General features: G+C 43.8%; 1 pseudogene; it reads left to right on the forward strand.

The window, feature by feature from the left end:
- Positions 1-23,206: 23,206 nt before the first annotated feature.
- On the forward strand, positions 23,207-89,231 carry LOC148138303 (uncharacterized; annotated as a pseudogene).
- Positions 89,232-144,179: the final 54,948 nt, after the last annotated feature.

The raw sequence follows: 144,179 nt of genomic DNA on the forward strand, positions 1-144,179 counted from the left end.
TTGGCCCACGCGTGATTCACCTTGAGTCAGGACTGCTGCCACGAACCTGTTCTAGCCAGGAAAAAATCGGTCGTGCAGAGATTGTTAGGCACAATACGTGGAGAGACCGCTCATCAAATTCTCGATTTGCTACTGACAGAACCGCAGCTGGAACAAAATCGACTTGGGCCCAACTGAGTTGTCCTGTCCTGTGGTTTCTAAGTGTTTGTTTTGCGTGTGTCTGCTTATTCTGTTCTTACTGAGTGCTGTTTTTTCCATTTCAGTTCTCCTGCCTAGCTGTATTTTTTCAGCACTTCAGTGTTTGTGTACTTTGCTGTCAGCGATTACACACTCGATTACGTTTTTTGCCAACTTGTCAATCATTCTCTGTCTGTCTGTTCTGTGAGCGCGCTCTCTCTTTCAGTACAGTGCACTTACAAATCATCCCAGTACGTCCAGGATGACATGGCGGCACAGACATCCACCATCTGCGTGGAGATGCCAGCCATGGGAGCTGGCCAACCCCAAACACGTGGTGAGAATGGCCCGGGGACGAAAATGAACAAGAGTACCCTGAAAAGGCAGAGCAAATATGTGAATGTCAAGACATTGCATTAACGTCCAAGAGTTGATTTTCTTTGCTGATACTTATCCTGGAGGAGCTGCTCAGTAAATGTGCATCACCGAGTCTGCCTTCCCCAGTTCCATCTGATGGATAAGCGACTCTGCGATGAGGACTATTCCTGAAATCTGTTATATAAACACCATGACCTTCACTGCCACAAAGCAAAATAACATTGCCTTATATCTGCAGAATTGGTACCATTCTTTCGTGAAGAATTAGAAAATTCCCTCACGTTCTCTGGCTCCTTGTTAAATCCAACTTAGATCCTTAATTTCACCTCCTTTATACATCAAGCCATTTCCCTGAGAGTAAATTAGACCATAAAATAGCTGTGTCACAACAATAACTGGCAGTCCTTTTACAAACAAAGGAAGGCTTTCTACCTCAGTGTGGCTGGATATTCAGCGGGATAATTCCAAAGTTCAGGCCATGAATTCCCAAACATTAAACCTGGAGAAGGGAGGATGAAACCAAAGTGTAAGGAATATTTTGTGAAGGCTGGATAGGTCATTGCTGTTTTGGAATCATGCTAATTAAACAAAATCTTCAATAAATTGTTCTTTAATAATATCGTTTAGTCCAAGAATGACAATGTAATATAATGGTATTGATTGTTGCTTTGTTTCTCACAGTACAATGCGGTGTGTAATATCCTTAGCTGTGATGTCCTTAGCATACTCATGGTTGGCACTTGCTATATTCCTGCCATTACACGAAATCTAGCATTAATGTTAACTCTAACAGAGCAGAAGAAGTACTCTAACATGGTGTAAACGATAAATTGTCTTCAAGATGCAGACGTGTGGTGTGCATGCGCATGCCTACACACACATGCACACACACTTGTACAAACAGGCATGCGCACATGCACGCACACATATCGTTTCTTAGGAACTTTGAATGCAAAAGATTATTTGAATTTCTGCAATCCCTGCGTGTCAGATGAACACAGAAAATTCACCCAGCTATGCCAGGCTTAATATTCACCTCCAGATAATGAAATCTGTTTATGTGGATGTTTCAAACCAGGAATCGAACAGACCAGAATGGAAACAATCAAGCAAGGAAATTTGCAGTGAATTTATAGAATGCTTCCATCCTGTTGGGAATGTTGGGAAGGTGATATCACAGAATCATAGATTAATACCGTACAGGAGAGATCATTCTCTCCATCAAGTCTCTGCCACCAAAATCACATTCTTCGCTACACTATTCCCACTTTCCACACTAGGCCGAGAGCCTTTACTATACCATGTGACCATATAGGTGCATTTTAAAGGTTGTGAAGTTTCCTGTCTCAATTACCCTCTCACACAGTGAATTCCAGGTCCCCACCACTCTGTGATGGGAAACTAATCCTCAATTTCACTTTGAAAACTCTTGCCTTTCACTTTAAAATTGTGCCCCTTGTTATCCCTTCAGTCAAGATATTTGACCATATGGTTGAACAGATGAAATTGTGTGAATGTGTGACAGTGTGTTTCTGCACAAGGGTGTGTGAAAGCGTGGAAGAGCATGTGATTACTTCTGTGTGAGTGACTGAGTGTGCAAGGGCATGAATGTGCATGGTGTGTGTGTGACTGCAGTGCACAGTGTAATATAATGGGATTGACTGAATAAAAGTGAGGGGGTGTGAGTGTGAGGGTGTTTGCTGCAATGTTTGAGAGACTGAGTGCGGGAAATTGAGTTTGAGAGAGTATGTGGGTGCGTCAGAGTCGGTGACTGCGTCTGATACAGTGAGAGTAGTGGCTGTTTGATATCGAGTATGAGAGACTGTGAGTGTGTGTGTGTGTGTGTGTGTGTGTGAGTGTACAGGGGTCTGTATGTTTTGTGAATTATTACTGGGACAGGGGCAGGTTGGGGTTTATAGACAGTTACACCATGGGATCATCAACACTTAGACTTTGCATTCAGATGCAGGCAGACAGGCACAGTCTCACATCAACATACTCAGGAACACAATTACAAACACACACTCTCTCGCACAAGCACAAAACTACAGGGTTCAACATTACTGCTGTTAATCATAATAATAAAGATTCAGATATCGAGTTATTACACAGAAACACATGAAACTGGAACTGAAATAGGTCACTTCCTTGCTGGAACCGACTCCACCATTTCAGAAGATTATAGCTGGTGAGTTGACGTTTACAGCTCCACATTCCCATCTACCCAGAGTAACCTTAGATTCTTGTTCTGCAAGGACATAACTCTACCTGTAACTTATAAATATTTATTTTCTCCATTGCTATCATTTTTTGGTACAGCCAGTTCCAAAGTTACACAGTCCAATAAACAAAATTCCCGTCTCCATCTAAAAAGGGTGACCCCTCACTAATTTTAAAACCATGCCCCCCAGTCTGAACTCACTCACAAGAACAAACATCCATTATCTATGCACCATATCCAGATCATTAGAGACCTTATACACTTTGATCAGGTCACCCTTAACTCGTTTGAACTCCAGCAGAAACGAGCCCTGTCTGTCCACCTATCCCAAAAGCACAAGTCACTCATTCAAAGGACTAATGTAGTAAAATCATGAGAGGCATGGAGTAAGTTGATAGACAACCACCTTTCCCCAGGGTAGGAAATTCTAAGACTAGAGGGCATGGAGAAGTTGGGCTGAAGGGCCTGTTTCCATGCTATCAATCTCCGTGAATCTGTGACTCTGTGAGAGCGAATGGTACAAGACAATTGGATTGCCAATCAGTGATTCCCGTGTTACCAAATTCCTTGTCGCAACAAACATATGGCTCAAGCGCCCATGAGACAGGGCTGAAAATGGTCAGTTGTCACGACACGGGGTAAACTCCTCTGCAAATGTGAACCCGACACACAGAAGCTCACCTTGTGCCACAAACTTACATTTTGAGAGGCAAAGAATTATCCCAGATGTGACTATTTAAACAAAAACTAACAATTTTATTCTTTAAATCCCACAGAGCACATTAAAACAACAGCTATTGACAAGTCATTTCTCTTAAATCTCTCGTTTACCTCTCTACAATACTGGCCCAATAAAAAAAAAGAAGATTTACAGAAGAAATCACATTTCGAAAACAGCCAGCATTGTAGGTTTTCCTCTGTATTTTCTTGGGTCATCTTTTCTTCGGTCTTCTGTTGCACAACGTTTCTTATGGACATTTACCTTTCAGAGAGTTATTCAGGTAGCAGCCTGTACTTGTGGGTGCTCTTTGCAGATCTCCCCCAACTATTCAAAATGTCTGGTTTTATACCCCCCAAAAAATCGGATCATTTCATTGGTTTGATGTCATCCCAAAAAGTAAAATTAAAATCCGATTGTTTTTTGATATCTGTGGCATAATTTAAACGGATTGGCAGAATTTGAATTTGTTTTTGTTCCATGGCAACATATATCCAGTTATTTGCTTCAGGCAGATATTCCCTTGTCAAATTGTTCAACTACTCTGTGCTTTCAGTCAGTCCTTGCCAGCTTCCTCTCTCTCTTAACTTTACAGTACTACACGTTCACAACACCATCCCCTTAAGAAAAAATGAGCCATCATAATGAAAAGATTGTTTCATTTTTTCTCTATTACTTACCCACTTACCAGAACATGCATATGACATTAATCTTAGTTCATGTTAACTGTTTCCCGCATGTATGTAACATTTAATAGATACCAATCACAGCTATACTTTATCAGCTATATCTGCGATGACTCATTTGCGATGTAATTCTTACGACCTGCAACATGTACGATTTGTAAAATTAAAGTCTGTAACATAATACTGCAATGAGATAGTCTTATACTTTTGTAATATAGAATGTAAGGGGACGATGATCCGTGAACAAAACCGTCTCTAACACATTATTCATGACATACACATTAAAATGTTGTCAGGCCAATACCAAATTCAACAGTTCTTTTTCGATCATGGAGTATTTCCTCTGACGGATATAGAGTTTCTTCGAAAAGTAACCAACTGGCAGTTCAATCCCACCCTCAACTTCCTGTAGCAGTACAGCTCCAACTCCTCTGTCAGTCGCATCGATGGCAACTTTGAAGGGTTTCGAAAGGTTTGGTGCAGCTAAAACTGGGTTGGTGGTTAATATTGCTTTCAAATGGTCGAATGCCTCCTGGCATTGTTCTGTCCACCGAAACTCTTCTTCAGCAAATCGGTTAACGGTGCCACTACATTGCTGAAGTTTGAAACAAACTTCCGATAGAATCCATTGAGTCCCAAAAACGCACCTTTCTTTGAGTTTGGTCGTGGAAATTCCTCCATAGCCTTCATTTTTGTGCTGTGTGTAGTCAACCTTCCCTGACCGATGATGTGTCCCAAAAATGTCAACTCTGCTTTCACGAATTCAGTTTTGTTTAAGTTTATTACGAGTTTTGCTTCACGTAGTCATTCAAAGGGCTCTGCCAACTATTGGACTAACTAAAGATCACTATATCGTCCAAATGGATTGCACAGTTTGCTAACCCAGTCACAACTCTGTTCATGAGTGTTTGGAATGTGGTAGGTGCGTTCTTCATTCCAAAAGGCATCACATTAAGCTGATATTTGGGGTTGCAAATGCAGAAATTTTGTTCGCTGTCTCTGATAAAGGTACCTGCCAGAAACCACGCATTAAGTCCAACTTAGTGATGTAAATGGCTTATCATACTTTCTTGATACAATCCTCCTATCTCTGAATTGGATATGAGTTTGATTTTTTAATGGCATTGACATTCCGATAATCCATGCAGTATCGTTGAGTCCCGTCTGCTTTGGGAACCAAGGCAATCGGCGAATTCCCCTCGTTCTGGCTTGGTTTGAAGATATTCTCATTGAGCACGGCCTCCATCTCCTTCTGGACCTGTCTGCCTTTGAGAGGATTAAGCCGATAGGGTTGTTGTTTTATCGGAACAGTTTGCTCTACATCTACTTCATGTACAATAGCATTAGTCCACACGATCTGACTCTTACATATATCCTCATACTGCAGTAACAAATCTTTCAACTGTGTTCATTGCTCCTGAGACAGATAATTCACTAACCTATCCTACTCCTTCAGGACTTCTTCATTTTTTAACGTATTTTGAGAAATATAATAATCCACAATATCTGGATTTGATTCTTCGCTCTGCGAGGCAGTAACTAACACCTGTTTCTCCAGTTCTTTCTCTCTAGTCTAACACTTTTTTCAAACATGACATGCCCGATACAGTTTTGTTTTCCCATCTTCACCTGACTCAACCTTTTCTCAATTTGATGGTGACCACTAAACCTGGCTTTGAAGGGATATCCTATCATTGGTAACATGTCATCCCCTCGGAAAAGGCCAGAGTCTCATAGTTCTGTTAGGCACATCCATTATGGTGAAGAAGTTCTGGTTCCCACTTTTCATTCTCGGGACAGGACCCACACAATCAATTGTAACCCGCATGAAAGGTTCTTCAAATTGGGAATTGTTAACAAATGTGCTGGTTTTATTACTGCCTGTGGCACATTTGGCACGTCGGACACAGACAGCAAAAGGTAACTACATCCTTGTGCATTCCACGCCAATAAAAATGTTTTTGTACCTTAGCTTGATTCTTTTGACACAGAGGTGACCTCCTACTCGTAGTCCATATACTACCCGTGACACATCCTGTCTATATGCGACCAGCAACACAATCTGATGCACTTTGGCACATTTCTCCTCTCCACTAATCTGCCGTGGTCTCCATTTTCGTCTTATGATTCTATCTTTCAGATAAAAATCCTCAGAATTATTCTCTGCCTCCTTTTTAGAGTATACATCCACATATATAAATATCTTGTTCCATCTTGTTCTCCTGTTGCAAGTCCCTTAACCATCCAAGCCAAAACACTCTTGTCTGACCCTCTGCCTGTTCAGGGTTTTCCTGCATCAAACAGGGTCAAACAGCGTGTCGGCTAACTGAACCTCAACTCCGTCATCTTTCTCTTTAGTTTTTACTTCGTGCTGTGACTTATAATTGTGGGACCTGGTTCCTACACAGTCTCGGAAAATACCAGGATATTTCTGTTTTAATCCTCAGTTTCTTGGTCTTCCTTGGGCTTCTTCTCAACAAGGGACCACCTTGGACCCTGCCAAATCATTCCTCAGATCAAACTGGATTCCTGGACCTGACAATCTGTCATTCACTCCCACTGTAACTTACCCAGTCTTCAGTTGGCACTCCAACCGGATTTTACATTAGGGAATGCTAAATCTCTGTCCATCTATTCCACAAATTGCCATACCCTCGGGTAACAGATCAGAAAGAGTGCAAATTCGCTCATCTCTTACTATCAGCGACTGGTTAGATTATGCATCTCTCAAAATTATAACTTCGTGTCCTTCTCCCCCTGTTCTTCCTGAGTAATCTTTACCCACAGAGGCGAATTCTTTGTAGAGATCAGATACGAACTCCATGCCCAGCCCTTGCCCAGACTGTGCACTCTCCTGCAGCTCCTCGGCTCTTCTTGGGCTGTCCTTTTCTACTTTTGCTATTGCTACTGGCTTAGCCTCTTTTACCACATCTTTTCCCACAGCGCCTTTCCTCATCAACCAGCACTGTGACTTTACGTGTCCCACTTTACTTAAGTGGAAACATCTGGGGCCGCTCACCTCCTGTCCACCCTCTTGGGCTTCTTTATTTATCCTGTGTTAAATTCATACCACTATTATCTACTCATGGTTTTGCAGTGTAGGATCTTCTCTTCTCCCAACTTCTATCCCTCACAAGGCAAGATTCTGGCAGGAAGCTTGTCTAATGCAGCAGCATGTGTCCATCTGCTAATTTTTCTGCCCTTCTCAATTCTTGACCTTTCTGTTCCTCCACGTGATTTCTTACCATCTCGGGCAGAGAATCCTCCAGCAGAATAACCTCTCTGAGAGCCTGAAATTTTCTCCATTTTTAAAGCATGCACCCATCTGTAAAATGACTATTTTAAATTCTTTCGAACTTGGCATAAGTCTGACCTGGTCCCTTCTTTTTGTTTCAGAAACACTATCTATGTGCTTCTGGTATCAATTCATAAGCAGCTAAAATAGCCTGCTGGGCCTCTTCATAATCTCTTGACCACATATCTGACATCACTAGCTCTGCCTTCCAGTTTAGTCTTAACTAACATCTGACCACTCCATCTGCCAGCCAATTTTTCAAATGGAATAAAGAATGCTTCGACATCTTTCTCATCAAAATTCAGCAGAGTTTTGACATATTTGTAAATACCACTACCTTCTCTTTTAATCTCAATCCTGTTAACTTGACTTTGCTGACTAAGTCGCAACCTCTCAAGTTCAAATTCTCTCTCTCTCCTTTTGCTCAGCTATGAACCTTCTCTCTCTTTCTTAATCCTTTGTCGCTTTCTCTCTCCCTTTCATCTCTCTCTCTCTTTGGCTCTCTCTCTCTCTCTCTCTATCTATCTCTTTGCTCATCTAAGGATCTTCTCTTTTTCTCTTTTGGATCTCTTTCTTTCTCCTTCTTCTCTCGTTGTTTCTCTCTCTCTTCCTTTTCTCTCTCTTTGTTTATATCCGATGTATATTTGCCTCAATTGTAAGTTAGGTTTTTCTACCTCTACTGAAATTGTCTTTTTTTTTCTGACACACCTAATTGTTTGAGTAATTCGCTTATAATTTCCGCTTTCGTTTAGTCCTTGGTCAAACCCAAAACTAATTTCTTTACTAATTCTAAAAGTATGGCCTTTTTCTTTCTTTCTAAATTTCCTTGGCAAATTTGAGAATCATCTACAAATCCCAGAATCTGTTTGGCAATTTTAAGAGGCATTTCACTCACTTTTAGTATAACTGACAACAACTCACTGAAATTAGACAAATTGTATCACCTACATTTTATTTAAAGATCTCGGACACCAAACGGCAAGTATTAAAATGTACTGGGCTTTCTCACTCCCCAAATCAATTCAAACCGATTCAAATCCCAGCGTGGATCTGTCTAAACCTGTTCAAATCGCGGACAAAAGCCTCCAAACTCTAAAAGCATGGGTTAAACCCCTCTGCTAATTTAAACCAGCAACACAGAAAATAATCACCCCATGCTGTAATCTGTTAAAATTTAAGAGGCAAAGAACCATCCCAGAGGTCACTTTTTAAGTTAAAAAATAACAACTTTATCCTTTAAGTCTAACAGAGAATATTGAAACCAACATCTATTTTCAACTCCTTTCTCTTAAACTTATCTTTTTCCTCCCACTCTACAATACTCGTCTCACAAAAATTCCCGATAAAGATTTACAAAAGAAAATCCCGTTTCAAACCCAATCAGCTTTGCTGCATCTCCTTTGTGATTTTTCTTTATAGATTCTCTACATGTTGGCCTCGATGTTCTGCTGTGCAAACGCCTTCCCCAGACAGACACCTTTCAGAGAGCTCTTGAGCTAGCAGTGTCTGTGGTAGTTCTCTCTCAATTGTTCAAAAATGTCCAGTTTTATACGCTTAAACGTCAGATCGTTTCATTGTTTTTAATATTATCAAAATACTAAATTCAAACTTGATTGTAGTTTGGTATCTTGGGACATAATTTAAACTGACCGAATTTGAATTTATTTTGGTCTCCTCGCAACCTATCTACTCTATTTGCATCGACCATGAGCTACATTGTTACCTTGTTCAGAACACTTTAGGTTGTGTCAGGCAGCTATTTTAGCTTTTCAATTCCCTTAAAGGTACGGTACCTCTACACCTTCATAACACCTTCTACCATAAAGCCAATTTTGGATCCAGTTGGCTAGGTCTCCTGGATCCCATCGGATTTAACCTTATTCAACAACCTACCCATGTGATACCTTGTAAAAGGTTTTGCTAAAGTCCATGTAGACAATGGTTACTGCACTGCCGTCATCTACCGTCTTGGTTCCCACTTCAAAAAACTGAATCAATCAGGACTTTGTTTAGGCCAGAGTTGGTGAATTGTGTGCAATTCTGGTTACTGCAACAGAGGATGGATGTGTTTGGACTGGAGGGAGTGCAAACGAGATTCATTCAGAATGTTGCTGGGGGTGTCGCAATGCAGGTCTGAAGAGGGAGGCTCATAAGCTCAGGCTGTTTTCTTCAGAGCAGGAATCGGGGTATATAATACTGTGCAGAACATGGACATTGCAGATAAAAAGTAGTTTTTTTCCCCGTTGTCGAAGGGCCAATAACAACGCGAGATAATTTTAACCTGAAAGGCTTGGGGGACATGAGGAAAACTCTTCTCACCTCGAGGATGGGACAAACATGATGGCCCATCCAGCTGCTTCTGTTCTATGTGATTCTGTCATTCTATAATTCTGAAGGGAAGGTTCTGAATTGGTTTCTTTTCTCGTATTTGTTTGAGTATAAGTTCCAGTTCTTGTTGTGCTCAGTATCAGCTTCAAGTTCTGTATTAGAGTAATCGTTCACAGATAGAATTTACCAAATGAGTTGGAAAACTGAATGAACAAGAACAGCAGCGGGATAACCGTGTGCAGTAGATTAGCTATCAAGGTGCTCGACAGCATGAGGTATTGAATGACTGAATAACCTCAGCAAAATGAAGGGTTTGTTGGAAATGAGAATCAGAAGATATTTAGATATTTATGGTATTAATAGGATTTGGAATAATACAAGTATTGCCGTTTGAAGACAAATTGAAATTAACTTTCATGCCTAATAGGATCAGATTAATCCAATTTTTGTGGTATTCAATTACAGTGGCAAATCTCAATGATATCACATCATTAAAATAAACCTGTTGTCATAATCTGTTTGTTCGAAATGATATTAAAAATTTGAAGATATCACCACAGTTTCCCTGTGGAGATGCCATGCAGTATAAAAACATTACATCACTGGAACCGTGTCGGTGCCTATTTTGAGAGAATTCTCCCGTTCTGACAGATTGCCAGCAGCAGGGAGAGGTTGTTTCACAAACAACAAAATGCATCGTCCAATACAAAAGGTCGCCAAAGAGTACTACACCATCCTTGCTGTTGTTGGTATTCCTGGAAAGTCTTGTAACATCTGAAGTTGTATACATCTCTGAATTAAATCAGACTTACTTCCACTCTACGACGCTTAATCATTTTATTTCCATTTAGCAAGGCAATTACTGATGCCAGATGCCAGAATCCTCACTTCGCGAGTTTAAAGATATTAGTTGTTTGATTAGGAGGCTCCTCAGTAATGTGCAGCATTGTCTGTTTCTCTATACTGTGCAGAATGCGTTTGCCCTGAGGCCACACTAATGGGGTTTTGCTGAACACCGGCCCTGACTGGTCTAGAAAGTGTTTAATAAGACCACTCTCTCTCTCTGTGGGAGTTCAAAGCCTGCTATTGGTCAGATAGGTTTTGTAATAACCCACCTTTTAGTGATACCCGGTGTATCACTTGATGTGAAGGGATTGTATGGATGGGTCTTGCACAGACAGCTCGCTCCAAATGTGAGCCCAGGTAAAACAGGTGGGCAATGATCGAGTTGAGCAAGTAATTTCAGAGTGTGAAGTGAATGTCAGCACAGATAGTTTTGACCATCTTGTCTGTTTATTCCAGTCAATGGATGTGTGGGCCATGATATTTGTGAGGACAGTTCACTGGGAGGGGTGTTGAGCGCAAGATTTCAATTATGTTGAATTATTTGATTTTCATAAAGCAAGAGAGTTGTGCCAGTTGTAAAACATTGGGCAGTGCTGGTGTGGAGTTTATTTGGACAAATACTGAGATCTGGGGTATAGTGGTAGCAGCCCTCACACAGAGGATCCAACAATTTTGTCCAACAGGATGTTTCCCACGTTGCCCTTTGTTGCTGTTACACTTTGAAGTTCCTGGAACATTACTGGTCAATGTGAAGGGGCTTGCACGTACATTTGTTTGGGTTTGTTATTTAGTTTTTGGCTACCAATTTGGATAAGTGTTATTATTATTTTGACTATTGTTAATGTAATTTTGTTGGTACTAACAGAGGACTTATATTTACAAATGGATTCACTGTGAAGCCATAGTGTTACACCGTCAACTTTGTGAAATCTCTGTTCTTCTACCTGGTCCACAGGGCTCAGAATGTTGGACATTGGGTGGTTCAACAGGATTTTTCACAGATTAAAGACACTTTGGTTTGGGCTGAGTGATGTGTGACTTAGGATATTTGATATTGTGTTTGCTCCAACTGTCCAATCGGGATTAACAACATCCGGCCACATGGACTGATAGTTAGCACTGCTGTTGTGACCTTCAGTTGACTTGATGTCCAGGACTCAGGCACTCGGTGAGTTGGATGATATATCTGGGTCACCAGTTGATTCATGTCCATCAGTAGCAACTGCTAAAAGAATATGAATTATGATGCGGTTTGTTAAATCATTTGATTGTCAAAAAGACATGTGCGTTGTACTGCCTGTTGACCGTGGTTTGCATTATATTCTTTGCCCCATAACATGGGATATCATTGCATCGATTGTCACACGGGATGTCTGTCCAAACAGTGATTGTGGTTTCCAGGTGGGGTTGTTTATTGGCGGTGACATTTAGGTGCTGAGTAAAACCAGACTGTTTTGTGGCTATTGAGGGATAGAAATTGAGTTAGTGGAGGGAGTGAGGTAGTATTGAAGGGACGTGTTTTTTCCAGCTAGCACTAGAAAGTTTATTAATGTTTGCAGTAATGATAATACTGAGCTGTTCATTCACACAGCACATTGTAACTGTCACGGCTGCTGCATCAACCCTACTGGCTGGGACATATCTGGCACAGTGTGTTTTACATCAGGGGAGTATCGCAGTGGATCAGGCTCTTTGATGCAATTACGTCCTGTTTCTTCAATTTCAAAATAGTTCATTTGAGGGAACATGTCATTGTTGGAGTGTTGGATAGGAAAATATCAAACAAATTTCATGTGTTATATGATAAGACTGGAAGATTCAGAGAACATGACTGCCATAGTGCCAGATGTTACTGCAATACAGAAAAAAACAGCAAAAAAAAAGTTGTTGCTGGAAAAGGTCAGAGTTAATGTTTCAGATCCAGTAACAGTATGCAGTGGATAGCAAATGGGAAAACATTTGCAGCCAGCTGTATATGTTTGGTGCTCAGTTTACAAAGTGAAATGTCCTAGTGAACATTAACAGACATGATATCTTTATGAAATCAAAATGGCAGATCAACAATGTTGATTCAATAAAATGCCCTGTTTTTTGTTGACTCAAATAATACTTTTGATACTAATTAATCTTCCCACAAGGTTAGGACAAGTTTTTGGACGTGGCAACATTACACTATTTTTTGTACATTAATAAGAATGGATATAGAGCTGGAAATTTAGACACTATTTCACACCCGGATTTGATTAGATTTGGATGAATAATTGTTGAATCTGCTTTTCATAATCTGCCCAGAGTTAATTTTTTAGCAATCGCTGCTCTTCACTTTGAGAAGTGTGTCCTCCTTGGGCGGAGGAAATGAACCGTGAATCAATCAGCTTTAAGGCAATATATAAAAATAAACATATCAATAGAGTGGGTATGAAAATGCCAGTTTCACGAAATAAGTAACTTTTCCATATCTGTGTCACAAAGTCCTTTATCCTCTCTCTTCTTCTGTAGATTCTACGTCAATAACATTGCTCACAAGTCCAGTTTCCAGAATTAGGAGCATTTGTCTTCTTTTAGTGTGATAAAAAGAAACGTTCCGTCTCTGCCAGGACACCAACCTATGTCAAGCGTTGCATGTTTATAGTACCGCAGCCTCTGACTTTCCAACACAGCCGCATGTTGCCTGACCTCCTGTCCCTTTCCACATTCTATCGACTCGTCCTTCCGGCATCTGCTGTCCTTAACATCTTCACATGTTAACTCTGTAATGCACCAAACTCAGAATTGTTTACCTTGCATTTACAGAAGGATTGATGATCTGTTCCTCAAGCAGTTATTTTTACTGTTAAATTTTAATTCCTGAAAGGAAATCTTCAACTCTTAAACATACTAATTATGAGCACATGTTCACAATAAGGACCCCTTGAGAAACTGACTCAATGAGATTACATCCCTCTTTGGTTTCATCCTGACTATAGATGAATATGCTTAAGGCTGTTGGAGGTAAATCATCTCATTTGCTGTACATCTCTGCTGGGTTCTGCATGGTTGTACCTCGCCCCTAAAATCTGCAGCTGCCTCATCATTGCCCTTCCCTTCATCATAATTACAAAATTAGAGATGTCGATGTAGCTTCGATTCCAGCATCTGCAGGTTTCTATCTCTATCAATTATCTAGACCAACCATTGATGAGAAAATGACCTGATCTCGTCATACAAGTGCTGTAGCCACAGGGGAATGTCAGACACTCTGATTACAGTGACAGTAAGCTCCATGGCTGACTCTCAAATCCATGTGGATCTCTCCAATCCATCCTGAAGAAGGGCTCAAGCCCGAAACGTCGATTCTCCTGTTCCTTGAATGCTACCTGACCTGCTGTGCTTTTCCAGCAACACATTTTCATCTCCAATCCATGTCCACCATTTAGAAAGCTCAGCTCGGGGCTTGGATAGAATGGTGTCCACATATTGGCTGAGTGCAGCTCAAACGCAATACTGAGCGTAACACTCACAGAGCTCCACATTGTACAGGGCAAACAGCCTGTCATAGTGATAGGCACACAGATCATTCAGTGCACACTCTCTTCACCAATAACACTATGAGCAGCAACGAATACCACGTGCACGATGTAAACCAGGAATAGTGCAATTCTCTTTTGAACGGCACCCACCATGATCTCTCGGAAGAACAAGATAGTAGATGCAGAGAAACATCATCACATCCAAGTTCCCTTTCAAACTAGATTTCATTCTGACGGAAAAATATTGTCATTGCTTCACTGTTTCTGGGTAAAAATTCTACAGCTGTGCCCCCAAAACACTGTCGGTTTTCCTGTATCTCAGGCAATGTAGACGGCCAAAAAGGTACGTATCCAGTCCGATCAAAAAGGTGAATAGAGCTGGGCAATGAATACTGCCCCGGCCACTAAAACTCACATTCCAATGGTACATTTAAAAATAACCACCATTCCCAAATCCGCACGAGGATGTTTCTGAACCCAAAGGGTGGTTAGTGTCTCAGGGAATGTTTCGTTTAGCAGAGAGAAGGAGAAATGTCTTGGCTGAAAGGGTGGATGCTCAGTGCTGAGTGGACAATTTCGCTGCTCCTTGGATGCTGCCTGAACTGCTGTGCTCTTTCAGCACCACTAATCCAGAATCACTGTCACAGCTTATTTTGCCAAGTCCAATAAATTTCCCAATTCTTCATGGTTTCAAAGCCAGGAGAATGATCCTATTGCCTCGGTTGTCTGTACTGGGGACGGGTCTGTGTGTTGATGTTTCAAACTCCAGTAAACTACGCTGAATTGAGTGGACAATCCTTCGAAACTGGATCATATTTAGAGTGGATCATTTCATACTTGTGATAATGGATATCCAATCTCTGAGAATCATCTAAAAAGGGAGCAGTTGGCAGCAGCATGGAGTTGGCTGTGCATGGGGATCTCCATTTTCTTTTCTTTCATTGAAGGGATGTGGGTGCGGCTGGTTAGGTCAACATTTACCACCCTTCCCTAATTGCCGAGAGGTAAGAATCAACCAGGTTGTCTTGGGTCTGGAGTCACATGTAGACGAGACGAGATGAGGATGACAGGTTGCCTTCCCGAAAGAACGCTAGTGATCAGAATGTTTTTTCTCCTGACAACTGTCAAAACTTTCATTGCCACCATTAGACTCGTTGAATTCCACCATCTGCCATGGGGAATGTTGAACCCAGCTCCACAGATCATTTCATAAGTCTATGAATGAACAGTCTACTGATAGGCCCATTAAGCCATTGTCCTCCAACATGCTTAGTAATGGTGTGAAGCCACATGAGAAAGTCTATAGCCTTGACGTGACTTTAAACATTTAGACTAAAACGTAATGCTGAATTATCGAACACATTTGCTGCACTAGAAAATAGAAAGGCAGGAAGGCTTTGAAAAAGGGGGAACTTAAGGAATGCAAAAGATAGGGACACCTGGTTTGCAGTACGGCAATTAAGAACATTTGCCTTAGCATCCATGAATCTGTGTGAACAGGACACCAAGTGATAACATTCACAGCCGTTCCCTTGTGAAATTAATGACAGTGTTTGATTCTGACCCTGAAACGAAAGGGGCTATCAAAAACTTTGTAATGAACAGTGAGGCGCTGCCAATTAGAATGAATTATTATTACTCTTTGCAAGTGGGGCAGACAGAGAAAGAGAAAAAAAGTATTTGCCGTTAAGAGAGAGAGAGACAGAGAGAGAGAAAGAGAGAGAATTTTAGTCCTGAAGCTGTTGGAGTCAGTAGAAAATTAACTCTTATTGCTTATCTGCTATGGGTTGAATTTAATTGCATTTCAGGACTTTATGATGATATTGAATCGCCATTACCAGTTATTAAATGCGAACTCTGTAAAAGGTAATATTGATGAAACCTTAACTTACCTGCTGTTCTTGCAGGTCATGCTACAGACATTACAGACAGTCCTACTGTCAATTCTGACTACTCAGATCTTATGTCTTATTTTAATTTGAATCATACACTTGAAAATAAGGCATGTTTAATTCGAGACTAATCGTGTGAAATACAACCTTACAGTAACATTTCAGCCTTAGGTATAGAATGATTCTGTGCTTAAGATAAAAAGAAGGAATCTGCTCCCAGCTTAAAATTATCCTAAACCTAACCTTGAAGAGATTCTGACAGAATCTGTCGAGAAGGCATTTTATGGTCAAAAGTTTGCCCTCTTTGCTAAGGAGCCTTTTCCTAAAACAATGATATCAGACATGCGAGCTGTGCAAGGTTACCATATGACATCTCCCACTTAATTTAGACTGGTACTCCTTTATAGGAACGTATCTCACCGCAGATGTCTAACTCGGCTGGATTTGTTTTTCCCACCTGACAGATAGCTCAATGCCTATAGGAATGATCAGCCAAGAACACACAGACCTGTCAATGAACTTTTCTTCATTATGAATTATTGTCTTTCACTGTTATCTGTCTAATTAAAAACATGCAATGTTTTTGTAAACATTTTTATAAAGGAAGCCACTTTGTATCAGTACATCGGAGTAGCCTGCTGGGGCACTTGAAGAGCCGGTACCCTACTCTCCGAGGTTTTTAGAATCTAGTTAGTTTAGTTTATAGGTATCAGTGTTATGTTGTAACAGCGATGCTATTAGTGAATAAATGGGATGACTAAAATTAAACTAAACAGTCTGTAAGAGGTTTTTATTCCAGACTTCCACAGAGTACGATCTCCAGGACCAACCAAGAGAGATGCTGTACAGGACTGAGTCCACAAAGGATTCCCTGGTCTATCCTAAATCTGTACTTTAACACAAATGGACTTAATGGTGGCACGGTAGCAAAGTGGTTAGCATTGCGGCCTCACATTGCCAAGTACCTGGGTTCGATTCCACCCTAACTGGCTGTCTGTGTGGAGATTACATATTCTCCCCGTGTCTGCATGGGTTTCCTCCCACAATCCACAGTTGTGCACATTAGATGGGTTGGCTAAGCTGAATTGCCCCATAGTGTTCAGGATATCAGGTTTGCTGAGTTTGCCATGATAAAAACCATATCCATTGGAATCTGGGTAGGATTCTCTTCAGAGATTGCTGCAGATCCGATGGGCCGAATGACCTCTTTCCGCACGGTAGGGTTTCTATGATGCTAACACAGAAACAGTCTCTGATGGTTGCCATGGAGAATGCTAGTTAGGTGATGGGGATTCCTAGTCCCAGTGTCTTCTCTGAATCTGGGAGGGAGATCTATATTCATAAGGAGAGGAGTTTGGGAGCATGAGTCTGGACATCAGGCAGGAAGCTTCACTTAATCCCTGATAATGTGTTATTTCTATGCCAGAAAGTTGCAATGAATAATGCCACATGGATTCCGGGTTTATTTGGGTGGGGCTGTGGTGTATGGTGTTGGACATGTGGGGGAGTCCGTGTCAATGTTGGTGCTTATGATTTCGGTGGGTATGCAGCTTGGGACATGGTGGTTGGATTCACTGCTGAATGTTTCCATGGTACAGATTGCCTGGATATTCAATCCTGTCCACGTGGGACGGACTCAATGCCCAATCATTTGTTCATTCATATTGTGCACAACAATTATTCCTGGACACAATGGCGTGATTCAATGCCCTGTACAATGATCATCCTATGTGGAGATACAACTCTGGGGGCAATCTGAGGCTCCAAAACCAAAGACAGAAATTTTGCAATCAACGTCCATGTTGGTTTCTTCCATTCTTTGTTTTACTGATTTGAGGTGTCATTATGTGGATGTTGTGGTGCAGGGGAATCTGCAGCCAGTCTATAAAATAGGTGAAATCAACCTCTGCCAAGCTCAAAAAATCATTGAGTACATGATTAAGTGTTTTTTCACGAGCAATCTGCTGTTCATGTTATTCCCTCTGTCTATTAAAAGTGCAAATGATTCATTTAGAAACATGTTACTGCTATATTCAGAATCTTTAGACTTCATATGACATGGAGCAATAATTATCTTTGTGCCATTATTGATGTCTGGGCTCGGGCATCTGTAACTTCAAGTCTGTTTATTCCTTTCTCTCACTTACAGTTAGTCTAGTGGTGATTGTAGTATTAGCTCGGCAGAAGTGTGGTCTTTCTACATGCACCACTCACTATCTGGTGGCCATGGCAACATCCGATTTGCCGTTCATTGTTTTCGACGTTGTACTTCGTCAATTACCGTATTATTATTATCCACCTTGTTTCATGGACATCACTACTGTTTGTAGTGTTATATATGTCCTTGTCTGTTTGACCATTGATTGTTCCATTTGGTTCACTGTCGTTTTTTACTTTTGATCGATTTATCACCATTGGTTGGCAGATGGATAAATGCGTGGTGATGCATTTTGGAAGGTCGAATTTGAAAGCTGAGTACAGGATTAAGGATAGGATTCTTGGTACTGTGGAGTAACAGAAGGATCTTGGGGTGCAGGTACAGAGATCCCTTAAAATGGCCACCCAAGTGGACAGGGTTGTTAAGAAAGCATAACGTGTTTTGGCTTTCATTAGCAGGGGTATTGAGTTGAAGAGTCATGAGATCTTGTTGCAGCTCTATAAAACTTTGGTTAGTCTGCACTTGGAATACTATGTCCAGTTCTGGTCGCCCTATTATAAGAAAGATGCTGCCTGGACTGGAGGGCTAATCTTATAAGGAGAGGTTGCCTGAGCTCGGATTTTTTTCATTGGAGAAAAGGAGGAGAAGAGGGGACCTAATTGAGGTATACAAGATAATGAGAGGCACAGATAGAGTCTATAGCCAGAGACTATTTCCCAGGGCAGAAATGGCTAACACGAGGGGTCATAGTTTTAAGCTGGTTGGAGGAAAGTACAGAGGGCATGTCAGAGGCGGGTTCTTGACGCAGAGAGTTGTGAGAGCATGGAATGTGCTGCCAGCAGCAGTTGTGGAAGCGAGGTCATTGGGGACATTTAAGAGACTGCTGGACATATATATGGTCACAGAAATTTGAGCGTGCATACATGAGGATCAATGGTCGGCACAATATCGTGGGCTGAAGGGCCTGTTCTGTGCTGTACTGTTCTATGTTCTATGAGAGGCAGACACAGTTTACTCGCCAATGGAGTCTACATTGGACTGAAGGGTCAGAGCAAAGGAGAGTCCTAATGAGCCTGAGCTGGAGAACAGGAGGTGGTCTCTGAATTTACTCTTCGCCAGATCTGGCAAATTCTTACGTCTGTGGCTGGTGCATGTTACAAAATTCATTAATTACAGTCTGAGAAGAACAGATGACACAGAACCAGAGTATGTATTTCATTAAGTCAGATGGCTGCTGACAAGTTTAATTTGCTGCACAAACATATTTATTTACTAATTGACTCCGTCAAAGTTCAGATAGTAGTTCATGAGTGTGGTGAAATGTAAATTCACATTAACTGTCAGTTCAGTTCTGAATAAAGTCTCTGATAGTAGCTTAGATGTATTATTATTAGTAATATTATATTAGTATTCACTCCCTTCATAAACAACACCCGGTGGTAGCAGTGGTTGCTGTCGACAGGAATCACTGCAATAATTTATCAAGGCTCCTTAGACAGCACCTTCCAAACCTGTAAACCCGATCATAGTGAAGGACAATGGCATCAGATACATGGAACTATCTGCAAGATACCCTCCAAGTGGTACACCATGAAGACTTGGATTGAGATTGCTGTCCCTTCACTGTTATTCAGTCAAGTTAGTGGTTGGCGACCAGGAGCAGTCCCCATCAGCAGCTGCTTTCTTTAGAGGCTGAGAAGATGGACAAACACCAAGAAGAAGAGCGACCCAACACGTGAACAGAAGACAGTTGCCACAAACTACACAGATCAATGTGCCTGTATGTTCTCTGACAGCAGTAAACTACACTCAACTGGCACATATCACACATTCTCCCTCTTTGTTACGAACATAAAAAAACTAACTTAAAATAACTTACCAGTTCTCAGTCTTTGCTGTGTGACCCCTAAACTTTCCATTCACACACCACTCTCACTCCTACTCATTTGCTCCCATATGCATCCAATCTCTATCCCGATCAAGGTGCGCCCCTTCTCTCCAGTGACTCAGGAAGACAACACAACCATATCAACAGCAGTCCTTCGAAGGGCAAGCGCCTGTACGTGGAGAGTGAAACTCAACCACTCACTGCCTCACAGCCTCCCCCTGCTCGCTAAATCCCAGGCCCCAACCCACAGCTCTGCCAGGTTTTTACCATCCTGCCATACCTCCCCCTCACTGAAGATGACCCATCAGGTCTCAGTAAAGGTCTCATCTTCATCCCACTACGTTCCCGTGCAAAGAAATTCCAAATGGAATGCGATATCTAACTTTTCTTCCACCACCTCCATGCTTACTTTTTCACCGTGACTCCCACCCACTCTCTGAGGACGCCATCCACTTAGACACCCCGTCCTGGTCTGTAACCCACCCCCTCAACCTCTATCTCCAACTGCTGCTGTGACATTGACCGCCTCAACCTGTCCAACACCCCCCCCACCCACTCCAACGTCTCACCCTCCCAAAGCGCTGCCCTCCACTCCAACTCTCACTGCACCATCAAACCAGGGGACAAGGGAGAGGGGGCACAGTGGTAGTTTGGCACACAGACCTCTACACCACTGAATCCAACTCATGGATACCTCCTCTTACTGCACCCTCGACAATGGCCTCACGCCCATCACCAAAACATTATCTCCAAGACCATCCACAACCTCATCACCTGAGGGGATCTTCCACACACAGCCTTCAACCTCATAGTCCGGGAACCCCGCCCCTGGTTCCACCTCCTACCCAAGGTCCACAAGCCTGACTGCCCCAGTCTACCCCTCATCTCCAACTGCTCCTGACCCACCAAACATGTCTCCTCACATCTCAACACCGTCCTGTGCCCCTTCGTCTAGGAAATCCCCACCTACATTTGGGATATCACCCACACCGTCCATCTCCTCCATGACGTTTGTTACCCTGGCCTCTAATGCTTCATCTTCACCATGGACATCCAGTCCTTCTACACGTTCATCCACCTTGGAGACCTTGTACACATTCACCCACCATGGAGAAGTTGTACACGTTCACCCACCATGGGGACCTTGTACACGTTCATCCACCATGGAGACCCTGTATACGTTCACCCACCATGGAGACCTTGTGCACGTTCCTCTACCATGGAGACCTTGTACACATGGAGAAGGCCTCCAAGCCTTCCGTTTCTTCATCTCTTCCCGACCCAACCCACACCCCTCCACCAACACACTCATTCAATTGTTGTAACTGGTCCTCACCTCCAACGACTTCTCCTTGGAATCCTCCCACTTCCTTCAGACCATGGGCACCCACATGGGCCGCAGCTGGGATTGAGATGAAGCAAAGACAATTTTCTCAAAGAATATCCAAGTCACAGATATTTTCTATTGCTGAGGGTTGTGGATGCTGCCTCACGGAGTACATTTCAAATTGGAGTACAGAGATTGCTGGTGTCTCAGGGAATCACAGGGCATGGGGAGGGAGCAGGATTTGAAGTCGAAAATCAGCCACTATCATACGACTGATCTCCTCCTGCTCCAATTTTCTGGGTCCTTGTGTTCATCAATGAACCAATGACCAATCCGTTTGGATTTGGTTCCATGAAACCTTTCGTCATTTCATCTCTGCAGCCTCTATCAACCCCAGATTATCCCATTCACACGTCAGCACTTGATGCAAAAATATATACTTTTCTAACGTCTGTCATTTCTGCTGAAGTCGCCCATAACTCAAACATTTGCCTATCCATCACACTATTCCCTTCTCTCTCTCTGGATGCTGCCTAAGCTTGTCAGTTTCTCAACATGATCTGCTTTATTTCAGAGGCCAAGAGTCTACATTTCCCGCTTTCTGTGACAGGATACATTCTCCAGTCCAACTCATTTTTATTCTTTTTAATCACAGAAAGAAGTTCCACCATAAAGGGACATCAGAGACTTTCTAATCACGGGGCCTTATACAATACATCAGAGCAGGCTGTGTACGGACTGTGAAATTCCACCATCGGTTACAAACAAAGCTAATAATTCTTGAGGAGGGTGCATGGTTAATCCACCTACTACGATAAATTCAGCCTGGTCACCCACCTCATCCGCACATCTTTGGACTGACCCTGATTACTGTCCAGTCATCCCATGGGTTAGAGATAGGGGATGGACCAGGATTCCTGCTCCTGATTACTTTCCAGAGATTCCTGTGTTAGAGGCAGGGTGGAAATCAGTCAGCACTCCTTATCACTGTCCAGTGATCCCCTGGGTTAGAGAGAGAGCTGGGGCAAATCAGTCAGGGTTCCTGCTCCTGATCACTGTCCAGTGATCCCCTGGTTTAGAGAGAGATCTTGGGCAAATCAGTCAGCGTTCCTGCTCCTGCTCACTCTCCAGTGATCCCCGGGTCAGAGAGAGAGCTGAGGCAAATCAGTCAGCATTCCTGCTCCGAAGCACCTGATGTGGGATTGAGATGAAGTGAAGACAAGTTTCTCAAAGAGTCTAGAATTCTTCGATATTTTCTATGCCTGAGGTTTGTGAATGCTACCTCACTGAATACATTTCAGATTGGAAAATGCAGTGTCTTCCTGCTGGAACTGAATTTGAAAGCTAGCAGGGTGAAGGACATCCTGGTTAAATATCAGCGACAGGCTTCACTTCAACGATCAGCAACTTTGACCTGGTGAACCCAATGTGCAAAGCTGGCGAGTATGAAGCCATGACTCTGTGTCCCTTTGTGCTCGGGATAATATATGAATTGTCCTGTGACAAATAAAGTGTCAAACTCTCTCTGTTGTCTGGTATATTTAATTTCTGACAGTAGCACTTTATACTACGTCACGTACAGCACCCAATTAGACACAGAGTAGAGATTCATATACATTACCCTAACGCAATATCCCCCAATTCTCCCTAGTGTCAGCATCAAGTGCTCCCAAGACAGGTACAGCACTCAGAATCAGTGTTGAGCTGTCTCTACATTGTTCTGACAGTATGTCCTCGCTCAAATTTTACAGAAGTGAAGCAGACCCTTCGGCCCAACTCGTCCATGCTGACCAGATACCTGAACCTGATTGAGTCCCATTTGCCAGCATTAGGCCCAAACGGGGGCTTGTCACCACGCATGCGGGACGTTCAATCCCGCAACACGCAGGAGCCCCGGGGAGGGGCTGCTCGGGGGCTTGTCCCTGCGCATGCGGGGCCTTCAATCCCGCAACACGCAGGAGCCCCGGGGAGGGGCGGCTCGGGGGCTTGTCACCGCGCATGCGGGACATTCAATCCCGCAACACGCGGGAAACCCGGGGCATGGTGTCTCGCGGCTTGGCACTGCGCATGCGGGACATTCAAACCCGCAGAAACCCTGGGGAGTGCTCTCTCGGGGATTGGCACTGCGCATGCGGGGCATTCAAACCCGCAGAAACCCTGGGGAGTGGTGGCTCCGAGCTTGGCACTGCGCATGCGGGTTGATGAGAGCAATGCTACTGATGTGGTATGCATGGATTTCCAGAAGGTGCAAGACAACAAACTTGAGGAAGGTTATAGGTCATGGAGTGAGAGTCAGTGGCAACATGGATACAAAACTGACTGAGTGGTAGGAAAGACAGTAATGGTCATGTGAGAAACAACGCTCACATACTTCAATAATTTCAGTCCGAGACAAAATCTGAATCAGTAATGTCATATATTTTATTCTTGCAAGAGGGTGTGATGTCCACTGTCTACAAGGCAAGGGACACACACACTGAATTCAACTAATACACAAGATTTATGTAATTTGGTTTCTATTTTTCATTGCTCCTCCCCTGTTTACATCCTCCACTTCCCTAAGACTGGCCCCATTCCTCCTGTTTATCTCTTGCCTTATCCATCCTTGTCTGTGACAAAATGCTTATTTCTGGCCTCACAAGGCCATTTGACCTCATCCCGCTGTGGGTCATTGTTAGGCATATTCTTCCTTCACCATTATCTACTCCCTCCATCTGTGCCTTCCCCTACCGTACTGATCCTTATGACCCTTTTAATTGGGGTTTGTTCCTGTGTTTCTGTAAAAAGTGGGAAACAGATGTTTATACCAATTGTTTGTACAGGCGTATCTAGCTTAACTTCCTCCCCTCACAGCATCTTATCTATTCATCTGTAATTTAGATTACTTTACGTGTGGAAACAGGCCCTTCGGCCCAACAGGTCCACACCAACCCGCAAACCACCCATACCCCTACATTTACCTAACCTTACCGAACACTACGGACAATTTAGCACGGCCAATTCACCTGACCTGCACATCTTTGGACTGTAGGAGGAAACCGAAGCACCCGGAGGAAACCCACGCAGACACGGGGAGAATGTGCAAACTCCACACAGTCGCGTGAGGTGGGAATTGAACCCGGGTCTGTGGCGCTGTGAGGCAGCAGTGCTAACCACTGTGCCACCTTGCCGCCCACTAATATCTACCATTGTTTTGCAGTCACGTTTCATTCTTGCATACAATTTTAGCTAATACAAAAACAATTATGTATTTCCTCCACATAGTTTCCATTCTTGTTGACTCAGCTCTTGGCTGAAACAATTATACACTGGTGTGAGTTCATTTACTTTGTATAAATAATTATAATTGCAGAAGTAACACTACTTTACCTACATCCCACAGTCAAAAGAGATTTCATGGTTGGAGGAAGATTTGAATTGAAGTTACTGGTGGGATCAATATTGGGACCAATGGTTTTTTTTCTGATATCCCAAGGTTTGGGTAAAGGGGAAGAGATTGGAACTAGATTATAGAACTGAACTAAGTAATAGTGCTGGCATGGGCACGATGGACCGAACAGCCTCCTTCTGCACCATAAATATTCTGTGTATTTTGATCAGATAGTGACAGACCCAGGGCAGATGGAGCTTTCCCCACCTCCTGCCTCCAGTGAGATTAGACAGTGAGAGATAGGGAGTGGTTGCAGTAGTTTTGTGTAAAGTGTATTTGCAGGAGTTCCAGGCAAGAAGCTTAATGATTTGACAGAAGTGAAATTTTAACTTGCACTATTTTGTCACTTTTTTCTCTCAAGTCATAATCGGTGTCTGAAGTGAATAATATGAGAAACATAATCCACGGGGTGGCACGATGGCTCAGGGATTCGCACTGCTACCTCAGGGCACCAGGGTCCCAGGTTCAATTCTAGCCTTGGGCGACTGGTCTGTGTGGAGTTTGCGCATTCTCCCCGTGTCTGCGTGGGTTTCTTCTGGTTGCTCTGGTTTCCTCCCACAGTCCAAAGATGTGCAGGTCAGGTGAATTGGCCATTCCAAATTGCCCATAGTGTTAGGTGTATTAGTCAGAGGGAAATGCATCTGGGTGGGTTACTCTTTGGAGGGTCGGTGTGGACTTGTAGGGCCCGAAGGGCCTGTTTCCACACTGTAGGGAATCTAATGTAATCTAATGATTTGACAAAATTGAAATTCTAACTTGCACGACTTTGTCGCATTTTTCTCTCAAGTCATAATCGGTGTCTGAAGTGAACAGGGTGAGAAATATAATCCATCGAGAGAGAAATGGTGATTATTGTTTATTGAAGAAAAACAGCAGATTAATCAGCACAGGACTTTTACAGTGCCGACTAAAATTTAATCCTTCTGTTCATACATATATAGTAGAGAATGGTTAAAAGAAACATTCTTAGTATGGTTAAAATATATGTTCTTTCGAACCCAGACAAACAAGAAAAGCAAGCGGTTTTAGACGAAAACATTTACCAGGTATTAAGGAAATGGTGAGAAGGTGAATGCGAGAACACTTATCTGGTATGAGGCTCCGCAGTCAAATGTGAACAGAGGTTGCTTTCATTTTTTCTGGCACAATACTAAGGTTTTCTTTTTGTCATAGCAGTTGATCAGAAAGCTGACTCCATTTTCAGGCAGAGTGGTGCCAACTGACAAGGCACTCTTGGTGTCTCTGAACTCTGACTGTCACCATTAGTTTTGAATATTAAAATGGTTCTGACAAATCAATTTGGGGACTAAGCTAAGAAGCTACTTGCTGTCAGTTCACTAATATGATGTAGAGATAAACATCTTAGCAGGACTTGTACACTTAATGGTAAGGTCCTAGGGACTGTTGCTGCACAGAGACCTTGGTGTGCAGGTTCATATATCATTGAAAGTAGAGTCACGGGTAGATAGGATAATGCAGAAGGCATTTGGTATGTTTTCCTTTATTGGTCAGGATTTGGAGGTGCTGGTATCGGACTGGGGTGTACAAAGTTGAAAATCATACTACACCAGGTTATAGTCACAACAGGTTTATTTGAATTGAATTGAATTTATTGTCAACATGTGCTGAGGCACAGTGAAAAGCTTTGTTTTGCAAGCAGTACAGGCAGATTACATAGTTAAATAGCATACGTAAGTAAATAGTAGGTAAACAGCAGCAAAAACAAAAAAAAAGGTGCAGGCGAATGCTAAGAGTTTGAGTCCGTTCAGTATTCTAACAACAGTAGGATACAAACTGTTTTGAAACCGGCTGGTGCTTGTGTTCAGGCTTCTGTACCTTCTCCCCGATGGCAGAGGTTGTAGAAAAACATTGCCAGGGTGGGATGGATCTTTGAGAATGCTGGCTGCCTTTCCCTGACAGTGGGCCTGGCCGATGGATTCTATGGATGGGAGGTTGGCCTTTGTGATTGCCCAGGCCAGGTTCACCACTCTCTGTAACCGTCTCCAATCTTGAATGGTAAGGTTACCTTACCAGGTAGTGAAACATCCAGATAGAATGCTCTCGGTGGCACACCTATAAAAATTGGCGAGGTTATTCACTGTCATACAAAATCTTTTCATGCCTGAGGAAGAAGACAACCACCTGATAAAGGATCAGCGCTCTGAAAGCTGAAGCTTCCAAACAGACCTGTTGGACTATAACCCAATGTTGTGTAAATTTTAACTTTATTGGCCAGAGCACTGAGTAGAGGAGTTGGGAGGTCATATTATAGTTGTACAGGGCGTTGGTTTGGCCAGTTTGGAATATTGCATGCAATTCTGGTCTCGTTCCTATCAGAAGGATGTTGTGATACTTGAAAGGGCTCAGAAAAGGTTTTCAAGATGTTGCCAGGGTTGGAAGATTTGAGCTACAGGGAGAGGCTGAATAGGCAGTGACAGAGACACAGTGGGGTCAGTATGCTCTGCGCTGGGACAGTGACAGAGACACAGTGGGGTCAGTCTGCTGTCGTACCCCCTTCCATTTGTGGATGAGATGGTAATGCCTTTCCTCATGCCAGCATCATGTCTCTGTTTCGGAGTTGGGGCATTTGTTGAGGTTCTGCAGGATGTTGGTGAGGCAGCTTCTAGATTAATGTTTACATTCCAGTCACCCTGTTATCGGAAGGATATTATTAAAATGGAGAGAGTTCATGAAAGATTACCCAAGATGATGCCAGGAAAGGAGGACTTCAAAACGCAAACAGACTTGATAAGATTTGGACTGCTTTCACTGAAGCATTGTAGGTTGAGGGGTGACGTTATTGAGGATTATAAAACCATGAGGGTAATTCATAATGAGAAAGACGAGATCCCCCCCCCCCCCGCCCCCGCCCAGGATGGTGGAGTTCAAAACTGGGGGTTTATCATTACGTTGAGAGGAAAAAGATATAAAAAAAGGACAAGGGGCAACGTTTTTTACACAGAGAGCGGTTCGCATTTGGAATGAACTGCCAGAGAAAGTGTTTTGACCTATTCTTGTTTCATTACCCTCAGTACATTGAAATGTTTTTTGTTGCATGCAATACAGGCAGATGATACTATCTAAAGTTCATAAGCGTAATACAACAGAGCAAGGAATATAATGTTACAGTTGCTGAGAAAGTGCACAGAGAGTTAGATCAATATTAAATTTGAAATTTCCATTCAGTATTCTAGCAACAGCAGGGAAGAAGCTGTCCTTGAATCTGTTGCTTCATGCATCGTCTCCTTGATGGCAAAATTGGAAGAGATCATGACTGAAGTAGAGGGGTCTTCCATTCCATGGGCTTTCTCCCAAGGCAGCGAGGAAACTCAAGCACTTGAGCTTTTGGGAGCAGGCTGAATGGCCTGAGGCTATTTCCTGTGGAGCATCAGAGACTGAGGGGTGACCTTATCGAAGTTTATAAAATCGGGAGGGGCATGGATAGGGTGAATAGCCAAGGTCTTTTCGCTGGGGCAGGGGATATCCAAAACCGGGTGTCATAGTTTTAAGTTGGGAGGGGAAAGATTCAAAATAGACGTAAGGATCAACTTTTCACCCAGAGAATGGTGCGTGTCTTGAATGGACTGTCAGAGGATTTGGTGGAGATTGGCTCAATAACAAAACTTAACAGACATCTGGATGGGTATAGTAATAAGAAGGGTTTAGATGGATATGGGTCCAATGCTGGCAAATGGGGCTACATTAACTTAGAACATCTGGTCAGCATGGAACTGAAGAGTCTGTTTCCATGCTGTACAGCTCTATGACTCTATAAGTCAATGGTTGGAAGGTTGGCTTGAATGATGGACTGTGTTTACAACCCTCTGTAATTTCTTATGACCCTGGGAAGAGCACCTGCCATACCAAGCCGTGATGGATCAGGATACAAGGCTTTCTGTGGTGCATCTACAAAAAGTGGAAAGAGTCTTCATGGACATGCTAAATTGCCTTAGCCTCCTTCAGAACTAGAGGCATTGTTGTGCTTTCTGAACTGTCACGTCAATGTGGTGGACGAGGACAGATTGTTCGTGATCGTTACTCTTTGGAACGAGATGCACTAGACTACCTGCACCTCAGCTCTATTGATGCAGACAGAGGCACACCTCCTCTCAATGTTCTGAAGTCAATGGCCAGCTCTTTCAATTCGCTGACGTTGAGGTAGAGGTTGCTGTCTTGACACCTCACCACCAATCACCTCATCTCTTTCTGGCATTCTGTCTTGTCATTGTTTAAAATCCAGCCTACAACGGCGGTGTCATCAGTGAAGTTGCCAATGGAGTTAGAATGAAATTTGACCACACAGTCATGAGTGTGAAGGGATTATAGAAAGCTGCTGAGTGAACAGATTTGCAGGCTGCCATCTTGAGGATTAGATTACTTACAGTGTGGAAACAGGCCCTTCGGCCCAACAAGTCCACACCGACCCGCCGAAGCGCAACCCACCCAGACCCATTCCCCTACATTTACCCCGTCACCTAACACTACGGGCAGTTTCGCACGGCCAATTCACCTGACCTGCACATTTTTGGACTGTGGAAGGAAACCGGAGCACCCGGAGGAAACCCACGCAGACACGGGGAGAATGTGCAAACTTGAGGCGGGAATTGAACCCGGGTCTCCGGCGCTGTGAGGCAGCAGTGCTAACCACTGTGCCACTGGAGGAGGTGCTGTTACCTGTTCTCACCAATTTTGTTCTGTGGGTGAGGAAGTCGAGAATCCAGTCACAGAGAACAGAGCAGAGACCCGGGTCTTGGAGTTTGAATATTAATTTGGTTGGAATTATAGTGTATCAAGTTTTAGTCAATGATTATGAGCCTGACAGAGATAGTCTTGTTATCCAAATGTTTCAAGAATGAGTGTGAGGCCAGGCAGACAGCCTGAAAGTAGTGGATGCAAGTAGAGTTACGATGATTAAAGACATTTGAATACGTTTGTGAATAGGATGGACCAGGTCAGACCCCCGTAAATCAATTCAAAAAGGTAGCCCAGGCCCTAACTTTTCTCGTTGTTTTAAGCAGATGTAAGGTGAATAGTCCAGAAGCGACGCAACTGGTCAAGCCATTCGGTTTTAAGCAAAGCAGAATTTATTTACACACAAAGAAAAGAAACTTCACTTTAGAATAACCTAATTATTTGAAAACCCCCAACCGACACAAAAACGCAACTTAACAAAGAGCTGTTCCGATTTCCTGCAATATCCCATAACATCCCCTTGGCAAACGGTTAAATTCACAGACAGTTTCTTACAGGAGAGAGATAAAGGTCCAGCATGGAGTCTCCTTTTTTCCCAGCAGCTGTTTCTCCGTGCCTGCAGCTGAAACTTGACCAGCAGCTTTCAACAGACTGCTTGCAAAAACCAAATCAAATTCAAGCCAAACCTCAAAAAACCCTGAACTGAGAGAACGGACCACCCCATTTTCATTGTGCAAGATTTATTTTCAATAGAAGTCTTAAAGCTTTTTCAAGTAGATATTTCCAGACATATCAGAACCTCTGCCTTTACAATCCCTCTTGAAAAAAAATTCCAAGGACAAGATAACCGTGTCGATGGAGCAGCATCGTCACAGTGAATAGGAAAGGTTTGGACATCTATGAGCCAAGGACAAGGAGGTGGGACGAGTTTAGTTTTGTAACCTGGTTGGTGTGGATTGGTTGGACTGAAGAATCTATATTTGTCCGCTGTGACACTGTGACTCTATGACATTACAGTAGGGAGTGAAAGGACAGATTAGTCTCTGCATGTGCTTAATTTGTTCTCCACCCCAGGTACTGGGAATTGGCGTGAGGGAAAGATATTGTGAACAATGGACGTACAGAGGGGTTTTTATATACATTAGCTGTGTGAAGGGAAACTATAGTGGGAGAAGTTCAGCGGAGATGAAGCTACACAGTGCATAGCAAGTCGACATGGGCCATCGTGGGGAGGTGCTAAGTGTGGGAGAGTGCAAAGTTTGCTGGAGTGGGAGTTGTACAACATTGAAAGGGGAGGTGCTGGCAATTTCAGGATTGAAAGACAAAAATACAGAAGAAATGAAAGAGATGGAGAGAAAGCGAGAGCACAAGAAAGAAAGAGAGTGGGAAAGAACATGCACAAAGCGAGAAAAAATATGTAAGAGATAAAAAAAGACAAAAGGAGAGGCTGTCAGTGAGAGAAAGAAAGACAGAGAGAGAGAGATAGAGAGAAAGAGAGTTTAACAGAGAAAAGCATTGATAGAGTGAGATGGAGAGAGTGAGAGACAGAGACAAAGGGAGATACAGAGAGAAAAGAAGAAAAATTAGAGAGATATGAACAGAAGTTAAGAAAGGATCTAGTGAGATTACAGATGTGATGGTCACCATTTTGATTTGTCCCAGCTCTTTAATGGTCTCTCATACTCATTCATTCCCATTAGGGGCAGTCCCTGCTCCAGGGGGTTGCTTCAGTAGGGTTAGTGATTTTAATGGATCAAACAGGGGTTGAGAACAAAGAAAATTTGCAGCTCAGGAACAGGCCCTTCGGCTCTCCAAGCCTGAGCTGATCCAAATCTACTGTCTAAACCTGTAGCCCAATTCTTCAGCATCTTTATTCCTCTTCTCCCCACCTACTCATACATCTGTCCAGACCCACCTTAAATGAATCTACTGTGCCTGCCTCTACCACCTCTGCTGGCAACGTGTTCCAGACACCCACCGCCCTCTGTGTAAAGTATTTGCCGCATGTATCCCCCTTCAACTTTTCACCTCACACCTTGAAAGCGTGACCTCTTGTTATTGTATCCTAATTCCGGGAAAAAGCTTTTTTCTATCTACCCTGTCTCTACACTTCATGATTTTGCAAACCTCAATCAGGTCCTCCCTCAATCTCCTTTTTTTTCTCATGAAAACAAGCCAAACCTATTCAATCTGTCTTCATAGATTGCACCTTCCATACCGGGCAACATCCTCGTGAAACTTCTCCGCACCCTCTCCAAAGCGTCCACTTTCTTTTGGTAATGTGGCGACCAGAACTGTATTCTCAATGTGGCCAAAGCAACATCGTGTACAAATTTAACATGACCTGCCAGTTCCTTTACTCAATACCCCTGAGGATATGGGCCTCTGGGAAGGTAGGACAAAATGGTTAAAGGAGTGGCACAAAGTGGCTTCTGTATTGCGAAATTAGATTGCAAAGTAACAGTTAGTTCTAAATTGCAACTCGAGACAAAATGGTTCCATGCATCTACATGACCACGTACAGCTAGTCCCTAAAGCTATATAAATAACTAACCACTAATGCCATCAGCATGAAGCAGTAGATGGATAAGATGAGGAAATACGAACCACACTTGCTAGCTGCGAGTCCTCATAGAGGAAATACTAAACCACATTTTGCCAGCTGCGAATCTTTGTAAAGGTGACATAAACCATTATGACTTAATCAATATCATTAGTTCAAGCAACTACCCATGAAGTGATATCATGTATTGATTGGTTGTTACTATGCAATTACGTTCCATGTCTGATGATGAATAATGTATATAAACCTCATGCAGACTCTGTAAGGTTGTTGGATTCTTTTGATTGCCAAGAAGTTTTCATACTGCTGGGTGAATCAGAGTCTGCCAACCCAGCGCTGTAACATACAATAAATGATTGTTTGCATGTTAAACAAAGAGTCATTTACAGGTGTGTTTATTGACCAATTGTCGAATCGAGAAGTCCACTGATCATCACCCCGTCCGATGAAGGCAAGCATATGGCAAGCACGTAGGCGCAGGGAACCATTTTGTCTCGAGTTGCAATTTAGAATTAACTGTTACTTTGCAATCTAATTTAGCAATGAAGAAGCCATTTTGGGAGCAGCACGGTGGTTCAATGGTTCGCATTGCTGCCTCACAGCACCAGGGTGCCAAGTTCAATTCCAGCCTTGGGCGACTGTCTGTGTGGAGTTTGCACGTTCTCCCCGTGTCCGCGTGGGTTTCCTCCGGGTGCTCCTGTTTCCTCCCACAATCCAAAGATGTGCAGGTCAGGTGAATTGGTCATGCTAAATTGCCCATAGGTTAGGTGCGTTAGTCAGAGGGAAATGGGTCTGGGTGGGTTACTCTTCAGAGGGTTGGAGTGGACTTGTTGAGTCGAAAGACCTGTTTCCACACTGTAGGAAATCTAATCTAATCTAATACCATATGCCTTCTTGACCACTCTGTCCACCTGTGCAGCCACCTTCAGGGTAAAATGGATCTGCACTCCCAGATCTCTCTGCTCATCAACTATTCCCAAGGCTCTTCCGTTCACTGTGTAATTCTCTCTCGAATTAGACTTGTCAAAATGCATCACCTCACATTTGCCTGGATTGAATTCCACCTGCCACTTCTCTGCCCAACTCGCCAGTCTATATATATTTTCCTGTATTCTTTGACAGTCCCTTATGCTTTTGCTACTCCACCAATCTTTGTGTCATCTGCAAACTTGCTGATTATACCAACAGTGCCCTCTTCCAGATCATTTATGTATATCACAAACAACAGTGGCCTCAGAACTGACCTCTGTGGAACACCACTGGTCACCTTTCTCCATTTCGAGAAACTCCCTTCAACTACTACTCTCTGACTCCTGTTGCTCAGCTAGTTCTTTATCCACCTAGCTAGAACACCCTGCATACCATGTGACTTCACTTTCTCCATTAGTCTACCATGGGGAACCTTATCAAACGCCTTACTAAAGTCCATGTGTATGACATCAACAGTTCTTCCTTCATCTATCAACTTGGTCACTTCCTCAAAGAACTCTATTAAGTTGGTAAGACATGATCTCCCCCGCACAAAACCATGTTGCCTATCATTGATAAGCCCATTCGTTTCTAAATATAAATAGTTCCTATCCCTCAGTACCTTGTCCAGCAAATTTCCCACCACTGACGTCAGGCTCACTAGTCAGTGGTTACCCAGAATAACCCTACCACCCTTCTTGTACAGAGGGACAACATGAGCAACCCTCCAGTCCTCCAGCACCTCACCTGTGTTTAAGGATGCCATCTCCTGCCTAATTTTGATATAATTGGACTTGGCCCAATTTAGTACTCTTCCCTTAGGACCACTCTCATCTTTGCCTACGGGTATTCTAAAACGTATCGAATTGTGGTCACTGTTTCCAATGAAATGCCCCCACAGCAACTTCTACCACCTGGGCTGACTCATTCCCCAACACCAGTTCCAATCTGGTCCAGTCTCAAAAGAGACCGTTGGAGGGCAGGTTCATCGTTTCTTGTAAGTGGAGTCGCAGGTAGATAGGATAGTGAAGAAGACTTTTAGTATGCTTTCCTTTATTGGTCAGTGCACTGAGAACAGGAGTTGGGAGGTCATGTTGTGACTGTATAGGGCAATGGTTTAGCCACTTTTGGAATTCTGCATAAAGTTCTGCTCTCACTCCTATAGAAAGGATGTCATGCAACTTGGAAAGCTTCAGAAAATCTTTCCAATACGTTGCTAGGTTTGGAGGATTTGAGCTATAAGGAGGTGTCGAATAGGCTGTGACTATTTTCCCTGGGGAATCAGAGGATGATGGGTAACCATCTCAAGGTTTATAAAATCATTAGAGGAATGTTTAGGGTAAATAGACAAAGTTTTTTTTTTCCCTGAGGTGGGAATATCGACAAGTAGAGGGCATAGGTTTAGGAGGGGAATGATGTAAAAGAGATCTAAGGGACATCATTTCTATGCAGATGGTGTTGCGTGTATGGAATGAGTTGCCAGAGGAAGTGGTGGAGTCTGGTATAATTACAACGGTTAAGAGGCATCTGGATGAGTAAATGAATAAGAAAGGTTTAGAGGGATTTGGGCCAAGTGCACGCAAATTGGACTAGATTATGTTCGGATATTTGGTCGGCATGCTTGAGTTTGACCGAAGGGTACGTTTACATCCTGAAAATGTCTATGATTATCTGGAATAAATGCTGCTGCTCCTCCCTCTCCTTTCGGCCCATACCTCACGTGGATTCCTTGTTAAATTATTTGGTGCAACTAATATTGGCTCTCAGTTGCTTGATTTGTTCATCAATTGAATTATTTTTAAAACTGGTTATTTCGTGGCATACTTTAACTGGTCTCTGAATTTCTTCTGCATCACCACATAAATAACTGCATTTGTGCAACAACTTAGGTTCCGCAGCATATATATAATTTGTAGAAAGAGAGGAAAAGCAGCAGGATCCAAGTGACCAGCGAATCGAAGGCGAAATAAAATATACCCCAACCAGAGAAGAATGAAGCTGCTGGATGTGGCAAAAAGCAAAATCATAGAACTCTGTCTGCTCTCTACCTCTGGGTCATTCTGCATTTTTCTCTGATCCATCAGTCCCTTACGCACCTTAATGGCCTCGAAAATATGTTTGGCTGTCAGAGCGTTGATAAACAGAATAAAACTTAATGGTAAAAGAGGTGTTAACAAATTTTCAAAAAATTTAAAACTTTCCCAACGATGGTCTTTAAAATAACTGCGTCTTGTAGAACAATACCATGGGACATTGTTGAGAATCACCCCAGGTTTAAATCGAAAGTAATTGGGAATGTTCTTTAAAGAAAAGAAAATGCACATTGTTGCGAGAACCCTCGTTGCAGTTTTCTCTGTGCAATACTGAGATTTCATCTCATGAAAACAAATGGCGACAAATCGATCAAAAGAAAAGGCAATGGTGAAGCAGACAGAACAATCAATGGTCAACCTGCTCAGGACACAGACTACACTACAAACAGGAGTGATGTCCAGGTAACACTGTGCATAATAATAACGTGGAAATTTGTAGAGTACAAAATGAAAAACAAGGAACAGTAGATCAGACACTGCCATGGCCACCAGAAAGCGAGTAGTGCATGTAGAAAGACCACACCTGCACCGAGATAAGATTACAATAATCATGAGACAAACTGTAAGGGAGAGAAAGGGAAAAAAAAGAGATTCAAGATACTGAACAAACATTACCTGTGCCTGAGCCCAGACTATAAGCAATGATACAAAGATAATTGCTGTCCCATGTCATGTGAAGTTTAAAGAATCTCAGCTAAAGATTGAAAGCTTTCTCTAAATGAACCATTCACAGTTTTTAAAAGAGCTAGGGAAAAAATGAGCAACAGATTGCTCACAGAAACAAGGTCATGTAACTCAATTTCTTTTTGGGAGGGTGTCCACAGTAGTTAATTTTACTTGCTTTACAGGTTACTCAGACTGGCTGGATTTTCTCATAAGACAACTGCACCCACAAAAGAATGGGAGATACCTAACTAAGGCACGGATTGCAACACGTAGGTATTGTGTGTTGGAGCCTCGACAACTCCGATTGCCTCCACAATTGTATATCCTCATGTTATGAACGACAGGCATTGAATTACTCCACAGTTTAGATCAACAAATGATCAAACATTTAGCACTCCCCTTCTGTACACCCTGAGAATTTGAAACATGAAAGCATTTCAAGTTAGCAAGGAATGAGTTTCCACGCACAAAGCCATGTTGATTATCCCGAATCAGTCCTGGCTTTTCCAAATACATGTAAGCCCTATTCCTGAGAACCCCCCTCCAACAACTTGCCCACGACTGCTGTCAGGCTCACCGGTCTATTGTCGTCTGGCTTTTCCCGACCACCTTTCTTAAATAGAGGCATCACCTTAGCCACCCTCCTGTTTTCAGACAAGTCAGTTGTGAATATTAATGAACAAATATCTCAACAAGAGGCCCAACAATTACTTTCCCAGTTTCCAACAAAATCCGAAGCGGAATCTTGTGCACAAAGAGTCCTTGGGGGTACAGGTTCATTGTTCCTTGAAGGTGGAGTTGCAGGTGGACATTTTAGTGAAGAATGCATTTGGCACATATGCTTTTACTGGTCAGTGCATTGAATCTAGTATTTGAGAGGTCTTGTATCGGACATTGGTTACGCCACTATTGCAATACAGCATTCAGTTCTGCTCTACCTGCTACAGGAAAGATGTTGTTAAACTTGAAAGGGTTCAGTAAGAATTTACAAAGATATCGCCAGGTTTGGAGTGTTTGTGTTTCAGTGAGAGGCTGAATGGGCAGGGGTTATTTTCGCTGGACTGTCAGAGGCTGAAGTTTAGTAAAGTTTACAAAATAATGAGGGGCATGGTCTAGGTGGTCTTATGAATAGTGTTGAGTAGTCAAAAGGTAGAGAGCATCGATTTAAGATTAGAGGGGAATAACTTAAAAACTACCAACTGGGCAACCTTTTCATGCAGAAGGTGTTGAGTGGATGGAATGAACTGCCAGACTAAATGGTGGGGGCTGGTACAATTACAACACTTCTAAAGGCATATGCATGGGCGTATGAAGGGATAAGAGTGACATGGTCTAAATGCTGGCAAATGAAAGTAGATTAATTTTGGACATCTGATTGGCATGGATGAGTTGGACTGAAGAGTCTGTTTCCATACTGTACATTTCTATGACTGTAAGTTTGAGTCTTTGTTAATAATTGCACAATGTTCAGCAGCACTCTTAACTTCTAAGATACTGAAGCACTCTATGACGCAATACAGCAAGATCCCAGCAACTCCAGGCCTGGATTGACAAGGGGTAATCAACATTCTCACCACACAATGGCCATACAATTGCCACCTCCAATAAGAAATCATCTAAAAAGCGCCTCTTGCCATTCAATGGCTTTACTGATGCTGAATCCCCTCCCATCAACAGCCTGGGAAATACCATTGAGCTAACAATGAACTGAATTCATGATATAAGATCTGTGGCCCGGAAAGCAGGTCAGAAGACATGAATACTGCAGCGAGTAATGCAGCTCATGACTCCGAAACCCTCACCATCATCTCCAAGGCACAGGTCAGAGGTGTGATGGAATACTGCCCACATGCCTGGATAAGTGGATGCCCAATAACCATTGGAAAATGGGATACCAGCATGATGCAACAGCCATAAAAAAAGCACAGCTCTGCGGATATTTGAAATCTGAAAGGAAAGTGGCAAGTTCTGGAGCAATTCAGCAAACCTGGCAGCATGTGTGGATAGAAACTTCTTGAGTCCAGTGTTACACTTCTTCAGAACAGTGCTGCAGAGGAGTCATGGGGGGACATTCATTCTCTTTCTCCTGACCCAACTGCACCAGGCCTTCTGAGTTTCTCCAGCACTTTCTCTTTTACGACAAAGTCGCCAGTTTGCTTGTCACTATATCGACAAAATATGCAGTCCATCCACTATCGCTGTTCAGTTGCAGTGCTGTGTATCATCAACTGGATGTGCTGTAGAATCCACCAATACTGCCAACATAGCACTGTCCGCATCCACGAGCACTACCATCCTCAAGAGTAGGTAGTATATGCCAGAGAAAAATCACCTCAGCTACTCACCATCATAACTTGGATGTGTATTCCTTCAGTAAAGTTACCATAATTCCATTTGTGCGTTGGGCTGTTCTCTCATTAACAAGACACAACTCGAAGCGCTTTTAACCTGAGTGTAGTCTTCCCTCAGGGCAGGGGGTGAGGTTGAGAAAATGGGACGTTCAAAGTGCTCTCATGTGGTATTGGAATTGAACCTTCAATCTTGTGATTCTACATCACAAACCAAATATCCCGCTGGGGCTCAGTTAGCACAGTTGACAGGAGGGCTGCTGTGAGATGTGAAGACATGAGATGATCCTTAGGTTAAACTCACCACCAACTCACCAACTCTGTGTGTGTGTGTCTGTGTGTGTCTGTGTGTGTGTGTGTGTGTGTGTGTTCGTATGAGAGAACAGCCTTCTGGAACCAGAGCTATTTCTTCAGTGTCCCTCTGTCAAATTCCTGAAAAAATCCCTCTCTCCTCCCGAACATACAAACATACTAACGACCAACTGTTCCTACGCATCAAGACTGGCACAAGCAAACACCTTATCACCATATTCTTAAGGAAGACGTTATTTGGGTGAAATTGAGAAACAAATTTATCAGGGGATTTGAGTTAACTCTTAGAAAAGTAGGGTGGTTATGATAGGGGATTTTAACTTTCCAAACAAAGACTGGGACTGACATAGCATTAAGGGTTTAGATGGAGAGAAATTTGTTGAGTGTGCACAATAAACATTTCTGATCCAATGAGTGGATATACCTACAAGAAAAGGTACAAAACTTGTACTACTCTTGGGAAATAAGGCAGGGCATCTGACTGAGATGTCAGCGGGGAAGCACTTCGGGATCTGCAACCATAATTCTATTAGTTTTACGATAGTGATGGAAATGGGTAGACGAGATCTAAAAGTTGAAGTTCTAAATTGGGGAAAGCTAGTTTTGATGCAATTAGGCAAGAACTTTCAAAAGCTGATTGGGGCAGATGTTCAGAAGTCAAGGTACTGCTGGACAATGGAATGCCTTCAGAAATGAGATAACAAGAATCCAGAGAAAGTATATTCCTGTTAGGGTGAAAGAAATGGTTGGCAGGTATAGGGAATACTGGATGACTAAAGAAATTGAGGGTTTGGTTCAAAAAAAGAAGGAAGTGTGTGTCAGGAATAGACAGAATAAATCGAGGTGAATATTTAGAAGAATATTAACGCAACAAGAGTATACTTAAGAAGGAAATCAGGAGGGCAAAAAAGAGTCAAGAGATAGAATTGGCAAATAGAGTTAAGGAGAATCCAAAGGGATTTTACAAATATATTACAGACAAAACCGTAACTAGGAATAGAATAGGGCCCCTCAAAGATCAGCAATGCGACTTTTGTGTGGAGCTGCAGGAGATGGAGGAGATACTAAACGAATATTTGCGTTAGTGCTAGCTGTGGAGAAGGACATGGATGATATTGGATGAAGAAAAATAGATGCTGAAATCTTGTAAAATGTCCATATTACAGAGGAGGAAATGCTGGATATCTTGAAACGCATGAAGATGGATAAATCCCCAGGACCTGATCAGTTGTACACTAGGACTCTGTGGGAAGGTAGAGAAGTGATTGCTGGGACCCTTGATGAGATATTTGTATCATCGATAGTCACAGGTGAGGGTATGGAAGACTGGAGGTTGGCAAACGTGGTGCCACTGTTGAAGAATGCTGGTAAGGACAAGCCATGGAATTACAGACCGGGAACCTGACGTCGGTGGTGGGCAGGTTATTGGAGGGAATCCTCAGGGTCAAGATGTACATGTATTTCGAAAGGCAAGGACTAATTAGAGATAATCAACATACCTTTGTGCGTGGGAAATCATGTCTCACAAACTTGATTGAGCTTTTGAAGTAACAAAGATAATTGATGAGGACAGATTGGTGGATGTGATCTATCTGGACTTCAGCAAGGTATTCAACAAGGTAAACCCTGGGAGACTGATTAGCAAGGTTAGATCTCACGGAATACAGGGAGAACTAACCATTTGGATACAGAACTGGCTCGCAGGTAGAAGACAGAGGGTGGTGGTGGAGGGTTGTTTTTCAGACTGGAGGCCTGTGACCAGTTGGGTGCCACAAGGATCGGTGCTGGGTCCCCTACTTTTTGTCATTTACATAAATGATTTGGATGTGAACATAAGAGGTACAGTTAGTAAGTTTGCAGATGACACCAAAATTGGAGGTGTAGTGTACAGCGAAGAAGGTTACCTCAGATTACAACGAGATCTTGATTAGGTGGCCAATGGGCTGAGAAGTGGCAGATGGAGTTTAATTCAGATAAATGCGAGATGCTACATTTTGGGAAAGCAAATCTTAGCAGGTCTTATACACTTAATGGTAAGGTCCTAGGGAGTGTTGCTAAACAAAGACACTTTGGAGTGCAGGTTCATAGCTCCTTGAAAGTGGAGTCACAGGTAGAAAGCACAGTGAAGAAGGCATTTGGTATGCTGTCCTTTAATGGTCAGAGTTATAGGAATTGGGAGGTGATGTTAAAGCTGTACAGGACATTGATTTTTGCCACTTGTGGAATATTGCATCAATTCTGTTCTCCTTTCTCTCGGAAGGATTTCATGAAACTTGAAAGGGTTCAGAATAACTTACAGGAATGTTGCCAGGGTTGGAGGATTCTATCTATTGGGAAAGGTTGAATAGGCTGTGTCTGTTTTCCCTTAAGCGTCAGAGACTGAGGGATGACCTTAGAAAGGTTTATAAAATCATGACGGGCATGGATAGGATAAATACACAAAGTCTTTTCCCTGGGATGGGGGAATCCAGAACTAGAGGGCATAGGTTTAGGGTGAGAAGTAAAAGATAAAAAGATCTAAGAAAACGTTTTCACATTGAGAGTGGTATGTGTATGGAATGAGATACGAGAGGAAGTGGTGGAGCTGGTACAATTTAAAAGGCATATGGTTGGTTATATGAATAGGAAGGATTTAGAGGGATATGGGCCGGGTGCTAGCAAGTGAGACTAGATTAGGTTGTGATATTTAGTTCGGCATGGACGAGTTGGAGTGAAGGGTCTGTTTCTGCGCTGTACATCTCTATGACTCTGAGACTCTATGACAATAAATTCAGGTCCAGCCATCGAACTCCAAGACCACTGAATTAATTGATTCAACATGAGTGAACAAAACATTTTGACAGCCAATATTACGGCTGCCAGAATATTCAGAAAAAAATGTGCAAATAAAATTGTTGGTGTGTAAACATTTGACATATTTTCGGATGTTTAGCGCGTGTGTGTTCTTGGATAGGAAGGGTCACGACCCTAGCACAAAGAAATTCAGCAAAATCCCGAATGCCCCGTACATCAAGGATAACACAAGTGTCAGGTGAGCATAGCAATTTCTGGAGCGAGTAGTTTCACATTCAAACTGACAATATTTCATTGCTGTTAATGTAAGAGTATGATTTCAAAAAAATACTGATGTGAAGGAGATTGCGAATGGGTGAAGAGCAGCCTCAGTATGATCTGTTTGAGAAGGGTTCCCATCACCTGTCATGTGGAGATAAACTCACTGTCAGTACTTCAAAACTTGAGTTTCCAGTTTTATATATTGCCTTATGTAATTACTTAATGACATTGCCAGCTATTGCTTTCAATGTGATGTGCACAATACAAGCCATGCATGAGTGTATTGGCTAAAAGACTAATTAATGTGACTGTTTTGTTAATCTGACTGACATGGGACTTGATGTTAAAAGTAGAAGTGGAAAGAAATTTTATTGTCACATCCTCTGAGGTATCGGAATACATGAGGGCAGTGCAAAGTGTGCAGTGTTTTCGTTCTCCAGCGCCATCTTGGATGTCTGGATAAATATAGTTTCACTTCCATCGCCTTGGCCACACACCAGTCACAATCTTTCAGCTCCTAAAGAGATCATGTCCTCCGATGGAGAATGTGGAAACCGCTATTGAGCCAGTGAAAGAACTTTACTATCCAACTCTTGACACCATCACTCTCCCTGGTGATTAATAGCTCACTCCCATAATAGTGAAAGATGGGAGGTGGAATCCCTGCATTACAAAAGGGAGGCAGGAAGCAGTGACCATCGGTCAGGTGGGATACTGAAGGAAGGTATTATACAATCCGATATAGTTCAAGTTAATCTGGCAGCATCAATGCTGTTTTGTGATTCTGTTGAATGTCTTTAAGGATACAACAAATGTTATTGATAAAGGGGACGTACTGAGCTGAGCTTAGTTTTCAAAATCAGTGACAACAAAGGTCATGGCAGGAAGTGAAGGCTCGAGGCGTAGGGGGAAAAGATTGCATGGAAACATTATGGATTCTGGAAATGGAGGGCAATCGAAAGTAACACGTGCATTCACGACGCTTCTGAGGCTTTGTTAGTTGCACACTTGGTCGCTTTTCTCTTTGGCCCTCGATCTCCACCATAGCTGTCCAATCTCTCTACACTTTCATCTCTCATCAGGATGGCCTGAAGGTTTTCTGCTTCTTACTCAAAAAAAAGACCTGAACAGTTTGCCAACCTCTTTCGTCAGAATGCGTTCGTTCGCTATTTTTGTTTCTTTCATCAGTTTGTCTCATTTTCTCCAAGTCAGAAGGGTGGTTCTGGCTACCTGCAGGGGGAGTGGTAGTGGATGGTCCCAGTTGAAATTTGTCACCTTTGGCAGGATGTATATTCCTTGAGTAGAGTTACCATCGCCCCATTTGAGCATTGGGCTGCTCTCTCATTAATGAGACACAACTAGAAGCGATTTAACCTGAGGGTCGTCTTGCCTCAGGAGAGGAGCGAGGTTGAGAAGATGGGACCTTCATGGTGATCTTATGCAGCGTTGGAATTGAACCTGCACTTTTGGTGTTATTCAATATCACAAACCAAACATTCTAGTTGGGCTCAGTCAGCACAGTTGACAGGAGGGCTGATGTGAGATGCAAAGACATGAGATGATGCTGAGATTGAAATCACCATCAGCTCTCTCTCTCTCTCTCTGTATGAGAATACAACCCTCTGGAACTAGGGCGATTTCTTCATTGTCCCTCTGTAAAAATCCTGAAAATCCCCTCTCCCTTCACCAATGCATAAACATATCAACGACCAACTGTTCCTACACAATCAGGAGGGCACAAGAAAACAGCTTATCACCATGTTCTAACGGAAGGAAGTTATTTGGGTGGAACTGAGAAATAAGAAAGTGATGATCACCTTTTGTGGATTGTCTTATAGACCTCCTAATAGTCAGCGGGAAATTGAGAAACAAACTTGTAAGGAGATTCGAGTTATCACAAAGTATAATAGGGTGGTTACGGTGGTGGATTTTAACTTGCCAAACATAGACTGGGCATGTTAAGGGTTTAGATGGAGAGTAATTTGTTAAGTGTGTACAAGAATTTTTTCTGATTCAAAATATGGATGTACCTACTAGGGAAGGTGCAAAACTGGACCTACTCTTGAGAAATAAGGCAGGGCAGGTGTCAGTGGGGGAGTGCTTCGGGGTCGGCAACCATCATTCTATCAGTTTTAAAATAGTGATGGAAAAGGACAGACCAGAACTAGAAGTTCAAGTTCTAAATTGGAGGAAGTCTAGTTTTTACTATATTGGGTAAGAACTTTCAAAAGGTGATTGGGGAGCAGATGTTCACAGGTAAAGGTACAGCTGGACATTGTGATTCCTTCAGCAATGTGATAACGAGAGTTCCGAGCCAGTATATTCCTGTTAGGGTGAACGGAAAGGCTGGTAGGTGCGGGGAATGCTGAATGACTGGAGAAATTGATGGTTTGGTTCAGAAAAAGAAGGAAGTATGTGTCAGACAAAGACAGGAGAGATCGAGTGAATACTTTGAAGAGTATAAAGGCAGCAGGAGTATACTTTAGAGAGAAATCAGGAGGGCAAAAAGGGGATAGGAGAAAGCTGTGGCAAATAATGTTAAGGAGAATCTGAAGGGTTTTTACAAATACATGAGGGACAATAGTGTAACCATGGAGAGAATAGGGCCCCTCAAAGATCAGCAAGTCTGCCTTTGTGTGGAGCCGCAGGAGATGGGGGAGATACTAAATGAGTAGTTGCATTAGTGTTTGCTGTGGAGAAGGACATGGAAGATATAGGATGTAAGGAAAGAGATAGTGACAGCTTGAAAAATGTCCATTTTCCAGAGGAGGAAGTGCTGGATGTGTTGAAACGCATAGAAGTGGATAAATCCTCAGGACCTGATCAGGTGGACCCTAGAAATCTGTGGGAAGCTAGAGAAGTGATTTGCTGGGCCTCTTGCTGAGATATGTGTATCACCGATAGTCACAGGTGAGGTGCTGGAAAACTGGGCAGTGTAAAATGTGGTGCCACTATTTAAGAAAGTTGGTAAGGACAAGCCAGGGAATGACAGACCAGTGAGCCTGATGTCGGTGGTGGGCAGGTTGTTGGACGGAATCCTAAGGGCTAGATTTACACGTATTTCTAAATGCAAGGACTGATTAGGGATAGTCAACATGGCCTTGTGCGTGGGAAATCATGTCTCATAAACTTGACTGAGTTTTCTAAAGCATCAAAGAGGGTTGATGAGGACAGAGGGGTAGATGTGATTTATTTTGACTTCAGTAATGCGTTCGACAACGTAAACCCTGGGAAACTGGTTCGCAAGTTTAGATCTCATGGAATGCAGGGAGAACTAGCCATTTGGTTACAGAACTGGCTCGAAGGTACAAGATGGTGATGGAGGGTTGTTTTTCAGACTGGAGGCCTGTAACCAGTGGACTGCCACAAGGTTGATGCTGTGTCCATTAAGTTTCATCATTTATACAAATGACTTGGATGTGAACATAGGAGTTATTGTTAGTAGGTTTGCAAATGAAACCAAAATTGGAGATGTTGTAGACGGCGAAGAACGTGACCTCAGATTAGAACGGGACCTTGGTCACATGGGCCAGTGGGCTGAAAAGGGGCAGATGCAGTTTAATTTAGATAAATGCGAGATGCTGCAACTTGGGAAAGCAAATATCAGAAGGACTTACACTATTCTTGGTAAGGTCTGAGGGAGTGTTGCAGAACCAAGAGACCTTCAAGTGCAGGTTATTTGCTCCTTGAAAGTGGAGTCACAGGTTAATAGGATAACGAAGAAGGCATTTGGTCTGCTTTCCTTTATTGGTCAGAGTATTGAGTACAGGAGTTGGGAGGTCATGTTGCAGCTGTACAAGACATTGGTTGGACCACTTTTGGAATATTGCGTGCAATTCTGGTCTCATTACCCTTGGAAGCATGTTGTGAAACTTGAAAGGATTCAGAAAAAAAATTACCAGAGTTTCCAGGGTTGGAGCATTTCAGCTATCAGGAGAGGTTGAATCAACTGTACCTGTTTTCTCTGGAGCGTCAGAGGCTGAAGGGTGACAATATAGAAGTTTACAAAATCATGAGGGACATGGAAAGGATAAATAGGCAATATCATTTCCCTGGGATGGGGGAGTCCAGAACTAGAGGGCATAGGTTTAGGGTGAGAGGGGAAAGATAAAAAAGAGATCTAAGGAAACATTTTCACATTGAGTGTGGTATGTGTATGGAATGAGATACGAGAGGAAGTGGTGGAGCTGGTACAATTTAAAAGGCATATGGTTGGTTATATGAATAGGAAGGATTTAGAGGGATATGGGCCGGGTGCTAGCAAGTGAAACTAGATTAGGTTGTGATATTTAGTTCGGCATGGACGAGTTGAACAAAGGGTCTGTTTCAGTGCTGTGCATCTCTATGACTCTGTGACTCCATGACAATAGATTCTGGTCCAGTCATCGAACTCCAACACCGCTGAATTAATTGATGAAGCACGAGTGAACAAAACATTTTGACAGCTAAGATTATGGTTGCCAGAATATTCAGAAAAAAATGTACAAATGAAATTGTTGGGTGTATAAACGTTTGATAGATATTTCCGGATGTTTAGCACGTGTGTGTTCTTAGATGGGAAGGGGAATGACATTTGCGCACAGGAATTCATCAAATTGCTGAATGTCAATTAAATCAGATTTTAACAATGTTGAAATACACTGACCCGACAGATGCACTGGCTGAACTTTCTTCGAGATTTTTCTCAACTCTGAAGCATTTTCAGACAACCACTATCAGTAAGTGGTTGGTGCATATAGCAGGTTATGAAAGCCCTTCTGCTAAAAGCTTGAATACTGTCTGAAAATCCTGAATGATCATTTGATGTTTGGTCAGTTCTTGTGATGCAGACTTGCATTTAGTCCTGGTGATCCAACATTGGTCAGCGTTTGTGGTTACGAGGAACAAAACTTAGTTGTCAGGCCAAAAGTGTAGCAAATTGGTTCCCATCATTGCAACGAGAATGTATTCTGTAACTAGCTTTGAAGCTGTCATTGTATTAGAAGAGTAGTGTTCGCTCTGATGTAACTGTTGTGTAACACGATTGTCAGTTGAACACAGTAATTTTTAACGTGAGCAGTTTCACATTCTAACTGACATTTGTTTGCTGTAAGTGTACGGGTGTCATATCAGAAATACTGATCTGAATGAGATGGGGAATGAGACCTGGGTGAAAAGCAGTCTCAGTACAGTCTGTCTGAGGAGAATTCCCATCACCTGTGGAGATAAACTCGCTGACAGTACATCAAATTTTGAGTTTCCTGTTGTAAATATTATATTATGTAATGTTCTAATGTCATTGCCACTATTGCTTTCAGTTTGATGTGCACAAAACAAGCCATACATGAATGCATTGGCTAAATAACTAATTAATGTGACTGTTTTGTTAAATTGATTGGCATGAGATTTGATGTTAAAGTTAGAACTAGAATATGATTTTATTGTCACATGCACTCAAGTATAGGAATACATGAGGGCAGTGAGAAGTGTACAATGTTGCCATTGTCCAGCGGCATCTTGGATGTCTGGATAAATATGGATTCACTTCCATTGCCTTGGCCACATGAGTCACAATCTTTCAACACCTAAAGAAATCATGTACTTTGATACAGAATGTGGAAACCGCTATTCAGCCAGTGAAAGAGCTTTACTGTCAGATTCACTCTTCCAGGTGATTAATAGTTCACTTCCAGAGTATTGAAAGATAGGAGGTGAAATCCCGGCATTACAAAAGGGAGACAGGAAGCAGTACGTATAGGCCAGTTGGCTTAACATGTCTCAGCGACACTGATGGAAGGTATTATTTAATCTGACACAGTAGGACACATTGATCAGTTCAAGTTAATCTGGCAGTGTCAATGCTGTTTTGTGATTCTGTTGAATGTCTTTAAGGGTGCAACAAATGTTATTGATGAAGAGGTCATGTACTGACCTTAGCTTCTTTTTCAAAAACAGTGACGCAACAAAGGTCATGGTATGAAGTGAAATCTCGAGGTGTAGGGGGAAATGATTGCATGGAAATATTATGATTTCTGGAAATGGCAATTGAAAGCAACACGTACATTCACGACGCTTCTGAGGCTGTGTTAGTTGCACAGTTTCTCGCTTTCCTGTTTGGCCCGGGTTCTTCACCATAGACGTGCAATCCCTCTGCACATCCATCTCCCATCAGGATGGTCTGAAGGGTCTCTGCCTCTCCCTCAAAAAGAAACCTGAACAATTCCCATCTATCGCTACTCACTTTCACCGTGACCGTGTTCATTTGCAAGTTTTTTCAATAATTTATCTCACTTTCTCCAATTCAAAAGTGCGGTTCGGGAGGGGGTGGGGGGTGGGGGGGGCGGAGGGCGGGGGAGTGAGGGTGTGTGAGGTGGGGTGGGGAGTGATGGATGGTCATAGTTGCATTCTGTCTCCTTTTTGCGGATGTGGAATATTCCTTGGTGCACTTCTATTTAGTACTCCACTCATAATACTTTCTCCAATATATCAATGATGCGATTAGTGTTATTCCTGCTCTTGCCAGATTAGAAGGAAATACATTAATTTGCTCAAAATTTCAAGCGTTCCCTCACGGCCAGCTGATATGATTCTGAATTTTCCATTCTTTAACCTCTCTGTTTCCATTTTTGGGGAAACATTGTACACACCAGTATCCAAGACAAACCCACCAGACTCCCACTGTTACCTCGAATACACGTCCTCATGTCCTGTTTCCTGTTACTCCATCTTGATCTGTTCTACTTGTGTCACCTACCATCCTTGTCGATCCAATATAGCTGGTTCGCCCTCGATTGATGACTTCCCCCTTCATTCTGGTTAACAGGGACCAAGCGATATAATAAATGAATCAACAGAAGAGGACTTTTAAAAGAAACGTAGCTGCGGCAGTGCCAGTAGTTTAGTGTAGACAACCAAATCGTCTGAGGGAAATACGAGAGCAGGATGTGAGACATTGCTGAATGTTAAAACGACAAAGCATGACTAGTTGGTGATTGCAACTCTCGAATAATATTTGGGATATGAGCAGTGTTAAAGGCACTGAGAGCACTATAATTTTGTATTATGTTTTACCCAACACGGTTAGCACTCAACATCCCAATGAGCAGACAGCAATTCTCAGTGCAATCTTCTAGAACAAAACTGGTCTTGTGATGAATTGTCAGAGAGAGATTATCCTTGAGCATCTGACAAATTAATACGTTTACTTTTACTGTAAGTATGGAACAAGACAAAGGAACAAATGTAAAACGTTTCATGTAAATAAACCTTATGAATCCGGGAGTTTATCTGACGAAGTTCGACAGGATGCAGATATTTGAAGAAAGAAAATGATGTATCAGTGAGAGGATTTCACAAGTGGAATTCTAGGGACACACTGTAGACATGAATCAATGACAGAAATACTTATATTTCAATATGTAGAGCACTACTGGTGCCCCCAAGCATGCAGGGTGAGGTGGAACAGGAAAAGGAAGATTCTGATTCTAGGAGGTATGCGGTGTGTTAGATTTCATTGGTAGAGGGATTGAGTTCCGGAGCCGTAATGTCATACTGCTACTATAAAAAATGTTAATGCGGTCGCACTTGGAATATTGTGTACAGTTCTGGTCGCCCCATTACAGGAAGGCTGTGGAAGCATTTGCAAAGGTGCAGAGGAGATTTACATGGCTGTTGCCCGGTCTGGAGGGATGGTCTGAAGTGGAAAGGCTGAGAGACTTGGGTCTGTTTTCACTGGAAAGAAGAAGGCTAAGAGGGGATTTGATAGAGACATCCAAGATGATCAGAGGATTATACAAGATTTTTTCCTAGGATGATGACTTCAGCTTTTAGGAGGGGGCATACCTACAAATTGACAGGTAATAGCTTTAAGACAAACGTCAGAGGCAGGTTCTTAACTCAGAGAGTGATAAGAGCGTGGAATGCCCTGCTTGCCAATGTAGTTACCTCAGCTACATTAGGGGCATTTAAACAATTCTTGGATAAGCAAATAGATGCTGATGGAATAGTGTAAGGGGATGGGCTTTGGTTAGTTTACAGGTCAGCGCAACATTGAGAGCTGAAGGGCCCGTTCTGCACTGTAATGCTCTCTGTTTTGTGTTCTATGTTCTGTGATCATCTGAAGATCCAGTTCCCATGATCCTCGTGGATGTATTCTTTTGTTTTTAAATCAAGGATGGACTCAGTGGACTCAGTGCGGGGAAATCCAATCTCAAGTGAAAAGGCATTGACTCCACACAGACAGTCCTCCAAGGCTATAATGAATTCCGGTGTCTGACACTCTGAGACAGCAACGATAACCACTGTGTCACAGTGCAACCCTTAACGCTCTGTGGATTCAGGCCATAACTAAATACGTGGGACGGGGTGGGGGGTGTTGGGGATGGCCTAATGGTCTTTTCACGAGACTGTCAATTCTGAGACTTAGGTCCTGGGAACTAGAGTGGACCATTCATCAATGCAGACGATGGGCTCTGGCTTGTCTCAAAGCCAGGAGACAGATCATTTTGACTCAGTTGTCTGTGCTGGATACTGGTTGATGCACTGGCCTTTCCTACTCCAGGTACATGGCTGAGTCAAATGGAGAATGCCTTATGTTCAAACGTCAGTCAAATCGGGAGTGGATCATTCCATATTTCTGATGATGGACTTAGCGCAGGGAAATCCAATCCCAGGGAAAGGTCTACCAAGAGGGCAGTCATCTGCACTGGGGACCTGGCTGTTCATGACGAGCTCCGTGTTCTTTTATTCATTGAGCGATGAATGGTTTGGCCAACACTTGTCACGTTTCCCTAGTTACAACACAGGGCAGGTAAGAGTTAACAAGATTGTTCTGAATCTAGAGTAACATGCAGGTCAGACCAGATAAGGGTGATAGATTATCTTCCCTAAAGGATATTAATGAAGGAGATGGCATTTTCCCTGTCAATTGATAACTGTTCCATCATCACCATTAGAGCCATGAGTCGAGATTTTTATTGAAATGAAATTTCACCGTCTGCCATGTTGAATTTCGACACCAGCTCTGAGAACATTACCTAAGTACTTGAATTAACAATCTACAGATAATGTAATTCGGCCATTGCCCTCACGCCCCAATATCTTTGGTAATGGCCTGAATCCGCAGAGCCTTATGGGTACCTTCAATCCACAATGGCTAACATTCCTGTCTCACATTCTCAGAAAGCCCATATTCAATTCCAGCATCAGGCAACTATCTGCATGGAGTTTGCATATTTTCATTTCTCTGTCGTTATAAACAAAGAACCCCAGCAAGGGCAATTCATTGGACTCAGCAAAATAAACCGTGATATGGATTATCGCTGGGATAACTGACGAGTTGAATTCGGCAGAACCTCAGCAACAAGCAACCAGCCTTTAACCTTGGATGTTTTCCTGCTCTCTGTGATGTGGGACATCCTTTGGTTACTAACCACCACTTGGGTTCAGTGAGAATCTCTGGCAGGTTCGGGAATTGTGATTATTTTTAAACGTGCCCATGAAATGTTGCAGGATTTTTACCCAGCAAGAATGACGGAACTGCATGATATTTCTGAGTCAGAATGAAATCTGGCTTGAAAGGGAACGTGCATGTGACGGTGTTTCTAAGCAACTGCTGCCATTGTTTTTCTAAGTGCTGGGAAGGCGCTGCTGACACAGCCTTGGAGTGTCAACGTTTTGCATCCCCGTGGATCGTGTTTACTGCTGGTCATGCATGTTATTGGTGAAGGGAGTGAATACTTTATATGGAGGTGTGCACACCGATCAATTGCGTGTTTGCAATGCACAATCTGAAGCTTTGTTAGTGTTTCACTCAGTGTTCCATTTGAGCTGCTCTCAGTCAGGTTCATGGGGAGAATTCCATCCCACCCCTGAGCTACGCTTTCTGGATGGTTTGCATAAACTGGAGATGCAGGTAGAGAGTTTATTGCTACAGTAAGCAAATTGTCTGATATACTCCTGTGGCTGAAGCACTTGTATGGCTGAACGAGGTCATTTTTCTTTTGTTAAAGGATAATCCCGGTTGTTAGTAGTTATGCATTCAGTGATGGTAATGTCATAGTGAGCCAATGGGAGATTGGTAAATTTTCACTTTTTTTTTTGAAATACTCATTGCCTGGTCCTTCCAGGATGCAAATATTACTTAGAGGAGAAAGTGAGGTCTGCAGATGCTGGAAATCAGAGCTGGAAATGTGTTGCTGGAAAAGCGCAGCAGGTCAGGCAGCATCCAGGGAACAGGAGAATCGACGTTTCGGGCAGAAGCCCCTCCTTCAGGAATGAAGAAAGTTGGTCCAGCAGGCTAAGATAAAAGGTAGGGAGGAGGGACTTGGGGGAGGGGCGTCGGAAATGTGATAGGTGGAAGGAGGTCAAGGTGAGGGTGATCGGTCAGACTGGGGTGGGGGCGGAGAGGTTGGGAAGAAGATTGCAGGTTAGGAGAACGCCTCATCTTCCGCCTCGGAACCCTCCAACCATAAGGGATGAACTCGGATTTCACCAGTTTCCTCATTTCCCCTCCCCCCACCCTGTCTCAGTCAAATCCATCGAATTCAGCACCGCCTTCCTAACCTGCAATCTTCTTCCCGACCTCTCCGCCCCCACCCCAGTCTGACCCATCACCCTCACCTTGACCTCTTTCCACCTATCACATTTCCGACGCCTCTACCCCAAGTCCCTCCTCCCTACCTTTTATCTTAGCCTGCTGGACAAACTTTCCTCATTCCTGAAGAAGGGCTTATGCCCGAAACGTCGATTCTCCTGTTCCCTGGATGCTGCCTGACCTGCTGCGCTTTTCCAGCAACACATTTCTAGCTGCAAATATTACTTGTCAATTATCAGCCCAAACTAGGGGGTATCTGGACACAGACATCTTCATTATCGACTGAGGCATTAATGACGCTGAACAAGGTTCGATCATGAGAAAGCATCTCTAATTTAGAAATTACAATGGATGGAAGAGCATTGATGAGCCAGATACAGATTTTGGGGCTGAGGACTTGAACAGATTAGGTTAGATTCCCTACAGTATGGAAACAGGCCCTTCAGCCTAACAACTCCACACACACACCCGCCGAAGAGTAACCCACCCAGACCCATTCCCCTAACACTATGGGCAATTTGGCATGGCCAATTCACCTAATCTGCGCATCTTTGGATTGTGGGAGGAAACCGGAGCACCCGGAGGAAATGCACGCAGACACGGGGAGAACGCGCAAACTCCACACAGACAGTCACCCAAGTCAAACCCGTTCCTATGGTGCTGTGAGGCAGATTGTGTGATCGATAGCCACGGGTGACCGACTGGCAATCTGGAGGGTGGCTAATCTTGTGTCATTATTAATGAAAGGCTGCAAGGAAAAGCAGACCAGTGACCTGACGTCAGTGCTGGGTAAGTTCTTCGAGTGCATTCTGAGAGATATATCAGATTATTAGATTACATTACATTACAGTGTGGAAACAGGCCCTTCGGCCCAACATGTCCACACCGACCCCCCGAAGCACAACCCACCCATACCCCTACATTTGCCCCTTACCTAACACTATGGGCAATTTAGCATGGCCAATTCACCTGACCTGCACATCTTTGGACTGTGGGAAGAAACTGGAGCACCCGGAGGAAACCCACGCAGACACGGGGAGAATGTGCAAAGTCGCCTGAGGCGGGAATTGAACCCGGGTCTCAGGCGCTGTGAGGCAGCAGTGCTAACCACTGTGCCACCGTGCCAAACACGCAATTACAAAGGCAAGGACGAATTACAGATTTTCAGCATTATTTTGAGCTTGGGTATCATGTGTCACAAGATTGATTCTTTTTTTAAGGGGACCTTAGCAAAGTTGGTGGGTTCCTCTTTGGAGGGTCACTGTGGACTGGTTGGGCCAAAGGACCTGCTTCCAAACTGTAGGGAATCTAATTCCATCAGGACAACAAATAATCATCAGCTGGGCCAATTGACCGAGAAATGGCAGATCAGGTAAAGTCTAAAAAAACGTGAGATTTTGCATTTTGGTAAGACAAGCAAGCACAGGACTTATATAGTTAATGGCAGGTTCATGGCGAGAAATGTTGAACAGAGAGACCAAAGTGTGCAGGTGTATAGTTCCTTGCAGGTTCAGGCACAGTTACGTCAAGTGGTGAAGGTGGTGTTTGACAATTTGGCTTCCATTGCTCAAATGATTTACAATAGGAGTTAGGGCATCATGTTGCAGACGTACACGATATTGGCGGGACAGGGTGGTTTAGAAGGTGTTTGGCACGTCCATCTTCATCAGACAGACCACTGAGTACAGGGGTTGGGACGTCATATAACCGTTGCAGAAGATATTGGCAAGGACAGATTTGGGGTTATCGTCGAAATGTTGTCTCTCTACTATTGGAAGAACGTTATTAAACTGGAAAGGGTGCACAAAACCCTTGCAAAGATGTTACCAAGACTGGACGGTTTGAGAGGTTTGATAGGCTGGAGCTGTTTCGCCTGGACTGGGAGACGCCAGTGACTGACATTATCAAGGCTTATAAAATGATAAGCACCACAAAGTCTTTTCGCCAGGTTAGGGAGTCCAAAACTAGAGGCCATAGGTTAATATGAGACGGTGAGGATTTGAAAGGGACCCGAGGGCACCTTTTTTCATGCAGAAGCTGATGTTTGCATGGAATGAGCTTCCAGAGGAAATTATGGATGTGGGTAATGTTACAAGTTGAGAGGACATTTGGACAGGTACATGGATAAGAATGTTGTAGACTGAACTGGATTTAACTCAGACAAATGGACTAGTTCTGTTTAGGAAATCTTGTCAACATGGGATAATCACCGGTTTAAACACTATGGGGCGGGGGATAGGTTGGCAAATCCTTAATCCATTCCACCCGTTATCCCTCTTCCACGTCTTCTTCGAGCATGTTTATTTCTGTCATGACATATTTCCTTCTATTGCCTTAAGCTGGAGGTTTAGCCAACGTTCCTTTACTTTACATTCTCATTTCACTTCGCACGATTGACTTCTGCTCCTCCTTTCACCTTTCCACCTCCGTTTCAGATATTCTGCTGTTGTCCATTGTAGAAAAACTACAATTAGAGCGTGGATTCGGAAATGTCTATTCGCGGCACCTCCAGCTAACCTACCTCCTGGGAGGAACTGATTTCTTCTTATTTTTCTGCTAACCTTTTTCAGAGGGAATCTTTGTGTAAAGATCAAGACACTACCACAGCAAAACTAGATCCCCCTCAAAGCATTCCAGTGTTGTATTATTTAATTATTTCATATTTGTTCTTATGACTCGTCAGTCCACTCTCTCATTTCATAAATGTCTTTATTACTCCTCTGAAAGTTTCTCGTCAGCTTGAGTTTTCAGGCATTCTAACAGTTGCTTCTTACTTTTCCTATTTATCAATTCCATTACCCCCTCTCCCTGAATAAAGCCTGGGGAGTATCTGCTCGAGCAGGAATCCTTTCAATATCGACATTCAAAGATCCATCCTCCTGTACTTTAGCAACATCACATTGTGTTTAACACTGACCATATCCTCACACATTTCTCCATGCAAGAGGGGGAAAATGACTTTCCAAACAATGCGATACATGTAAGAGTCTTATTCGGAGGATTACAATTTTGTGTCATTTTCACTTATTTTTCACACATGAAATGTTTGGCATCGTTGGCTGATCCATGATATATCGGCCTGTCTTAGGTGCCCCAATGAGAAGGTGATGGCAAGATGTCTTTCTGATCTGTTGCAGTCCACTTGTGGCAGTGGGACCCACAATACAGTGTTATGGGCCAGGCCAGACTCTCGCAAAGGATTTTTCAGAAGGTAGCCTAGATCTTAACATTTTCATGTTTTAAAAGCAAATGTGAGAGTGTTTCTTTTCCGTATGCAACGTGACTATTCAAACGATTTGAAGGTAAGCAAAATGCAATATATTTAAACACTTGGTAGGGGATGGACTGGATGCTTGTGGATGTAGTGTCAATCAAGAGGAGCAGGAAAACCAATGTTTCGGGCAGGAGCCCTTTTCAGGAATAAGGCTGGGAGCCTCCGGGATGGAGAGATAAATGGGAAGGGGTGGGGCTGGTGGGAAGGGAGTTGAGAGTGCAATAGGTGGATGGGGGTGGGGTAAAGATGATAGGTCAGAAGGGAGGTTGGAGTGAATAGATGGGAACGGAGATTGGCAGGTAGGACAGGCCACGGGGACAGCGCTGAGCTGGAAGGGTAGAGCTGGTGTAAGGTGGGGGGAGGGAAAAATGAGTAAACTGCTGAAGTCCACATTGATGCCCTGGGGTCGAAGTGTTCCGAGGCAGAAGGGTGGTGAGGGAGCGGCGACGGAGGAGGCCCAGGACCTGCATGTCCTCGGCAGAGTGGGACGGGGAGTTGAAATATTGGGCCACGGTGTGGTTGATTGGTGCGGGTGTCCCGGAGATGTTCCCTAAAGTGTTCTGCAAGAAGGCGTCCAGTCTCCCCAATCTAAAGGAGAGCGTATCAGGAGCAATGGATACAATAAATGACATTGGTGGATGTGCAGGTGAAACTTTGATCAATATGGAAGGCTCCTTTGGGGCCTTGGATAGAGGTGAGGGGGGAGGTGTGGGTGCAGGTTTTGTAATTGTAATTCAAAAGCTCCCCACTTGCACTACCGCTTCCCTGCAACACACATGCACAAGTACACACCCACCCACCCACATACACACACACACACACACCCACACACACACACAAAAAACACCCTCCCCACACACACACCCACAGACAAACACACACCCACTCACACACACACACACACCCACCCATACACAAAAAATTCACACCCACACACACACACCCACACACTAATACACACCCACACACCCACTCACACATCCACACACGCTCACGCACACACTCACACACACACACGCGCAAACACACACCCACACACCCACTCACACACACACACCCACACACACACGGACACGCGCTCACGCACACGCACGCACAGATACACACACACACCAACACACACATAGTTACACCACGTACACTGCACACACTCTCATAAATTATACTTTTACATTTCTACTTAATACCTCCATTTGAATGAGAAAATAATTTATTCTGCTCATCCACAGTTCTTTCAAATTTCCCACTGAGCAAATGCGCTAACCGATCTCGATCACGCACAAACTGGATGGTGTTACAATTGTTTGCAGTGAATACCTATTAGTGTAGTAGACCATTCACACTTAGGGCAGCACGCTGGTTCAGTGGTGAACTCTACACTGCCAGGGAACCGGATTCAACTCCGAGGTAAATGTGGGATTGTGGGAACCTGGTCTGCTCGGGAGACTCTTTGGAGGGTAGGCATGGGCTCGACTGGCGTGCAGTGTTGTTATTCTCTGATTCGTCTGTCTGTATTTTTTTTCCAGGGGCCAACTGGACAGAAACTAATATCTCACTAAATGATATTAAACCTTTATCGTTTGGAACAGAAGCATCAAGTTCGATTCTGAATCAATCAGAAAACCAGCCATCCACTCATATTAAGGTACTTCAGATGTATTGTGACGGACCCGGTTAAATGCTATCATGACAGATGCCAAAGCGCCAATTTCATAAGTATATCATGCTGACCACGAAACCACTGTCGACTGTACCAACAGCCTATCTAGTTCACTAATGCCCTTCAAGGGATTGAAAACTGCTCTCCCGACATGGTACGGGCCACACGTGACTCCAGTACCACAGAAATGCCTCTGTTTGCTGGATGTCAGCTATCTAAGCTCCAGACCTTCACTGCTGGAGTTCCTCAAGATTATGTCCAGAGCCTAACTATCCTTCGTGACTATGTAACTGGTCTTCCCTCCATCATCATGTCATAAGTCAGAGTACTTAGTTGTCCAGCACTTTCTGTGTTAGGACAAAGTCACCGGGGTTGATGTCACCAGATCAAAAAGACATGCAGGCCATCCATCAGTGATGTCCAGTTGCAATGTTCACCCCTTTTTGAACATCTCAGATACTGAAGCACTCCAGATCCTGGGATCTTCCAGGCCGAGGCTGCAAAGTGACAAGTAACATTCACGCGGCAGCACAATGGCTAAGCAATCACCGGGTCCAATAAAATGTCACCTGAACAAGGCCTCTTGATACTCAATGGCTTTGCTGATGCTGAATCTGCTACTATTAACAACCTAGGAGTTACCATTGAAGTGAAAATAAATTGAATCAATCATATAAGAACTGTAGCTAAGAGAGCAGATCAGAGGGCAAGAATACAGCAGTGGGTAATGCTCCTCAGGACTCTGAAAGCCTCTCCATGTCTACAAAGCACATGTCTGGACTGTGATAGAATGCTCCTTACTTGCCTGGATGAATGTATCTCTGACAACCCTGAAGAAATGGAACAGTAGCATGACCTAACAGCCGTATAAAAGCATATCATTGCAGATACTTGAAATCAGAAAAGGAGGCGGCAAGTGTTGGAGAAATTTACCACACCCGGCAGCATCTGTGGAGAGAAATAGAGAGTTAATCTTTTGAGTCTAATGTAATTCTTCTTCAGAGCAGTGCTGAAGAGGAGTCATGTCGGACCAGAAACATTCATTTTCTTTCTCTCTTCACAATTGCACCAGAGTTGCTGAGCTTTTCCTGCACTTTCTGTTGATGTCACCAGATCAAAAACACATGCAGACCATCCACTGGGTGATGTCCAGTTGCAACGCTGTGTATCATCAACGGGATGTGCTCCAGAAATTCACCAATGCGGCCTGGACAGTATCTCACAAATCCAAGATCACTGTCGTTCTAAAGACATATGTAGTGGATGGAATAGAAAACCGCATCATGTTATTTCCCAAGCCACTCACAATCCTGACTTGGATTTTTTTTCTAGTTTCCATTAAAATGGCCATTGTCCAAGTGGGGGACAGGGCTGCTCGTTCATTCTGAGGGCCCAAATGTTCGTGATTCTAACCTAAAGGGGCGCAGGTGACAAGTTGGCGTCTTCACGCTGATCTCAGCCAACGTTGGGAATGAATCTTCTCTATTTGGGTCATTCGACATCAGAAACTAATCATCCATCTGGGGCTCAGTTAGCACAACTGATATGACGGCTGGTCTGAGATGTAGGCAGCTGAGGCGATCTTTGGATCCAACACATCAGCAAATCTCTCTCTCTCTCTCTACGAGAGAACGGGTCTCTCTAAATAAGGCGAGTCCTTTGGCACCTCTGTCAAAATCCAGAAAAAATCTCTCTCCCTCCCCAACACACAAACATACCATGGAACAATTATTCCTACATCGTCCTGACCACAATGGTGCAAGGAAGCACTAACTACCACATTGGATGGAGAATGGGAATACTGACATCCAGCCAGTGAAAGAGCTTCACTATCCAATTCTTGAAACTGTTGCTCATCCTGGTGATTCATTGTTCAACCCTCGTGTATTAAAAGGTAGCAGGAGGAAGGCCTGCATTACAAAATGGAGACAGGAGGCATGAAGCAAAGGCCAGTTAGGTTAATATTTCGCAGGGAAATTGTTGGAAGGTTTTAATCAACTAGATACAGGAGGACACAATGATTAGTTCAAGTTAATCCGGCAGAGTCAATGGTGTTTATTGATTCTGCTAAATTTCTTTTAGGATGTAACATATGTTATTGATAAAGGGAAATGCAGTAAGATTAGCTTCTTTTTAATACATTGACACAGTAAGTGTCATGGCAGGAAGTGAAGGCTCGAGGTGGAGGGGGAAATGATTTTATGTGAGCACTGATTTATTGAAATGCAAAGCAATTGGAGGCAAAACTTACATGCACGGTTCTTCTGAGGCTAAGCTAGTTGTAAAGTTGCTAGCTTTTTCCTTTGTCCTTCCTGCCTCCTCTTCACCAGGGATGTGCAATAACTCTACCATATTCATCTCCCATCAGGGATGGTTTTAAAGGTTCTGTGCTCCCTCTTCAAATACAGACCTGAACAGTCACCATCCATCGCAATCCACCATCACCAGGTTGTGCACATTTGCAATTTATTTACTTTAACTTATCTCACTTCCACCAAGTGAAAGGTTTGGTTCTATTTACCTACACGGAGGGTGGTGCAGGGATGTGGTGTGGGCAGGGGGTGGCGGGGTCAGATGGGGTGTGTCGGTTGTCAAATGTCTCCCATTAGAGTAGATTCCCGCCAGTGTGGAAACAGGCCCTTCGGCCCAACAAGTCCACACCGATATTCCAAAGTGTAACCCACCCAGACCCATTTCCCTCTGACTGATGCACCTAACACTATGGGACAATTTAGCATGGCTAATTCACCAGACGTGCACATCTCTGGTCTGTGGGAGGAAACCCACGCAGATACGGGGAGAACGTGCAAACTCCACACAGACAATTGCCCAAGGCTGGAATCGAACCTGGGACCCTGGTGCTGTGAGGCAGCAGTGCTAACCACTGAGTCACTGCGCCGGCCCTTTGGGGAATGTGGGATGGTCCTTAGTCAAGTACTCTTTTGGGCTCCACTACCACACTTTCTCCAATGTATCAGTGAACTGATTATTGCTGAACCTGCTGTTGCAGGAATTAGAAAGAAATATACTAATTTGCTTCAAATTTCTATCTTTCTCACGTGGCCTCCTCCCCTGTTTCAGACTTTCCCTTCCTTGACCTCGACGTTTTATTTTTTGGGGAAAAGTTGTCAACCAATATTGGTGGCAAAGCCCCGACTTCCAAGGTTTTCTCGGATACACTTCCTCACATCCAGCTTCCTGCAAGGATTCCACTCCATTCTCCCTGTTACTCCATATCCACCTGTTCTGATGGTATCCCCTCCCATCCCTGTCGACCCAACATAAGCTCCTTTATCCTCAACTATGGATTTGCTCTTACACTCTGATTAACAGGGAACTCACTGATACACGAAATGAACCATCCGAAAAAGGATACTGGCTGGGAACTTTAGAAAGGTTGGCAGCGCCACTGCTAATAGTTTAATATAGATTAGCAAATCCACTGAGGAAAACAGAAGACCAGTACGCAGTACATTTCTGAATGTTAAAACAGTAGAGCCAGGAACTGTTGGGATTTCATCTCTCAATTGGGATGTGAACAGAACAAAAGACACTGAGAGTGCAAAATTCTTGAACTAATTTTCACTGAACTCTGTAGTGCACAAGAGCCTAGTGAGTGAGAGAGCAATTCTAGATTTCATCTTCTGAAATGTAGCTGGTCTTTTGGATGACTTGCAAAAGAGAGTCCATTTTTGAGCTCGTGACATGTTAATAAATTTACATTGAGCGCAAATATGGAACAGGACAAACACAACAAGGGTAAACTTTTGATGTTGGGTGTCAACAAATCTTATGAATCTGAGGGGTAATCTGGTGAAGTAGACCTGGATTCGTGTATTTGAAGAAAGCGCAATAATGAATCGTTGTGAGAATTTCAAAAGTGGGATGTTAGGGAAACAGTGTCCACGTGACCCGAAAACTGAAGTGGTGATACTTGCAGGTTGATAGCCCCATAGATATCTTTAAGCATACATGGTGAGTTGAAACAATTAAATTTAATTTCTGATCATAACAAAAAAGTCCTAAAACAAAAGCAAGCCTCGTTGAGACTCTGTACAGATGCAGTATAAACTAAAAGCGAAACTCGTAAAGGCCAAGGGAGTATAGGGAAATAATTAGTGGGTAAGAGCGACAAAAAGGATATTTTAATAGTAGATTCAGATCTAAAAGCTGACTACGGAGACGAAAGGACTGGTGAAGAAGTAAAGATGGTCGATGCAAGCCAATGCATGTTAGCTCTCTAATACGCAAGAATAAATCTTAATAATCTAATGCAGTAATTATTATTTCATGACACTCATCACTTTGAACCATGTAACGGTGTTTGTGATTTATTGCGATGAACAACAGCTGTGGCGGTGAAGTTCGATGTGAGGGATTTGCCCTGAGCAGCACTCATCGATTGGGATAGAATTAGAAAATATCCCTTGGCTAAAGAACTGCATCAAGGGGAGATATGTCAGAACATAAACACTGTGTTGAAGAACTGTACCCCATGGTTACTACAACCGTTAAGGCAAGTCATTTGGAAATAACACCCTCAACAGCTGCCAGTCTTTTTCAAATATAACCTTGAAGGGCAGAACAGGGAGATCACATCAGGGGACAGCTTCATATAGGACAGTGATGTCATTGAAAACAACTAAATGGGCCAATACCAGGAATTTCCTCACATGATGGTAACAGAACGAGAAAGGGAATGAAGAAATAACTCCGTGTATGACTTACCGCGGATGTTTGTGGAGCACAAGCAGAAATTGCTGGAGAAACTCAACAGGTCTAGCAACACCCGCTGAGAGAAAACGGAGTTAATTTTAGATTTAGTTTGATAGAACATCGAACACAGAACATAGAAGAATACAGCGCAGTACAGGCCCTTTGGCCCTCGATGTTGCGCCGATCCAAGCCCACCTAACCTACACTAGCCCACTATCCTCCATATGCCTATCCAATGCCCGTTTAAATGCCCATAAAGAGGGAGAGTCCACCACTGCTACTGGCAGGGAATTCCATGAACTCACGACTCGCTGAGTAAAGAATCTACCCCTAACATCTGTCCTATACCTACCACCCCTTAATTTAAAGCTATGCCCCCTTGTAATAACTAACTCCATACGTGGAAAAAGGTTCTCATGGTCAACCCTATCTAAACCCCTAATCATCTTGTACACCTCTATCAAGTCACCCCTAAACCTTCTTTTCTCCAATGAAAACAACCCCAAGTGCCTCAGCCTTTCCTCATACGATCTTCCTACCATACCAGGCAACATCCTGGTAAACCTCCTCTGCACCCGTTCCAGTGCCTCCACATCCTTCCTATAGTATGGCGACCAAAACAATACTCCAGATGTGGTCGCACCAGAGTCTTATACAACTGCAACATGACCTCAGGACTCTGGAACTCATTTCCTCTACCAATAAAAGCCAGTACGCCATCTGCCTTCTTCACCGCACTATTTACCTGGGTGGCAACTTTCAAAGATCCCTCTGCTCAACCACACTACCAAGCATTCGACCATTAGCCCAGTACCCCATCTTTTTGTTACTCTTACAAAAGTGAATCACCTCACACTTACCTGCATTGAACTCCATTTGCCACCTTTCTGCCCAGTTCTGCAGCTTATCTATATCCCGCTATAACCTGACACACCCTTCCTCACTGTCAACAACTCCACCGACTTTCGCATCATCCACAAACTTGCTCACCCAAACTTCTAGCCCCTCCTCCAGGTCATTTATAAAAATGACAAGCAGCAATGATCCCAAAACAGATCCTTGCGGAACACCGCTAGTAACTGCACTCCAAGATGAACCTTTACCATTAACTACTACGCTCTGTCTTCTTCCAGCCAGCCAACTCCTAATCCAAACCTCCAACTCATCCTCAATGCCATACCTCCGTATTTTTTTCAGTAGCCTACCATGGGGAACCTTATCAAACGCCTTACTTAAATCCATATACACCACATCTACCGCTTTACCCTCGTCTACCTCCTTAGTCACCTTCACAAAGAATTCAATAAGGTTTGTGAGGCACGACCTGCCCTTCACAAAACCATGCTGACTATCCTTGATCACATTATTCCTATCCAGATGTTCATAAATCCTATCCCTTACAATTCTCTCTAAGACTTTGCCCACAACAGAAGTGAGACTCACCGGCCTATAGTTACTAGGGTTATCCCTACTCCCCTTCTTGAACAAGGGAACCACATTTGCTATCCTCGGTCTTTTGGCACTATTCCTGAAGATAACGAGGACATAAAAATCAAGGCCAATGGCTCTGCAATCTCCTCCCTTGCTTCCCAGAGAATCCTAGGAGAAATGCCATCAGGCCCAGGGGACTTATCTATTTTCACCCTTTCCAGAATTTCCAACACCTCTTCCCTACATACCTCAAAGCCGTCCATTCTAATTAATTGTGACTCAGTACTCACATCGGCAACAATGTCCTGTTCCTGAGTGAATACTAACGAAAAGTATTCATTCAGTGTCTCCCCAATCTCTTCAGCCTCCACACGCAACTTCCCACTACTATGCTTGACTGGACCTATTCCTACCCTAGTCATTCTTTTATTTCTGAAGTGCTCCAAAGTCGACCCCGATGATCTAGTCACAGGAAAGTTCGAAGGGCAGGCAAGAGACGAGGGGAGAAATGTTTTTCATAGAATCATAGAATCCCTAAAAGTGTGGAGACAGGTTCTTCTGCCCAACAGGTCCACAGTGACACTCCGAAGAGTAACCCAAGCAGACCCATTCCCCTATGATTTTATCCTATATTTAACCTGAACTAATGCACCTACCCAACACATGAACACTATGGGCAATTTCACATGGCCAATTCAACTGATCTGCACATCTTTGGACTGTGAGAAGAAATCGGAGCACCCAGATACAGGGGGAATACGCAATCACCATGCAGACAGTCGCCCGAGGCTGGAATTGAACCCACGTTTCTGGCGCTGTGAATCAGCAGTGTGAACCACTGGGCCACTATGCTGCCCCAGCCCGCCCTGCCACACTTATATGACATGCTTTGCTTAGGGAAAATATCACGGCAGTACTTAGAGAGGATATTCCTGAGTGGTCGTCCATGGATTCGCTATCGGTGAACTGAGGAAAAAGAAGGGCATGAGTACATGGCTAGGATTGAACTATCGAGCCCTCCAAACCACACCCCAGTAGTCAGAAGAAAATTGAGGGAAATCACAGATAGTTTTCAGAAACATAAGGCAGTAACAGGATAAGATTTTAACTTTTGGAACATAGCTTGGGACTGGAAAGGAGGAATATGGAAGTGTATTCAAGAACACTTTCTCAATCAATATGCCGCTGGACCTTCAAGAGAAAGGCAAAGTTTAACCTTCTTGTGGGAATAAGGCAAGATAAGTGACTGAGGTATTAGTGGGGGAGCACTTACCACAGTTCTGTCAGTTTAAAAAAAAAGACGATATGGTAAAGGATAAGCCTGGGTGAGTGATAATGCGCTGACTCAGTGTGGGGAGGAACAACCAGCATTGCCCCTTTTATCTCAGGTGGACGGTGGAACAGAGAACAGAAGAGAAAGTATATGATGGGGTGGAGGGCAGACAGACTTCGATGGCAGAGTGACCAAACCGGGGGTGGGAGTGATGTGAGAAGAGATGAAGCAAAAAATGGGAGTGTGAATGACAGGATCCTCAGTACTGTCATCAGAAAGCAATTAAATGAAAGAAAATGGTAACACAGATAACAAAGTGAGATACTCTGTCATATCCCCATCAATATCTGCAGGATACACGGTTACTGTCAGATTCTGAATGAATTCTGTCTGAGTTCTCATCAGTAACTCGCATATGGCTGGTTACCCTCAGCCTTAAGTCGCATTGTTTCAGCAAACGGATTTGGATTGAGGTGACAAATTCATTGGTCATACATAAATTCCGATCTAGCCCAGATTCAGAGGAAAGTGCCCTCTCGGCGTTGGGTGCTTCCTCTCGGGGGACTGTTATATCCTGCCCCACTGAATTCAACACTGCTTGTCACTGACGACCAATCTTGGTCGACGTCATTCCCCTCCCAAATACACATGAGAAGGTTTTGATACAGCATTTGTTGTAGGGGCTGGAGGGGGTTACAGAGATAGGGAGGGGGTGTAGGGGCTGGAGGGGGTTACAGAGATAGGAAGGGGGTGTATGGGCTGGAGGGGGTTACAGAGATAGGGAGGGGGTGTAGGGGCTGGAGGGGGTTACAGAGATAGGGAGGGGGTATAGGGGCTGGAGGGGGTTACAGAGATTGGGAGGGGGTGTAGGGGCTGGAGGGGGTTACAGAGATAGGGAGGAGGTATAGGGGGGTTACAGAGATAGGGAGGGGATGTAGGGGCTGGAGGGGGTTACAGAGTTAGGGAGGGGGTGTAGGGACTGGAGGGGGTAACAGAGATAAGGAGGGGGTGTAGGGGCTGGAGGGGGTTACAGAGATAGGGAGGGGGTGAAGTGGCTGGAGGCAGTTACAGAGATAGGGAGGGGGTGAAGGGGCTGGAGGGGGTTACAGAGATAGGGAGGGGGTGTAGGGGCTGGAGGGGGTTACAGAGATAGGGAGGGGATGAAGGGGCTGGAGGGGGTTACAGAGATAGGGAGGGGGTGTAGGGGCTGGAGGGGGTTACAGAGATAGGGAGGGGGTGTAGGGGCTGGAGGGGGTTACAGAGATAGGGAGGGCGTGTAGGGAGTTACAGAGATAGGGAGGGGATGAAGGGGCTGGAGGGGGTTACAGAGATAGGGAGGGGGTGTAGGGGCTGGAGGAGGTTACAGAGTTAGGGAGGGGGTGTAGGGGCTGGAGGGGGCTACAGAGATAGCGAGGGGGTGTAAGGGCTGGGGGATGTTACAGAGATAGGGAGGGGGTTTAGGGGCTGGAAGAGGTTACAGAGATAGGGAAAGGATAGAGGGGCTGGAGGAGGTTACAGAGATATGGACGGATGTAGGTCCTGGAGGGGGCTACAGAGATAGGGAGGGGTGTAGGTGCTAGAAGGGGTTACACAGATAGGGAGGGGTTTAGGTGATGGATGATGTTACAGAGATAGGCAGGGATGTCGTGGCTGGAGGGATTTACAGAGATAGGGAGGGGGTGTAGGGGCTGGAGGGATTTACAGAGATAGGGAGGGGTACAGGAGCTAGAAGGTGTTACACAGATAGGGAGGGGTTTAGGGGATGGATGATGTTACAGAGATAGGGAGGGGGTATAGTGGCTGGAGGGATTTACACAGATAGGGAGGGGTTTAGGGGATGGATGATGTTACAGAGATAGGGAGGGGGTATAGGGGCTGGAGGGATTTACAGAGGGGGTATAGGGCCTGGAGAGTGTTACACAGGAAAGGAATGGAGCAGGAGCTGGAGGAGGTTGCAGATTTGGAAGGGCTGTAGGCAGGAGGATGTTACAGAGTTAGGGATGGATGGAGGCACTGGAGGAGGTTACAGAGAGAGTTGGGGTGCAGGGACAGGATAAGTTCGTAGAGATAGGGAGTGGTGTAGGGATTGGAGGAGGTCACAGAGATAAGGAAGAGTGTAGGGACTGGAAGAGGTTAAAGATACGTGGAGGAGTGTAGGGGCTAGTAGATGTTACAGAGAGAGGGAATGTTTTAGGGACTAAAGGAAGTTTCAGAGAGAGGGAGGGATTTAGGGTCTGGAGAGGTTTCCAGACATAGGGAGGGATGTAGAAGCTGTAGGAGGTTACAGAGGCAGGAAAGGTTGTTAATACCTGAGGAAGTTTTCAGATTAAGTAAGATTTGGTAACTGAGTGACCTTCACCAGAAGTGTTCGCTGTTAACCTGAAATATTAACGCTGAATTATCTCTATTGATGCTGCCAGACCTGCTGAGCCTTTCTAGCAATTTCTGTTTTGTTACTCTAGTCTGTGCCTGTCCCAGCTGGGATATTATGCGGAAGCTGGACTACGTGGGACTGGGAACTCCCAGCCCCAGAAGCTGTGGTTGAACCTCTGAGATTTCAAACAAACGTAGAAAACAATTAGTTAGCTCTGCTGCTTGACATGTTTAAATAGCTATCTTGTTTTTGTTATTAATTGCAATGTATTTTTTAATGAAAAAGTTATTCGAACACTTTAAAACATGCTATTGTTGTCCCTCTTTCTGAAATCTTTTCTGTGGCCCTTGCATGGAGAGAAACATTGAAATGTGCAATGTGCGGTTAGGCTGGAGATGTTCGTACTGCCCTCGGACTGTTACCATAGCAACAGGCTGCTTCATGGATACAAAGCTGAACGGCAATGAGAAAATTCCGGATTGTTTGATTAATTTTAATACTTGATTGATTGATTCATTTGGGTAAAGGGACATTTAAGGAAGTTCTCCAGCTGCTGTAGGAATTTAGTCTGTGTGTGACAACATAAATTGTGGTGTTTGTACAGCAACTGAGAAGCTCCAGCAGGAAGCCCAATTCCTGCAAAAAGTTATGCGGATAATTAGGCCGAACCCAAAAACGAAACATTCGGGTTCCACGCACAACATTGATCCAAATAAGTCGAAATTAGTTTAGACTCATCCGCCGGAAGGTTGGCTGGTCGATGAGATGTGGGATTGATCCATTACCATGCATGATGTAATGGTAAGGTCCTGGGGAGTGTTGCTGAACAAAGAGACCTTGGAGTGCAGGTTCATAGTTCATTGAAGTTGGAGATAGGATAGTGAAGAAAGCATTTGGTATGCTTTCCTTTATTGATCAGAGCATCGAATATAGGAATTGGGAGGTCACGTTGCGGCTACGCAGGACACTATTTGGAGATGCCGCTTTTGGACTGGGGTGTACAAAGTTAAAATTACAAAATATCAGGTTATAGTGCAACAGGTTTATTTGGAAGCAGTAGCTTTTGGAGTGCTGCTCCTTCGTCAGGTGTTTGTGGAGTATAAGATCGTAAGATCGCAATTCTCTAAATTCTGTGTCATATGATCTTATACTCCTCAGCCACTTGATGAAAGAGCAGTGATCAGAAAGCTAGTTCTTCCAAATATTGGATAATCTAGTATAGGACATTAGTTGTGCCACTTTTGGGATATTGTCAGCAAGGCTGGTCTCATTCCTATATGAAGGATGAAGTGAAACTTGAAAGGGATCAGAAAAGATTTAAAAGGATGTTGCGAAAGTTGGATGATTTGAGCTACAGAGAGAGAGACTGTATCAGCTGGGATTGTTTCCGTGGAACGTGAGAGGTTGAGGGGTGACCTCAGAGAGGGGCATGGATAAGTTAAATAGACAAGGTCTATTCCCCCATGGTGGGGTAGTCCAAAACTAGAGAGCAGAGGTTGAAGGTGAGCGGAGAAGACTTAAAAGGGAGCAACTTTTTCATGAAGAGGGTGGAGCGTGTATGGGATGAGCTGCCAGAGGAAGTGGTGCAAGCATGTAGAATTAAAAAGGCATCTGGTTGTGTATATGAATAGTAAGGGTTTGGAGGGATATGGTTCAAGTGCTAACAGATAGGACTGGGTTAGTTTGGGATATCTGGTCGGCATGGACAACTTGGTCCAAAGGGCCTGTTTCCATGCTGTATATTTCTATGACCCTATGAATTTGTGATCCATGAGAGCAACCTGAGACATTCAGAGGATTTGATGATTTGTCTAAAAAAACGGTGCTGGTACAGTGACATGGGGAGTCCACCGAAGGCTAACATTGTATACTTTAAAGACAAGTGACACAGACAGAGAGACAGAATTGGAGACTTTTATTCATCACGTTTTAATTTATTAAAGTGTGTCTCATTAAAGACAAGGCTGTTCACACAGACACACACAGGCACACACACACAAAACCACACACCCACACACAGATATATACCGATGTTTTTTAATCATTGCAGTTGTACCAGCCTCTACCACTTTCTCTGGCAGCTCATTCCAGACACGCACTACCCACCTGCAATGAAACATTGCCCCTTCCGTCCCATTTTTTTGTCTTTCCTCTCCCTCACTTTAAAACTTATGTCCTCGAGTTTTTGACTCCCCCCTCCCCGGGGAAATTATCTTGTCTCTTCACCATATCCATGCCCCTCATGATTTTATAGACCTCTAAAAGGGTACACCTCAGCCTCTGAAACTCCAGGGGAAAAAAAAACAGCCCGAGCCTACTCTCCTTACAGCTCAATCTCTCGCATCCGGCAAAATGTTGATAAACATTATTTAATCGCTGTAATTTATTTAGTTCACCTTCATTTTCTAAAACTTTTATTATTAGCCATTTGTCTATGTGCGTTCTCTTCTGCAGAAAGAGCTTAAATTAAATGGAAATGTGTTGAAATAAAGTACACCTGATCAGTCAGAATTCTGTCGACCGAAACAGTTAACGTTTCAAGTCCATCAACTGAATTATTTTCGTAACTGGATATTTCACGGCGTCCTTCAACTGGTCTCTGAAATTTCTCTGCGTCACCACGTAAATGAATGCGTTTGTGCAGCAATTTAAGTCGCGCAGCATATATCCGACTTGTTGAAAGAGAGAAGCAGCAGAAGAATCCAAGGAATAAGAAACATTAAAGAAACTTAAGACAAAAACCAACCAGAGAAGTATGAAGCTGGCACATATGGCAAAGAGTAAAACCACAGAGTTCTGTCTGCTCTCTATCTCTGGATCATTGTCTATTTTCCCCTGACCCCTCAGGCCTTTACGCACCTTAATAGCATCGAAGATGTGTCTGACAGTCAGAATATTAATAAAGAGAATAAAAGTGAATGGGAGAAATGGTGTTAAAAACTGTTCAAAATATTGAAAACTTTTCCACCGTGGGTCATTATAATAACGGGATGTGGTATAACAGTACCATGGAACATTGTTGCTGATCCTTCCAGGTTTAAATCGAAAGTAGTTGGGAATGTTTTTTAAAGCAAAGAAAACACAGATTGTTGCTAGAACACTTGTTGCAGTTTTCTCTGTGCAATACTGAGATTTCATCTGATGAAAACAAATGGCGACAAATCGATCAAAAGAAAAGGCAACAGTGAACCAGACAGAGCAATCAATGGTCAAGCAGTTCAGGGCATAGATTAGGCTACAAACAGGAGTAATGTCCAGGAAACATTGTGTATAATAATAACGTGGAAATTTGAAGAATACAACATAAAAAACAATGAACAGCAGATCAGACGCTGCCATGGTCACCAGATAGTGAGTGCTGCATTTAGAAAGACCACACTTGCCCCGAGCCAGGAACACAATTAGCATTAGAGTAACTGAAAGAGAATTAAAGGGAAAAAGAAGTTACTGATCAAACGTTATCTGTGGCTGAAACCAGACTGTACGTAATGACAGAAAGGAAATGTCCATGTTCCATGTCATACAAAGTTTAAAGAATCTGTACCACACTAGCAAATACTCTCCAGATGAATCACTTGCAGGTTTTAAGATATGAAGGGAAGTACGTGCGTAGCTGATTGCTGACAGAAACATGGTAATATCCTCAACATTGTTTTGGGCTCGCCAGTGGTTGATTTCATCTGCTTTATAAGTTACTCAGACTGACTGGAGTTTCCCGGAAGACAGAATATCATGCACCAGTAACTGGGATCAGTAAAATGAAGAAGGGTGGACACCAAACACAGACATTAATTAGAACATTTCAGTATTCATTTTCAGGGTCTCCACAGCTCAGATTGCTTCCAGAACTGTAATATCACGCTGTATGAACTATATCACAGGGTACTGAATAACTCCACCGTTTCCAGGAATTGGTTCTCGCCAAAATATGCAATGAACAAATGATCAAGCATTGAACACCTGCCTCGTGTACAGTATTGAACATTCTGACAATCCGATCTACGAAATCATTCAGCAGTGAATCCAGCCATCATGCCCCAGGTTGGATATTAATCGCCATGAGATGAATGTCAACATTTGGGATCTGTCCCAATATTTTATAACAATGCCTTCACCAAAATAAAATCTGTACCCATGCAGCATAGGTCATTGCAAATTTGCGTTCACGTAATCAGACACTTTATGTGAGATTAAGCAAACGTTCCGATCTGTGTCTGGGCTCAGGCACAACGATTCTCTCCTAGGCTCTCTCCTTGGTAATAGAGATCGCCTTCTCAGACTTGGAGCACACAGTGGAGCTCGAAAACCTCGTGGTTTTTAACATCATTCTCCATTGAGATCAGCAGAATGGTGCAGAGCGGAGGAAGTCCATGTGGCCCATTGAGTCTGTCCTGGTCCTCCGAGGAGCATGCCACCAATACCACCCCCCACCCTCATGGACGTGTTTCTTCTTAATCATGGCAGGTCAGGGAATAGGGGCAAATTACACACAGATAGTCACCTAAGACTGAAATTAAACGCAGGTCTTTGTTGCTGTGAGTCAGGAATGGTCACCACTCTATCACGGTGCCACCTTTATACCTATGGCTTCTAGCCAATGCTAAAGATTATGGTAGACAATGGATAAGTGGCCTTCTCATGACACTGTTTACCCAGAAAGTGAGGTAATGTTATGGGAAACTGAGGTCGATATTCACCATGGCAGATGTTGGAATTTCATTTAAAATAGAAATCTGGACTTAAGATTCTAATGATGACGATGAAATGGTTATCAACTGCCAGGGGCAAATAGCCATTGCGATCAGTGATATCCTTCAGGGAAGGTATTCTGTCATCCTTACCTGGTCTGACCTATATGTGACTCTAGACTCAGAACAATCTGTTAGACTCTTACCTGCCCTCTGCAAAATTAGGGAAGGATGGTAAGTGTTGGCTCAGTCAGTGACACCCACATCCCTTCAAAGAAAATGGAGCTCCCCATGCACAGCCAACTCCCCAGTGCACATGACTGCTCCCTTTTTAGACCATTCCCGGGGATTAGCTGGCCCCACACTGAACACGTTGTCGCAAATATGTAATGGTCTAATCCAGATTCGATCGACTTTCGAAATAAGGCGTCCTTATAATGAAATAACACACCGACCAGTACCCTGCACAGACAACTGAGGCAAATGGAGCTGTCTCCTGCCTTTGAGACCAGCAGGAGTTGGAAAATTCATTTGTCTCAGCAAACTAAACTATGCGACATATTACCTGCTGGGATAGCGGATGCCCAGAATTCAGCAGAATCTCAGCAGCAAGCATTCAGCCTTTTGCCTTGAACATTTCCCCTGCTCTCTGCGATGTGAACACTAACCACCACTTGGGTTCAGAGATACCCTCTTGCAGATTTGGGAATCGTGTTTATTTTTAAATGTGCACATGGAATGTGAGCTTTTGTGGCTCGGGCAATGTACATCGCCCAGCTCTATGTGCTCTTCATTATACTGTTGGAGATCTTCCTTTGAGAACATCTACCTTCTTTGGGGTGGAGCAAAACTCACATTTCTGAGGGGCAGATTGGCAATAATTGACCAGCGAGATCTTGAACTGCATTGATGTATCTACAGCAATTCACATTATAACTTTTGGAATTCATATATCGATATAAATCTGTCTCTGTGGTCTGAATCACTGATTGGACAGACACAGTGTGTAACAATCAGTGCAATGATGCTCCACACAAGGAGGAAAAGAGCATCATGAAAGTCAGGGGCGACAGATTATTGATATCCCTTTTGCAAAGTGGTGCTGATGGACTATGAATCAACTGACGACCCTGACATAGTTTCCAACCCACCAACTCCCAACATCAGATCAAACGGAGGTCACAACAGCAGAGCAGACTTTGACTCAGTTCTTGACCATGATTGGAACCTCGTAGCGACGCAACAATATCAAATATCTTTAATCACACATCAGTCAGCAAAACCAACTTGCCTTTCATTAACAAAAAATCCTGTTGTACCAGCCAACCTCCACCGTTCTAAGCCCTCTGGAACAGGTACTAGAACAGAGATTGCACAAAGTTGATGGAGTACGCTTTCTATATTCAATCATTCACTGGTCAGGCAGCATATGTTGCTCAGAGGGCAGGTTACAGTAAATCATATTGTTGTTGGGTGAGAGTCACAAGTCAACCAGACCAGATAATAATTGGCAGTTTCCTTTCCTAAAGGACCTTAGTGCCCAAATGGGATTCTTTGACCAGCAAGACATAGTCATCGTCAGTCTCTTAATTACAGATATATGTTGAATTTAAATTCCACATTCTCCCATGGTGGTGTATGTATGTGTGGGCAGCGAGGGTGTTTTGAACTCGGGTCCGCAGAACATTATCTGGGTCTCTGCCTTAATAATCTAATGATAATGTGACTAGGCCATCATCCCGCAGCTCATGTGTATTACCATGACCTCACAGTAAATCAGTCTGAAACTATATACAGGTTTTTCCTTACTGAAATGTTAGTGCCAACAAAACAACCATAATAATATTAATATTAATAATACTAACAATAACGTGTCCAAAATGATGACCAAAGACGAAGCACCAATCCCAAATGAATGCACATGGGAGTACCTTCCCATAGACCATTATTGTTTGGGGAACATCAAAGGATAATAACAACCAAAGGCAAGGTGGGAAACATCCAGTTGGACAAAGCTGTTTGTTGTCTGTGCGAGAGCTGGTAACCACAACACTCCAGATTTGAGCATTTGTCCGATTCAAATCTGCAGCACAGTACTGTGCATCTTTTTTTTACAATTGGCACAGCTCTCACGTCTTTTTGACAATCAAATAATTCAATGACATACATCATACTTCCAACTCCATGATCAACACGTTTCTGTTGACCCTCGCTTACCACGCCATAACGACCTACTGAATCCACCCCGTGCCCACGTTGTATCTGGGCTCCCAGTTGGAGCAAGCTGCCAAAAAATATCTTAACACTAAGACCTGGGAAGAGCCTGATGTCATTGAGAGGTGGATTGTTACAAAACTTATCTGACCCATCGCAGGCTTTTACCTACCACGGAGACAGAAAGTGATAGTTCTCAACGTTTTGTGGGACAAGCCAGAGCCGGTGATCAGTCAAAAAACAATCCATTCATCGGCACTGAAAAACCATTCTGCCCAGAATTGATAAACAGACAATGCTACACAATACTGAGTAGACTCCTAATTGACAAACTGCTCTCTTTTAATTCAGTAAGTGACCACACTGTCGCCTGGCATTGGCATTTGCCTTGCTAAATGAAACTAATATTATTAATAGTCACAAAGTTGAAATAAGTATGATTTAATTCAGATATCTATATAACATAGCGTTTTAAAATACTTACCAGGAATACCAACACTGGCAAGGACAGTGTCGTACAGTTTTTCCACCGTTTGTCTTGGAAGATGCATTTTGCTGTTTATGAAACTGCCTCTCCCTTCCTGCTGCTTTCAACCTGTCCGAGTTGGAGAATTCTCTCTTAATTGGAGCTAACATATTTCCACAAACCTATTTTATCTGATGTGACATCTCCACTGGGAAACTTTGACGATACTTTTAACTGGTTTCTGAACAAACCGATTACGACTACAGCTTTATTTTAATGATGTGATCTCATTGAGATTTGAGTCTGTAATTGAATACCCCAAAGACTGGATTAATCTGATCCCGTCACATCTCAATATCAATTCCAACTTGCCTTCAAGTAGCAATATGATTTCACTCATTATCAGTCCCACCAATGTAGAACTATCTGTTGATAATACTTTCAGTGATGATCTACAATTAGCTGACGCTATTCAGACTTTCAATGCCTCATGTTGTAGAGCTCCTTGCGAGCTTTTTTACTGCACACTATATCCCACTGTTGCTCTTACTGATACAGTTTTACAACTCATTTGTGAAACTCTATCTGTGTCTGAGCACTTCAAGAGAGAACTTGAAGAGAGATAACAATAGTAACTGAAACTTACACTGATTTATGTTTTCTCGATACAAATGTAAAACAAACTGGAAACTAATCCAGAAGCTTAACTTTAGGATTCTAGTATGACACAATCTGATGGAACAGAAGAGTCTCTTCAGCTCATCGTACTTGTGTCGCCAGAATTAAAATATTTCTGTATCAGTCCCATTCTCCATCATTTGGCCCATAATCTTGAATGTTATGACATTTCAAATTCTCATCCAAGTACTTTTAAAGTTTGTGAGGTCACCGACCATCCCACACAGAAAAGTGCAGCCCCCTTCCATGATATCAGTGAGAACGTTTTTCCTCATGTTCCCTTTAACTGTCTAGCCTTTCAGCTTAAAATTATGCCTCGTTGTTATTGGCCCTGTGACTAACAGGACCAACTGTTTCCTATTCACCCTGTCCAGCATCTCGTAGTCCTACATCCCCTGATCTCTGCTCTACAGAAAGCAGCCTGAGCGGATCAAGCATCCTTCCTCATGGGCAAAGTGCTACACACGTAGCAACAATCTGGGAAATCTCCTTTGCTCTCCCTCCAATACCAACACGTCCTCATATGGTGCAGTGACCAGAACTGGGTTAAATGTGGCCTAACCAAAGTTCTGCGGACCTTCAACAGGACTTTCTTGCTCGTAGAATCTATGCCTTGATGATAAAGTTATGCGTCCTGCCTGCCTCCTAAACTAACCTGTCAATATGTCATGCCACCTTCATGGATCAGCTGACAATCACCTCAAGATCTTTCTGTTCCTCTGGCCTTGTGAGTGTCCCAACATTTACTGAGTACTCCCTTGTCTTCGGACTTCTACCAAAGTTCATCACCTCACATTTGTCAGAGTTAAATTTCACCTGCTACTCACTTGCCCATCTGACCAATCTTTCTATAACTATCTAACCAGAGACTATTTTCCTCATGTCAAAACCACTTGGTCAATATTTGCGTCATTCGCAAACCGACATATCATCCTCCACCTTACCTCTGCACTTTCCCCACCTTACATATTGTTTATGGAATGAGTTTGGTGGTGAAGGTGCAAAGTAACAAGGAGGAAATATGGGGGATGGCAAGGCTTGGTGCCAAAGTCAGGCGGCGTGCAAAGCCAAGGGCGTGCTATTGACCCGAGCTCAGTTTTAAAATTTCAGTACAGCATTACAATAATTTGATGCTTTTTTTTTTAACCTATTCTCCACCAATCCCTGATAAGAACTACACACACACACACAAACACACACACACACGCGCACACACACTATTTTTCATCCTGTTGAATGCCACAGCATATAAAATTGTTAATATTCTAGGAAAACATCAACATTTGACAGAAGGCAAACCAGCACATACGCAATTAATGGTAGAGCCCTCGATCAGAGAGACCAAGGGTTTCAATAACCTGTTTCATTGAAAGTAGCGTCACAGGTCGACTGTATGGTATACTGGAGTCGGAACATCATATTATGGCTGTAGAAGTCATTTGTGAGACCACTATTGGAAGATTGCATAGCATTCTGGTTTGCTCTGTCTCACACTCTCGCGGTTGTGTTCATCCTTTCTATCAGTCTCACGAAGTCTCTTGCTGTCTGACTGTCTCTCACCCTCTCTCTATCTCTTCCCTTCGCTGTCTCTATCGTTGCACACTCTCTCGCTATCTTTGTCTCTTTCACAACCTCTTGTTCTCTCTTTGTCTCTATCTTTGTATCTCTCTCTCAACCTCCCTCTCTGTCAGTTTCTCACTCACCCTCTCTTGTCTCTGTTAACTTTTCGCTTTCAGCCTCTCACTGTCCTCCTCTCTCGCTCTCTCAGCCTCTCACTGCCTTTCTCATCTCTAGCTCTGTCAGTCTCTCACTGCCCCTCTCCTTTCTTGCTCTCTCTCACAGCCTCTTGCTCTCTCTGTCTCTCACTCTCCACCTCTCTTAGCCTCTCACTCTCCCCTCTCTATCAGCTCCTCACTGTCCTTCACCTCTCCCCCTCCCTCTTTGTCAGCCTCTTGGAGCCCCTCTCCTATATTTCTGTCTCTCTCACAGCCTCTTTCTCTCTCCGTCTTCGTCTCGCCCTGTCTCACCCTATCACTGTCCTACTCCTCACCCCCCCCTCTCTATTGTCCGATCCCTCAATCCCATCAATTTCCCCAGCATGATTTCTCCAACGCAAATTCTCCACTAACGCAAATTTTCTTCAGTTCCTCCCTCTCATTCTGTTCCCCAACATTTCTGGTATGTTGTTCATGTCATCCACTCTGAAGACAGAAGCAAACTATGAAATTCGTTTGTCAGCCAATAATTTGTTCTTCATTTTGCCTCTTACTGAAATGGTTTTATGGTAGTTTTCAAAAAAAAATTCTTCTTTATGCACCGAAAGAAACTTTTGCAGTCAGTTTATATTTAACCCGTGAGGTTCCTCTCACGCTATTTTACTTTTTAATCACACTCAGGCTCGCACACACTTTCACAATACACAATCCCCTCTGCCTGACTCTGTGTATTCAATTTTTCATCATTGCCAATGATCCTCTGCTAGATTCTATTTCTATCTGTGCTCATGTTTTCACCATTACTAATGGCCCTATTGTGGACTCTGCCTGCGTCTCTCTTTGGGGTGATACGATGGCTCAGTGGCGAGAAATGCTACCACACAACACCAGGGATCTGGATTCCATTCCAGTCTCGGATAACCGTCAGTGTGCCACTTGCCTTTCCTCTGTGTGTGTATATGCCAGTTTCACCCAGATGGTCTGGTTTCCTCCGGCATTCCAAGATATGAAGGTTAGATGGATTGGTCATGGGAAATTACGCATCACGTCCAAGGGTGTGCAGGCCAGGTGGGTTAGCCAGGAAATGGTGGGCTACAGTGATAGTGGTAAAGGGTGTGGAAGGTTGGGTTCAGGTGGGTTGCTCTTTGGAGGGTCGTTGTGCACATGATGGGCTGAATGGCCCGCTTCGGCATTGTCGGGTGCCTATGATCAGCACACTGTATCTGTATCTCTCTCACACGTGAACACAATCGTTCACCATTTATAATCTCCCTGAGCTGTGACCACATTGGTTGGCAGAGAGTCTCGATGGGGTGAATGGCTTACTTTGTCTCCAATATGTTGTGATTCCAGAGACTGAACTTGCTGGGAACGAGAATGCAGAATGTAAGAGATTCTATGAGCATGTAAACAAAAAATCCTTAGTGACGACAATGTGTGTTCTTTCTGATCCAGAAGTGGATCATACAATAATTGAAATGGCAGTGAAATTAAATAATTTATTTAGCACTCTCTTTACACAAGACAATGCAAATAATCGCCAGTGAACCGAAGGATGCCAATGTCTGTTGCGAGATGACAATCGAAGACAATTCGCATTAGTTCAGCATAGTTCTGGAGAACTTCATTCAAACTAATTCAGGGGCAAGGACATTAATCAAAATCCCATGTGACTGAAGTGTGTGTGTGCGTGTGTGTGTGTGAGTGTCAGTGTCTGTGTGTGTGTCTGTGTGTGTCCGTGTTTATCTGTGTTTGTGTGTCTGTGTGTGTCTGTGTGCGTCTGCGTGTCTGTGTTTGTCTGTGTGCGTCTCCATGTGTGTCGCTGTGTGTCTGTGTGTGTGTGTCTGTGTGAGTGTCCGTGTGTTTCTCTGTCTGTGTGTCTGTGTGTGTGTGTCTGTTTGTCTGTGTGTGTCTGCATGTGTGCATCTGTGTGTGTGTCTGTGTGTCTGTGAGTCTGTCTGTGTGTCTGTGTGTCTCTGTGTGTGCGTGTCTGTGTGTGCGCGTATGTGTGTCTGTGTGTGCCTGTGTGTGTCTATGTTTGTCTGTGAGTGTCCCCGTATGTGTGTGCGTGTCCGTGTGTGTGTCCGTATGTGTGTGCGTGTGTCTGTGTGTGCCTGTGTGTGTGTATATATGCATCTGTGTGTGTCTGTGTGTGTATCTATGTGTGTCTGTGTGTCTGTGTCTGTGTGTGTGCATGTGTGTCTATGTGTGTGTGTCTGTGTGTGTCTGTGTGTGTGTCTGTGTGTGTGTCTGTGTGTATCTGTGTGTGCGTGTCTGTGCGTCTCTGTGTGTCTGTGTGTGTCTCTGTATGTGTCTGTGTGTCTCTGTGTGTGTCTGTATGTCCGTGTTTGTCTGTGTTTGTCTGTGTGTCTATGTGTGTCTGTGTGCGTTGCGTGTCTGTGTGTGTCTGTGAGTCTGTCTGTGTGTGTGTCTGTGTGTGTCTGTGTGTCTGTGTGTCTCTGTGTGCGCGTGTCTGTGTGCGCCTGCGTGTGTCTATGTGTGCCTGTGTGCGTCTATGTTTGTCTGTGTGTGTGTCTGTGTGTGTGCTTATGTCTGTGTGTGTTTGTGTGTCTGTGTGTGTATCTGTGTGTGCGTGTCTGTGTGTGTCTGTGTGTCTCTGTATGTGTCTGTGTGTGTCTGTTTGTCTGTGTTTGTCTGTGTGTCTGTGTGTGTGTCTATGTGCGTCCGTGTGTTTCTCTGTGTGTGTGTCTGTCTCTATGTCTGTGTGTGTCTGTGTGTGTGTCTATGTGCGTCCGTGTGTTTCTCTGTGTGTGTGTCTGTCTGTATGTCTGTGTGTGTCTGTGTGTGTCTGTGAGTCTGTGTGTGTGTCTGTGTGCGCCTGTGCGTCTCTGTGTGCGCGTATCTGTGTGCGCCTGCGTGTGTCTATGTGTGCCTGTGTGTGTCTATGTTTGTCTGTGTGTGTGTCTGTGTGTGTGCTTGTGTCTGTGTGTTTGCGTGTCTGTGTGTTTCTGTGTGTTCCGTATGTGTGTGCGTGCCTGTGTGTGTCTGTGTGTCTGTGCGTCTGTGTGTGTGCCTGTGTGTGTCTGTGTGTGTATCTGTGTGTGCGTGTCTGTGTGTGTCTGTGTGTCTCTGTATGTGTTTGTGTGTCTCTGTGTGTGTCTGTTTGTCTGTGTTTGTCTGTGTGTCTGTGTGTGTATGTGTGTGTCTATGTGTGTCCGTGTGTTTCTCTGTGTGTGTGTCTGTCTGTGTGTCTGTTTGTCTGTGTTTGTCTGTGTGTCTGTGCGTGTGTCTATGTGTGTCCGTGTGTTTCTCTGTGTGTGTGTCTGCCTGTATGTCTGTGTGTGTCTGTGTGTGTGCATCTGTGTGTGTGTCTGTGTGTGTCTGTGAGTCTGTGTGTGTGTCTGTGTGTGTCTATGTGCCTGTGCGTCTCTGTGTGTGCGTGTCTGTGTGTGCGCCTGCGTGTGCCTGTGTGTGTGTCCATGTTTGGCTATGTGTGTGTGTCTGTGTGTGTTTCCCCGTATGTGTGTGCTTGTGTCTGTGTGTCTGTGTGTGTCCGTATGTTTGTGTGTGTGTCTGTGTGTCTGTGTCTGTGCGTCTGTGTGTGCATCTGTGTGTATATCGGTGTGTGTCTATGTGTCTGTGTGTTTGTATGTGTGTCTGTGTGTGTGCGTGTGTGTCTACGTGTGTGTGTCTATCTGTGTGTGTGTGTGTATCTGTGTGTGCCTGTGTGCCTGTGTGTGTCTGTGTGTCTGTGTGCGTGTCTGTGTGTATCTGTGTGTGTCTGTGTGTCTATCTGTGTGTGTCTGTGTGTGTGTATGTGTGTGTCTCTGTGTGTCTGTGTGTATGTGTCTGTGTGTGTGTATGTGTGTGTGTGCGTGTGTGTCAGTATCTTGTGCGTGCACCTGTAAGTGACTGACAGCGTGTGAGTGTATGATTGAGTGTGATTGTGTCTGTTGTTATAATCTTATCTGTTGTTTCTAACTTTTTCTTCTGTTACTATCTTCGAATGTTAAGGTTGTTGATTCATTCCGGAACTCACACTGGCTGGAGAATCGACCCTGTGTGCGTGCAGGATTTGGTGCCCTATGCTGCAGAATGCCAAAGATTCGAAGGAATTTAACCAAAACATCGCATTTCAATAACATACAGACCAGTATGACATATGTATTGCTAAAATAAAGTCTGATATTAGCTGAATAGCAGGCTTTTATTTGTTTAATTCTATTCCTTCATAAATGAACTGAACTGATGAATTACCACTTCCATTGTTTTGCAAAGTTGCATTGCTACTTTAAATGACTTCCAAATCTGTTTCTCTGACCCCCCCTTTGCAGATCTACTGAATTCACATCCTTACTTTCTGAGGAGTACAGGCAGTCTCCCGGTTAAGAATTTGTACTATTTTTCTGTACATTCACAAGTTGATTAGTGTAAAAATTGGAAAACAATACCGCACAATATGTATTGTTTTAGAGACAAGCTTCCACTTATTCAATGCAACAGCAGTAACTGTTTAAAACTAAATCTAAAAATGAAAGGAAAAAAATTAGAAACCTTGGTATGAGACAGCTGGCCACGCCCAGTCAGGCTACTTCTCTTGTTCTAAACGTTAAAAGAAACCGAGACCTCACAAACTGTTTGATTTATTGACTCTCCGAGTGGACAGCTCTTCACCACTCTCTTAAACCCACTCTTTAGAGACAAAAAAAAAGGCCAAAATAAACTCTCAAACCAACAGCATCACCACAATGCACAGGAAATGAATTCCAAGATCGTGACCCAAAGGTGCTGAAGCGAATCTGATATAATTCCAAGCCAGGATGCGGAATGGCTTGGAGGAGAACTTGCAAGGGGTGGTGTTTTCATGTATCTACTATCTTTGTCCTTTTAGATGAATCTCTGTTGAATTTCTGCAAAGCATCTTATAGGTAGCGTGCATGTCTGCTACTGAGCCTTAGTGGTGGAGGGAGTGGATGCTTGTGGATATGATGTCAATCAGAAGGGAGCTGCTTTGTTCTGGATGGTGTCAAGCCTTTTGAGTGTTGTTGGAACTTCACCCATCCAGGCATGCGGGGAATATTCCATCATATGCCCGATTTGTGCTTTGTAGATGGTGGGAAGTCTCATTATGATTGGGGGCCGGGTTGGGGGCCTCCATCCTACTCCGACCTATCACCCTCACCTTGACCTCTTTCCACCTATCACATTTCCAACGCCCCTCCTCCAAGTCCCTCCTCCCTACCTTTTATCTTCTCCTGCTGAACACTCTCTGCTCATTCCTGAAGAAGGGCCTGTGCCCGAAACGTCGAATCTCCTGTTCCCTGGATGCTGCCTGACCTGCTGTGCTGTTCCAGCAATAAAGTTTCAACTGTGAGAAACAAAGCAGCATCAATACCATTATATTACATTGTCATTCTTCGAACTAAACAATATTACAAAAGAACAATTTCTTGAAGATTTTGTTTAATTTAGCATGATTCCAAAACAGCAATGACCTATCCAGCCTTCACAAAATATTCCCTATACTTTGGGTTCATCCTCCCTTCTCCAGGTTTAATGTTTGGGAATTCATGGCCTGAGCTTTGGAATTATCCCCCGATGATCCAGCCGCACTGAGGTAGAAAGCCATCCCTTGTTTGTTAAAGGCCTACCAGTAACTGTTATGACACAGCTATTGTATGGTCTCATTTACTCTCAGGGAGATGGCTTGATCTATAAATGAGGTGAAATTAAGAATCTAAGATGGATATCACAAGGAGCCAGAGAACGTGAGGGAATTTTCCAATTCTTCACACAAAAAAACTATCTTTCGGCATTCTTGGTAAGGCAATGGTATTTTTCTTTGTGGACAGTGAAGGTCATGGTGTTTATACAACAGATTTCAGGAATACTCCTCATTGCAGAGTCGCTTATCCATCAGAAGAAACTGGGGAAGACATACTCGTGATGCACATTTACTGAGCAGCTCCTCCAGAATGGGTATTAGCGAAGAAAATCATGTCTTGGACGTTAATGCAATGTTTGTGTCCAAATGGGATGTTTGTTGGAATCAAGAAATGTATAGCAATTATCTAGAAATGATTTAGACACTGCCATCAATGAAATATAAATTTTCTCGGAAGAGCACAGACATTACATTTTCAATGTTGTTTTGTCCTCAAATTGTCAGTCCGTCCGTCTACTTTATAAAATCAAATCTTTGGGAAACTTGCTGTAAAATCACCTCTGACTATGAGGTGATTTCCTGTGGTATTTCGTTATGGAAGTCCCACTTCTAATCACTTCTTTCTCCCTCTTACAGCAAACCTACTGACTATCGTCATTCTCTCCAGTGGAAATTATGGACTTTCTAAATGTATCTTGGCTTACACGATTGCCATGGCAACTGCAGATTTTCTGGTGATATTTTTCAATGTCATTGTGTATCACGTTTTCAGTTATCACTTGCCACATTCATTTCTATCCTACACTGCTGTTTGTAAGTTCATTTTCTGTGTTAATCCTGACACAATGGATATGTCTGTGTGATTCACTGTCTTCTTTACCATTGACCAGTGTGTAACGATCTGTTCTCAGAAGTTTAAATCAAACTACTGCACAACCAGAACTGTCACTGTGATTTGAATCAGGGCTGTCTGCCCTGATTTCTTTGGAGAACATACCCTTCTGGTTTGCCTATGAACCCAGCCGAATAATTTCCAGCGCTGCCTGGGACTGTCGTTCCAATATGGTCTTTTAGACATCGCCTGCAGGTGAGGACTACTCTTGGCTGAAAAGTACTTTAGCTGCATGGCTTCCTTTTTGTTTTATATTACTGTTTAACTCTTTGACAGTCCAGCGTATTTTAGGGGCTAGCAAAGTCCGCAAGAGACTGCGGGGTCTCAGCAATGAGAATAGCACCGACCCAGAGATGAAAAGCAGAAGGAAATCCATCATGTTACTGTTCAGTGTATCAGGCACTTTTGTCCTATTGTGGCTAACAGCAGTCATTAACTTTTTAACCAGCAAACTCACCACAAAAGCGTATTACCGAGGGGATCACCCAGCTCCAACCTATATTGCCACTCAGTCTGGTTACATTCTCATTCATTTGAGCTCCTGTACAAACCCATGTATATGTGTAGCTACACAAACCAAACCACAAACCAGGAACTGGCAAGTGATCACATTTGGCAACAAGCTTTTTTACATTGTCAAGAAGTCAAGAAAGACAACTGTATCAATGAGGCAGAAAACTCAAAAAGGGATCATGCTGTAAGGTTGAGTGAAGTAGGAGTTGATGGGAAGGGTGAGGGCATTAACAAATTAAAAATACTATACATGAATGCACGAAGCATTAGAAATAAGATGGATGAGCTTGAGGCTCTTTTGGAAATTGGCAGATATGATATTGTGGGGATAACTGAGACGTGGCTTCAAGTGGACAGGGCCTGGGAAATGAATATTCAACGCTACACGTGCTATCGCAAGGACAGACTGATGGGCAGAGGGGGTGGGGTTACCATGTTGGTAAGGGAAACTATTCTATTCCTTGCGCGGGGGGACCGAGAATCAGGGGATGTAGAGTCAGTGTGGATGGAGCTGATAAATTTTAAGGGTAAAAAGAACCTCTTGGGAGTTATCTAGAGGCCTCCAAACAGTAGTCTGGATGTCGGATGTAAGTTGAATCAGGAGCTGAAATGTTACTAATTGAAATTAGTAACATCGCAAAGATGTTACTACAGTTGTTGTGGGGGATTTCAACATGCAGGTAGACTGGGAGAATCAGGATGGTATTGGACCTCAAGAAAGAGACTTTGTGGAGTGCCTCCGAGATGGATTCTTAGAACAGCTGGCGCTTGCGCCTACCAGGAAGGAGGCAATTCTGGATCTGGTAATGTGCAACAAACCAGAATTGATCAGGGACCTCGAAGTGAAGGAGCCATTGGGAAGTAGTGACCATAATACAATAAGCTTCGATCTGCAATTTGAGAGGGAGAAGGTACAATCGGAAGTGACACTATTTCTGTTGAATAAAGGGAACTATGGAGCTATGAAGGCGGAGCTGGTCAAAGTTCAATGGTGCAATACCTTAGCAGGGGTGGCAGCGGAGGAACAAAGGCAGATATTTCTGTGTATAATGCAGAAGATGCAGGATCAGTTCGTTCCATAAAGGAACAAAGATCCCAGGAGGAGGCATGGGTGGTCGTAGCTGACGAGGCAAGTTAAGAAACATATCAAGTTAAAAGAGAAAAAGTATAACATAGCAAAGATAAGTGGGAAAACGGAGGACTGGGAAGCTTTTAAAGAATAACAGAGGGTTACTAAGAAGGAAATACGCAGAGAAAAAATGAGGTATGAAGGTAAACTGGCCAAAAATATACAGGAGGATAGCAAAAGCTTTTTTAGGTATGTGAAAGACAAAAAAATGGTTAAGATTAAAATTGGGCCCTTGAAGACAGAAACAGGGGAATATATTACAGGGAACAAAGAAATGGCAGAAGAATAGAATTGGTACTTCAGATCTGTGTTCACTGGGGAAGACACAAGCAATCTCGCTGAGGTAACAGTGGCTGAAGGACCTGAACTGAAGGGAATTTATATTTGCCAGGAATTGGTGTTGGAGAGACTGTTAGGTCTGAAGTTTGATAAGTCCCCGGCGCCTGATGGTCTCCATCCCCGGGTACTGAAGGAGGTGGCTCGAGAAATCGTGGATGCGTTGGTGATTATTTTCCAGAGTTCGATAGATTTGGGATCAGTTCCTGCGGATTGGAGGGTGGCTAATGTTGTACCACTTTTTAAGAAAGGTGGGAGAGAGAAAGCAGGAAATTATAGACCAGTTAGTCTGACCTCAGTGGTGGGAAAGATGCTGGAGTCTATTATAAAGGATGAAATTACGACACATCTGGATAGTAGTAACAGTATAGGTCAGAGTCAGCATGGATTTATGAAGGGGAAATCATGCTTGACTCATCTTCTGGAATGTTTTGAGGATGTAACTCTGAAGATGGACGAGGGAGATCCAGCAGATGTAGTGTACCTGGACTTTCAGAAAGCTTTTGATAATGTCCCACATAGGAGGTTAGTGAGCAGAATTAGGGCGCATGGTATTGGGGGCAAAGTACTAACTTGGATTGAAAGTTGGGTGGCTGACAGGAAACAAAGAGTAGTGATAAACGGCTCAATTTCAGAATGGCAGGCATTGACCAGTGGGGTACCGCAGGGATCACTGCTGGGACTGCAGCTTTTTACAATATATGGTAATGATATAGAAGAGGGTATTAGTAATAACATTAGCAAGTTTGCTGATGATACTAAGCTGGGTGGCAGGGTGGAATGTGAGGAGGATGTTAGGAGATTACAGGGTGACCTCGACAGGTGAGGTGAGTGGTCAGATGCATGGCAGATGCAGTTTAATGGGGATAAATGTATGGTAATCCACTTTGGTGGCAAGAACAGGAAGGTAGATTATGACCTAAATAGAATCAATTTAGGTAAAGGGGCAGTAAAAAGAGATCTGGGTGTTCTTGTGCACCAGTCAATGAAGGTAAGCATGCAGGTATAGCAGGTCGTGAAGAAGGCTAACAGCATGCTGGCCTTCATAACAAGAGGGATTGAGTATAGAAGCAAAGAGGTTCTTCTGCAGCTGTACAGGGCCCTGGTGAGACCACACCTGGAATATTGTGTGCAGTTCTGGTCTCCAAATTTGAGGAAAGACATTCCGGCTATTGAGGGAGTGCAGCGTAGGTTCACGAGTTCAATTCCTGGAATGGCGGGACTACCTTACGCTGAAAGACTGGTGCGACTGGGCTTGTATACCCTTGAGTTGAGAAGACTGAGAGGGGATCTGATTGAGACATATAAGTTTATTAAAGGATTGTACACTCTGGAGGCAGGAAACATGTTTCCGCTGATGGGCGAGTGCTGAACCAGAGGACACAGCTAAAAAATACGGGGTAGACCATTTAGGACAGAGATGAGGAGAAACCTCTTCACCCAGAGAGTGGTGGCTGTGTGGAATGCTCTGCCCCAAAGGGCAGTGGAGGCCCAGTGTCTGGATTAATTTAAGAAAGAGTTGGATAGAGCTCTCAAGGATTGTGGAATCAAGGGTTAAGGAGATCAGGCAGGAACAGGATACTGATTAAGGATGATCAGCCATGATCATATTGAATGGTGGTGCAGGCTCGAAGAGCAGAATGGCCTACTCCTGCACCTATTGTCTATTGTCTATTGTTCTGCAGGCAGATGTGGCATTGTGATAGTAGGGCTTGGGTAGCAGCAGCGAATCCCGGTGCATACCAGCTCTGATTGACAGTGTGCATCATGACTCTCCTCCTGGTCTGGCCAATGCCGTGGGCTGCTAGGGCCAGTGTGTGCTAGCGGGACGGGGAGGGCGAGATGGAGGTCCGCGAGTGCAGCATATGCTGATGCTGGTTCCTACGTTCCGGAAGCTGTACAGTGGAACTGACAGACAAAGCTGCCTGTCAGTGTCACCCAGCGAAGGAAAGATAAAGTGGGGGATTAAGGGGCCGTTATAACAGGGAAAGGAGGGGGTCGAGAAGAGCGTGGGCAGGAGTGATGGGACAGGCATAGCAGGAGCTTGTCTGCTGAGGGGATTCCAGGCTGCGGGTGATGGCAGCATGCTATATGGAATAGCGGGTGGCCAGAATTTCCAGTGTGAGGTCCTCTGGGGAACAGTGAATGCTGGCATTTAGTTTTCTGTTGGCCAAGGAGGGCAATTGGGCAGGTAGCGGCAATGATGGACACATCAGGGACAGTGGCTGGTCCGGTACTAAAATTCACAGTTTGGGAGAGTGGCTCTGTCATGGGCACTCCTGAAACCCTTACTGTACGGACAGTCTTGGAACTCGGGGATAGTTCCACAGAGGGAGGCGCAGACGAGTGGGTGTCCCTGGAATCCACCAGGAAGGCAATGAGTCGCCACCCCCCCCCCCCCACCCCACTTCCACATCCATCATCGGGTTTTCCGATGGGGAGTTGGACAGGTGTATTGAGACCGCCTGCAGATCCTCCCTCTCCTGACAGCCCGAGTTTGCTTCAGGGGCAAGGGGGGAGGGATCAGCCACAGAGCAGGCAGCTTGGCGAAGCTGCCACTGTGGGGTGGTGGGCTGTGCCTGTGGGGAATGGTGGGGGGGATGGAGGGGCCTGGCCGTCTCTGCTTGGGTGGTAACCAATAGCGTTTAGCTAAGTGTCCTGGTTTGCCACAGTTCCAGCATGGTCCTTTAAAGAACCCCATAGGTCTGTATACTAGTCTGGCTGTGACCCTCGGGCGGTCCGATTGTACAATTCGGGGGGATGCCCCCATCTGCCTTGGTGTGGTGAGCAGTCCATTCCCATCCAGGTTAGTGAGTGTGGTTAGAGTGTCCCCCCCAGGACGTTGTTTGCCGGGTTAATTTGTGTACTTTGTGTATCCATGGGCATATGTAGGGAGCATGGATTTGACGACAGTCTGTGCAGCCAGCTTCCAATTCTCTGTTAAGTGGATGCCTGCTGAAAAGCTCCAGGTCTCCCTAAAGTGGGCAAGGAAGTCTGGCAGGGACACATCCGTTTTCTGCAGACACCAGGTAACAGCACGAAAGTCTGCATGCTGCCTTGCACTCGTTTTTATTGCCTCCTTCACAGTGCTGTCCAGCCATCTGTCCCGATCTGCAGCAGTGTCCCAGGGTTGGGTGGGGGAGTTCATGGTAGAGCGAATGGCCACCCAGTGGGTACCATAGGAGGATTGTAACAGGGTCTGCACATCGTGCAGCAGACAGATCTAAATGGTGGACATTTGGAACAGCCAATTATAAAATGCGAGTGGTCTTTTAAATGGGTTTGGGGCATCCTTCCACATGGCCCGGACCTCTGCTGGGTCCAGGGCTTATCAAGGGGAGTAAATCCAATCCTAATTCGTGGAAGCTCGCATTCAGTGCCCTGATTTTTCTGGGCAGCTGCCGTGCTGCGTATGAGCTTGGGGTTATTATCTGAGTGGGGCAGCGGTAGTGAGTCAGAATGCTCAGCGGCTGCGGTGTCCTGCTGCTGGCTTCTTGTGGGCTGCGTGGTAACAAAGGCGGCCACTTCAATTAGCAGCAGGTCTGGCTCTGGGGCTGGTAGGAGATGTTTAGGGTATTGTGGGGCGTAGGGTGGCAGGGCTGTTCCCGGGGTTGTGGGGTGGGGGGGCAAGTGAAGGGTATCCGCAGTCGGTGTTTTATTGCTTCAGTCTTGAACTTGAGGTGGCTGGAGGTGTTTGGCAATGTCCCAGAATTTTGAGAGACACTGCAAGATGTAGACAGTGTCCCATGAGGGATTCCCGTGCCCCTCTGTAATAGCCTGCAGTCAATTTTATCAATTTTGAAGGACCCCCCACCCCCCCAGGTGGCCAATACGCTTGGGACGAGGCTAAAGGTCCCCTATGAATGGGATAACGTAACGGCTGTCCCCTGTGTCTTTTAGCACAGTGTCTGCCAGTTACCCAGGTTTAACAAGAGCACCTCCTAGCTTGTTCCTGAAATTCACGTATCTGCTATGCCTTTTCAGGGTAGTCTTGTTCATTTTCGCCCCGGGCCGTTCTCAACACGTGTTTGGGGTTGCCCAGCTCCCACAGCTGGCATCTCCCCGTCAGACGGTGGATGTCCGTGCCCCCTTGGCATCTTGGACATCCTGGGATGATTTGTAAGCGTGCTGTGCTTCGGCTTTCTTGGGGAAAAAAAAAACAGAGAGAGAGAGAGAGAGAGAGAGCGCTCACCGAGCACACAGACAGGGAGAGATTGACAGGTTCGGCAATAATGGACAATCGAGCGTGTAATCGCTGACAGCAAAGCAAACAGACACTTAAACACTGAACAAACACAGCCAGGTGGGACACCTGACACTGACAAGATAGGCCCTCAGTGACTGATGAACAAGCAGAGAAGGGTGGGGGTGTTAATACATTATCAATAAAACTTGTGCAGAACTTCCTTTCATAAGCACTGATGGTTCCTTCAAAGCAAAAAAAAACCATCATAGATCACCAAATGCCAATTAAATCAAATCATCTCTGGATCTTGAGCTGCAGGGACTGAAGCAGACATTCACTCACCAGCAAGCAAATGTGCAGACAAGGCCGAACACAAACAGTCAAAGTTTCTCCAAGGGTCAGTGTAGACGTGCCTCAGAGCATTAGGACCCTGTTGAGTACCTGCATGAATTGTGACAGGCTGCAGGTCAGTCTCTCTCTCTCTCTCTTTCTGTCTCTGCTGCCCTGTGCAGCTGGGAAGCCAGTACCACAGCCACCTCATCCTGCCCCCCCTCCCCCAACCCCGGATCAAGTTGTCAGCAACAAGGTGAAGTGTGGGGTACTGAGGGAAGGGGGCTGGCAGGAGTACTTTTTAACAGAGTTTTCGGGACTCTGTGATTTTAACTTGGGTTGGTAGTGGGAGCTGACCACTTCCTTTAACTCCTCTCAACTCAGGCCACGCAGGGTCGCCTTCCTACCTTCCCTATTCTGCTCCCAGACAATATTGGCTGGTGACCTTACCTCGCGTCAGTGGTTACCCTGGTGCTTGGTACTTCCTTGAGAGAGTCAGTGTCCGCGGACCACTGCCACAGCAGGACAGGTTAGACCTGTCCGCAGGGCGCTCCTTCTCTCTAGGGTTGGGGTCCCACAATGTCACGGACCTCTGGTTCGAGCTGGGAATAGAGAACAGACTGCAGCACCTACAAACACAAATACAAACAGGACAAACTCAGGAGAGGAATACAGGACAAACACAACACAGACAAACAAGACAGCAGGGACCCTGTCAATGAACCATGATCTGTAGATGTCTTAGTATCAAAGCGAAAATTTAATCGACGATCTCTCCATCTATCTTGCTGGACTTTCTCTGCCGATATTCCCCAGAAAATCAAGGTCGATAAAGATTAACTCTTTCCTGCGGTTTGTGATTTTCGAATGAGGAGGCGGAATCTGTCAATTAGGACGAGACCGATCCAGCAAGACATGAAGAAGCACTTTGACACGCACTGGATCATGTCCATGGCAGAAGTCCTGGCTCAAAGCGGATCACGCCTCTGCCAAATTAGTTACACTTTAAGTTGGTTGGTTCAGGAGCCTACCCGACTCCCTCCCCAGGCCAAGGCTGTGTTGGCTCAACACCGAATTGCCGCTGTTGCTAGATTAGAATTGTGGCCACCATTTGCAGTCATTTAGCCTCTCTCTGGTCTGACCCGCTGGGGCAGGGTTGGCCGCCAGGTCTGAATTGGGCTAAATTTAAAATATCAAGTTCGCTGACTCTGTTGAGAGACAAAATAAAAAGGGGGGGGGGGGGGGGGGGGGGGCGGGGCTGCCAACTAACGCCAAACTGTTGGTGAAATTAGCTCAGTAAAGCAGGGACCACACAAACCAGATTGGGTGAAACTGACAAGCTGTTTATTACAAGCGATATCGCTGGAAGAGAAGCTGACTCGGCTGACACAGAACTGACAGTCTGTTACAGGGAGATCAAGGGTTCTCTTCCCTGAGCAGAGAATCATGCCAGTTTTTTTACAGGAATATTGTACAGTGATGCTAATTGAAAATAGGGAAAATACAGTGGTCTTGATAATTAAGTAATCCAGTTCCCATGGTGACAATCACAAAGCAGTTATCAGAAGAATCTACTGATTTTAGATACGATGACGCATCATGGCAGCATCAATCAGTTCTTAATGGGATCAGGAGATTCCAGCTCTCTTCGAGGGTCAGTGAAAATCTCCTGTGAGCGAGGTATTCTGGTGCCTCTCTCTCTGATCTGTCCTTTCTGTGGCTTTCATATCATTGGGTTACAACACTGCTCTTAGGGCTTTGGGACAGCAGTGTTGATCGAGACCAGGAAGCTTATTGTGAGTTGCTCTTGGGAAGTGTATTCCCTGGTCTGCGAGTGACTATGGTCATGTCTGGTTTCTCTTGACAGCTTGTTTGATCAATACTGATGCATTCTGGGTGTTCCTTGTCCGGTTTGGACAGGCTTGATTTTCTGTGTTCTGTGTGGCCATGCTGTGGGTAGGCGGGGGGGGGGGGGGGGGGGGCAGATGTTTTCCCACAGTGACAAACAGTCAACTCCTTATGCATCACCATTCAAACTAGCAACCGTTTCCATCTAAAAAGGAAGCGTGTGTGTGTGTGTATGTATGTGTGTGTGTGTGTATATCTACATAGATCATGGATCATAGAACACTACAGCACAGAACAGACCCTTCGGCCCTCGATGTTGGACCGACCTATGAACTATTCTAAGCTCATCCCCCTACGCTATTCCATCATCATCCATGTGCTTATCCAAGGACTGTTTAAATACCCTTAATGTGGCTGAGGTAACTACATTGGCAGGTAGGGCATTCCGTGCCTTACCACTCTCTGATTGAAGAACCTGCCTCTGACATTAGTCTTAAATCTATCCCTCAATTTGTAGTTCACTGTCTCTCTCTAACTAATCCTCTGATCATCTTGCATGTCTCTGTCAAATCCCCTCTTCGCCTTCTCCTTTCCAATGAGAACAGACCCAAATCTCTCAGTCTTTCCTCATAAGATCTTCCCACCAGACCATGCGACATCCTGGTAAATCTCGTCTGCACCTTTTCCAATGCTTCCACAGCCTTCCTGTAATGGGTTGATCAGAACTGTACACAATATTCCAAGTGTGGCCAATTTAGCGTTTTGTACAGTTGCAGCATGACATTGTGGCTCCGGAACTCAATCCCTCTACCTATGAAACCTAACACACCGTATGCCTTCTTAACAGCACTATCAACCTGCGTAAAAAACTTTCAGGGACCTATGTACATGGACTCCAAGATCCCTCTGCACATCCACACTATCAAGAATCTTTCCATTGATCCAGTATTCTGCCTTCCTGTTATTCTTCCCAAAGTGAATCCCAACACATTTAGCTGCATTGAACTCCATTTGCCACCTCTCAGCCCAATACTGCAGTTTATCCAACTCCCCCGCAGCCTGCAACATTCTTCCACACTGTACACTACTCCACCGACTTTAGTGTTATCTGCAGATTTACTAACCTATCCACCTAGGCCTGTGTCCAAGTCATTTATGAAAATGACAAACAGCAGTGGTCCAAAAACAAATATCAAAACACAACACAGGTAGCCGGATTCCAGGCTGAATATTTTTCATTAACCACCACTCGCTGCCTGCTTCCTTTCAGAAAGCCAGTTTCTAATTCAAACTGCTAAATCACCCTCAATCCCATGCCTCTGCATTTTCTCCATGTATGTGTGTCGGTGAGTGTGTGTGCGTGTGTGTAAATGTTTATTATTCTCCCTCTCTGTTTCTAGCTCTTGTATGAGGATCCCTCATAGTAAAGCAATTTGATTCTCTCCATCTCTGCATCGTTCAGGTTTCAGTTCCCAAATCTAGTGCTGAACCAGGCATGATGCTGTTGAACTGCAGATCAGGCTCGAGGGGCTGAATGGCCTCTTCCTATTCCTAGTTCGGATGGTCTTATGCTCTTAATGCTATCTCCCAGCTCTTGGCCCATGTCCTGGAGGCTATGACTACACAAGGGACGGATCTGAAGCTTTCTCCGGTCTTCCAAGGGTCTCTGAGTGAACCGGCCTTTCTGGGTTGGAATTCCAGACTCTGAGTGAGAAATGAAATCTTCTCAAGGCTCCTCTTAGTCTTTGACTGCAAGGTAGATCAGGCCAGCCACGGGTAAGTGAAAAGCAGGTCTGATGTGCTCACTTCCCTAATTCGGAATGACGTGCGGGAGTACATTGTATCCTTCATCAGACGATTGTGCTATCCCACCTGGCTGCTATCAAGGTGCAGGCTGCCTATGATATGGGTTATACAGCGTTTGCCCCTGCTCTGATTGGTTAGCTCAGCTGGCTAGGCAGTCGTTTATAATGCAGAATAAAGACAACAGCGTGGGTTCAATTCCCACACTGAATGAGGTTACCATGAAGGTCTGTCCTTCTCAATCATCGCCTGAGGATCGGTGGCTCTCCCTGCCCCCCACTGCTTAAAGCACCACCAGTCATCTCTCTCTAATAAGAGGTGCCCTATTGTCTATTAAGTCTACAGTGACATTGCATGCTGAGCTCTGTACGCAGGTCTGGTAACCATACTGGCAGAGTGATGTTAATGTGTTGGAACCATAGAAATGGTTTCTGGACTAAGATCCCCTGGAATCAGTAAAGTTTATGATGAGGAAAGGGCCCTTATGTGATCATTATCAAGAAAATGGTGGGCGGCACAGTGGCACAGTGGTTAGCACTGCTGCACCACAGCGTCAGAGACCCGGGTTCAATTCCCGCCTCAGCCGACTGACTGTGTGGAGTTTGCACGTTCTCCCCGTGTCTGCGTGGGTTTCCTCCGGGTGCTCCGGTTTCCTCCCACCATCCAAAGATGTGCAGGGTCAGGTGGATTGGCCATACTAAATTGCCTGTAGTGTTAGGTAAGGGGTAAATGTAGGGGTATGGGTGGGTTTCGCTTCGGCGGGTCGGTGTGGACTTGTTGGGCCGAAGGGCCTGTTTCCACACTGTAATCTAATCTAATCTAAAAAAAAGTCAGGGTATATAAAGACAAGCTGTTTTCACTGGGTGGGAATTCCGAAACGAAGGAGCAGAGTTTGAGAATTCAGACCATAGTGTTCAGGCAGTGCATTCCACGCCCCTACCTCTCTTTGAGTGAAGAAACTACCTCTGACAGCTGTCCAATATCTATCACCCCTCAATTTGAAGCCATGCCGCCGCATGCTAACCATCACCATCCGAGAAAAAGGCTCTCACTGTCCACCCTATCTAACCCTCTGATTATTTTATATGTCTCAATTACATCACCTCTCAGACTTCTTCTCTCATATGAAAACAGCCTCAAGTCCCTCACGCTTTCCTCTTAAGACCTTCCCTCCATACCAGGCAGCATCCTCATAAACCTCCTCTGAACCCTTTCCAAAGCTTCCACATCCTTCCTATAATGCGGTGACCAGAACTGTACACAATACTCCAGGTGCAGCTGCACCAGAGTTTTGTACAGCTGCAGCATAACCTCATGGCTCTCATACTCAATCTCTCTACCAATAAAAGCTGACACATTGTATGCCTTCCTCACAACCCTATCAACCTGTGTGGCAACTTTCATGGACCTGTGTACCTGGACACCGAGCTCTCTCTGCCCATCCACAGTACCAAGAATCTTACCATTAGCCCAGCACACTTTATTCCTGTTACTTCTTCCGAACTGAATCATCCCGCACTTTTCCACATTCAACTCCATTTTCCAAAGCTCAGCCCACCTCTGCAGCTTATTTTTGTCTCTCTATAACTTACAACATCCTACGGCACTATCCACAACTCTACCGAACTAAGTGTCATCTGTAGATTTACTAACACAGCCTTCTATGTCCTCTTCCAGGTAATTGATGTAAATGACAAACAGCAGTGGCCCCAGAACAGATCCTTGTGGTATACCGTTTGTAAGTGAAGTCCAGGATTAATATTTCCCATCCGCTACCACCCTCTATCTTTTTTCAGTTAGTCAACTTATGATACAAACCGCTAAATCACCCTCAATCCCATGCCTCTGTATTTTGTGCAATAGCCTACCATGGGGAACCTGACCCAACCAATGATGGTCACATCCCATGAGTGCATATTTTTAAAACATCGTTTCATGGTCTGGAAACAATAGGCCCCTCCTGTTTTGTTAACTGTGGAGTGTTCTTTATTTATAACACAAGAAATTCATGTAACCAGGTATTTTACTGCGTTACTAATCTTCGCTCTGAATGCAGACAATGTTGCTGCATAAATAAATGTGTTTATGCAACAACTTAGGTTCCGCAGCATGTGACCAACTTTCCTGAAGTGATACTGAAAATCCGAGTAATTATCAGAATTGTTTCCTTGAATGGCATAATGTAAGAAATTTACAACACTGATGAACCACAGGAGGATGAAGCTCCCAGAGATGGAGAGCAGCAAAATCACAGCCTTTCTTCTGCTCTCCATCTCTGGGTCTCTGTGATTCTCGCCTTTGCTCTCACCCTTCAGCCTCTTCCGGACTTGGCTGGTCACTAAAGTGTGTCTGACTGTCAGAGCATTGAGTGACAGAATTAAAGCGAATGGTATTAAAGGTCTTAAAACTGTATCAAGCCAATCTAAAGCCACCCACCAAGTTTCAGTAAAGTAGCTTGACTTTGTTATACAGCCGAATGGCACATTGTTGACTATCGTCCGAGGCTCATATTGAAAATAGAAGGGAATGTTTTTCAAACAGAACAGGGTGCAGGTTGTTGCGAGAACCACAGTCGCAGTTTTCTCAGTGCAGTATTTTGCTTTCAGTGCCTGACAACAAATGATCACAAACCGGTCAAAAGAGAAAGTGACGGTGAACCAGACAGAGCAGTCTCTGGCTGAACGTAACAGCACCCCAGTAACACTACACACAGAAGTGATGTCCAGGAAACACCGTGGGTAATAATAAGAGCGAAATCTTTTCACTATAATGCCAAAGATAATGACCAGAAGATCAGCAGCTGCCATAACTACCAGGTAGCGAGAAGTACAAGGCGAAATACCGCACCTTCCCCGTGAAAGGATAGCAATCGACAGCAAATTAACTGTGGAAGAAAAATGGGAAAGATGTGGTGAATTACTGATACGAACAATCCCCCTGCCTATTCCAGAGAGCAACAGTATGACCTTACCACCAAAATCCAGCACACTGTGTGAGTAGAAGTGGTCAGGTTGAGTGAATTTAAACACTTTCACACCCACCTGAGATTGATCTTCCAACCTAGTGACTGCAGGGATTATGGAGTTTGGACAGAGACTGAGCTCATGGCCCATCCTAGGAGAGCAGAGGGAAGTCTGTGATTTTGTTTGATTTGTATGGGCACTATCTGAATGTGTGTATTGGATTCTTCCAGTTCTCAGCTCCAACTCTGGCAGGTGCAGAATCCCATCAGAAACCTCACCCCCAACCCATTCACAGGACTGGAGAATGGACTGTCAATAAATCAATCTCACCCTTCCTCCTTGGATCAGGTCATGCCCTACTCTTTGTATCGGACCAAATCCTGATTGGAGCCACAACAGGATCAGCAATTAGGTCATCTGCTTGAGAACTTGGAGTGCAAGCTCGTAGTTCCGTGAAAGTAGGGGTGCAGGTAGATAAGATAGTGAAGAAGGTATGCTTTCCTTTATTGATCAGAACACTGAGCATATGACTTGCGAGGTCACGTTATGGTTGTACAGGATATTGGTTAGACCACTTCTCGAATACTGTATTCTGTACTGGTTACCCTGCTAGAGGAAGGATGCTGTGAAACTTGAAAAGTTTCAGAAAAGATTTACAAGGATTTTGCCATATTTGTAAGGTTTGAGCCAACAGGAAGATACTGAAAGGCCTGTGGCTGTTTGCCTGGAGCATCGGAGGATGAGGGGTGACCTTATAGAGATTAAAAGAATCAGAGGGGCATGGATAGGACAAATAGTCAAGGTCTTTTTCCTGTGGTGGGCAAGTCCAGAACTAGGGGGCATAGTTTCAGGATGAGAAGAGAAAGATTTAAAAGGAACCTGAGGGGCAACTTTTTCACACAGAGGGTGGTGCGTGTATGGAATGAGCTACCAGAGGAAGTGATGGAGGCTGGTACAACGACAACATTTAAGTCTTATATGAGTATATGAATAGAGAGGGATTAGAGGAATATGGTCCAAGAGCTGGCAAATGGGACTCGCTTAATTTAGGATATCTGGTCTGCATGGTTGAGTTGAAATGAAAGGTATATTTCGTTGCTGTGTGACTCTCCGACTCTATCAGAACCTGCATAAAATTTGAAACAAAACTACTCAATTTGTCTTCCACAGGTGCAACAGAACAGAACATGCAGGGCTCCCTTAGTGACAATATTGAGTTTTAGGACAGTTGTGATATTTACACTGTAAATCAACACATCCATGCATCACAAATGTCTGGATGTGCAGGGATCCGGAGGGGAATCTGTCAAGCTTGGTGAGGAGAAGAGAATTTCCAGATGGGATGGCAGTTAGATAAAGCTTTCTAAATCAAAACGGAGCACATATCCCACAATTCCTTTGCATCACAAAAAAAAACAATCAGAGTTTTAATTTTCACAACTGATCCAGCATCCACTGCCATTTGTGGAAGAGAATTCCAAACATCTCCCATCCTGAGTGTATCGAAGTGCTTCTTCATGTCTTGCTGGATCGGTCTCGTCCTATTTGACAGATTCTGCCTCCTCATTCGAGAATCACAAACCACTGGAAAGAGTTAATCTTTATCTACCTTAATTTTCTGGGGAATATCGTGTAGGACTTCACTCAGATCACACCTTTTTATTTCGAGAGAAAACTGGCCTGATTTGTGAAATAAAACATAAATTACTCAAAGTTTGTGCGAAGATTTGTAGCTCGGGTGCTCGTTGCTGTGGTTCTGTTCGCCGAGCTGGAAGTTTTGGTTGCAAACGTTTCGTCCCCTGGCTAGGCAACATCATCAGTGCTTGGGAGCCTCCTGCGAAGCGCTTCTTTGGTGTTTCCTCCGGTGTTTATAGTGGTCTGTCCCTGCCGCTTCCGGTTGTCAGTTTCAGCTGTCCGCTGTAGTGGTTGGTATATTGGGTCCAGGTCGATGTGTTTGTTGATGGAGTTTGTGGATGAATGCCATGCCACTAGGAATTCCCTGGCTGTTCTCTGTCTGGCTTGCCCTATGATACTAGTTTATCCCAGTCGAATTCATGTTGCTTGTTGTCTGCATAAATTACTGAATAAACTGAGGAGGATGGGCAAGAAATGTGGGTGAGAAATCAGAGTAAATGCGTTCGGTCCAGTGATCCTTCGTCTGAACTCATATCACGTGCCCTCACACCGAATTGAATCAGAAGAGATGACAGAACACTGAGATCAGAGATTGTTGCAGCCGCAGTGAGGTTAGGAGTCTGTGTCAGTGGAGAATTCTACCGAGAATGCTGCTTCAGTGAATTGCTGTGACTTTTCTGATGCCTGGATAAGGCTGACCACTCAGTGAGCTGGAGACATTATCGTTCAAAAGATAAAACCAGAGAGCAGATCAGCAGCAGATTAAAACTAGTTCAATTCTCATAAAGCCTTACCAGGAACGCCAATAATAGCAAGAATGGTGTAGAATGCCTTCTCCACTTGTTGAATTGGTCGGCGCATTTTTTCTGGGCGAGGTGACCTGTCCCTTCAGGCAGCTGACAATCTCCTTGTTTGAAACTCTGAGCTGATGCATTCCCAGAGACGCTGCCTTATACAGTGTGGAAGCTCCTTGGAGAGATCGAGGTGAACAGCATTACTCAACTTTGTTGCTGTGTTTCAAATTTCTGTCAACGACCAAACTCATTACAATAACAAGTTTAATCCCAATAATGAAGGAGTGTTGCTGCTCAGTGCATCGTAACACAATAGCAAGAACATAATCTGGAATCTGCCAGCAATAACACTGTCCACTCAAACACCATGAGCCTCACCCCAAGGTCACAAAATATTTCAATCGATGCTGCATTGAGACAGTTTACTCCAAGTGTGAAAATATGTCTCAGAGCTGTCGTTCTACCATCTAAGCAAGGAGGTGTCCTCTTTAAACAAGAGCATTTCACTCACTTGATTGAAAAGTGAATCTTCTCACACACTGAATGTGGGTGTTGCTGCTGAGGTCAGCATTTATTCCCTATTCCCTATTGCCCAGGATCCAGAGTCACGTGAAGGAACAAGGGAGGAGAACACACCGCCTTTCCTGAGGGAAGGGGACTCAGTGAATAAGATGGGCTTCACTTCAATGAAGATATCACTGACCACACTCTTAATATTACTGTCCATCAGAAACATCACTGACCACAGTATTAATGTCACTCCCTATTCAGAGACCTCACCTAACTCCCTTTTCTTGTCAGTTTCCATCCAAATACATAACTGAACACCAGAGGCCCACATCATCCCATTCTGGGCAGAGACCTGGTTCCCTAGGGATTGTATGTGGTCTTGGCCCTTCCTACTCGGGCCTGATGAACATTGCTGAGTGTTGTAGGCAGACAGGACCCGTTCAAATGCTTGGAGCTGCCTACATCCTCCTTCCAGCTTGTCACGGTATACTGAGGCTGCTTCCCGGTCTCCAGTGTCCCTCCTCTCACTGGGATGGGCTCTTTCCAATTGGAACAGGAGCTGTCCGTGTGGGGGAGGTTTTCCTGCAACGTTCTGTCCTGTTTCTTGTGTAAGAGCTCTCGGCCTGTCACAGTCTGCAGTTTTCTATGGATTGACCGGATGTCAGCTGCCTCCTGCGATCCAGGCTATAGACAGCATCAGCAGGGTACGATGTTTTTCAGGAAGAATTGATAAAGAGGCCTTAATTTAAATGGGAAGATGTAGTAGGAGTTTTGGAGTGATTGTGTGTAACATTTACAGTCCCCTGTGACTGTGTATGTGTGTGTGAGACAGTCACAGAGTTTCAGCGGGATATTGCAGTTGGTGTGCGCAGGAACTCACACTGTCCTGGGTGGAAACATCTTTAACACAATTTTTGTCAAGCATCTTCTTCCTAGCATTGACAGATAAACTATTCATGAGAAAGCAGTACAGTCTGGAAATTTCCCTGACACGTTGCTAGGAATAAAGTACATTAGTTTCATCATCTTACATTGAATTCTATCACACACTTCTGTTCTGTTAAAAACAAAGACGTCATTTGTGTAATAATCTTGTGTGAAATTGTGAATTGAGTCATAGAGTTAGAGAGATGTACAGCTCGGAAACAGACCGTTCAGTCCATCTCGTCCGTGCTGACCAGATATCCCAACTCATTATGGTCCTCTTTGTCAGCACAGATTGAGAGGATTCTGTAACCTCTTTACCTGCTGCTGTGGGCCTGTGTGAATAAACTTTACCATTGCAGGTATAAGGTTTCAGTAGATCTGTCACTTCCTCCTTAACCAACCTCCCACCAGCTTATACATTCTGGTACAGCTTTCTGGCCTCCACTGTATTTTCCATTAACACTCCAACAAAATTCACTGGCTTATCCTGTTTTCCTACATTTGGTTTCCCAGTGCTTTCCCTAACCCACCAGCACTGTGATTTCATGTGGCCTACTTTATTGCAATGAAAACACCGGGGCTTTTTAACTTCTCTGTCCCCTTGAAGGGTTTCCTTTTTATTCTGTGGTATGTTATCCCTACAATCTTCACCAAGATCTACCTTTCCTTTCCGCATCAGGATTTCTCTTTTCCATATTTTCTGTCGCTCATGGACTGAAACTGATATTGGAAGCTAAGCTTTGATTTCTGGACAAACGCATGTTCATCATTTTGCCATTTTCACTCTCTGCTCTTCCTCATGAGTTCTCACTCCTTCAGGAAGATAATTTTTGAACCCCTCCAAAATAATTGTATCTCTAAGAACATCGTAGGTTTGCTCTATTTTTTAATATCCTTATCCACCTGCAAAAATTATTTTGTTTGATCCTTTCAAACTCAGTGTAGGTTTGACCGGGGTCACTCCGTAGATTCCTGGAACGTTGCCTGTAGGCTTCTGGCACAAGCTCATATGCACTTAAGCTGGCTTTATTCACCTCCTCGTACTCCCCAGACACCTCCTCTGATAGCTCACTCGCTCTCCCGACATGTTTTGTTTGGATCAACAAAATCCACATGGTCACGGATCACTACATTTGTTTCGCTACCTTTTCAAGTGAGATGGAAAAGGCTTCCACATCCTTCTCATTGAATTTAGACAATAATTGAATATATTTAAACCGTTTCTCACCCGGCCTTTGTTTACCATGGGTTTGCGCATTCTCACTAAGTTTACCTTCCGCCTTCATCTCCATCCTTTTAAGCTGACCTTCCTGTCTCAGTGTCACTTTCTGAAGTTTAACCTCCCTCTCTTGCTTCCCTTCCTTTCCTCTCTCGCCTTTCCTTCCTCTTTCTCTCTCTTGCCTCTCTCTTTCTCTGTTTTTCCCTTCTTGTTCTGCTGAAGCGGTTCGTTCTTTTTCTCTTTCCTCTGTTTAAGTTATAATTCAAACTGTTTCATTTCTGCTGCCCTTGACTTGTCTCTTGCCTCTCACTCAAGCTGCTACATTTTCAATTGAACATTAGCCATCTCTAAAGATTCTGATGGCGTTTCCAGTGAATGTAAACGCTGAGCTACTGCTGTCCTTTCCTCACGGAAGGAGGCAGCTCCAACCCCATCCTGCCATAATTCTATCAGTTTGGTCTTAATTACTTATTGCAAAGCCCCAAGGTCACCTCTTCCACCTGCAGAGAACCTTTGGTGACTGAAAGAGCCATTGTTAACCCAAGCACAGTTTTAGCCAACTGAGTTCAACACCCAGAACAAAAGATTGTAACGCCCACCACCCGCTGAGACCAACAACCCTGATCTCAAATCAAAACTAAGGAACAAATTCCAGATGAGACCCCAATCTGTAAAGTACCAGGCCAGAGCCCTCCAAACATTTCAAGAAGGTAGCCCAGACTCTCACTTTGTTAGTTGTTTTCAGCAGGTGTACAGCGGATATTCCAGGAGAGATGCAGTTGACCTCACCACTTAGTTTGAAACAAAATAGAATTTATTTAAAAGATGTCCAAATGAAGCAGACACAAAAGAGAACAGAATACAGAATAACTTAACCTCTCTGAAAACCCAACAGATTATCCCAACTTAATGATGCTGTCCCAATACTTGCAGCAACTCCCATAAACACTCCTTGGTACAAAGGAGAAAATCAAGCCCAGGGTGTTAGAGGAGTGAAGGTAGATACAGGATCAGTCAGGACCTGCTTCTGTGGGTCCAGCAGCTTCAAAACAAGACTGCTAAAACCCAAACCAAACCAGAGCTCGGAGAACGGGCCACTCCCCCTTCATTGGACAACGGTTTTATTTTGAAAACCTCGAAAACCTGTTGGCTGAGGGAAATCCAAGTTAATGTTTCATTGCCAGTGTTTTTCTCAGAACTGGATCAGAATGAATAACTCTGATCTTTCATCACAGATGGTGCCAGACCTGATGAGATTTTCCAGCAATTTGATTTGATTTGATTTATTGTTGGCACATGTACCTAAGTGCAGTGAAAAGTTTTGTTTTGTGTTCGGTACAAGCAGATATACCATTCAAGGATGTACAGATACCAGGATGATTGAATAGAGGGAGGCAAACAAAGTTACGTTAACACAGGAGGATACAACAGAAAGATCAACATTAGATTTAAAATTTGAGAGTTCCGTTCACAGTCTAAAAAGAACAGGGAAGATGCTGGTCTTGAACCTGTTTGTAAGTGTGATTAAGCTTTTTGCATATTCTGTCTGGTGCAAGAGTTTGGAAGCGATTATATCCAGGCTGGGAACGATATTTGATGATATTGGCTGCGTTTCCAGGAACGAGAAGGGCAGATGCAGTCAATGGGCAGGAGGTTGGCTGGTGTGATGGTTTGGGTCTTGTTCACAATTTCCTTACGGTCCAGGGTGGAGAAGTTTCTGGACTAAGTCGTGACGCTCCCAGATGGAATGTTTCCTACGGTGAATTTAAAATGGTTGGTGAGACTCCTAATGGGCGTGCCGAATTTCCCAAGCATCCTGAGGAATTAGGGGTATTATTGTGGCTCCTTGACCCTCACATCTCCGTGGGTGGTCCAGGACAGATTGTTGGTTATCGTCAATCCAAGCAACGTGACGCTGTCGATCATAACCACCTCAGCTTCTGTTTTGGCTTTTGATTTCAAGCTCCCGCAGTTCTTTTACTAAGTATTACTTTCCCAGTTTCACAATGGAGTCCTCAGATACCTGTCGTTATGAAAAATAGGGAACAATTTGAGTGATGCATTTTTCATAGAATGGCATACTCATGGACAAGTTAACAATCCATGACTATCCTTTCAGCTTGGGGTTTTTCTGGTCATAGAGTCATAGACGAATCCAGCATGGAAACAGGCCTTTCAGACGAAACTGCTCCATGCTGACCACGTGCTCATTCCAATTCCCTGTATTTGGTCCATATCCTCCTACACCCATCCCATCCCTGTACCTTTTCAAATGAATTTTAAATGTTGCTGTTGTCGCTCCCTCAACCACTTTCTCTGCCAACTCATTCCATTCACTCTCCGCATGAAGAGTTGCCCCTCAGGTCCTTCCTTAACCTTTCCCCGTCAACTTCAACTTATGCCCTCTAGTTTTCAATTCTCCAACCCTGGGAAAAAGGCTATAAGCTTTCATCCTATCTCTGCTGCTCACGATTTCACACACATCATTCTCCTCCATTCCAAGAAATAAAGTGCTGTCCTGGGTAACCTTTGCATATAGCTCAGGCCTATTAATCCTGGTAACATCTTCATTAATCTTCTTTACACTCCTTCCTTTATTAACTATGTATTTCTGATAACCGGGTAGTCAAAACTGTACATAATACTCCAAGTGCGACCTCACAAATGTAACATAATGTCCCAACTCCTATACTCGTTGCTTTGACCGATGTAGGCCAGCATGGTAAATACCTTCTTCAACACCCTGTCTACCTGTGGCAGCATGTTCCAAGGATTATGTACTTGTACTCATGTGTCCCTCTGTTCCACAACACTCCTCAGGACCTTAGTATTTCTGGTGTTAGTCCTAACTTGGTTTGACTTTCCCAAGTGCAACACTTCACATTTATCTGTATTGAATTGCATTTGCCAATCCTCAGCCCACTTCCCTCTAATGCTTGGCAGCATTTGTTGCTATCACTGATACATCCGAATTTGGTATCATCTGCAAACTTACTCATCCTTCCTTGTACATTCACTTCCCGATCATTTATAACAAATACCGAAGTTCCAAGCAATGACCTCTGTGGTTCACCACGAGCTACAGGACACCAGTCTGAGAAACGACCTTCAACAATTACACTCTGCTTGCTACCATTGAGTAAATTTTGAATCTAGTTAGCTCGCTCTCCCTGTATGCCATGTGACTAACATTCACGATTAACCTGCCAGGCGGGGACCTTAACAAAGGCATTACTAAATTCCATATAGACAACATCAACTGCCCTACCCTCATCTATCTGCTTGGTGGTGAATTTAAAATTGGAACCCTGCAAAGCCCAGAAATCAAACCCAGGTTAACTACTTGGAAAGTAGCTGTGCTCAAAACACTATGCAACATTGTGCATTGATAGACCTCTGAGTGTTCATTGATGAAGCAGGTAAAGATGGTTAGACCTTGGGTGTTTCCTGACGAGTTCTTGCAGCGATGTCCTGAAGGTCAAATTGCTGACATGAACAATAACAACTGTCTTCCTTCTTGCTAGTTATTGCTGCCACCAGCAGAGAGTTTTGTCTGGATTCTCGTTGAGTGTGGTTTTTGCTTGGCCTCCTACTGTCACACTTGGTCAAATGGTGCCTTGATGTTGATGGGAGCTCCTCTCCCTTCTCCTCTGGAGTTCAACTTCTCTGAACCAAGGCTGTAATCAATGGCCCTTGGAGCACCCAAACTGGCCATCAGTGAGCAGGTTGTTGCTGACCAGGTATTGCTTGTTAGACCTGTTAATGATACCTTCCTTCCCAATTCCATGTTAGAGAATGGACAGATGAGACATTAATTGACAACATCATATTGACCTTATTTTTCTGTGTAAAACATGCCTGAGTGATTTTTCACATTCTCGGTCCATGCCAGTGTTGTTGCTGCATGAGGACACTTTGGCTCGGCAGGCGGCAACTTTTCGATGTTTAAGTTATCAGGCCCGATGACCTTTTCAGTATCCAGTGCCTCCTGTCATGCTATAACATCAGGGAGAGTGAATTGAATTGGCTGGAGACTGGGATCTGTGGACATGGGGACCTCAGGTCGAGGCTGAAATGGATCTACATCTTGATATTTTCGGTTGAGGATTGTTGCAAATGTTTCAGCTTTATCTTTTGCACTGATGTCCTGGACTCCCCCATAACTGAGGGTTTAGTTGGTGGAGAGCAGCCTTCTCACCCAGTGATTTAATTGTCCACCATCTTTTATGACTAAATGTGCCAGAGCGTGGATCTGCTGAACTCAGATGTGATGCAAAAACAGAAATTACTGGTGGAACACAGCAGGTCTGGCAGCATCAGTGGGGAGAAAGCAGAGTTTCATTGGTTGTGTGATCACTTAGCTCGGTCTGTAACTTGTTCCATACAAAAGTCGTTCTGTTTTGTACCTTCACCAGGTTGGAACCTTACATATTGATTTTCAGTGCTGCTGTTTGTATGTGCTGTTGTACACATCATTGAACCAGTCTGAAGACTTTCCATTCAAATACTCACCCAGATGCCTTTCAATGCTGTAATTGTGCCAGCTTCCACCATAGAGCCATCGGGTCAGAAAGCATGGAGACAGACCCTTCGAAGCATGCAGTCCAAGCTGAACATACTCCCAATTTAAACTGGTCCCACTCACCTGCCCCTGACTCATATCCCACCAATCCCTGCCTATTCACGTATCCATCCAAATGACTTTGTTCCACACATTCATCACGCTCGGCAGGCTGGAAATGCCCCTCAGGTCGCTTTGAAATGTTTCCCCTCTCAGTTTAAACCCATGCCCTCTAGTCTTGGACTCTGTTATCCTGGGGGAGACCTTCGCTTTTCACCCTATCCACGCCCCTCATGATTTTATGAACCTCTACAAATTCTTCCTCAGCCACTGACACTCCAGTGAAAGAAAAACCAGGCTATCCAATCTCTCCCTGTAACTCAAACCCTCCAGTCAGATATGTCGGGCAGATCGTCGGTGATTGTCTGTGCAAGGTATAATTCTGATGCTGCAAATGACGCACTGAACTTCATGGACACCTCGTCATGAGTTGGTCGATCTGTTTGAAGCCTGGCCCATTTCACACAGATACAGAGCCACAACACATGATGCAGTGCCCATTCAATGTGTGTCAGGCAGATTGGTGACAATTCCTTTTGTACTGTCCCAGTTCATTCAGCAGGTGGTGCTGCTGAGCCTGTCTTGGTGATGGACACTGAAGCCTCCCACACAGAGTCCATTTTCTGTCCTCTCCACCCGCAATGTTATGTTCAAACAGGGAAATTCGAGGGATGAGGTAATTGATAATCAGCAGAATGTTACTGTGTCTGTGTTTAACCTGATGCCATGAGGCTTCATGGGGTCAGGCATCAATGATGAGCACTTCCTGGTACCACCCCCCCCCTCTTGACTGTATCCCACTGGGCTGCCCCCTCTGCTGTCTCTGTCCTGCTCGTGGGACAGGACCTGCCCTGAGACGCTCATAGTATTGGCTGGGACATTGTCTGGAATGTGGGTTTCCGTGAGCGTGACTATGTACAATTGTTGCTGGATTAGTCTGTGAGAAATATAAGGTCAGGTTTAAGTTTTATACAGTAAGGAGTTAACCTCTCTTTATTTCTTTGAATCTTAAAATCAAACCAAATTAAATTATTTTTTTCAGTTGAAGATTATTCATTTGAATAATCAGAATGCGCACCTAATTATTGCTAACTTTAGTAACAGTAGTCACCAATGCATTATTGCTCAGTTCAATAACCGGAGAAAGGAGCTGATTCATGTTTAGATGAGTAAACACATGATCTTTGCACTACCATATACGTCAAAAATATGATTGATAAGGCCTGAATTTGAATATAATCTTGCTGGACCACACTGGCACCTCCAGTAAAGTGACTGGCTCCTAAATATCTCCAAGTAGCTCCCAAACTGGATCTGGCCAGATTTCAAACATTTCTTTGCAACAGACAATTTGGACTCGTCATTGAACAAGGCGGAAGTGCATGGAGCTGATTGGCCAATGGGCTAGCACAAGACTCAGTGCAATTTTCACCATTAATGCAAATGAGCTGCCAATAACCATGATTCGTAAGTTTGTCCATGTTGATGACATCGAGTGTGCCACATAAGCATCATAATTCTCCTGTTTGGAGCAGATAATTATTGAAGGTGTTAGAAAAGTGATGGATTACATTGCACCTTGCATTGAATCACTCATCAACAATATCCCACGCATGTCAGCTCCACAATCCCAGTGTCCAAATACAATTGTGCATCTACATGGTGGTGGCATGGTGGCACAGTGGTTAGCACTGCTGCCTCACAGCGCCAGAGACCCGGGTTCAATTCCCGCCTCAGGTGACTGACTGTGTGGAGTTTGCACGTTCTCCCCGTGTCTGCGTGGGTTTCCTCCGGGTGCTCCGGTTTCCTCCTACAGTCAAAAGATGTGCAAGGCCAGGTGAATTGACCATGCTAAATTGTCCGTAGTGTGAGGTAAGGGGTAAATGTAGGGGTATGGGTGGGTTGCGCTTCGACGGGTCAGTGTGGACTTGTTGGGCCGAAGGGCCTGTTTCCACACTGTAATGTAATCTAAATAATCTAATCTACATTGCTGGCCAGCATGATCCCAACTAGCATTATTGTGTGTGAGTCAAACTTGAAATTTTTATGAAGATGTTTTCAATATTATATTTATCATTAATAGCAAAGTGTAATCATTGAAGATCATAAATGCTTTGAATAGCCACTTGATTGTGCCATAAACAAATCCACCCATGTGTTTAGTTCAATTTTTAGAGGGAAACCTAATGAAAACATAATGAAAATATAGCGCCCAAATGGTGCGGCTGGTGAGCGCACCCAGGATCAAATTATTATTTAGCTTAAGAACTCTGAAAATATCCAATTATTTTTCCCTTGAATACAAATATTCCACACCTAATTGTCTTCATGACAAGAATTTAACTATGTTTCCTCTTTTCCAGATACGAGGGCATATTAAATTGGTTCAATCTGTCTCACATGTGAGTAATCTGGGATAAGAATCTCAGTGTCCGTGTGATGCTACTTTAGCCGTGCCTCTGAAAGACTGACAGATTGTTCCAACAGCATATCCCTTCAGCTCTTCACAACAAGCAAGTTGCTGCCTGCACTCAACCAGTTTATACTCACAAAACCTTCAACCCACAGTCCACTATTAGTCATGATTGGACAACATTTTTAATGAATCCTAATCCATTCATGGGCATCACTGCCTGGGCCAGCATTTATTGCTCATTTCTTGTGGCTGTTCAGAATGTGTTGCTGAGCTGCTTTCTTGAACTGTTGTTGTCTGTGTGCTGTACACAGAATTACAACACTGTTATTAAGGGCTGAGAAGCAGAATGGTGATATATTTCCAAATCATGATGATGATTGACTTTTAAGGGAATTTGTAGTGCATGATAATCCCATGCATCTGCTGCTCATGTCCTTCGAGATTATTGTGGGTTTGGAAGGGTTTGTTTGAGGAACTTTGCATGCAATTCTGGTCTCTTTCCTATCAGAAAAATGTCGTGAAACTTGAAAGGGTTCAGAAAAGATTTACAAGGATGTTGCCAGTGTTGGAGGATTTGAGCTATCTGGAGAGCCTGAACAAGCTGGGGCTCTTTCCCTGGAGCATCAGAGGCTGAGGGGTGACCTCATGGAGGTTTATAAAATTATGAGGAGCATAGATAGGGTAAATAGGCAAAGTCTTTTCCCTGGGGTCGGGGAGTCCAGAACTAGGTTAGGTTTAGGTTGAGAGGGGAAAGATACAAAAAAGACCTATAGGGCAACTTTTTCACACAGAGGGTGGTACGTGTATAGAATGAGCTGCCAGAGGAAGTGGCGGAGGCTGGTGCAATTTCAACATTTAAGAAGCATTTGGAGGGGTGTATGAATAGGAAGGGTTTGGAGGGATATGGTCCGGGTACTGGCAGTTGGGACCAGATTGGGTTGGGATGTCTGGTCGGCATGGACAGTTTGGACCGAATGGCCTGTTTCCATGCTGTCCATCTCTATGACTCTATGACTTTGGTGAATTTCTGCAATGCATCGAGTAGTTGGTACATTTAGCTGCTACTGAGAGTCAGTGGTGGATATAAGATAGTTGTAGTGGCCATCAAGTTAACTAGGAGAAAGTGAGGACTGCAGATGCTGGAGATCAGAGCTGAAAAATGTGGTGCTGGAAAAGCGGAGGAGGTCAGGCAGCATCCAAGGTGCAGGAGAATCGACGTTTCGGAGATAAGCCCTTCTCCTGCTCCTTGGATGCAGTCTGACCTGATGCGCTTTTCCAGAACCACATTTTTCAGCTCCATCAAGTTATCTGTTTTAGCATATGGGCCGTGTCCTGGCAGGTGGGACTAGATTGGGTTGGGATATCTGGTTGGCATGGACGAGTTGGACAGAAGGGTCTGTTTCCATGCTGTACATCTCTATGACTCTGTGACTCTATGACTTTGGTGAATTTCTGCAATGAATCTTTAGTTGGTACATTTTGCTGCTACTGAGAGTCAGTGGTGGAAATAAAATGGCGATGTTGACCATCAAGTGAACTGTTTTATTCCGGAGAGTGTCGAGCTTCTTGAATGCTGTTGCAGCTTCACTCATCGTGGCAAATGGGGAGTGTTCCATCACACTCCTGGCTTGGACCTTGCAAATCATGGACAGATGGAAGTCAGGAAGTGAGTTATTGCCTGCAGTATTCCTAGCTTCTGCCCTGCCTTGTCACCACTATATTTAAATGGATGGTCCAGTTCAGTTTCTGGTTAATGGCCATCTCAAGACGGTGAGAGTTGAGGAATCAGCAACGGTAACCCCATTGAATATCAAAGGATGATTGTTTGACTCGCGTTGTTAGAGTTGATCTTTGTCTGGCATTTATGTGTCATGTATGCTATTTGCCACTTTTCATCCCAAGCCTGCATATTGTCCAGGTATCAAGGCATTTGGGTATGGAGTGCTTCAGTATCTGAGGAGTCACAAATGCTGCTGAACACAGTGTAATTATTAACTAATATCCCCACGTCTGACCCTCTGATGCAGGGAAGTCCACTGATGAAATTACTGAAAGTGGTCAGGCCTAAGACACTCCTTTCAGGAACTCCTGCAGAGATTCCCTGCAGCTGTGATGACTGACCTCAAAGAACCAGAACTTTATTCTTTTCTGCTGGGGATGACTCTACCCAGTGAAGAGCTTCCCCTGATTTCCATTGCCTCCAGTTTTGCTCAGGTTCCTAGAAGCCATACCAGGCCAAACACAGCCTTGATGTTAATTACAGTCAGCCTCACCCCACCTCTGGAATTCAGCTCTTTCTGTCCATGTTTGGACTGAGGCTGTAATGAGGTCAGGAGCTGAGTGGTTACACTGAGCAGGTTGTTGGTGTGTAGGCACGGCTTCATAGCCATGTTGATGAAGCTTTCATTCACATTTTCATGATCGATATCATATTGGGGGGTGCGAATTCGCCGGGTTGGCTTTGTCCTGTTATTTATGCACAGCACATACCTGAGCATATTTCCACTCTCTCAGGAAGATGTCAGTGCTGTAGCTCAGCAGGAACTGCTTTCCCAGTGATGCAGCATGTTAGGGAGCACATGTCATCTGTCCCATTGCTAGAATCTTGTCAAGGCCCCAGCCTTTACTCACAAGAGGAGGTCAAGATGGATCAACACATCAGCTTTTCGGTCTGAAGACTTTTGCAAATGGGTTTAGCCTTATATTTGCATTGATTTATTGGGCTCTCCCATTGTTGATTATTGCAGATATATGTAGAGCCTCCTCTCAATGACTTGTTTAATTGTTCACGATCATTCAAGACTGGTTGCGACTGGACTGCAGGGCTTTGTTCTAATATGTTGATTGTCGAATTTCTTACTTCTGTCTGACACATCAGGGTCATGCATGTGGCGAATGTGTTGGTGAAGACCACAGTTTGGAAATCGTTGTGAAGCAGGTGGAGAATGGTGACTTAATTCTGTAAGCGTCCACATTTTAGGAAGTTATCCCATAATCCCTAACAGTGCACAGAGTTAAAGACTTGAAGATCGAAGAAGGCCATGTACAGAGATTACTGCTGTTCTCTGCACTCTGCTTGAATTTGTCACACTGAAAATCCTGGCCATTCAGTCTCTTGATGGGCTGAAGCTGCCCTGAGATTCGGAAGGAGATCTTCAGCCAATGGGAGGAGGGACTGAGGAGGATTCTCACAATGACCTTTTCAGAGTGGACAGTGGGAAATTTCTCTGTACGGTTGCACGTGTCTCCTTTCTTGAAGATGGTCATAGTAGTGGCGTCTCTGAGATTTCTGAGCATGCTCCCTTCATTCCAGTAAATGATGGTGAGGTGGATTCATGTCAAGAATGACTCTCCGCCATATTTTAGTCCTTCACTGGGGATTCGATCTGTGCTGGTAGTCTTGTTGCTGTTCTGTTGCTGGAGGTGTTTTTGTCCTCAGGGTTGGTTGGAGGTTTGCTGAGATAGCAGTGGGTAGAGTGACTCAGGAACACTTGTGCTAAAGGCTGTGAATTGGTGGAGGAGGCCCTCGAAGTGGTCTCTCCAGCGAGTGCTGAGTGCCTCTTGGTCTTTGATGAGGGAGTCTCTGTGCTTGGCTCTCAGTGGGGTCACTCCCTGGTTACTTGGGCTGTAGATGGCTTTGATTGAGCTGAAGATGCCGTACACATTGTGGTTGTCAATGAGTCACGAACTCTCCTGCTGACTTTCTCTACCCACCATCTATTCTTTAGGTCACGGCTTCTTTGTTTCACCTCGGCCTTCAGTTGCGTCTCTGCTTGTTTCCATTTGCTGGAGTTATGGTGTAGCTGCCGTTTCAGGAGTACCTCACCTTTGCAGTGTTGGAGATCTTGGATCCCCTGCTTATTCTCAACGAGCCAGTCCTGGGGTTTCCTGGTCGAGAGGCCAAGGGTCTCCACACAGTTGCTGACTGGGAAGGGGTTTAGGGAGGAGCTCATTTACCCCAGAGGGGATTTGTTGGAATGTCTGACTAGTTACTTTGTTATGGTGAAACTGGTCGCATGGAGATCTGTGTTTGCATTTCACGAAGAAAGTGGATCTGCCACCTTGTTCTTGAAGTGACCTTTCTCCTGCCAGTCATATCCCACTCACAGCGATGATGTCAGTGTTGTGATGCTGGGCAATGGCAGCAGTGAATTATTCAGGTCTATTGGTGTTGATGTTATCCATCAGGTTCCGAATTTTCCAGCTCACAGATTGATTTGCGCGTGGGGCAGCGTTGAGATGGAAGCTGCCTGTTTGTGGATCCCTTTAATTTGGAGTGTTCCCTGCACACCAACCACCACATGGTCCCAATGGAATGAGGTCTGGAGCCAATGGCAGGGAAAGTCCGAGAGAACTGAAGACCAGGCTCTGCTTCAGGACGCTGCTGGGTTTCTTTGAACAGAGATGAGATAGACAGTGTTTCTGTTATCTGAAATTTATTTGGGGGAACAAGCAACTAAAGATGAAGCTGACCAGCTAATTGTTCCTTCTGGTTGAAATGCTGTCTTCTGAGTTCAAAGAGTCTTTAATTGTCTTTATCAAGGAATGTTTGATAAATCTTCTCAACACTCTAATGTCTGTGCATGTTGAGTCTGCCAAGACCATGCAAGTATCTCTGTGTGTCATGGACATTGCCTATAAGGTACAAAACACAAAATTCGAGTTGACATCAATAGTCCATGTGTGTATTTTTTATTTTTCACACCAAGAAAAAAGAAATCCATTGGACAATATTACTGTTTTTATTTCAGAAAGACATCAAGTGCTGAATTTTGTTATTATGCGTGTGTGTATGTGTCTGTGATCATGTAAAGAGATGACTACTTATACTTCTTTATTACTGATGTCTGGTTTATATATCTTTCTTATTTCAGCCTGACACAGACAGATGTTTAATTCACCAAATGTACACTTTCCCAGTTTTGCACACCTGCCATGGCCCTTATCTAATGGTCCTTCCTTGTGCTTCTTCATCACCCTGAATTACATCCACATACAGTTCCGCCATTTACACCTACCCAATATCAAAGTCACTGAATCTCCATCCATGCTTCTCCCCTTTTGAGAGTTCCAGTAGACTAGAGGTGGACAAATACATAAAAGAATCTGCCCAGAATATTGCTCCAAAGCAAAGTGAGAACCTGCAGGAGATGTCACATTGCACATTGAACAGAAGAGATGTAAAGAATTAATGTTTGTGGTTGTGGTGGCAATCAAGGAACTGTTTTGTTCTGGAGAATGTCAGTCCTCTTGAGTGTTGTTGGAGGTGCACTCATTCTAAGCAAATGGAGAGTGATCCATCATGCTCCCACCTTGGAGATGATGGCCAGGCTCTGGCAGAGAGGGGTGTCAGGAGGTGAGTTACTCTCTGCAGGATTCCGAGCACCTGAACTGCTCTTGGAGCAACATTATTTGTATCAATGCACCTGTTCAGTTCCTAGTCAATGGTAACTGTCAGGTTGTTGATAATAAAGAATTTAATAGCGACAATGCTATTGAAGCACAGTGATCAAGAGGTGGATTCTCTCCTGACTGAACTCGTGTGGTGTGAACATTATTTGCCATTTATCAGCCCAAGCTTGCATATTGTCCTGGTCTTGCACCATTTGGACATGGACTGCGTCAGGAATTGAACAGTCCTTGAAAGTAGACTCGCAGGTAGATAGGAAAGTAAAGAAGGCGTTTGGTGTGTTTTCCTTTATTGGTCAAAGCACTGAATATGGGGGTTGGGAGGTCATGTGGAGCTGTATATGACATTAGTTAGACTACTTTTAGAATTTGGCGTACAATTCGGAAGTATTTTGAGAAACTTGAAAGGGTTCAGAAAAGATTTACAAGGATGTTGCCAGGATTGGAGGACTTGAGCAATAGGGAGAGGCTGAATAGGCTGGGGCTGCTTTGGCTGATGCATCAGAAACTGAGGGGTGACATTATAGAAGTTTATAACATCATGAGGGGCTTGGATAAGCTAAACAGACAGGATCTTTTCCCTGGAGTGGGGGAGTGCAGAACTAGAGGATACAGGGGTTAGGACGAGAGGGGAAAGATATAAAGGGGATCTAAGGAACAAATATTTCATGAAAAGGATGGTGCATCTATGGAATAAGCTGTCACAGGATGTGGGGGGACTGTTACCATTACAGCATTTAAAATAAATCTGGATGGGTATATGAATAGGATGGGTTGAGAGAGATATGGGCCAAGTGCTGGCAAATGGAGCTATCTGGTCGGCATGGACGAGTTGCACGAAATGATATGCTTCCGTGCTGTAAGTCTCTATACTCTATCACTCACAATTGTGCTGTATGTTTTACAATCATTAGTGAGTGTCCTACTTGATGGAACAAAGGTGATTCATGAAGCAACTGAAGATGGTTGGGCCAATGACACTACCGTGATGAAGGGTAAGACTCCATAATGCCATATTCAGTCAAATGTTACATTTGTGTCAAGTTTAGTCACTCTCACCTCACCTCTGGAATGCCTCTCTTTTACTATGCCTGCACCAAACGTTTTTATGAGGTCAGGAGGTAAGTGACCCTTGGTTGAAACCATACTAACCGCCTTTGAACATGTCCTAACTTTGCAATTATTGCTTAATAGCGAACCTTTCCATCACTTTGGTAACCCTGGAGAGTCGACAAATAAGGTGGCAAATGGTTAGGTTGAGGATTTCCTGCTGATGATACTTAGAGTCTTAGAGATGTACAGCACAGACGCAGACCCTTCAGTCCAAGTCGTCCATGATGCCGTCCAGATATCCCAACGTAATCTAGTCCCATTTGCCTGTACTTGTCCAGCATATACCTCCAAAACCTTCCTCTTCATATATCCATTCAGATGTCTTTTGAATACTGTACGTGTACCAGAATTGTATGAAATATTCCAATAGTGGCTAAACCAATGTCCCGCACAGCCACAACATGACCTCACCACTTTTATACACAAGGCTCCGAACAATAAAATAAAGCATAACAATCGCCTTCTTTACTATCCTGTCCTATCCATTTGTGACTCTATTTTCCAGGAACTATGAACCTGCAATCCAAGGTCTTTTTGTTCACCAACACTCCATAAGACATAACCATTAAGAGTATAAGTCCTGCTATGATTTCTTTTCCAAAATCCAGCACCCCATATCTATCTAAATTAAACTCAAACTGCCACTCCTCAGCCCGTTGTCCCGTGCATTCAAGATCCATTTGTACACTGAGGTAATCATCTTCGCTGTCCACTACACCTCCAACTTTGGTGCCATCTGCAAACTTACTAAATATACCCCCTACGTTCACATCCATATCATTTGTATAAATGATGAAAAGTAGTGGAATGAGTATCGATGTCTGTGGCACACCGCTGGTCACAGGCCTCTAGTCTGAAAAGCAGCACTGTCCCAACACCATCTGTCTTCTGCCTTCAAGTCAGCTCTGTAACCAAATGGCGAGTTCTCCTTGTATTCCATGTGACCCAACCTGGCTGACCAGTCTACCACGGGGAACCTTGTAAAATGTCTTACTGAAGTCCTTATAGATCACATCCACTGCTTTGCACTCATCAGTCCTCTTTGTGATTTCTTCAGAAAACTCAATCAAGTTTGTGAGACATGATTTCCCACTCATCAAGCCATGCTAACTATCCTTAACCAGTTCTTGCCTTTCCAAATACATGTAAATCCTATCCCTCAGGATTCCCTCCAACAACTCGCCCATCTTGGGAAATTTTCCCCATTGCCAGATAAAAACCAGTGCTCTAGCTATCCTGGAACAGCTTGGTTCTGAGCAGCATTGTGGAATAGAGATGCAAAAATGCATTCCAGGCAATATGTATCATTGACTCCTGCCCCAATAAAGTTTCATTGCATCAAATCAAACATGGGCCAGGGCACCTCCTATCGATTCTAATGACCTTCACCCACAACATGCCTCCCTGATGACACATCTTTAAGTGGAAACACTTCGAGGAAGCACTGAGAGAGAAAGGACAAAGACAGCGCAAAGGAATCTCTCTTTCTATCTCTCACACGATCTCTCTCTCTCAGAAGTCCTCCTGACTCTTCTGCTGAGAAAACATCAGGAACACTGTGGAGCACTTTCATCCTCAGACTACCTGGAAACAGTTCCTGTCTGTATCCTCCTAAAGTCTGCTTTGATTGTCTTCCCTGTTCACTGCCTTCCTGTTCAATTTGCATGTCATCTGCAAAGTTGGAAGTTATGTCGTAAGAACCCACGTGTCGTGGTTATACTGAGGTCAGGCAGGTGGACCTCAGAGAATATGAGTCCCATGATTGGGGTTGTTAATCTGGTACAAGCAGGGAGCCCTAGCTGACAGATAAAAGAAAACGAGTGTCAGGTGTCCTGAAGCTCTGAGACCTGGTTCTGAGGGAAAAGGAGCAGTGTCACCTCCTTTTTATTTACTTGCCCCATGTAAATAAAAGGTGGCGTGATGATGGGATATCAGTCTGTGTGGAGTTATATTACAAAGTCCTGTAAAATTCTGAATATAAGCTGCCACCAGTAAGTCTCAGCTGCCAGGAGCACATGTTGGATATTGTGTCTGTGATGATTGTGAAGTTCAGTGTTATTTTAACGGATCGATCCTGTGATGCCAGTGCTACTGATATTAACCTTGTATTATAATTTATCACCGAGCTCCACAGGAGTAAGGGAAGGAATATGATAGACCTTTCAAATATAGAGAAAGTCTAATTTGAAGACGCTGAACCTTTCTTATATAATGTCCATAATTCTCAAGAATCAGCAGAAGCATTGTTCTCCAATCTATGTTCAGATCAGTTTTTCCCATCTAGATGTTGAACTTGGAATGGTTTGAACCATATAATCTACACTGCTCCCATTTCCTGTACTTTTTTTTATTTCTTGTATCTCAATCTTCATGAAATCTCAACTGAAATATGCTCTGGTGAATATTTCCAGGATGTGAACAGAGGGACACAGAAGGAAACACCCTAGTTCCAGAGAGCTTTTCAATGATAGAGAGAGGGGAGAGAGAGAGAGAGAGAGGGAGAGGGAGAGGGAGAGAGAGAGGGACACGGTAGGTGGCAAGTTGAACCCAACGATCGCCTTGCTTCTCGACATCTCACATCAGTCGTACAACCAATTGTGTTAACGGATTATGACTTATGACATTGTGATTGAGGGGGTGGCAGTTATACAGTTACAAATCACCGTTAGGCCTTAGACATAGTCTTGAAGAACTCCAGCAGTGACGTCTGGAGATTAAATGGCTGGCTTCCAACAAACACACCAGTCACATGTAGTCCAGACCAGGTACAGACAGTCAATTTCTTTCCGTAAAGGACATTAGTGAAACAATGGGTTTTTACAACAAGTTACAATGGTTTCCTCGTCAGTATTAGAGACATAATTCCAATTATTTATTCAACTGAAGTTCCGGAATCCATCATGATAAGACTTGTCAGAGGTGGTACTGCAGATGTTGGAGATTAGAGTCAAGATTAGAGTAGGTCATCAGGACGAAGGGCTTTTGCCAGAAACTTCGATTTTCCTACTACTCGGATGCTGCCTGACCTGCTGTGTTCTTCCAGCACCACTCTAATCATGATAAGATGACCTGAGCCCATCATAATACTTTGGAAGTATCTGAATATTTAGAACCCAAACGTGATACTTTTGTTCCAATAACCAAAATAAGGGTTTTCTGTTTTGTTATTTAACATTGAATGTAATATTAATTTGTCATTATTTGGTTTCTGGAAAATGGGAACGTAGACATAATGGGGCTGAAAATTGCATTTAATTGGATTGACTGTGAACAATTGTGAGACCATTTCGGTTACCTCTGATTGAGATGGGTTCGTGTATTTGTTCAGTGGGAAGCCTGAAGGAATCATGGATGTGCCGAGTGAACTGTTTTCCTGTGCAAAGGAATGTATTAAGTAGAAAGGTAGAAGAATAATTTACATGTGTTATGTGTGTGCTTGAATATGTGTGTGTGAAATGCCTCATTCTTCCACATTATGAGTGTTCTATGAAGAATTCTTCCTCTCACTTAGCCTTAAAGGACGTTGGAATGTTTTGATCCTCCAGTGCTCTGGTTTCCTGCCAAAATCCAAAGATGTGCAGGTTAGGTAAATTGACCAAGCTAAATTGCCCATAGTGTTCAAGTATGAGTAAGTTGGGACATTCGTTGGGGCTAGGTGTAGAGCAATGGGGTGAAGGAGTGGGCCTAGGTGGGTTGGCCTTCGGAGGGTCGTTGTGGACTTATTGGGCAGAAAGGCCTGTTTCCACATTGTCGGGGATTCTATTCTCTCCTGTAGTTTTGGCGAGTGTAAAAGTGGACAAGTCCTGAGGTCTGCAGGAGCCGTAACGAACGAGATGACGATGGAAATTATAAGTACTGTGATCAAATGTTTAATTCCTCTTCAGCTACCCGATTAGTCAGAGGACTTCAGCACAGCTGATGTGTTTCCACTTTTCAAGAAGGGTGGTGGAGATTCACTGCGAATTACACGTCAGTGATTCCCAGTGCACGGGAAACTATTAGAGAAAATTCTGAAGGAGAGAATTGATCTCCATTTTGAGAGGCAAGGCTAGATCAGTCACTGTGGCTTTGTTACAGGGATGAAATGGCTTACAAATCTGGTGGAGTTTTTCGAGTAGTTGACCGTGTCTGGAGATGAGGGTAGGGCAACTGGTGAGGGTAGGGTATATGGTTTTCAGCAAGGTATTTGACAAGGCAGCACATGGGAGATTAATAACTAAGGTAAAAGCACATGGCATACAAAATTAATTAATTAGCAAATTGGTTCCAAAAGTGGCTCTGTCAGAGGAGGCAGAGGGTGTTGATCGAAGGCTGGATGTGTAATTGGAGACTGGTGTTCAGTGCAGTGGTATACCACTGGGATGGATGTTGTGTCCCTTACTGTTGGTGATATTCATAAATAATAATGAAGAGTGCGTGTTTGTGCATGTACATGCGCCCATGTGTATGTGTGTCTGTTGTGTCTGTATCTGAGTCAGTATGTGTGTTTGTGTGTGTGTGTCGCAGTGTGTTGTGTGTGTGTGCGAATGTGTGTGCTGTAGGGAATGAGGGTGGGTGGGGATGATAAATAAGTTTGCGATGACAAAAATATTGATCGGATGTTTGACAGTGAGGAAAATATTCTTAGGTGACAAACAGAAATAGTTAGGTTGGTCACATGGGCAGATCAATGGCAGGTGGAATTTAACCCTGATAAACCTGTAGGTGATACACGTTGTCACAAGTTTCAAGACAAGGCAGTACTCAATGAATGGTATGACATTAGAAAGGGCAAAGGAACCAAAATATCTTGTGGAGCTTGTTAACAGATCTCTAAAGGTAGTAGGACAGGTCAGTAGGGTAGTTCAGAAGTCGTATATGATATGTGCCTTTACCATTCCAGACATCAGAGCAGGGAGGTCCTGTTGGAGTGAAACTTTATATCCTGTTGCAGGCCCTCTTGGTCCTGGGACTCGACAAAAGAATGACTAGGAGTACAATCTGTTTAAAGCAAGTTTACCAGTTTAATAAATTAATAAATAGAAGTAGCCTGGGGTAGATTTGCCAGGCAACATGGAGGTTAAAAGTTTCTGTGTTCCGTAGAGAAATGGTGCAAATACATTTACGTTTTTTTTTAATAGATAGTACAGCCTTAATTACAAGAAAAGACCAATCATATCTAATAAGGTGAAATGATTGACAACAGGCTAATCCAATGATATTTCAAGGGAAACAGATTGTTATGTGCATGTTTACTAGTTCAAGGTTACCTCAAAGACGAAATCACTGTCTTATAATTCATATTATGAAAATCCATTATAATCTCTTATCTTCTATTTAGCTTAACTCAACAAAACAGCAGCACAAGTTCACAGAGTCAAGTTCATACTTTCAGACATTATGTTGTGTTATTTTAAATTGAAAAGCCATTTCGTGGTTAATAAAAATCTACGTATCCTTGTTGCAACTGATAACAGCCTAAATTCAAATTATAGATCCTCATTCCCTGCGTTGGTCATTCTATGACCACACCATAAAGGCATGGACCAAATTAATCCAATTCGGTGGCAGTGAAAGACTGCAATCCTTTCTCTTCCTCTGAAGAGGAATCAAGGACAGGCGATGATGCTTCCTCATCATCATAAAAGTGAGAAGAAGCATTTTCTGGGTGCAACCAATGTTGTCAATAGAAATTAATATTTTAGCAATAATACACTTATCAATAGCAATGCTAACAAAATGAGCAAATGAACAATAGCAGCATACATAGCCATATTGATAAACCATAAACCAAAACCCCAATCTCCCCACCCTGCATCTTCATTCATTTGGTTGACAGAAATGCGGATGATATCTGTATGTCCAATAATGTTTTCGATAAAGTTAGTGACCCCCATGATGCACTTCCCTTTGACTATGACACAAACGCCACCTTCCTTCACAATAATGTAATCGAGAGCAAAGCAGGTTTTGTTGGGTAAATAGGCACAATTCTGAAAGTAAGACCCTTATTTCTATTAGGCAGCAGTTGTCTCATTTCATGAAATTGTGGGTCCACAAATATTTTGATGATTAATAACTCCTGAAGTCCCTCTAACGGAAAGAACACGAAGTGCTGCATATGTTAATGAGTGAGTTTTACTATTTGATAGAAGCTTTGGATCCTTCCATTCTGCTCAAAAGTCAGAAGAAACTGAAAGTTTGACACGGGAATTTGAATCTCGGTGCCAGGTAATTGGACAGGGAACAGGAGTTGGAAATGATGCTTCTACAGATACAACACGTGGAGTACTTGCTATATTCAGGACAAGATACCTTCCTATAACTGAATAATAATATCCAGGTTAAGTATAGATAATGGAGGGATCTTCCCAATAAAAAGCGGGCCTATCTTTGTGACTTCCTGAGGTACCTGGGTAATCCTTGATTACATAGTTTGGTCCAAACATAAAGGCTGGAAATTATTCAGTCTAATGAGGTGGGTCTCTTGATAAGAATCGTGGTCGACCTCACAGAATGGTTCTACCCATCCAATAACTGGGAAGATATTAGTGCAATTAGGTGTATCGTAATGAAGTTGGTTGTGGCAAACCACCCCACAAAGGGTTTGAATGCCAGAGGTAAAAGAGACACATTCCCTCCTTCAGGGAAATAGTGACAACTGATAAATATAGGCATAGCACAGGGGATACTTTTAGGGAATTTTACACTCCAATCCGTGCACACCCATCCCTTACTGTTGTAGCAATTTGAATAGGATATAGCGGATTTATTGGAGGATGTCCATAATCCTGTAAATACTTTAGAATTATTCGTACCCCCATGTTAGGATTTGGAAGGATAAATGAGGTCAGGGAGTGTATTGCTGAAGTAAAGGCGTAACTTCAACCTCTCCAAATATGTTATTATGAGTTTCGATGAACAAATTGTTAGTGAAGGATAGCATCCCACCTTTCCTCTTTTACTACATGATCTATCTGAAAGGGGCATGGCTCAGTAGAGATGCCCATTGTACAAATGAAATTAAACTGACGTACAACATCTTTAGACGATAAAGACCATTTAGATTTGTTCTGTAAATGAACTGGTCAACCTTTTTGATGCAGTTGACCACTGCATTAGTCATTCTTGGTAACATTCAGTCTCTTGGCACACAAGGACATCTTCCTGGCAGAGATGGTACACAGTCTCTGGTTGCTCAGGATCGCACTGGTAAACTGTCCCTTCTTGTGCTCCAAATCTGGCAATGGCAAGTCCATGCAGCCGAGCAAGTGCGATCTATAATATCTCTCCCCTTCCACCCCCATTTGCAAGTGGCTTGTCGAATGAGCTTGCAATGTGGGAGATGAACTCAGGCAGAACGTTCGGTGACCGAAGCAACAGTTGGGGTGGTGAGGAGGACCTAGAAGGTCCTTCCCATTAGCGTAGGAGGCCGTGGAGTGTCCATTGTAATAAAGTATAAACCATTCCCTCCTTGTATATAAGTGTATACAATATACACATCCTCAATTAAAATATGTAGCAGCAAAGCAGTAACACAAACTAATGTAGTAGGACTCACCTATATTCTGGTTTGAATATCGCGGGAGTCCCCTATTTGAGGCCATAATTTGCCCCCTTCAGCAGGCTAGAAGTCCTAAGAGCAATTTTGAAAGAAATAATTCTCAAACTAATCAAACTCATGTAGCCCGCTTGAGTAAATATATAGCCCACACTGGCAAAAAGCTCATTCTTTCTAAACTTTGCACTCGAGATTCCCTTCCTACCCATTATTTTCTTACTTTATATGGAGGAGCCCTGGCATGGGCGAATTAAACAATCTTATTTTTATAAAGCCAGCTTTGCTAAGAGGTAATAGTCTTCGAAGTTTTGCTGCGAAAAACATTAACATTACCTAAAATTTTGATTAGTTCCGCAATATATTGTATTCTCTTTAAAAACATACGTCAACTTCGTGCCCAATCGAATGGCCCGACCTACAGCTGTAGTTAACAGTATTTAGAATTGAGTGTAGCAACCAGATGGTCATTTTGAACAGAAAAGTTGGCGATGAGTAGCTGGTTGGCAATGATGTCCCCAAATTATAGTAACATGACACAAAGCTTTCAAACCACACTGACATTTTCTAATATTGAGCTAACCTTGAATTTGGACATTGGCACAGTCTTAAAATTATAAACCATTACTGTTCACTATCAAATGTCTAATTGAAGGTAATAGTTCAGCCGGACATTCCTCCTTACATCTAACAGCCCCGTCCAAAGATAAATCAAATCAACTAGTGCACATTCAGATAAGCTGCATACGCAAAGCAAAGACATTTAGTCTTAGTGTCTATGTATGAACTCAAATCACTTGATAATTCAGTCAGTAGTATATTTTAATATAAAGTGCCTGTATCATTTCAGAAATGGTCATTTGAAAATTACTTCCAAATTTCTAAACAATATGGAAAATGATTCAAACAGTAAACCTGCTTACAGTGAGTAAGCAATAGATAAATCAACCTTTACATTGTGAATTGGCACTGAACAGATAGTCTCATTCCCCGGTGATATCTGTACCTTACCCAGAGCTGGCATACCCGTCCTTATTCTGTGTCTAACCGGGTTTTGCTGGGGACCCAATGGGATCAGAAGTTTGCGGTGAAAGCCGGCCTACTTGGCAGCTGCATATACTTACCCACTACTTTAGAAATAGTATCAGCTTTATTGGCATGAGCTAATCATCCTGAAAAGTGTCAGATTGATTGGACAAAATAGCAGTACTATAACACTGCCCCCTTGGGGGGTTACAAATCTTCAATGTTCCCACAAAACTCCAACATCGTGGATCGTTTTAAAAGCACAATGAAGAGTCAGTGTATATTTGTAGATTTTCCTTTTGATAGGATGAAAGCATGCCGATTCCCAACATCAGTTCCGAGCTACCATTAAAAACTTATTACTCCGCCATGGTCACATTTCAACAGTTAAAGCAAGAGTCAGGCGGATGTCCCTGGGAGATTTTGCTTTCTTGTTCCTAGTCTCAAAGGTGAAGTTCTGGGAATTGCCTGTCGCCATTTTCGGGAAAAAGTTGTCCAGCAGTGGTCGTCGGGTACGTACATGAGGTAGGTTCCGCCCCCAGTGGTTATCCTGGTTCCTATCAACCATATCAGGACTGGAATATGGCTTTTGGGATCGTCAGGGCGCTGGATACAATTTGGTTTACCTGTAACTTGCATCATGGTTCAATCCCCCAATCACATGCAGAATGTCTTCAACTGGACAATATTCCATTATTTAATTAAGACTAAATTGATGCAGCCATGTCTAAAGTTAGCCATGAGGCAATAGACAGGTCACTGACAATGTGCAATGGAGTTAAAACAAGCGGCCCTGCCCATGAAATTTGATTGGGGCGAATACAACTGATTATTATAAATATTATCAAGTATTATAATAAAGTAATGAATAAATGAATCATTATCTGCAATTCAGTGTAGGAACCTAACTAAAACATTTTTAAAAACTGTATTCTATTCTTTATCCTTGTTATTGCATCATTCTCTTCCCTTCTGCAGTTGATCTCCTCGCCTCTATTTTAATTTTAATCTTATTTAACCAATTTAACAATTTATGTTTGTCTAACTTTAAAGCCTGTTGCTAAGTATACATTTTGGAATCTTGATTGTCATAATCTGAAAGCTACTCTTCAGACTTGAATTTTCAGCGAATCAAAAATTGCAAGAGGAGAATAACTAAATAGGTGATTTGTCTCTTTCAATAGTCCTGGTCACTGTATCACATGGCTGTGACATTATGGAGCCTGCTAACTCCATGGCAATGGAGCAGTGATGCTACAAAAGAAATAGCGATTGATTTACCACCTATTCCTTTAAGTATTTGTCTGTCCCTATTGTCCAAAGGGTGGAATTCTGGGTGACAGCGGTGACTGCTGAAGTCAGGCAGTAGTCCTTTTTCATTTGTTCGGGACGGCTAATGATGTGGATAGAATTTAGTGTGGATATTGAGTGGAGTGCTACCACGCATACTTTGTCCATTATTGAGTGGGGATCCAGCTGAAGAAGAGTCTGGAAAACAAGTTTTCATTTATTTATGTGGACATTGGAGGATCAAGAGTGGTTTGTTCTCTTTTCTTGTTTTGAGAACAGATCTCCTCTGTGGTAATATACCTCTGGTCATTATTTTTACAATATATATCTGAGTAACATGCAGCATGTTATTTTCTTTCAGTCATCAATATAAATTGTAAATTCATTTGTTCAGCATTTAATATTTAAAACGTAAAATGTACACGGTTCTCAACATTGAAATCCACTATAATTACCCAAAAAGTCCAAGATTGGTCCTGGCCAGTCATTGCACATTTACAATGATAAAGGTCGTGAAATAACAGAAGCTGCCTCAAAAGGTTTTGTCTATTCATATGAAAAAGCAAACTTCTAATGCATGAATAATGGCTGAATCCAAAGACACAGATATTAACCATCGGGTTGTAATTTTGTTAGATGATTTATCACAATCTAATATTGAACTGAAACTTCAATAGTCATTGAGGGAGGGGACTCCCTCAGTAAGACTACAACTGTCCTAACCAATGATCACCAATAAAACACAGCAGACTGAAAATTAAGTGGAAACAAGCGAGTCTGAAATAAAGAAAAGGTTATAATGTTGTCTTGCTGCTTATTAAGCTGATTTGAAATCGAATAAGGTTGACTTTCTCGTAAGGATAAAAGGTATTAGTTAGAAACTGACAGTAGGGCAGTCATGGTAAAAACAAGCGCTGCAGATGCTGGAAACCAGAGTCTTGATTAAAGCACAGCAGGTCAGGCAGCACCAAAGAAGCAGGAAAATCATTGTTTCAGGCAAAAGCCCTTCCTCAGGAATAGAAGCAGGGTGCCTGCATGGTGGAGAGATCGATGAGAGGGGGCTGGGCGTGGGGAGAAAGTAGGTTAGAGGATTTTTGGTGAATGGGGGTGGAGATGGTCAGAATGGAGGGTGGAAAAAGGTTGCAAAGAGTACAATGTGTGAATGGGGGTGGGGATGAAGGTGATAGGTCAGAGAGGAGGGTGGAGTTGATAGGTGGAATGGAAGATCGGCAGGTAGGATAGGTCATGAGAGCGTTGCTAAGATGGAAGCTGGAGCTGGGGTGACGTGGGGCAAGGACAGTCATGACCTGTAAACTGAACAGGAGATAATATTTTATTTCATAATCACTGAAGGATCCTTAACATTAAAATAAATCATGTTAAATTTTCAAAATGCAAATCAGATTCAAAACAGTCATGGATCTCGAGCTTTTTCACATAATGTTACTAACGTTGAGGATGGATCATCTGTTCTGTCCATGCAATTACCCATTTTAAAATTACTTCAGTTTTATAGCAACTGATTAAAAAATAACTCACCAATCAGAATTCCACAAACGTTAATTTATTTCACAAACTCTTTTTATAAACCAAATTAACATTTATTTATAAAATACCGCAATATTTTCTTTTATTAATCAACTTAAGTATTGATTTTTTAAGGTATTATTATTAGTTATTAACTTATTATTAAGTTCCAGGCCTCCTTTCTATCGATTATAAGCAGATAAATCTTAGTCAATATACTTTAAATTAACATCAACCACCTGTGTTAAATATCGGGGTCAACTGCCCCAGTAATAGCCACAAATATCGGGGGGGGGGGGGGGGGGGGGGCTCCTGCCTCTGTAATAGTTAACTGCCTGTATTAAAACTGTTGAGTCCACCCGCCTCCAAAAACTGCTGAAGATCCAAAGATTGGAGCTTCTTTTTCAACCAGGAAATGAACGAAGTTTGGGAGATTCAGAGTTCAACACTCTCCTCGCAGTTCAGCAATTTTCGGAAACCACTGTCCTGAGAGCAAAAGCAACGCGAACCTCAGATAATGTCTCCCCACCACCACCCACGAACCCCATAATCCCCCAGAACCAACCCTTGTTAACAGCGATGCTTTTGAGCTGGACTGGAACATAAACAGCGAGGGGTCATGTCAGACACTACTTGAATGAGAGGAAAACCAAACGCTCTTAAAATGTTCGCATCTGGCCGGGCGAATGACTCAACACTCAATAGTGAAAGACATTTAACTCTTACACCGCTGTTTACGACCTGTCTGAGCTGAAATGAAACATGGCACAAAAATAAAGATCCAGACACCTCAAGAGAGGCCTCTTGTTTTGTAATCGGTCAAAATATTCAATGGGATGCAGTTTGGAAAAAGAAACGTGTCATTAGTTTCTTGAACTAAGGCACCTTGATGCAATTCTGTTCAGCAACACAAAGGCTAAAGCTTTGGTGTTCTGTGGTGAAGTTGTGCAATTTCCTTGGAATCTTAGAGATTCTTTGTCTGTTTTTAAGAGGTCGTGCAACCTTAATTACAAGAAAAGACCAATCACATTTAATAAGATGACATGATTTCCAGCAGATTAATCCAGTGATATTTCTTGGGAAATGGTTCTTAATTACAAGAAAAGTCCAATCAACTGTAATAAGGTGACATGATTGACAACAGGCTAGTCCAATGATATTCCCTGGGAAAGGGGTCTTAATTAATGTAAATATCCACGTCATAGTTGCAGTTCAATGTTAGTTAGAATACACATCACTGTCTTATGAGAAATCCATTGTTCTCTTTTATCTCTGAATACAACCAAATTAGCAAAGCATCAGTTCAGGTTCACAGAGTCAAATTATTGCTTGCATCCATTTTGTTGTGTTATTTCAAATTGAAAAATCAATTTGTGTTTAATAAAAATCTGCAGATACTTGTTGCTTGAGACAACAGCCTAAATTCAAGTTTTAGATCCTCTGCTGGGGTGTTAAAGTGGCAGGCAACTGGAAGCTCAGGGTCTTTTTGGGGGGTAGGACGTCGATATCCCGCGAAATTCCATTTCGTCTCCGCTCTGTTTTCCCAAGTGTATGGGAGACCGACATAGTGAGCAGCGAATGCAGCAGACTAAATTTTGAAAAGTGTTAATAAATCGTTGCTTTACCTGAAAGGCATGTTTGGGCCCTTGGATACTGAGTCGGGAAGATGTAAGTTGGCAGGTTGTACCTTAGGGGGTTGCAAGGGAACGTGCCAGACGGGTGTTGGGGCTCTTAGGAGTGAAGCAAGAGTGGACCAGGGTGTCCCACAGGGAATGATCCCTGCAGAAGTTGGAATATGTGTCTGGTGGTCGCATCTCACTGGAGGTGTTATAAATGGGATCTGATGTTTTTCTGGATGTGGATGCTGGTGGTGGCATGGTAGGTAAGGACAAGGAGAAATCGATCGCTGTTGCAAGGGGGGTAAGGGGTTGATGGTGAAAGGTGGGAAATGGGTCAGACACAGTTAAGAGGGCTCTGTTGACAATGGTTCCATGACGTTGAGTAGATAGGAGCTGACAGTGGTGACCATATGTCTACCATTTCTGATCATTAACACCCGCCCACCCCCCCACCCCCGCCACCGCGTCCTCATCCCCACTCCAAAAAAAAACCCAGACACACCGGTCACGGTCTGGAATCAGACACGGGCAACGGGATGCGAGTAACACAGTGAACACCTTTATTCACGACACAGAAGCAGTGGCTTAGGGCCCATGGGGACACATCCAATCACAAAGGATACTGCAGTTCGCTTCATGCACAGCCTCAGATTAACCTTGTGGTCCACTGATTTTTCTGCAGCAAACGTAATTTTGTCTGCAACCCCAACCACGCTCAAATTCATCATCGAGACATGTTTCGAATCTGCACACCCCTCCCTCAAATATACATTTCCGGGATCGAGCTGGAAAGCAAAGACGAGAAGTTCATTAATTCCTGCCAAGATTTCACCTCAGCCCGTGAGACCCCCGAACTTTAAAGACATATTTCTTGCCGTCACTGATGAGAAATCTGTACATAACGAACACAGTCCAATACAAGGGAGGGGAATCTGTCGATTGCAGCAATGCAGTGACATCCATTGACATGGAATGGCCTTAAAGGTTATAGCCTGCTGCTTATTTATTCCAAAAGGTAAATAAACATGAAGTGTTTCAGAACTGAAGTGGATTGTTCACTCATGGGAAATGTCTGCCATAATTCACCAACTGCACAAGGAATGCATGGTAGACTGGTGGGACTATCACTGGACGGACATCCAAGTCCATCAAGCTCATGTTTTGAAGAGCTGTCTATGAATCTCATCGAGGAAGATGACTAAATATTAATTATATCCAAATAATCTGATGTCAAGTATGAAAACGCTGTTAATTATCCAGGGGAGGGATTCAAGGTGAAACAAGGGAAGAGCTACTTCATTAATGTTCTTAAGAGAAGAAAACCTATTGTCATTACCTGCTCTGATTTACACGTGACTCCAGATTCATTCCCATTGCCTTCTGGGCAATAAGGAATGGACAATAAATCTTGGCTTAGCATCCCACGAACACTTATCGGACATATTAACTGATTGATTTTAGTCTCCAATCAGCTAAAGCTAAAGTCTCTTGTCAGCTTAAGGGTTACAACTTAGTCTTCAGAGAGATGAGTGACTTCAGTCTGCCCTTCTGAATGTTTGTGAACATTGAGGATAAATGGACTCACGGTTAAAGGAAAGATGTTGTTTCATGACTTCATCAGCAGTGCCCGGCTGCACCATCACCAAGGCCACAAGAATAAAGAACAGGACAGTTCTCATCTTCCCCTGACTTTCTGCTGCACTATGCGCTGCCCGGAGGGTGGAAGCTTCATATATGTTACACAGGCTGTCCCACCGTTAATAATTGCAAAACCACAACACCGACAGAATCTGTGATGCACACGTGAAGGCGTCATTTCAGTTATGAGTCAAACAATATCACACACAGACACACAAATGTGTACTTAAACAACCAGACACAGGCACAAAACAATATATACATACATACATACATACATAATCATAGATACACACACACATAAAATAATATATTCACATATACACATTCGCAGATGCACCTGCACACCCACATATACACAAATGCACAAACTTACATATTCAAACTCACAGACACACACACATAGACACACACAGATGGACACAAATACTCATACACACACAGACACACGCACATGCACAGACACACTAACACACACAAACACAAACGCATACGCAGACACACACATACACACAGGTGGACACACTCACCCATGCAAACACACACAGACACACACACGCACATACACAGACAGAAAAACACATACATATACACACTGACACACACACGCACACTCACACACACACACACACACAGACACTATCTGAACGAATACAATGGTATGGGATAACTGATATTTGGGCAAACAGCAGTATTCAGCTGCTGGATTGTCGACAGCAAAACAAGGTCGACTGTGTGGGGTGGCTGAAATTTGAATACTCAGCAGTGTGCAATGTGTGTGTTCTCTGTCGTCAGACGCCATCGTCAGTAATACAATACCTACAGAGCGAGATAACTATGACACTCCGCAGAGTCTACCATGTGTACTGCCTACAGTGATGCAACATCTACACTGTGGAACAACTGCGATTTGAACAGTTAGCAGTGTGAATTCTGTATATTGTCTGTAGAAATGCAATGTGTACAGTGTGGAAAACTGATATTTGAGCATTTGCTGTGGGCAGTCTGTGTATTGAACTGACAAGTGCAGGGTGACATGCTGGACCCATTCCAGTCTTTACTGTTTGGCAATGCAGCTATGGATGAACTCTGAGAGACGGAATGGAGCCTTGTAGCCGGTGAGATCCGCGTTAGAGTCAAATATTTAACAGACTGCCCCTCTGTGTGAGCTTTCTGTGTAATGTGCACAAGTTCCACCAAGTGCCTTTTTGTTGCAGCTTTCTCAATTTAAAGACGATAAACTTCACTTCTTATCACATTATACTCCAATTCACATTATTTAACATCTGTCTAAACTATGAATATTTCTCCACAAACTGTTTGTATCCCTCTTATGACCTGCATTTCCAGCCACTGTGATATCGTTTGCTATTTTGGAAACAGGATTTTCACTTCCTTGCTCCAACTCATGAAGCCCCTGCAGGTCCCACCTTCTCAGTCTCTCCCCTCGCCTGGGGTGGGGTGACCCCTCTAGTTAAACCACCACCAGCTGTCACCCAATGGTTACATATTTCTTAGGAGCTGCTGTTGTTTTCTTCAATATTTACCTCTGAAGCGGAACCAGTCGCCATCCTGTCTGACTCTCTTTCTCAAGCTGTTTGGAATCTTGCCCTCGCTCTGAACAAACAGTTTACTCCCAGGCTGACTCACAGCAAGAAAGGAGGAAGGCAGATGGTATGTTGGCCTTCATTGCAAGAGGATTGGAGTTCAGATTCGGGATGCTCACTGACGTTATACAGGGACTTGGTGAGGTCACTCCTGCATTATTGTGTCTGGTGTTGGTCTCCCTACCTCAAAGATGATATTCTCACAATAGACAGAGTGCCCATGAGACTGCTCCACCACGCAATGAGATCATCGCTGAAATGATCATCATCAAACCCACTTCCCTGCCTTTTCCCATTTCCCTCCATTTACTTCCTGGATAAAAACCTCTCTATCACAACACATAAACACGTAGTGAGTTGATGGATGCAGACGATGAGCAGGCAGATGAGATTAGAGGAGAATGGCATCATGGTCTGCACAGAAATGTTGGGTTAAATGGCCTGATGTTCTATTGCACTCTTCGGAATTCCCAATGTGCTCGTATAATGTTAAAGCATGCAAGGCTGTGGGCCAAGTGCTGGAAAATGGGACTAGAATAGGATGTGATTACCAGGGTGCTGATGGCCAAATGGTATTATTGTTGTTCCGTTAGTCTCTAGTCCCAGATAGCGTTTTGAGGATGATGTTCAAACAAGGCTTGGACAGATGGTGTTTGAACTTAACTGATGAGTCAGAGTCTGGACTCAATGTCACAGGCTTCCCAGGCCAAGCTACAGCTGTGTCTGTCCCCTCAGGTAGTCGTGTATGGTCCATGGGATCCTGCAGGAGGACAGAAATTCCTGGCCAGAATTCAGAGGTTACATTCCCATCTCGGCAAACACCAGCCAGTGATATGTCCCACGACCTCCACGAACAGCTCGATGGAATATTGTAACGAGCCTGTGCAATCCACCCCCTCTCATTTCCAATGGGCACAGTCAATGGTCTGGCCCTTTAGCACGTTGAAGATGAGGCTGTGATAATTAACTAATGAACCGTTTATTTGTTCATATAATATGCTACGGTGCTCCTGCACCTCACACTGTGGCTGGGCAGTGATCACCAGAGGATGGTTAAAGCATTGAATTAGCTGATTCTGTCCCTGATAGTGGCCAAGCCTATCGCTGAAGATGGAGACAGGGAATCCTGGCTGTTGGTGCGAGGTGAGGATGCCTTTCAAAGGGAATGTGAGCAAGGAGAATGCTGGAGAAATCCCAAGACTGTCTGGCAGCGTCCGAGGAGTGAAAGAAACACTGCTCACATTTCCAGTCCCATTCTTGACGACATTCTGATGAAGAGTGAGAACAGACTGGAAACGTGAACTCTGTTTCTCTCTCTGTCTCTGCACAGATGCTGCCAGGCCTGCTGAGTCTCTCCATCAGTGTTTGCTTCAGATTGTCAGCACCAAAGGATTTAGCCTTTAGTCTGTTGAGGTAAGCAAGGTATTGGTGGGGGGAGGAGGTAGACTGGGCAAAAGAATAAAGCCATTCAACCTTCTCACCTCTGAAAACTGCTATTCCACCTGTGTTTGTCCAGGCTTCATTACATCACGTGTCTGCTTTGCTCACCTATCCCCCCAACCCTGGTATCTCCGCAATCTCTTGCTGTCAGAAACACTTCTAGGGATTAGTTCCCCTCAGGATCTGGAGTCATACACATGATGTGAATTGTCACAGGCCAGCATGCTTTCACATGCAAATTCCATCCTGAATTATATCCCATTCCATGGTGCCTTATTGTATATTCCAGATTCTTCATTTGTTAATGGAGTGTGAGTGACGCATTCCAACGTTCATCGTCTGTCAGTAATCACATCTGAGAGGGCAGCTGAGAGACAGCGACACGTTACTCTGGTTCTGGAGTCACATAGAGCCAGACTAAGTGAAAAATATCGTTCTTATTCCAGAACAAATAATCTGGAACCAGATGGATATTTAGGAAATTTGAGAATTTCCACAGCTGCATCATTATTCCATGTTTTCTTTCCATTTCACACTTCACCTGCTGTTATGGTGGGAATGTCCTCTTGTGCTTCTGGATGATTATTGCAGTGAAATTCCCATCGTCCCTCCACCACCATTCTCATTCTTCAAGGTGATGTAGTTTGATCGGCGAGAGAAAAGTCTAAAGGGAGAATGAAGAACTGTGCAAGAGAATCGAAAGTTTTAGGCAAATCGCATTTTGTTTGTACAAGTTATTCGGTTGGATTTAAGTGAAATCTACAGGTAAACATGTGAAATTTCCACATTACTGGAACGTTAGACAAGATCTACCGAGGGAGCAATATACTTGGCCTTATTTACTCAAAGAAGCAGCTGAAAATGGCTCCTCCACAACTGAGTCAGATCGATTCCTTCTGGTTGGAGCATATGAATCTTGTCAAACGAGAGCAACTCACCACTTGCGTTGGTCTTACACTAGAATATCTGTTGTTAGCTTTATATCAAGCCAGTGATGAAGTTTTAGTTCAAGAAAAGATGTGAAAACATGTAAATCTAAACCTAATTCGAGAAAAAGAAGCAGTTAATTGGAGCACATTAAGGTCAGCAGCAATGAGTATGTGTCATAGCTGCAGTATGTGAGCATTAGGCTAAAATACAGACAATGTCTTGGGGAGGGGGAATGTTCGTTGGATTATTTGCAGAAGGAGGGCGTCACAACTTTTAGGGTTAGACTGCGTGATTTGGTCAGTGTTCAGCGACAAGAGAGTATGATTGACAGTTGGGTGTTCCATCGGGAGCCAGACAGCAGGGATACAGGAGCCTCATCTTTGGCAAGAGTGGTATCAGAATGAACAGAAAACCAGTCTAGTGGGAGAACACCAAAAGTAATGGAATTGTAGGAGGGGGCTCACAGGAATCGACACCTTTCTCTGCAGTAGTGAACGTGAGTCCAGGAGACTGTGTTCCATTCCTGTGCTGGGTTTCAGGGCCCAAGGTCAGGGCTGTCGATAAGTTCACAATAGGATGGGCATGAGACAATCTTACTGATCCACGTACTTAGAGACAACACATACCAGGCAAGAAACAAGGTTTTGCCAACACACTGTCAGGAGCTCGGTGTCCAATTTAGAAGCTAAACCTCTGGATTATTATCTCTCCCAAGTGTTACTTGGCACAGGGCCATTCAGGTTAGGCAGGAACATTGGTGTCTCAGAGACTAGCGCGAGAGAAATGGGATGTGGTTCTCTCATCACAGATACTGCCAGACCTACTGAGGTTAGATTTCAGTTTTTCAATAAAGGCACTTTTTCTTCATACATTTCCTGTTATTTTTCCTCGCAGTGTAATTTGTGATACGAAAGATCCTAGACGGTTGCTATTATGCTCTTCAGCTGATCGTGTCACATTAAAAGATGGTTGCACATGAATACCATGGTGACTCTATCCCTATTCGCACTGAAACCTCTGCCGTTCTGTAGATGTCTCGATGGACAGTGTCAATAAGAGTTAGGTCTGTGATCTCTCCATTGTTGGAAGCCCATCTTATTCACTGATTCCCCTTCCCTCAGGAAAGACAGTGCGTTGTCCTCACTCGGTCCTTCATGTGACTCCAGATCCTGGGAAATAGGGAATGGGGAATAAATGCTGACCTCAGCAGCAAATCACACATTCAGAGAGTGAGAAGCTTCCCATGTCAATCAGTGAGTGAAATGTTCTTGTTTAAAGAGGGCAGCTCCTACCCTGGAGTGCAGAAGGACAGCTCTGTGACATGTTTTCGCACTGGAATAAATTGTCCCGATGCAATATCAAACGAAATATTCTGTGATCTCGGGATGGGGCCAGTGGTGTTTGACTAGAAAGCTTTATTGCTGGCAGATTCCGGATTCTGCCTGAAAGAACACATCACCTCACACGGAGAAATATTTCGACCAATTCTACACGTTGTGAGGGTGTTCCATTACATCCTTGCTTTTATTGGTGCTCTTGGTATGGCATTATGAGAATTAAATGTTCATTTGACCCAAAATATTAACTCTGCTTTTTCTCCCACGGATGATGCCAGTCCTGCTGAGTTATCTCTGTCTTTGTCTTTGGGCGAAAGAGAGAAGAACCGAGAGACAGAATTGGTTTGCCCAATCCCTTGCGATGTTGAACCTGAGATATAAGGAGAAGGACATTAACCTGGCCAGTGATGGTCTAAAACACCTACTCCTCCTTACTCACGTAAAATTTGTGAGAGCACATCAGAAAATATTGTGAACTGCAGAAAGTGCAATAAAAATTATCCTCGTCGCCTGATGAAACCGCTTTTTGAGGTGTCTGGATACTATTGTAGTCGCTATATTTGTGTGCTCTGAATTTAAATTACCTATTCCCCTCAATTACATTTCAGTTTATAGTGGTTCTGGGGAAAAAAAAAACACAGCAGCTGAGGCAGCATCGAGGAACAGGAAAATCAACGTTTTGGGCAAAAGCCCTTCATCAGGAATGATGCTTGGACCTTCTGGTCTCAAGAGATAAATGGGGTGGCGGAAGATAGCTGAGAGTGAAATATGTGGATGGAGGTGGAGTGAATAGTGATAGCTCAGAAAGGAGGGTTGAGCGGCCAGGTAGGAAGGAAGATGGACAGATGGGGCAGGTCTTGAGGGCAGTGCTGAGCGCGGAGATTGGAACTGGGGTAAGGTGGGGGAGGGGAAATGATGAAACTGGTGAAGTCCACATTGATGCCATGGGCTTGAAAGGTTCCGAGGCAGAAGATGAGAAGATTTTTCATCCAGGCATTGGATGGTAGTGGAATGACGATGGAGGAGGCCGAGCGACTGCATGTCCTCGGCAGAGTGGGTGGAGTGTTGAAATGTTCAGCCACGGGGCGATGGGGTTTGTTGGTGCTGTGTCTCAGAGATATCCTCTGAAGCACTCTTCGAGGAGGTGGTCGGTCTCCGAAATGTAGAGGAGACCGCATGGGGAGTTACATATAAAATAAATGATACGTGTGGAAGTTCAGGTGAGCTTTGATGGATGTAGAGGGATCCTTTGGGGCCTTGGGCGGAGTGAGGAGGGCAGTGTGGGCGCAGGTTTTGCAATTCCTGTGGGGGCAGGGGAAGATGTCAGGAGGGAAGGGTGGGCTGTAAGGGGACGTGGACCTAACCATATAGTCACGGAGGGAACAGTGTTTACAGAAAGTGGATTGGAAGTGTTGGATATTCTCAGAGAGTTGGACAGTATCTGTGGAGAGAAAAATAACACAGTTTCAGATGGGAATAAGATCAGTGCACAATGTTATCATCACTATAAGCTCAGAAATGTAAGAGAAACACACTGTAGTGCAGGGACAAATAACGTGCGTCTGGAGAGAAACTGAGGGAAGATAAAATTTGTAAATTAGCAGCACATCGACAGTGAGAGGAATCTCAGTTAAACACAGTTGGCACAAGCAGAAGTTAAGTACCTAACCATGCTAAAATACACTCATTATTAAAGACATTGGAAGGGAGGCAATGGCAATGTGATAAGGATTTGTAGAGGTGAGACAGAGCAATGGATGGACATAGATTCAGACCAACAGTAAGAAGCCATCGCAGTCACAGAGACATGGAACGTTACACATGGAACAGACTATAGCAAAAAAAGAATGACATTGGTGATGAAAGCTCAAAAAGCTCTGAAATAATTTCACTTCTGAAAAATATCCTGCTAAGTTTCAGGTGGAGCCTGCAACTGGAAAGCTATCGGAACGCAGGTGTCAGAGAAAACCCTTCAATCGGAGGAAATACCAGGATGGAGTAATGTCACTGTGACATTGTCACTGTGTGATTACATCACCCACAGGAACACAGAGCATCTGGGTCTGTGCAAACTGGAGATCCCCCACACACTGGGAAAGATGGCAGGGTTACTGACAGGGGACTCAGAAGATTTACCAGAATAGTTTGGGGAATGACAGATTGCAGTCATGAGGTTAGGTTGTAGAAATCGGCATTGAGGGGAGATGTGACAGAGGGGGAGCAGTAGTTTATGAGTGGTTAACAAAAGGTAAATAAAGTGAAGCTGTTTCCATTAGCTGACCATAAACGGATTAGAGGAGAGTTACTTCAGTTTGTGGATGTTCCACAATAAGAATGCGAGAAAGAAATTTTATGCAGAGAATGCTCATGACCTTGGACTCAATGCTGAACCACAAACGCCAATAATGCTGCGATCCTGATACATTGATGGGGGTCATGTGTAAAAAGCACACTGTACTGATCAATGATGGAATCTGAATTGAATCAAAACTAGCATTGATCTGACAGAATTAATGTGAAATTCTCCCAATGGACTTCGACCAGATGATTCCAAGACAGAAAGCAAATCACCTTTCCACAAATTACTGTTTGATCCTAGAGAAATCTTTCGCTGATTCTGGAAATCTTTCCATCCGACTGACGTTGCCGATGTATAAAGGTCTAACTCTCAGAAGGACATGGCTGGGAATACTCAACAGATCAGGCAGGTGGGAATACACGCAGTGAACATTTCAGCTCAGCGAAATTTCATTAACATCTTCTTGAAGTGGGATAAGTATGTGGTATACACAAAAAGTAAATGATCAGGAGCCATTGTATAAGTGTGCAAACTAGAATTGAAATTACACAGTAAAATATTGTAAATGCTGCAGGAAGTGGTTGACGTCTGGGGAGGCACACATTGGATTAAAGTTTTGAGTTCAAAGTCACTGAGAGTCAGCTGAACTTGAAACGATCAATCTGCTTCGCTGTTCAAAGAGTGTATGTTCGATTTAGGAGGATAGACTAAAATAATGGAAGACTCTAAGAATCGGAGATGGAGGGAAATCCTTTGTTGAGCCCACTGAATTGTTAACATTTAGTGTGGAATGCTCTATAATTCGGGAAATTGCAATCAGATCATGTGGCTTTTATGTGTGAAGAGCGCCTGGTTAATACATCCGCACAACATTACAATTCCTACTAATCTTCCACAAACCTATTCCAGCCCAAATAGATATCAGTTTCTTGGAAGCATTAGAATCTTTCAATTTGTGGGTAATGATCAAAGGCAAGTTTTAACTGCAAACAAAAGTTTGGATGAATTCTGTGTAATGATCCGGCTTGTATTTTCCTGATCTGCTCTTGACCCTGGTGAGCACTGTAATGCTGTCTCGGGGGGAATACAGTCTCTTCAGAACTTTCCCTGATCTCCATGGCAGTAACAGATCTCCTGATCAAGTCAACAACCATAACACTATCTGATTTCCAGTCTATCATTTCTATCAGGCTGCTGCACACCATTCCTGCAAATACATTTACTTCTGTCTTCAGTTATTTAGGAACTGGTAGTTCCAGCTGGTTGATTGTCATTTGGTCTGTATCGCTCAATTCCTTGCACATCCATATGCTTGTAGGGCCAACTCCCACCCCTGAGATTACGTTCCAGACACCTACCACTCTCTGTGGCAAAAACACCTTGCCCCCACATTTGTTTGAACTTTCCTATTTTCATCTTGAATGTTTGCTTCATTGTTTTAGAAATTTCAATTCTGGGGAAGAGATTCTGACTGTCAACTCCATTTCTGTGTCTCACAATTTTATAGACTTCTCCGAAGTCTCCGCTCAGCCCCCTCTGCTCCAAGGAAAACAACCCGAGTTTTTCTAGAGTCTCCTCATATCTCATAACCTCTAACACAATCAGCATCCTGATAAACCTTTTCTGCACCCGACACATCTTTCCTGTAACGTGGTGACAAGAATTAAACACGACACTACAAGAGAAGCCAAACAACAGTCTTATAAAGCAGCAACATGACATCTTCATTTTCCCTTCTTCCTTGCACTTTGTGTCGAGCCCATGAGCTTCTGTACTTTTCCACACAGCTCCTTCATTTACAAACTGGACCTCAAAACATGACGCATTCCAAAGTCCCAGGACTACAGCGTCTCCATGACAACCACCATGCTATACTGTCCCCACATCAAAACCGGGAGAGTGAAGGTGACTCGCACTTCCACAGTAACCTTTGTATCCATCCCCTCTAATGTAGTGACTTTCCCACCCATTCCACAATTGCTGTCCACTCTACCTACAGGCAGGCTGTCCCCACTGCCCAGAACTGGCTTCCCCAACTTCACTGCTCCTGCAGGGTCCCCCGAAGCCCTCCCTGAGAATTTCATCGAACTGATCCCCAATGACAGGAACGGACAGGGTCAGCATGGATTGGTGAACTGGAATTTAGGATCGAAAATTCTACCGGAGCATTTTGGGGATATCATAAGTAGTTTGTGCGGCCACCCCTCTGGACTGCATTGATACAGATTCCCTGATCTTGATTGTCCCAAACAATGTCAATGTCGTTGGACATACTGTGCCAGTGTCTCCTGACTGACTACTGTCTCCCTTGCCCTGACTGAGAACCTGTTTCCTGAGGCTTTGAGACGTGCCCATTTGGTTGAAGTACATGCAGAGTGTTTGCTGCTTTAGCTGCTGTTCCAAGTGCCTGACAGTCCAGCCCCTTGACTGATCACCACTAACAACAATGATAAGCTGCCTGGCTTATGTCTGTGATAAACAACCAGGCAAGACAGGAGAACTGTGAAACATTAGGTTCTGGCTGAGCCATCAAAGTGCAAAAAACCAAGGAAAGGCAGAGATGTTGTGCCAGTCCCTGGGCAGGACATGTCTCAGGCGCTGGACAGGTTGCAACGTTTTTGGAGTAATAATATTCTTTGTGGGCAGACACTACAACATCTTGATGCAGTGCTTTTATTTAACTCTGGCACATTTCACCCGCTCTGCAAGTATCTATTGGACTTTTTAATGTGAGAATTGGCTCTCTGAATAATATACCCCTGACATGATCATTCGTGATGCCACACCCAATTGTCTCCTTCGTCAGTGAATATGTAATCGGATTCAACTCACAGGCCTTTGAACTGAGAAAATAAAGCCTTCATAAACACACCTATTGATTCCAGTTGCTCTTGCACTCTGGTGAAAAACATTATAAAGGATTTACAAGGATTTTGTCGCGGTTGGAGCATTGGAGCTAAAGGGAGAGGCTGAATAGGCTGGGATTGTAGACTCTGGAGCGTCAGAGGCTGAGGGGTTACCTTCTAGAGATGTATAAAGTCATGACGGACGTGATTAGGGTAAATAGACAAGATCTTTTCACTGGAGTGGGGTAGTTCAGAACTAGACGGCAGAGCTTTAGGGTTAGAGGGGAAATATTTAAAAGGGACCTCACGGGCAATGTTTAGGGTTAGAGGGGCAATGTTTGCGCACAGAGGATGAACTGCCAGAGGAAGTGTTGGAGGTTGGTATAACATTCAAACGGCATCTGGATGGGTATATGAACAGGAAGGGTTCAGAGAGATATGTCCCAAGTGCTGGAAAACGTTACCACATAAGGGTAAAATACCTGGTCATCATGGATGAGTTGGACTGAAAGGTCTGTTACCGTGCATTAACTGAATGTGCCATAAATGGGCAGCACATTCGTTTACACTGCTGTCTCCGAAGCTGGGCTCGATTTTGTCCTTGGGTGGATTCTGGATCAGTGGTGCTGGAAGAGCTCAGCAATTCAGGCAGCATCCGACGAGCAGCAAAGTCGACGTTTCGTGCAAAAGCCCTTCATCAGGAATAAAAGCTTTTGAAGGGCTTTTGCCCTAAACGTCGATTTTGCTGCTCGTCGGATGCTGCCTGAATTGCTGTGCTCTTCCAGCACCACTGATCCAGAATCTGGTTTCCAGCATCTGCAGTCATTGTTTTTACCTCTGTCCTTGGGTGGCTGGCTGTGTGGAGTTAGCACATTCTTCTTGTGTATGTGTGTGTTTCCTTTCACGACTTCCTATCTCCGCACTACCTCCAGGCTGGAAACATCCCCATTTCAGTAATCCTTCCCAACCACAATGATCTTTCCTGACTATGCCATAGCTTGCAGTTTGCTGAAGCAAATTCCCTTACATTAACCGCGAGGCAAATGCGGCCTTCACCATTTCTGCAGTCTGCTCCAAACTTTCCGGTTTCCAGAACTCTGTATCATCCTCCAGTCTCACTGTGTTTATTATTTATATTAGCCTCCAGTGTTCCTGCATCCACTCTTTTTCTGCCCTTCTGCAGTCCTACTCCATCATTATTATTGTAAGCACTTGCACACTCACATAACTTCTCTTTCCCTTTGACCTTCTCCAGAGTCACTCCCTCTTATTTCTGCAAATAATTCGAGATTCACAGGCCTCTCAGTTCTGTGATCTTCTCCAAACCGTTTCATGCGCTAATACAGTAATCACATTTGGCCTCACAATACTCCCTAATCCCATGCCTTTCTGCAGTCCTACTGTGTAAAGTTCTGAGTGATATAGACAGGTAAATAGCGCAAACTCTTTCCCCTCAGTCAGGAGTCAGTAACCAACATGCACAGATATAAGGTAAGGGGATTTGAGCAAATTTTTTCACCGAGGTATTTAGAGTTATCTGGACCTCATTGCCTGTAAAGATCTGCACAGGTATGAATTGTCACAACAATCAAGAACTATTTAGATGAGCACTTGAAATACCATAGTATGCAAGGCTGCTAGCGAAATGATGGAATATAGGATTAGAAAAGATTAATCTTCCATGACCAGTACAGACACGATGATACATTGGTCCTCCCTACATGGTTTAAAAATCCCAATCACTCTATGATACTATGATACTCCCTCCTGTTATTATGAGACCCAACATTCTATTGCCATTCCCGATCACATGCTGTCCCGTGTGCTCGTTTTCCGTTTTCTCCCAAGTTGCTTTATGTTGCAGCTTTCTCCATTTCACGTATCTGTGCTTTTGTTAGATTAGATTAGATTACTTACAGTGTGGAAACAGGCCCTTCGGCCCAACAAGTCCACTCCGCCCCGCCGAAGCGCAACCCACCCATACCCCTACATCTACCCCTTACCTAACACTACGGGCAATTTAGCATGGTCAATTCACCTGACCTGCACATCTTTGGACTGTGGGAGGAAACCGTAGCACCCAGAGGAAACCCACGCAGACACGGGGAGAATGTGCAAACTCCGCACAGTCAGTCGCCTGAGGTGGGAATTGAACCCGGGTCTCTGGCTCTGTGAGGCAGCATTGCTAACCACTGTGCCACCGTGCCGCCAAAAGATGTAAAACATCACATCCAAGATGTAAAACATCACATTTTCCAACATTGTACACAATTTGTCAAAGTTATGCCCACTGACTGAAACTATCAATACTCTCCATAAACTGTTTTCACCCCTCTTGCAAGCTGTTTACACCCCCCACCTCCACCCCGCCCCATTGTTACGCTATCTGCAGTTTTGAACACAGAACATTCACTTCTTTGTTCCAAGTCATTAACAGCATGCAGATCCCATTTTATTTAACCTCAGGTGATCCCCAGGTTAAATCATCATCAGCTGTCTCCCAATAGTTACACATTCCTTATGAACAGCTAATGTTTGCTTCAATATTTACCTCTGAAGCAGAACAAGTCGCCATCCTGTCTGCCATCCTGTTTGGAAGCTTGCCCTCCCTGTGAACCAACAGTTTACTCACTGCTTGAGCAATGAAGAAGGAAAATGGAAAGTTGGCCTCCATTGCAAAAGGATTGGACTTCAGATTCAAGATGCTTCACTGAATCTGTACAGGGACTTGGTGAAACCAGCCCTGGAGCAGTATGTGTTGTTTAGTCTCCCTACCACAAAGAGGACATTTTCACCATCTGCAGAGTGCCCATCGAGACTGTTCCACCACTCCATCAGATCTTAACTGATCTGATCATCCTCAAGTCCATTTCCGTGCCTTTTCCACTCAATCCTTGACTCCCTTCCGAATTAAACATGTCTCTGTCACAATCTTGAATATACTTAATGACCCACCCTCCACAGCCCTCTGTGATAAAGAATGCCGCAGTTTTAATTTTCTATGATAGAAGCCATTTCCCCTCAGATCAGCCTGAAATGGACAACCCCTGACTATGAGGTTATGCTTTCTGACCCAAGAGTTTGCCAAAAGGGGAAAGAACCTTTCTCTATCTAGCCTGTCAAATCCCCTGATAGTCTTATATGTTTCAGTAAAGTTCTTCTTACTCTTCTGAGCGCAGGGTCAATCCACTTAATCTCTTCGCATGCGACAGTCCCCTCTATACCTGGGAAAAGATATGTGAACATGCTCATAAACAAGCTGGGCAAGTCAGATTCAGGTACATCAGGTTAAGTGCAGAATACGGTCTATCCCTCAGTTATTGACAGGCTGTACCTGAACCAGGTTTCTAAGTGGACAGAGCAAAGTTTTGCAGACCTCCTGCTCAGTTGTTCAGGGCTCTGTCCCAGGCTCAGACTGTTCTTCAGGATTTCATTAAAGGTCTGAATCAATCGTGATGCTGCTGAGAACTGTTTTGCTGGAACTGTATGAAACATTGTTCTGGGTTCATTATGTGCACTTCGGGATCTACATGATAGGAGGGATGTGACAGTGGATGTAGGCAGAGGTGATTAACCAGCATGTTGCCTGTGTTGAAGAGATTCATTTGTGAAGACAGTTTGGACAGAGTGGAGTTTTATTTTCTCAGAACAGATCAGATTCAGAGGGGACATGATAGAGATGTATCGATGAGAGGCACAGTCAGGGTTGACAGGAAGAAACTACTCCCTTCGGTGGAGGCAGAAATGGCCAGGGGACATCGATTTCCAGGAAGGGATGGAAGATTTAGAGGGATTGTGGGATTTCTATTTTATTCAGTCAGAAGGTAGTGGGAATCTGGAACTCACTGGCTGTAAGGCTGATGGAGTCAGAAGGGTTCATCATTTTGAAGAGGTATTTAGATGAAAGCATTTATAGGGATATCAGGGTACAACCCAATATCTCCAGGCCAGTATCAACGCAAGTGGCTAAGGTAGTAAAGAAGGCGTCGGGCAGGCTTGCCTTTATCAGTTAGGCCACTGAGTTGGAAATTCATGTAACTACGGTATAAGATTTTAGTGTTTCCACATTTGCAGTACTACGTGTAGTTCCAGCTACCACAATAAGGGAAGGCTGTAGAGGTCTGACACAGGCTTAATAAGTGGTTTCCCAGGATGTTGGTTGGATTAGAGTATATTAGATATAAGGCAAGGTTAGACAAGC

The sequence above is a fragment of the Chiloscyllium plagiosum genome, unplaced genomic scaffold (assembly GCF_037043375.1).
Source record: "Chiloscyllium plagiosum isolate Xiang-an unplaced genomic scaffold, Cpla_swu_hap1 HiC_scaffold_40, whole genome shotgun sequence".
In the NCBI taxonomy this organism is placed as follows: domain Eukaryota; kingdom Metazoa; phylum Chordata; class Chondrichthyes; order Orectolobiformes; family Hemiscylliidae; genus Chiloscyllium; species Chiloscyllium plagiosum.